The 144,179-nt window shown below is 45.2% G+C and overlaps 1 protein-coding gene across 3 annotated transcripts; it reads right to left on the bottom strand.

The window, feature by feature from the left end:
- Window positions 1–29,155: 29,155 nt before the first annotated feature.
- GRHL1 (grainyhead like transcription factor 1) lies at window positions 29,156–118,906 on the bottom strand. 3 transcript variants are annotated; one of them, XM_078647819.1, is made up of 16 exons: window positions 118,722–118,906; window positions 111,031–111,217; window positions 108,613–108,683; window positions 106,580–106,958; window positions 104,081–104,148; window positions 93,565–93,721; window positions 92,226–92,337; window positions 91,397–91,491; window positions 60,912–61,070; window positions 54,928–54,979; window positions 51,808–51,947; window positions 49,845–49,885; window positions 47,865–47,953; window positions 43,977–44,062; window positions 31,956–32,020; window positions 29,156–29,419 (listed from the first exon to the last, which is right to left on the bottom strand). In XM_078647819.1, the coding sequence occupies exons 1-16, from the start codon at window positions 118,739–118,741 to the stop codon at window positions 29,305–29,307; spliced, it is 1,836 nt and encodes a 611-aa protein (XP_078503945.1). In that variant the 5' UTR covers window positions 118,742–118,906; the 3' UTR covers window positions 29,156–29,304. The 3 variants fall into 3 exon arrangements, with proteins under 3 accessions (XP_078503945.1, XP_078503944.1, XP_078503946.1); XM_078647818.1 differs by having other exon boundaries at window positions 54,892–54,979; window positions 118,722–118,892; XM_078647820.1 differs by lacking the exon at window positions 118,722–118,906 and adding an exon at window positions 118,458–118,596 and having other exon boundaries at window positions 54,892–54,979.
- Between the last annotated feature and the right edge of the window lie 25,273 nt (window positions 118,907–144,179).

Here is a 144,179-nt window from a genome sequence, read left to right on the forward strand (position 1 = left end):
ACAAGGCAAACCACCCCTTCGTCTATCCCCTCAACACCCCTTAAAGATAGTCACCACAGCACATTTCTTCACACTCGTGGCGGGTATATATATTCAGTGCCAAACCCGTTTACACGTGCCAAGATGCCTTTTGTGAATTCCTAGGCAGCATAGGGTACTAACCCAGCAATACAATTAACACCAAGTGGCATATTTACAAGGGGGATATCGCCACCCGAATGTCACTTTTAGCGCCGGTCTGGTGGTAATATCCTCCGTATATTACAAAGCAGCGTTAAGCCACTTAACTTGGCTTAATATCACCTTGTGAGTAGAAAGTAGAGTAGTGAGTGGAGAGTAGTGAGTAGTGAGTAGAGTAGTGAGTAGTGAGCAGAGTAGTGAGTAGTGAGTGCAGAGTAGTGAGTAGTGAGTAGAGTAGTGAGTAGTGAGTAGAGTAGTGAGTAGAGTAGTGAGTAGAGTAGTGAGTAGTGAGTAGAGTAGTGAGTAGAGTAGTGAGTAGTGAGTAGTGAGTAGAGTAGTGAGTAGAGTAGTGAGTAGAGTAGTGAGTAGAGTAGTGAGTAGTGAGTAGTGAGTAGAGTAGTGAGTAGAGTAGTGAGTAGTGAGTAGAGTAGTGAGTAGTGAGTGCAGAGTAGTGAGTAGTGAGTAGAGTAGTGAGTGGAGAGTAGTGAGTAGTGAGTAGAGTAGTGAGTAGTGAGTGCAGAGTAGTGAGTAGTGAGTAGAGTAGTGAGTAGAGCAGTGAGTAGAGTAGTGAGTAGAGTAGTCAGTAGAGTATTAGAGTAGTGAGTAGAGTAGTGAGTAGAGTAGTGAGTAGAGTAGTGAGTAGAGTAGTGAGTAGAGTAGTGTGTAGTGAGTGCAGAGTAGTGAGTGCAGAGTAGTGAGTAGAGTAGTGAGTAGTGAGTGCAGAGTAGTGAGTAGAGTAGTGAGTAGAGTAGAGTAGTGAGTAGGACATCACAGGCAGCAGCTGTGCAAGCTTCTTACACTCACAAGGAGACCACAGGCAGCTGAGGTGCAATCTTCTCCCACTCACAAGAACGACATCACAGGCAGCAGCAGTGCAAGCTTCTTACACTCACAAGGAGACCACAGGCAGCAGAGGTGCAAGCTTCTCACACTCACAAGAAGGACATCACAGGCAGTAACGGTGCAATATTCTCACACTCACAAGGAGATCACTGGCAGTACACACCACATGAACACACTCCATAACACATAGCAACAATACATTGGCATTTACAATGCCATTAGCTCAAACTCAAATAAATCCGAGCCCGATTGCATTTCTAATGCTTGTTTTAATAGTGCTTTGAATAAAAAATCTTGCTCAGCCTATACTGTGTGCATTTGTACCTGCTGGTTAGAGGCTGCCCTCTGTATAACCACATGATAAGATATGGTATCAACCGGTGGTAATTGTTTTTCAGGATATGGCTCGTTATCTGGGTCATCTTGGGGGGTCAACTGTGTAATCCTTCCAAGGACCCTCACCCCCGCTTCCGCAACTCTCCCCCTTCTGTAGCCTAAATGGTCTTTCTAAATGGTCTTTCCTCTGCACCACCAGGAAAATAAGGGATCCCTGAATCAGAGTCTGTACCTTGATTATCTTGTGGTGAAGAATGCGATGGGGGGGGGGGCATATTACAGGACGTGTAGTAGGGAGTGGTGGAAAACACGGGGCTAGTGGCTATGTGCAGGGCCACTGTAGTTATAGGATTCTGCTGACTTGGCGTGTTTTTCACATAAATAAGGATTTGAAACATTTGACACATAATCCATCATCTGCTGCATAATTTGCAGATTTTAACCCAAAAATGTGTTTCTGCTCAAACAGGTCATGAGTTACTAAATATATGGCGATGCGTATTGCTGTCCACCAAAAGGCACTATGTAAAGGTTAACTGTTCACCTTTTAGTTGCATATTGCTGTATTTGGGTCTTAAACTAGTACTATTAAAGTCAAACGTTTGCTCAGACAGTTTTAACATGTAAAAGTAACTAAATAAAACACAGATGCTATCACAAAATGTGGCGCTTTATGCTACATAATTTGCATGTTCTTGCCACATAATTTAGCAAACTCTGCTGCATAATTCTATCCCTCCCCTACCCTTCTCAATCCAAATATCTGACTAACATATCCACCACCCAAATTACTTTCAAATTTTCATTAAACTAATTCAAAACGAATCCTTTATGGGTTCCGAGTAGCGTGCTACTCGACAAAAAAGCGCTTCAACCCCTCATCAGGGGTAACAAGCGCTATATAAATGCAAACCTTTTTCCCTCTTCTATCCCTCCGCTATCTTTCTGAGTCAAAATTGCTGACTAACCTATCCACCCGTTCAAATTACTTTTATATTTCACTACACTAATTCAACACTAATCCTTTATGGGTTCGGAGTAGCGTGCTACTCGTCGAAAAAGCACTTTGGTGCCTCGTATGGGGTATTAAGCGCTACATAAATGCAATTATAATACAATACAATACAATACAATACTGTGGTCCTCTCTCGCTGCATAATTCTGGTGGCCCCGACTATATACCTAACCCTCTTAGGACTTAATTGTGGCAAAAGAGAATGGGAATGGGCGATTTCTCTGGCAGTAAGTGTCTTTTCTTTGGAATTGTGAGGAGGCCTGGTGTTGGAGACCTGGCAATAATTTGAACTGAGTCTGGATGTTTTGTATAGAGCACTAATCATCAATGAGGGTGTCTATGAATGAGACATTTTCATTGACGTTCATCAAGGATGTCCCCTAGTCTCTCAAGTATTAATCCCTCTGAGGTTTAGGACCTCGGTGTAGGGAGAGTACTCAACTTCTGTTTCAGTGTTGAACAGTGGCGGTGCTCCTGATCAGGACTCCTGATTGGAATTAGCGTCGGAGAAGTAGAACGAGGGAGGGTCGCTGAGGGGGTGGGAGGGGCCGGGGCTGGCTGGGCCTTGGCAGCACTCAGGGAGTTGAGTGACAGCCAGTACTGGTGACAGCAGCGCACTACAGTAACAGCGATAGTGCGCATGTTCAAATTTGGGCTGATCATTTTTACGATCAGCCCAAACATACGCACTAGTCTTCCCCTTAAGAGACCGAGGGTTACTTCATGTCGCAACCCCCGGTCTCCTAATGGGCAGGGAGTATCTCTGCCCTCAACTAATCCTGGTGCTGCTGGAGCAGCGTCAGGAGAGGGGTTGGTGACGTCTCCTGTTTGTTGAAGAGCGCGCGCTGGACGCCGGCCCCGACCCCGGCCCAGGAGCAGTCAAGCAGAGGCAGCGTGGACCGGTGAGTTTCCTTTTATTATATTTTAATTTTAACCCGGCCCACAACCCCCCCACACCCTCCCGCGAGTATTGCGAGCCGGCTGCTTGATGGATTTTGCAGGCAGTGCCCCTGTTGTCACCACCACTTTATGCCAGAATTAGGCCACTCAAGGGCCAATAACGGACCAGATGAGGGCCGTCTGAACTTATTACAGGCCGACTTTCAACCCGGGTAAATTCTGGAAAGCTGTGGAGAGGAAATGTAGGCTATGTGTAGTGAGGGAAATGCAATATGTTTGAAATGTGCATCCAGCGAAATTGGTTTGACCCGTTTACAAGATTTCCTCCAGTCTGAATCGGTCCACGGCTCTGGGCACACATGCGCTCACTTCTCCCGTGCCCCTTCCACATCCCCACTCCCGTCTTTTAACAATGCTGCACGTTCGTTTTTTGCCACCTACCACATTAAGGATTTTTTTGTTATTATTTCTGTGTCTTTAGTGGAGACGCTTCCGTTTTGACTAACCTTTGAGAGAACAGATGTGCTAGTCAGTGGTTCTCAAACTTTTGACTCCTGAGGACCCCCATTGAGTCACCACTGGAAGCCGGGGACCCCCAAGCAATTTGTATGAGTTAAGTTTCAAACATTAAATCAGTAATTCGAAAAAAATACACACGTGTGCACACAAAACAAATACTCAAAGTACTAAGGGTTTTGGGGCCAGATGTACGACCATTTCATTTAGCGCCTCGCAATTGGCGACACATTGCGAGTGGCAAATTACGAGTCGCTAAATGAAATGTACAACAGTGTGTTTAACACTGTTTGGGATTCCCAATGGGGTCGCAAATTGCGAGGTTCATTAATATTAATGAGCCTCCCGCAATTTGCGAGCCCATTGGGAATGCCAGCCCTCCCAGCGATGGTGGCCTGCTGGGCTCTGCAGGCCACCATGTCTCTGACTGCTTTTTAATAAAGCAGTTTTTTTGAAAAAAATGCAGCCTGTTTACCATGCATTTAAAAAAAAAAGAAAATGAAACGTTTTCGTTTCATTTTCTAAGGGCAGGCAGAGGTCCCTGGGACCACTGCCTGCCCTTAAAAAATAATTTTGCATGCATTTGCAAAGGGGAAGGGGTCCCCTGGGGATCCCTTCCCATTTGCGAATGCATTACCATCTACTTGAAGTAGGTGGTAATTGTGACTGTTTTGCGACCGCAAACATTTGTACATGGTTTTGAGACTCGCTATTTGGAAGGGAATGCCCCTTTCAAATAGCAAGTTGCAAAACCTATTTAGAGAGTCGCAAACAAATTGCGACTCGCGAAACAGGCTATGTACATGGCCCAATAGGTTTTTGCATGCGCAAACGGGTTCGCGAACCCGTTCGCGCATATGAAAACAGATCGTACATCTCGCCCTTAGTATTTTATAATGAAGTAATAGCCCCTCTGTCACATGTATTTCATTTGTTTTATAGCATCTCTCATACCATTGTAGGATGTCAGAGCACTTTACATCACACACATATAGACATTGAATCATACATGTAAATCAGTGTGTATATAAAATGTTTAAAGAGTGCTTGGTCTGGAAAAAGCACAAACTCAGGATTCAGAACATAACACAGTGGCTAGCATTGACTTGAACATTAAAAATGTATTTCCACCCAAACATATCATTTTAGCAGCATCATGTTAATGAATAACTGGGACAAAATATAAGTTACTAACTGGTACCAGGCAGTTTGCAAGCAGCTCTTTGATGACAGTTTATAGGTCCCTCTGCTAGATTACGATTGTCACTTATGAAGTGCACAGTAACAAAAAAAACTATGTGACTAAAGCAGTAACCACGAACCTAGGCACATAAAATACTGCTTTTTAAGATGCATGTTACACGTTCTTTGCAGTAGGCACATTAATCCTCTGTGTTACATTAGTTAAATCAATGCTGCCACTGAACAAAACTCTCCTGCTCTCCAGCAGGTACATTAATCACTGGCATTCTCTTGGCACTTTTATTGTTGCTGGAAAGCTGCTAATTATACAAGAAACGTTTCTGTGCTTATAAAACTGCTGCCTACGACCCCCTGGGAATGTGTCACGGACCCCTGGGGGTCCGCGGACCACAGTTTGGGAAACACCGTGCTAGGGTGTTATGTTTTCACTTAGTTATGAGAAAATGTCACAATTTTTTTAAGCATAAATTAATTTGAGGGCTTTTCTTTGGGTCCTGGTCCTGGTATATTTAGTGATTACAAGGCGGCATTCTGTGTGGCTACAATAATTACATATGAGATCTTGGATATGAATTTTGAAGCAGTGCCTGGATGCAGTTTAGGAATCAATATCTACATGAGTTATCTGCTGGGTGACCAATGTTCTTGCCTGACAACTTCATGAGAGAGTCTTAAATTAAGAGGGACTGCTGCAGATGTAACATATTTCTCGAAATTGTCACTGTGTGTGATGTGTGTGTGATTGGAAATAGCATTGTATTTTATTACTGGGCCTCGCACGCTTGCGACTTTGCCGTGATTGTCCGGAGTGAATTCATTCCTGAGGCTCAAGGTTTCAGGGCTTTTGTCAGTGGTCCTAAAAGACTCTGCTTTTAGAGATGCTAACAGGGCTGTGCAGATGACTGGGCCTTCTTGTGGTAGTCGTGTTGCAGTAGTTAATCCTGAGGCTGCCTGCTATCTTTCGCAACTGGCATAACTACCTTTTTTCTTAGCTGCCAAGTAGGTGATTTGGCAACTACACTGCTGACTTTGAGTCAATTTCTTCCTCTATGGGTTTAACCCAGGGGTACTCAAAGTACGGCCCGCGGGCCGTCAGCGGCCCGGCAAGCCTTCTGTGGTGGCCCGCGGACCTTGAGACATCGCAACTGTGTTCTTTTTCGAAACTTCAGCCAACACCACCGGTTGCAGCAGTGGGAATCAGAGAGCCTGCTCTGTGGGGCCGGGCGATTCCAGCCACAGACAGAGTGGAGCTTCAGGGGCGCTAAGAGGTGAACAAAGCCTCATTAACAAACAGATGGCCTTTGAAAGACCTGTGAAGTACTGGGATGCGGCTGTGTGTGTGCTGCTGTGTCAGCCCAGGCTGACACACACAGGGGGAGGGGGGAGAGGACAGCATGGACTGAGAGCCCGGTGAGGTGGGAGGGCAGAGCAGGTAGTGAGAGCCTGGGTGAAGTGGGAGGGCAGCAGGGAGTGAGAGCCTGGGTGAGGTGGGAGGGCAGCAGGGAGTGAGAGCCCGGGTGAGGTGGGAGGGCAGCAGAGAGTGAGAGCCCCTGTGAGATGGGAGGGCAGAGCAGGGAGTGAGAGCCTGGGTGATGTGGGAGGGCAGCAGGGAGTGAGAGCCTGGGTGAGGTGGGAGGGCAGCAGGGAGTGAGAGCCTGGGTGAGGTGGGAGGGCAGCAGGGAGTGAGAGCCTGGGTGAGGTGGGAGGGCAGCAGGGAGTGAGAGCCTGGGTGAGGTGGGAGGGCAGCAGGGAGTGAGAACCTGGGTGAGGTGGGAGGGCAGAGCAGGGAGTGAGAGCCGGGTGAGGTAGGAGGGCAGCAGGGAGTGAGAGCCTGGGTGAGGTGAGACAGATAGAGATAGAGACAGATAAAGACAGACAGCGATAGAGACAGACAGCGATAGAGACAGACAGCGATAGAGACAGACAGAGAGAGAGAGAGACAGAGAGAGAGCCAGAGACAGAGATAGAGGCAGGGACAGATTGAGACAGAGGCAGACAGAGACAGATAGAGGCAGAGAAAGATAGAGACAGGGGCAGACAGAGCTAGATAGGGTCAGAGACAGGGACATGCAGGGACAGATAGAGGCAGAAACAGATAGAGGTAGAGTCAGACAACGATAGAGACAGACAAAGAGAGAGAGAGAGAGAGAGAGACAGAAAGAGAGACAAATAGAGACAGAGATAGAGGCAGGGACAGATTTAGACAGGGGCAGACAGAGACAGGCAGAGACAGACAGAGATAGAGACAGACAGAGATAGAGACAAATAGAGATAGATGTAGAGACAGAGACGCACAGAGACAGGGACAGACAGAGACAGATAGAGGCAGCGACAGACCGAGACAGGCAAAGACAGAGAGATGGAGAGGGAGACAGAGGAAGGGAGACAGAGACAGGGACAGACAGAGACAGATAGAGGCAGGGACAGCAACAGACAGATAGCGGCAGAGTGACAGGGAGACGGAGAGGGAGACGGAGAGGGAGACGGAGACAGAGGGAGGGAAAAGGAGGGAAAGGGAGACAGAGGGTGACAGAGGGAGGGGGAGGGAAAGAGGGAGACATACAGAGGGAGACTGACAGAGGGAGACAGACAGAGGGAGACAGACAGAGGGAGACAGACAGAGGGAGACAGACAGAGGGAGACAGACAGAGGGAGGGAGGCAGACAGAGGGAGGGATAGAGACAGAGGGAGGGAGTCAGACAGGGAGGGAGGCAGACAGGGAGGGAGGCAGACAGAGGGAGGGAGGGATAGAGACAGAGGGAGGGAGTCAGACAGAGGGAGAGAGGGAGCCAGACAGAGGGAGGGAGCCAGACAGATGGAGTGAGACAGACAGAAGGAGACAGACAGAGGGAGGGAGGCAGACAGGGAGGGAGGCAGACAGAGGGAGGGAGACAGACCGAGGGAGGGAGACAGACAGACCGAGGGAGGGTAACAGACAGAGGGAGGGAGGGAGAGGGAGGGATGGAGGGAGAGGGAGGGATGGAGGGAGAGGGAGGGATGGAGACAGATGGAGGGAGGGATGGAGACAGAGGGAGGGAGGGAGGCAGACAGAGGGAGAGAGGGAGACAGACAGGGGGAGAGGGAGACAGACAGAGGGAGGGAAACAGACAGAGGGAGGGAGACAGACAGAGGGAGAGAGGGAGACAGAGGGAGGGAGACAGAGGGAGGGAGAGAGAGGAGGAGGGAGAGAGAGGGAGGGAGAGAGGGAGACAGACAGACAGAGGGAGGGAGACAGACAGAGGGAGGGATGGAGACAGACAGAGGGAGGGAGACAGATAGAGGGAGACAGATGGAGGGAGGGAGACAGATGGAGGGAGACAGAGAGAGGGAGGGAGACAGAGAAAGAGAAAGAGAGGTGAGACAGAGAGAGACAGATGGAGACAGAGTGAATGAGACAGAGGGAACCAGAGAGAGGGGGAAGGAGGGAGCGAGAGAGAGAGAGATAGAGGGAGGGGGACAGAGAGAGGGAGGGAGACAGAAAGAGGGAGGGAGAGATAGGGAGAGGGAGAGAGAGAGAAGAGGGAGAGAGAGGGAGAGAAAGAGAGAGAGCGAGAGAGCGAGAGAGAGAGAGAGAGAGAGAGAGAGAAAGAGAGATGTGTGTATATGCCGGTCTGTTGGCTCAGTGGATGAAGGCGTCCGCTGCAGAGACCTGAGTTCAACTTCATGGTCACAGGTTTTTTTTTCTCTAGCCCCTCCCCCACTGACCCCGCCTCCAACGGTGCGACCCTCGGCCACAAACCACACTAATAAATTCGGCCCCGAGAGAAAGTTTGTGAGTACCCATGGTTTAACCTAATCTATTTTAGGAGTTTTTATCTGACATTGACAGAATTGTATTCAGACTAATTTCCATGAGGGCCATGCTGACAAAATGCAAAATTCTCTGCTTTCTCTGTTATTTGACTAATTCTGCAAAGATTTTTAAAAGGACGCATTTTATTGCCAGCACCTACTAGCTAAAAGTCAGAAAATGTGCTGATGCTGTGTGGCTTGTAGACTACGGTATACATTGACACAATGTTCTTGTGTTGAGCGTTGTGGGGAAAACTGTCCGGAAAACTACAATGCACCTGCAGCACGTTTAGCGCTATGAGGTAATAAGAATGTACCACTCAGGAGGACTGCGCAGCTTGCCAATAGTCCCAGAAATCTTCATTTTCTACAGTCACCGGAATTCAAGGTTTTTAGCCCCAACATGAATGATATGCTCATAAGGAGAGCATTGATAAGGCCCTAAAGATGAAGACAGTAATGGCTATTAAGCCAGGTAAGTATGTGGTGCTGCAGAGAGAATATGAGTGATCAAGATTAATTTTACATGCAAATTTTACATTAAATTTCTCATTATTCCATTTTATTTTAATAAAAGAGCGTGAGGTGTTCTCATCCTCACCTCCTGTCAGCATTAGGCTGGCCCTTGGCATCCAATGCCCTATTGGTTTAGTGCACTGAATGTGTAGCTTTAATGTTCTCTTGGTGTGGGACGTTATATGACCGGCTGGGCACATGGATACTCCGTTTTAACCCCTTCGACGCTCATGACGAGCTCAGCTCATCATGACATACACCTCTCGTACGCTGATGACGAGCTGAGCTCGTCATGAACCGCAGGTTTTTAAAAACCTTAGCGTACAGCGGGAAAATGCGCCGCACCCATGGCGTTAATCAAAGGTCACTGAAAATCCTTAGCAGAAATGTCGTGGTCTGGCCACTAAGTTGATGAATAATAACCGACAGGAGTATGTTAGGACTTTTGCTGTAGGTCTGCTCCCGGACCCTTGGTCGACAAATGAGTTTTTTTGCAGGGGTTACTCGTCTTACTCAGCCGTGCTACTCTCTCGCTGGCTGGTAATGCACGGGCAGGGCTAGCTACATGGCTCAAAACATTTCTGGGATGTAGCACTGCTGCACTAAACACCAATTCAGATTTAACACAGGCTTTTCACTTGGTATGGGTTGATGGTTTTAATCTGTGTGTTATACATTTTAATAATATAAATTTCACATGCATTACATTTTCCAACCCCAAATTTACCCTGCTTTTTTTTTTTTGGACCGCTCTATAGGGGAGTTGCAATCACAGAGGTGTGAGCTGAACATGATTTTGGCTAGGGATTTCAGTGCTAAGCTAGGCAGTGAAGTCTCCGTTTATATGAAAGCCCGCCCTGAGCAGACATGCAGGGGTGTATCCTGCAGGGACAAGATCAGAGAGGCTGTTACCTGTCTCTGCATGTCCCCACGTTTGACTTGTGTAATGCAATAGAGATCACAGGGGTGACCTTAGTGGGACCCACAGGGTGCGTGGTGTGGAGGGGCCGGGCCGGGGACTAGACGGGGTCATCAAATCTCAGAGTGATTGAGGCCTTCGTGCATTCTCAAATTTGCTGGAAAATGCACAATTTGTCCACTCTTTTTTCAAAATTTTCTCGGTGGGAGAACCCCCCCCAACCCCCACATAGGGTGTTCGGGATCGCTCGTTGCGCTCGCTCACCACAGTGCAATTCAACAATTGTTTTACGCCTCACCACTTTCAAATGTCACCATCCGCGACTGGTGTTGAAGTGTGCTGAGTCTTGGACATCGACTTTGGATCTGGAGTATCCTTGCACACTGCCTTGTGCGGTGTCAAAAGATTAGCCCCCGAATGTAGCTGAATCTTTGCCATCAACAGGGCTTGGGGCCTTGACACAGAGAATGACTTCCCCGGAGTCACTGGTGGTATTGGGAATGAGGAGTGTTGACGCTGAGCCTGTCTCTAGAGGAGCATGCCTCGATGCCTCGACTTTTTGGGCTTTGGCTCTGGGCTTGACACCCAACTCCCATGGTAGTAGGGCTATGCCTCGACAGCTGGCCTTAGGGCTCGAGACTGACCCGCTGGCACCACAGTGGTGCAGGGTGTCATATTTGTTTTCAGGCCTCCCAGATGTGCTAAGGCCGAAACTCTGCAACCTCTTTTTCGACGTCTGAAGTTTTAGAGAAGAACACCTAGAGTTGGCCAGATGTTGATGAACCAGCATCTTCATCTTCTTCTTCCAGTGCCCCTGGATATCGTCAACATCTTGCACATCATCAGTGTCAAAGATGTTGAGCAAATGTGCTGGGATTTGACACTGCATGTTTGATGTTTGTCACTGATTTTGTGGAAGGCAAGACAAGTCTCCCAGTTTGACTGCTTATGTTTGGGGAAAAGGCACAGGTTACATACACTGTGGCGGTTGAACCAAGCGTAATTAGCATTTCATGCTCTTTGTGCCCCAGTCCTCAGTGCATTTTTGAGAATTATCTCAAGGTCTCTCAAAAAAGGTTTGAGCATATGGCGCCCGTCAAGGTTCTTTGCTGAAGGCAAAGGAAAAGAACACATTTTTTTCAATGCAAGCAATTGCTATTCTTCTGCTGACCTGCAGGGCCCAAAACGGACCCGTAAGAAGGTTTTCAGCATGTTTTCCATGCTTCGACTTCAAAGTAGTGTCCCAATCATCCGAGCCTGATTGAGGAAGAAAATATTAAGGTCCTCAATTATGAGATGCGTCGCATTGCTAAGTGAAATCAGCGATGCGACAGATCTCAGTTCATCCTCCTTGCTACACAAATGATGTGTCAAAAATTATTGTATGACAAATTATGTCGCAAGGAATGACTGATACGTCAGTATTACTGAAGTATCTGACAGCGCAAAAGTTGCGCATTTTGGAGTTGTGTCGAAAGAGTGACGCAACTCCAGCAATGTTCCTTTCACATGGGGTAAGCCCCATGTGAATTGGCCTGTGTCACTCTTATGCCTGCCATGAGGCAGGTGTAAATTTTGACGCATTGGCGTCATAGAAGTGGTGCAGCAAAATGTCAGATTTCACTGGGCCACTCCTATGATCCTTTCCTGTGGGGGAATGTCCACCCTGCATACATTATACCTGACTCAGGTATAATGTAGCGCAGCGGTTTACAAAGTGTCACATCTGCCTAGATTGTTCACTACGTAAATATGGCGCAACATGGCGCATTATTTGCACCGCCGCTGCGCCCCTAAAAGTGATGCAACTACAGCGCAAAAGTGATGCAGGCCTCTATAAATAAGGTCCTAAGTGGAGCAGTTCTGTTGATGCATTCTGGGACAAGGGAGAAGTCACAACAGGGCTTGTGACTCGAACTTCTTTATATAAAGCAAGCATTGGCATAGCCAATCGGTCTCGCCTTTGGGATCTTATACGTGTTTTTCCAGAGCTATTGGTTTTGTCAATGTGTTTAAGCTATGTTGTAGAGCAGTGTGGCTGCTGTGCAGCATGTTGAAAAGTTATAATAAAGTGTTATAGCTATTGTATTACCTTATATATAATCAAGTAAACATTATGTACAAACGAACTACCATATTGAAAAATAAAATTTACATATACAATGTCTTCCAGTTCTTCTATCCTGGTGCTGAGGTATTGCTGTGTTGATGCAGAGTTAAACTGACATGGTGCTGAGGTGGTGGTGTGCTTCTGCAAAGGTGGTGCTGAGTGATGCTGAGTTTGTGTTGCTCTGATGCTGAAGTGATGCTGCATTGGTGCTGAGATGGTGCTGTGCTGATGCTGTGATGGGGCTGCACTGGTACTGAGTTAGTGCTTTGCTGGTGGTGGTGCACTGATGCAGAGGTGGTGCTGTGTTGATACGGAAGTGGTGCTGTGGTGGTGTTGAGTAATGCCGAGGAGATTCTGCGCTGGTGCTGATGTGATGCTGTGGCGGCACTGAGTGATGCTGCGCTGGTGATACTCTGATGCAGAGGTAGTGCTGCACTGGTTGTGAGGTGGTGCTGCACTGGTGCTGTGCTGGTACTGCGCTGGTGCTGAGATCATGCTGAGTTAAACTGAAGTAGAGATAAGGTGGTGGTGTGCTTGTGCGCAGGTTGTGCTCAGGTGGTGCTGAGTGATACTGAGGTGTTGTTCAATGGTGCTGAGGTGGTGCTGAGTGATGCTTTGGTGGTGCCTTGGTAATGCTGTGATGATGCTCAGGTGGTGTAGAGTGATGCTGAGGTGGTACCGTGGTGGTGTTGAGTGATGCTGAGGAGACGGTGGAGCTGAGTGATGCTGTGCTGGTGCGGAGGTTGTGATGCTGCACTAATGTTGAGGTTGTGCTGTGTTAGTAGTCAAGTGGTGCTGCAATGGTGTTGTGCTAGTGCTGAGGTAGTGCTGTACTGGTGCTGAGGTGATGCTGCGCTGGGGCTGAATAATGTTGAGGTGATGTTGTGCTGATGATTGTGGTAGCGCTCAAGTGCTGCTAAGTGATGCCCTCGTGGCGCTGAAGTGGTTCTGCGCTGATGCTGACATGATTCTGAGGTAGTGCTGCACTGATGCATTGGTGTTGGGGTGGTGCTCAGGTGGTGCTTAAGTGGTGCTGTCCTGGTGTTGAGTGATACTGAGTTGGTACTGTCCTGGTGCTGCGCTGGGGCTGAGTGATGCTGTGGTTGTGATGGTGCTCAGGTGCTGCTGAGTGAAGCTCAGGTGGTGCTGCAGTGGTGGTGATGTAGTGGTGATGATTGACGCTGACCCGTGCTGACGTGGTGCTGTGCAGCTGCTGGGGAGGTGCTGCAATAGTGTTGCTCTGATGCTGAGGTGATGCTGTGCTGCTAAAATGGTGCTGTGCTGGTACTAAGTGATGCTGAGGTGGTGCGGTGCTGATGCTGTGGTGCTAAAGTGGTGCTGTGCTAGTGTTAAGTGATGCTGAGGTGGTGCTGAGGTGGTGCTGAGTCATACTGAGGTGGTAGTGCTGTGCTGGTCTTTGATTTTTACTTTCTGAAATTCCATCTGCTTACAGTGCTTAAACCCTCTGAAGAGGATAAAGTGCAACACGTTAGCAGTTAAAACAATGAAATAAACATACCTATAAATCAACTTAAACACAACACCATCATTAATTTATAGTAAATACAATTTTAGAGCGTAAATTAACTACGGGGGAGCGGAGCGAAGAGAAAGAGCTGCAACAAAGAAGGCTTTTTAACACTTAGACAAAAAGATAAGTTCCTCGAATAAAGTCAACAGCACTATACCATTCTGTGTGGTGCAACAGTAATAGTATTAAATAACAGCATAGGAAAACAAATACAAATGTGGACTGTTGAGATCTAGTTACATTGATACCAACATGGAGTGTATGCAGAACACAGAGTTGGCTGGAGAGGTTAGTCTGCCTCAGCTCTGAGTGAGGTAAAAAACAGCAAGAACCATAGCCCGCTGCCAGCAGCTGTGTGTGGAGGAGGGGACAGACATCTGACCACAAACCTGTGGTTGTTTCAGATCTTCGATCCCTGGCATGTATAACCTCATAATATTAAAATCTATGACTCGATTGGTGCGGATGGAGGAAGGCGAGCATTAATAGCAAGGAGAGGGCAGTAACATGATGAACAGCGGGACACTATTAAAAAGAATAAAAAACAAGAGGCAGCGGGAGGAGGCCGGGAGGGGGCATCAAGACGAACCTTTTAAATATTGTTTTGTCTTAAAATGTGAAGTCAGCCCGTTACCGGAATGCACTAGAGGCGGCGCGAACACAGGGTAGGCTGCCGCCTGACTGGCGTCATGCCGAAATTGTAGTCTTTCAGAAACCGGGCAGACCTCCGGACAGACATCACTCTTATCGTCCGATATCTCTCCTCAACATAGAGGCTAAAATACTGGCTAAGGCGTTGGCGAACCGGCTACTCCCATATGTGACGGATCTCGTCCACCCAGACCAGGCCGGCTTCATGCCCCATAGGGCGACGCGGCACAACATCCGACGAGCGCAGGTAGCGGTTGACACCATGGGAGCCACGGGGGAGCGGGTGGCTCTGCTGCTAGCGGACATTGATAGAGCTTTTGACTCCGTTAGTTGGACGTACCTATTTGCGCTCCTGCCCCGTCTCAATCTGGGCCCCGTGTTTATTTCCTACATCAAATTACTATATACAGATATCATCGTTCGGTGCGTGTCTCTGGGGCTGTCTCGGAAAAGTTTCCACTTGGCCGGGGGACCCGACAGGGTTGTCCACTCTCCCCGTACCTATTTGCGCTTGCCATGGAGCCTCTGGCCTCTAAGGGTGCGCATTGACGCACAGCTGCGGGGCTTTGAGTGGAGTGGGAACCTCTCGGATAGAATTGCATTATATGCAGATGACGTCCTCTTCTTTCTCACTGAACTACACAGATCGGGGCCCCGAGTCTTGGAAATTATGCGTGTTTTTGGAGAAGTGTCGGGCCTTTGTCTGAACCCACGCAAGTCCACTCTGTGGGTGTTGGGTGGCGGGGCCGCAGCGGGTCCCTGGGCATTGGAGATGCAGGTGGCGGCCGGTGGCTTGAAGTATCTGGGGGTGTTCCTCTCAGAGTCTGTGGATATTGCTTGGGAGCGTAACATAGTGCCAGTGTGGGAGAGGGTACAGACGGATGTGAAAATGTGGTCCCGGATGCCCCTAACTATTTTCGGTAGGTCCGCGATCTTCAAAATGGTTGCGCTCCCACGACTCTTATACCAGCTGCAAAACTACCCCCATCCAATTAACCCCCAGTGGTTTCGGCAGGTCAACTCGGTTTTGGGCCATTTCTTGTGGGCTGGTGGTGCTGCCAGGGTGGCGCTGCGGACATGCTTCCTGTCCACATATTGTGGTGGTTTGGCCACGTCGGACCTCTTATCATATTATCAGGCCTCCCAGTTACTGGTACTCAATGAATGGTGGTATGGAGACAGGGGAGAACCGGCATATGCCTTGGAGCGATTACTGATGGGGGATAACACCCTCCATACGGTCCTATACTCGGCTAGGCTACGGCGGACATTGCCGTGTGCCACGCGAGTTGTCTTTGCTGTGTGGAGACAGGCCCTGCGTCGCATGGGCTGGTGGGGTAGGTTAACGGCGGAGACTCCGTTGTGGAAGAACGGGCGACTACCCGCGCTGGCCACGTTGGCGGGCTTTGATGGCTGGGACGCGATTGGGATCTCGTCATTGGGTCATGTATTGACCGGGGTCACCCTCAAATCGTTCCAGGAGCTCAGCACCGAGTTCCACATGCCCAAGACCCAATTATTTCGATATCTTCAGTTTCGCCATGCCTTAGCACCTAGCCTCACTAATTTGGAGTCACTCCCGGAATTTAGCCCAGTCGAAGCGAAGGTGTTCATGGGAGATCTTGGAGATAAGAAGGTGTCCCGAATTTATCAAACACTAGTTACTCATTGCTCAACCACGCTACTTCCACTTAAGGAGGCATGGGAGGAAGATGTTGGTCCCCTGGATGAGGATGACTGGAGGGAGGCCCTGGAGTCCCCGCGGGGAGCTGCCATTGCCATACGACTTAGGCTAATTCAATTCAAGTACTTACACAGGGCATACTATACCCGAGAGCGGCTGTGGAAGGCGGGACTAATTGGGTCTCCGGAGTGTCTGCGCTGTGGGGCTGCAACAGGTACGCTGCTGCATACTGTGTGGTCGTGTGCTGGGTTGGTCAGATTCTGGAGAGGTGTTTGGAGTTGCCTGTCAGAGGTTTTGGGATGGGATCTTCCCCGCACCCCTCGATTAGGGTTGCTCCATGTCTTGGAGGGTGTAGGTGGCAATATATATAAACATCACTTATTGTTGTTGGGGCTTGTGGTTGCCAAAAGAGACCTGGCCCGAGCGTGGAAGGGAGAGCGAGCCCCCCCCTGAGTGCATGGAAGGCTGGACTAGACTACTTTATGGGATTGGAGCGCCCGGTATATGAAGCGAGAGGATGCCCCCGCAAACATTTTAAGATCTGGAAGTGGTGGGCGGAATATAGGGGGTTGCTACTGGATCCCCCAGTGGAACAAGAGGAGGAAATACAGGTAGATGATGCGGTACAGGCCTAGGAAGTGCGTCATACCTAACACACCACGACCAAATACTGATTGTCTTGTATACTCACGTGCATGGGGTTAGGGAGGGATAAGGGGTGGGTAGCAGGGTAGTTGGGTGGTTGGGGTCGGTGGGTGGAGGAGGGGGGGCTCATGTTATTTGTCTACCTATTGAATGGACTTTGCACTAATGATAAACAATGTCATGATGCTTGGTGGTGATCTCCTTACTGTGGGGAGCCACGTATCTCGCTTTGCTTAACCACTCAATAAAATTTGTTGTGAAAAAAAAAAAATGTGAAGTCAGGCTGTTGTTTTGTATTTAAATCCTGCTTCCTTATTCTGCTGCTTGTGATAACAGTCCAGTGCCAGTGCTGTTATAAAGGGAAGCGCATGAACATGTACAAACAACTGTTCAAAACAACGAACCAAAGCAGACAGAAAAAAGCATTAAAAATACAATAGGTCTGGCCTTTCATTAAGTTAACGCCATTTGCTTTGCTATACAATAACATTAGCAAAGCAAATGGCTTTAACTTAATCAAAGGCGAGACCTATTGTATTCTCACTGCTTGTTTAGGACTTGTGCCCTGCCTGCAACTAAAGGTGATGAATATGCAGGGGTCAGGCCATAGATTTGCACACAGCATGAACCAAGCAGACGCCCAGAGGACATATGATAGTTCCAAAATTAGACTTAGAATTTCCACATTTTAGATTTGGTTCGCAAGCCGCTAGATTTCCGCATAACTCTATCCTTAAAAGGGGTAATAAGGAATAGCGCAAACTCTGCGAACGGTTTTATTATGTATGTGACAGTGAGTATTTAATTAGTATTTGAGCCTAATAATAATTCTGACAAGCGCTTTGAAGCAAATGTTGGAGATTTCTAAATAAACAACAGGGGTTGCCCTGCGCTTCAACTCTCTGACAACCAGACAACAGTGATGGACACGCCACTTCTGGCAGGTTGCTCTGAACCAAAATGTTAGCAGTCTCCATTTTTGCAGCATAATTTAGACATCTCTTCTGATGTTATGTTATGTTATTCTGAATTTGTTAAGCGCACGGGCCCCCAGAGGTTTTATGGCGCTGGAAGTGAGGAAGAGTGACAAAACAGTTAACCTAACCCGAAGCTTGCTTGAATAACCAGGTCTTCGGTGCACCCCTGAACTCCATGAGATTGGTGCAACTCCTGAGCGACAAGGGGAAAGCGTTCCAAACCTTTGGGGCAAGATGAGCAAATCGACACCCGCCGAGACGTTTCCGTTTAAAGGAGGGTAGAATGAGAAGGGACTGATAAGCAGAGCGGAGATTGCGGGTCGGCTCATGTTTGATTATTAAGCTGTTAATACATTTAGGGCTTTTCCCGTGGAGGGCCTTAAAGTCCAGGCATCTTGCTTTAAATATTACCCGTTGGGCTATAGGTAGCCAGTGAAGAGTGGCCAACAATGGTTTTGCCGAACTCCTACCGTGGCTCTTGAAGATTAGTCTGGCCGCTTGGTTTTGCACAATTTGCAAACGTTTAGATAAAAACAGGGGAAGGCCTAAATAGATAGAGTTGGAGAAGTCTAATTGGGAGAGGACCAGGGCGAGAACCACCAGAATGAGGGTAGGGTGCGTGAGTAAGTGGGCAATTTTCCTAATTTTGCGTAACTGAAGGAAGCTGGACGAGATCACCGTTCCCACCTGACTTTTCAGGGAGAGATCGGAGTTGATGGTGATCCCGAGGCTTTTCACCGAAGGAGAGGGAGAGGGAGGAGATCCCATTGTTGATGGCCAGAAATGAGGGCCCCAGCTAATCGAGCTTTTACCCGGGAGTACAAGCTCGGTCTTCCCGGGGTTGAGTTTTAAGTGGTTCAACTCCATCCACCGTTGAATATGCAGCATCGTGGCCTGAAATTCCACAGCGGAGTCAGCTGAGTCCAGTGGGAAAATTAGCTGCAGGTCGTCTGCATAGTTATAAATTGTAACCCTCCTGTTTTTTAAAGAGTGTAATAGGGGTTTAAGATATAAATTAAACAGGAGGGGAGACAATGACGAACCTTGCGGGACGCCGCAGGTGGTGGATAGTTTGGGCGCTAGGAAGTTCCCGAGCTTAACTGCCTGGGACCGGTTGCTCAGGAAAGACTGCACCCAGCCTAGGGCCGAGCCTCGCAGGCCAGCTTGTTCGACACGGTGTAATAAGATGGTATGGTCCACCGTGTCGAACGCTGCCGACAGGTCCAGGAGCACCAAGGCCTGATGTATACTCCTGTCGGAATGTGACCTCATTGTGTCCAGGACTGCGAGGATCACTGCCTCGGTTGAGTGCACCTGGCGAAAACCGGCTTGGTTAGGCTCCAGATAATCCGAAGTTTCAATAAAGTTGGAGATACAGCTGGCCACATGGGCTTCCAGGATCTTAGCTCCAAAAGGGAGGAGGGATATAGGCCGGTAGTGCGAGAGATTCGAGGGATCGGCACCAGGTTTTTTAATTAATGGGACCAGCGTTGCATTTTTAAACGAGATGGGGACTATTCCCTGAGCTAGGGACTCATTCAAAAGGGGAAGTATGCCGAGCGGGAGTGCTGCGCAAACTTCCCTCAGTACATGCGGGGGGCAGCAAACATTAGGTGAACCGGACTTCACACGGTTCATCAGTTCCGCTAACCTTAATTGGTCTATCGGAGGGAAAGCCTCAAATTCGGACGGGTTTCTGCAGATGTCCCCAATAACCGCCGTGCTAGGATTTTTCGGGATGCTTTCTTTTATGATGGCTATCTTGTCCTTGAAGAAATTATTGAGCTGATTACACAGCTTTTGCGTGGGGGCTTGGGAGGGGGAGGTTCTAGCATCATTACAGAGATCATTCACAACCCTGAAGATTTCTCTAGATTTATTTTGTGCGTTGACAATTTTGTCAGAGAAGAATGCTGCCTTAGCAGATAGAATGGAGTTCTTATAATTCCTACGGGCAATCGTATATGATATTCTGTTCTCATCTGAGTACCCGTGTCTCCATTTTCTCTCGGATTGACGCAATTCTAGTTTTTGTTTTTTTAAATCCGCCGTGAACCACCTATGGACATCCATGCGATGGGCAAGAGAGAATTTGGAGAGTGGGACATGCTCGTTACAGGCTGCCAAGAGACAGTCAGTAAGATCTTTTTCCATAAGATTAATGTCTGGGGTGGGTGCTGGAATAGAATTAGCCAAGGAGGACAGGAAATCATGATTGTTTAATGATCTCCATTTCCTTACTACCCCTCCTGCAGAGATGGGGGCCTTTATATGGCCGTGAAGAGTATAGGAGAATTGCAGTAGATGGTGATCAGACCATATGCAAGGGGTAGCCGTCGGGATAGACAGCGGGACATTGTGAGACCAGATCTGGTCCAGAATATGTCCCTTTTCGTGAGTAGGGGTCAGGACTAATTGGACAAAGTTCAGATGGAGGAGGAGCTCCGAGAGTTCAATGGCCTGAGGCCCTGCTGCTGGGTCCTTGAACCAATAGTTTAAGTCCCGAACAGCAACACCTTGTCGTAGTTGACGACTAAGCCAGCCATTTGCTCGCTCAGGGAGACCGGGAAGGTGGGCATGACCTTAGGTGGTCGATAGATCAGTACCAGTACCAGTACCATAGTTCCCTTGTCTGTGTCGGATTTAATTACGAGGTTTTCGGTGTCTGGTAGATCCAAGGAAGGTAATGTGGTGAACTTATGATCTTTGTGGATGATGGCGACGACGCCACCCCCATGCTTTCCTGGTTCCCTGTTCACTGATAGTATATAATAGTCTGCCGGGAGGGCTGCAAGGACATCCGGTAGGGAGTCTTGGGTAAGCCAGGTTTCGGTAATGAGTAACATGTACGGTCTATCCGAGTTGAGAAGTAAGAAAATATCTAGTTGGTGTTTTACCATAGACCGTGTGTTTAAGTATAGGCAGCGGAGAGTAAGTTCATTAGGCCTCGGAGTATTGCTAGTAGGGTAAAAGCAATGGGGAATTTTATCAGAGGAGACCTGGCCTAACTGGGGACGATATATGTTATTGGCCGTTAGACAGGAGCAAGTGGCAGAATCCAGGCTGGGGAGGCGAGAGTGTTGTAGGGAGCGGAGTTCCATGGAAGTATAGCTGTAGTTTTCTTCATTCTGCCTAGACCCTAGGCCCGCCCTGGCGCGGACGGGCGCAGACGGGCTTGCCTTAGGCGCGCCTTCGGCGCGCAGAGGGCGCGCCCGCTGCGCTCGTCCGCTGGGCGTCCTGGAAATGCACATAGTTATAAGAGGAGAGGGGGCGTGGCCTGGCGATAGTGGGCGTGGCCTGGGCGTGGCCCGGGGAAATGGCAGAAAGAAGAAATGTGACCCGCGACAGCGCTAAGCTCCCCTGCTAGGGGATGCCCAGATCGTGAACTACCAATGTTTCTTTGGCCAGGGAGAACAAAGTAGTGAGTAAAAACACAATATTACAACAAAATATTAAAAAATTTTAGCAGCGTTTCTCCCGGCTTCCGCCTCAGGAGTTAGGTTCCTCTGAAAGCGCTCTTGATCAGCGCGTCTTAAGTACCTCAGTGCGGGGGGGCGTGGCCTGGCGATAGTGGGTGTGGCCTGGGCGTGGCCGGGAAAATGGCGGCAAGAAGAAATATGACCCACGACAGCGCTAAGCTCCGCTGCGCGGGGATGCCCGGATCGTGAACTACCAATGTTTCTTTGGCCAGGAGGAACAAAGTAGTGAGTAAAAACACAATATTACAACAAAATATTTAAAAAATTTAGCAGCGTTTCTCCCGGCTTCCGCCTCAGGAGTTAGGTTCCTCTGAAAGCGCTCGTGATCAGCGCGTCTTAAGTACCTCAGTGCGGGGGGGGGCGTGGCCTGGCGATAGTGGGCGTGGCCTGGGGAAATGGCGGCAAGAAGAAATGTGACCCGCGACAGCTCTAAGCTCCCCTGCGCGGGGATGCCCGGATCGTGAACTACCAATGTTTCTTTGGCCAGGGAGAACAAAGTAGTGAGTAAAAACACAATATTACAACAAAATATTAAACATTTTTAGCAGCGTTTCTCCCGGCTTCCGCCTCAGGAGTTAGGTTCCTCTCCTGATCCGAAAGGAGCAGTGGATGCTGGGGACACACTGTGCTTGAAGTGACACCTTGCAAAGATGACAGGCACCCCGCAGTCCTGTATTGGGATTTTTTAACGTTAAGTAATTCGCGGCTGCCAGTGAGCAAGCCACGTGACCATTCATTGCAGAATAGGTTTTGGAGTTCTTACTTGCGATGATGCGATCCCAGTTCAGCTTCCGTGTTAAGACTGCCTATAATACCCCCAGGTAGCTTTTTCTTTACCCATGGAGGTAAATGCATGGCCTGCCGCTGCAGTATCTAGAATTGCTGCATGCAAATAATGGTAGAATAAATCACAGCGTATTACAGTATAACCCCTGAGGTGCCCACAGAACTTTCTTCTGTCACTCCGCTTTCAAACACACACCTTAATATTGTTATTTATTCAGCGAGGAGCGCACGTGCCACTCTGGGACACTTTCATCCCGCAGCTGTGCTGACGGAATGCAGAGAGAGCGGAAACTCAGAACAAGCGCGCGCGTGAAAGCTCATTAGAAAGAAAACGAGCATTTCTACTCAGTTGTTCACAAAGCAATTCACCGAGCTCTATCTAAAGCCCACGACGATTTTAGCACAGGCAGTGAGCCGAGCAGTGGCAAGACATTTCGTCTTCTTGCCTCTCCAGCTTAGAAAAAATGCAAGTCACTAAAATTCACTTTTGTTCAAAATTACATTATCACACGTCCTCCGTCAGTTTGAAACATTATTCGAATAAGATGCTGAAGGTGGGTGTGGTTAAAAATTCAGTGATTCATTTGTAATGGCGATTCCGCGCTATCTCCCCCTCTGCATTTGCCATATTTCCTTAGGGATTATTGTGTGTGATAGGTTTACGTTTTCCGTATTGGAGCATTTGCACTTTCAAGCTGATAGAACAATGCAAGTTTAAAAGAACCAGTCAGCCGAGTAAGAAAGGCAACATGTACAGCGTGTGTTCCGAGTGATCCAATTGGCGAGCAAGCGAGCTTCAGTCTTACTAGTGAGTGGAAGAGTTGCAGTGAGCAAGTGTCAGAGCGATGAACCAGGAAAGCCATTTAAGCAGGCGGTCCGGACACATAGAAAGCTGCAGAGACCAGGCAAAGCATTTACATAGACAATTTCCTCATGTTACCGCTTTTGAAAAAACACTACCTCTTTACTGACTTTTAGACTAAAAAAGGTAAATCTGCACTTGAAGCGTGTGAGAGCCTTTAAACTGCTCTAATAAATGCCAATGAAGAGGACGTTTCTGCGCCTGAAAACAGGACACTAAAGGATCTTCCCGTGACCAGCCCGTTTTACTGTAGTCACACTGCAGAGAGTTCTCAAAGCTCCCACCCTGAAAGTATGTTCCTTTCTCTCCTTACCCCGTATCAAACAAGCTCAAGGAAATAAGGCTGACAGCAGGAACAAGACGATGGTGCCAGCCAGGAGGGGCTCTGCCATGCCAGCAGCAGGGTGACTCTGATGAAAAAGTGAAACATGATCCTCCACAACCAATGGCACCCTGCGCGCCACTGCTCGCTCCTGCAAGGTGGATGCCTGGCATGCACAAGCTGCTGAAAAGTGCAGACCGATTCCTAAAGGTCTTTTCCAAGTGCGGCGCATGCGCGAGGCCTAGGCGAGACCTAAACAACATGCAAAAATCCCAGCCCAACACTAGATGGCAGAAGTAAGCAGAGCATGTATGTAAAAGGCCACACATGCTACAAACGTATAGATATAATTAACCAGCAATCACTTGGACGTACCTGTAAATAATGCCTCCTGCAAAGTCATAAATATAAACAATTTTAAATATTTCTTAAATGTCTCCACCACCTGAACGCCGAGCAGATTGCGAAAGACCCTGATGTGGCGATCCATGCTGCACCATGTTCTCCAGCAGAACAGCGTCCACGAACCCTGCAGATTGCTGTCAACATGAGAGGCAGGTGGTGCTGCACAGAAAACACAAGCACAGTCAACTCCTCTGAAAAAATGCTGCGTACTGGGTGTTTCAGCTGCCGCTGACTCCTGTGGCACTCTATCTGCCTCTCCCATTGCTGTGGGGATGTAGAGTGTGTAACAAAACAAAAATCAGATGGATAGTGGGGAAAATGAAAAATAAAAGTGAGCGAGCACATAAAGGGAGCAAAAAAGTGAACTAATGGGTGTGATGAGCAGGAGTGGGATGAAATGAGATGGGTGAGCTAGGGAACAGTGCTAGGAGAGAGCTAGCTAAAGTCAGAGTGCCACTTCCTGATCATAATGGCCACACACATGTTGTTTGCACAGTCTTTTTGCAAAATGCATCTTTGCATCAATTATTTGCACGAGCAGCAAGGAGATGCATTTCAAGGGATTACATATAATTTTGCGCAATTGTTTTGTGAATTTCACACACTTACGAACATTTCTGAAGCCCCTACTTGAACCGAGACAGCAGTTTCTCCTATGGATTTCTTCTGCAAAGGTGATATTATACACATAAAGATTTTATATTTGTGGTCAAAAACACTGTTCTTGGTCTTGTATTAGTAAGCTGTTCTAGGCCCTTATGAATGTAAAGTAAATATATGTTCCCCTCACGGTATATTAACAGCTATGTCATGATTCATTTAGTTTTCAGTGCAATAAGACGGTGACCTGATGAAGGCCATAACGCCGAAATGCACGTAGTTCCAATCTACTGCTTTGCCTCCATCAACTCTTGTCTGTGTTTTGTCTGTACTGTTTTTTATTCTCTGTACAATGAATGTTTAAATTAATACTATTTTTTTATATTAACTTTGAATCATAATATATACTATGCAGTCTAAATAGAGATACAAAACAAAGCAAAAATTTAAAATATCATTAATAAATAAAATGAATTCTGAATATTTGGGTTTCACAAATTTGGTTTATGGGTGATAATTTCTGCTAATCTGGTGGGGTGGTACACATTTGTTTTAGACCTAGTATTGCTTATGTCAATTGTTTGACTGACTTAGCTATAGACCTTTACCTACAGTATTCTTTTCCCTATGTATAGCGAGTCTATTAGATATATAGGGGTCCCCGTTTTTCAAACTAAAAAAAGGTGGTATATTAACACATAGTGCAAGCTGGAAACACAGTCTCCAGCTTTGCCTTATTTTCAAGGAAGCATTAAGCCTCTTAACCTTGCTTAACACTGCCTTGTTAGTAAGGCCCCCTTTCACATTACACTTAGCGTTAAAGGGGCGGGCAATGGGTGTTGTGGTGGGCGTTCCACCCAAACACCCATTGGGTGCCCCCTATTTACAAGAGCAGCGTAAATATGAGGCAGTACCAACATTAAGACCAGGGAAAACCTGGTAAAAAGGCAAACCAAGGAGAAATGCATTATTTTGCCTAGTTTTTGCGGTTTCCATGTGTGCTTCCTTGGGCAGCACACATGGAAACAGCAAAACACCAATGATTGTTTATGTGAAGGAAGGTCCTCCATCCTGCACATAAACAATCATTTAAAAAAAATGCCATTTTGCAACTTCTATGTGAGCTGCATTAAGCAGCTCACATAGAAGTTACAAAATGGCATTTAAAGATTGTTTATGTGCAGGAAGGGAGACCTTCCTGCACATAAACACTCTTTCCCTCAACACAGGCACCCTAGCACTATGGTGCAAGGGTGCCTGCATGGGCCCTAATGCAAAAACAACAATTGATGGACAAATGCAGAACAATGTCATACATTCACCCCAGTACAGCTTTAATTTAGCGCTAGCGCATAGGGAGAAGCAGGGCTGCACCATATTTATCAGAAATATGGTGCAAACCTGCATTTCTTAAGTGACAAAGCGTGTCGTTAGCCTTTCTTAGCTTATGCCCCTATGCGTGTGAGGGTTGCTTGTAATTTTGTGTTGGCATGCAAAGTGTGAGAAGATGTGGCCCAGTGCTTTTGTTGTGTAGAAGGCAGTCTTTGTAATGATGTCGACACAGTATCGTGGATGGGTCTGAATCCATAGTTCCTCCTAGTTTACTGCCTTCTCCTGATGGTGTTGGAAGGGCCTCAAGATCCTTGGGCCACATGGAGTTAGGCTGGTATTTTTTACATTATCCGCAGGTTATGATCACTTTCTTTATGGTGTTGAACTTTAGGTGGGTATTCATCATCATGGTCACCCACACACCACTTCCTATAGAGACAAAATAGCAGCACTTTCTTTCAAACTTCTTGAAAATGCTCTGATGGCTGCCGCAAAAGGAACCAAACTCAGGTGAAGCCTGTGGCTCATAGATCCCGGGCAGGGGCAAACCCGGGGGCGGGCGGTTTAATTGATCTATTGAACTGGAAAGGCAGGAAATAGTTCTCTTTTTTTAGTAGGAGCTGAACGAGGAAAGGGTCTGCTGGAAACCCCGGCACAGATTTACTAAGGACTTGCATTGCCCTTGCATCAGTCAAAGTGACCTAGGACAATGCAAGCCCCTGAGTGATATTTAGTATGCCACGCAGAGCCACATTACGTATCTCTGCATGAAATTGTATATCTGGAGTAATGCAAGGCAGCGCAAGTTGCTGCCATATGTTACTCTCCCCTGGGAAGGCGTTTTTGGTGCATTCCCAGATTTACTAACAATAGTAAACCTGGGAAAGCTGTGGTAAATATTTTAGTAATTTACCTTGATCATAATTTCTATATCAATAAAGTCAAGTATGAAGGGCAGAGTCCGTGGTGGTTCGAATTCAGGGTCTTTATTCAGTAACTCGAGTTAAGGGAGAGCTCCGTCACCTGAGGAGGATCGGAAGAATCTCTAACTTTATTATCTGAACACACAGTATTTATAACAAGAAAAGAGGAAGGAGCTTCCCTTCAATGCATGCCCGGATCATATGTTGAAGTAAAACAGTAAAACAGAAGTCACGTAGGCCCGGATCACATGTTGCATAAGACAGAAGTCATGACCATAAAAGGAGGCAGCGTCATGAAAAAGTAGAAACATGGCAGAGGAGATAAGGCTGAGTCATGATTTAGAATGAGGAAGCACAAGAGAGGCAAAGGTGTGGAGAAATAACACTAGGCTGGTTCCTTAGATAAGGGAAAGGTGGTCGTGACAGGATGTCTGTTTGTCGTGTTTCAGCATTCGGGGGCTCTTCTTCTCGGAATTGGTTGTCGTGGTTTAACAGAAAGGGGCCCATTTCTCAGAATCGGCCCGATTATAGGGAAATGGTTACGAATGGGGGGGTCTTGTTCTCGGCATCGGATTGACCACAGAAATGCACGATTCGAGTGAGGCAGCTGGTTCTCGGAATTGCTTTGACCATAAGGATGTACGTTTGAATTTTTTGGGGAAGGAGAGTGCGTGTGCAACTTTGTGAGCGCGTGATCGGTTTGTGCTCGTGTGCTCGTGTGCTCGTGTTCCGGCATGGTGGGCCCGGGGACGTGGCTGAAAGGGTGTATGATGGGACATAAACTACGAAAAATAATCATTTCCCACAAAGCGTCAAAATGCTACACCTTCCCAGAAAAGGCGTAATGAGGAGAAATAGGTTAATTTCTCCTCGTTGTATCCTCTTTCCACATGTGCTGCATTCTACAGCACATATAGAAAGAGGAAAAAGCATAAGAGGATTGTTTTTGTGCAGGGAGGTGTCCCGTCCTGCACAAAAACAATCCTGCCAACAACGCAGGCTCCCTTGCATTTATCCAGTAAGCTTCCCCTAGTCAAAGGCTATTTTGTCCATTCTACAACTCATGTTTAGCCTGTGCCTCGATTCTGGAATACCCTTTACTGAGGGTTGCGGGGGAGTGACATGAAGTTTGTGATGGCTAATGTTTATTTTCTAAACAAATATACTCCTTCTAAAATATAAATGATACAACAGGTGGTAATAATGCATGAATTCGAGACATGATATAAAACGCAGTTCATAAATTGCTCATTGCAGCTTTAAGAGATAAAAAGAGACACAAGAGATATACTTAGAAACTGAAATATAAAATTTTATCGCTTTGGCATAATGAACAGCTTCAATGATGTAGTTTAAAAACCCCAATACATTCTGGTCATAGTCTTGTGATAATCTCTCAATTTCTGAGGCGTTCCCCTTAGCATTTTTTGACCTGAGAGGTAGATCACATTATTATAGCCACTATGCCACATTCCAGTACCACAAGAAATAACAGCATTAAAAATTGTATTCGTACAAACGATCAATTCCATTTCCCTGAATCTAAACATACCCGTTAACGTTCTGTAATAAAAGTCCATAACAATAATTATGATAAAGCAAAAATATATATAAATATATACTATATGTACAAAAATATGTAAAAGATCCCTCTCCATAGTTACAGTTTCCTGATAAATCAGAATATTTAGATTGGTTTGCACATCCAATATATATATAAATAGTATAAACCCTTATGGATCTTGGTCTCCATCCACCCTTTAACCACATTTGTTAGGAAAATAGACGATTTTGTATAACATATAAATAGATACAAATGTTATATTGCCAAATGAAGAAGGAATCGTAATTCACCTATTTACTTACAATAGGCCTCTCCCTTCAGTTTTCTTTCCCTAAAGTTTGGGCTAACACCGACTAAAAGTGCAATTCTGATAAATGACCATACAAGGCGAGTCCTTCAACAGGGAACTTTGCAGTGTTCAAGTTCCTCTATTCCTAGATTGACAGAAAAAACTGCTGATCCTGGTTTTATCTAGGGGCCATACACATAGACCTATTGGTGGGCTGTATGTAGCTAATTTGTGACTAAAAGTACACAATCGTTGCTCGTGCACATTTGGGATTTGTTCAGGTCGCTAATTGTATTTAAATACACGTACTGCTCGGTGTGTTAAGATGTGCTTTACAGTATATACAGGCAAAAAAAATTATATATAGATATATATTATATGCGTGACACTGGCTTGAGTATGTACACATTTACAGTCTTTCCCCTTATATACAATGCAGCTTAATGTCACATATTACAGTGTAGTGTTCACGTTCTTCATACATTAGGCAGTTTTGCACTTCAAGGTGAGCTAATGAGAAGGTTTAGAATCCATGCCTTTAACATTGCCCCAGCCAGTAAACAATACAAAGAAGTGAGAGCATGGCACACAAACAAAAAGCCGTTAACTAGTCGATGCACTGAACAAAAAAACCCTGAAATTGCAAGTTCCTGTTCTGCAATATCATAGATTCGCCTACAGCGGAATATGCTTTTCCTTCTGTCGCTGAAGATGGAATCCGGCTTCGCGTTTCTTATCCCCCAGTATTTCGTTGAACTACTTTACTTTGACTGAGATGAGTTATGTCTGAAGATGCTGCAGGGCTCCTCCCAGGTTCACAGTTAAGAGATTGGTTCCGTTGGGGTAGGCCCAGCGTGCCTGGTGCAGTGAACATTATATCACCAAGAAGCCAACTGGCTGTTCTACTAGAGTCTCGCCTCAACCTTATATCTCGGTGAGTGTCAGCTTAAAGGACCCCCCTGTCTCTTCAATCTGTAGCTGGAAGGTGTCTTCATTGGAGTAATGCTTCACAATATTGTCGTCCATGTTCACAAGGATCCTAGGAAAAGACCGACATGCATTAAATATCCAGATTTACTCAATAATTCACAACTTTTCTACTTTGGCTTCAATAGCTAAGCATTGCTAAAGACAACAATTTAGTTTCACTTGCTTATTGTTTGATGTCGCATGGGCAAAATGCTACTCCAGACTGCAGAGGTGAAGGAGGCATCTGCAGGACATAGGGAGGGGTTGTGTATTTATACCTCAGTAATGAACAAAAATGAAATTAATGGATAATGCCAATTCCTTAGGCGTGTGGCTAGAGGGACCCCTAAGGAATACCTCTCCTTTTGGGTATTCGCCTTCTCTATTTTGGCAATGAGGGTGTAATATGGACTACATGCCTCTACTGTTCGCCCTGGCCATAGAGCCATTTGCAGTCCGAGTCAGGGCGGAAATGAATTAGAGTGGGTAACACGAGTCATATAATCACCCTATATGCCGACGATCCCCTGTTTTATTTGGTCTCTCCCCGGGACACACTACCTGTACTGCTGTTCCAATTGAATAGGTTTGGAGAGGTCTCAGGATTGTGACTCAATTGCGGAAAGTCCCTGATCTTTCCATTAGCAGGACTGGCTTTGGTACCGCTGGGGAAACTCCAGGACCTGGGGCTGCGCTGGGAAAGGCTGGGTTTCCATTACCTGGGGATGCATGTGGCCCAGATGGATGCACAGGCGCTGGCCAGGAACATAGACCGTATAACCACGTCTCTGCAGCAGTCGGTGACATTTTGGAACACCCTTCCACTGTCATTGATGGGTAGGCTGGCCATCTCTAAGATGGTGAGGCTTCCTAGGACACTCTATGTCCTACAGAACTCACTATGCCCATTACCGACGCGCGTTTTCAAAACCCTGAACATGCTCCTCACATCCCTGCACTGGGCGGGGCGGCGCAGTAGGGTAGCTCTCAACACTATTATACGCAGCTATGAGGAGTGCGGCCTGGAAGCTCCACGCTTTGATCTATATCATTAAGAGACCCAATTACAGCCTGCGGCACGTTGGCTGACAGACGCGGACAACTGGGAGAAACGCCTTCTCTCCGACAGGGTGGACCACCAGACACTGCAGAAAGCACTGATGCAGGGCAGGGGGTCAGAGACAACTCTTCCCTATATAGTGAGACATACGACCAGCATATGACAGCAGTTTGCCAAGAAAGTCTTACGGAAATCGCCTTTTCACTGGGAGCTTTCGAACAGGATACTGGCACCCATTATAGACATGGGAAGGTACATGTCCTTCAACCCTGGTGGGAGGGTGGCTGCGAAGTTCTTGCCGACCTTTTTCCCACCGAGACATGTATCACTTATGAACAGGCAGAAGAGAACTTTGGCCTCAGGCAGGGCCAATTCCTACACGAACGGGGACTCCAGGAGGTGGTGAAGATTACATGGCTGCAGTACCTGGACATTCCACCTCCGACACAAACTCTAGATGTCCTGCTCATGTGTGGTACCGGTCGCAAAGAAGTCTCTCTCCTCTATAAAGCTATGAAACAGCATTATGCCCCCTGGTGCCGCCATCCAGGGCTGCCTGGGAGAGGTATCTCACTGTTCAACTGGATGGGAAACAATGGGCACACATAGGCTCCCTCACACGCACCGTCTCCTGTAATGCCAGATTTAAACCAACGCACTTTAACTTCTTGCATCGCACCTACCTAACTCCGGTACCCTTAAAACACATTTCATGTGACAGGGGGGATAGATGCCCGAGATGTAGCACGGAGAAAGTGGGCTTTTTACACTTGGCCTGGGAATGTTGGGTGGTCAGGCAGTTTTGTGTGGGGGGGGTGGGCAGGATTGCTGCGGCCACGGGCCTTCAGGTGAAGCCAGAACCCTTAAGTTGTCTACTTGTATCTGTTCCGAAGCCCAAGAAAAGGTAACTCCCATATAGGCTCCTACAATGAATACTACTGCTAGTTAGGCGTAGGGTAGCTATAACTTGGATGGGGCAGAGGGACCCTGAAGTGCTAATATGGCTCAAAGATGTCCGAGAGTGGTCTCTAGCTGAAGAAGCTCATATAAAACTCACCCGTAGGGACGAGAAGCTACAAGCGGACCTAATGATTTGGCGTGCAATGTGTACTTCTGGGTTGACGGAAGGGCAGCCCTCCACTCAAGATGCAACTGACAGAGGGGAGAGTGGGTTTGATAGAGAAGACAGCCCTAACCATGATGAGGAGCGAGAGGATCGATCCCAGTAAAATACACCCTGAGAGTCAGTGGCATGTCCCGTACTTCTTCTTCACTGTAATATGCTTAAGAACCGAGCCCCATTGTGCCTTTCTTACCCCGATGCTACCACATGTACCACGTACCACTAATAGTATCAACGGTATGCATCTATAAGTTGCATCGATGTCAATTTGTTTTTGTATTTGTAAAAAGGAAAAATAAAGTTTAAAAAAAATTTGAGTTTTGTACTGGAAGATTTTAATGGACACTTTTTTTTACAACTTGCTTGAATAAATGACATTATTTATGGTGTACATGCACCCATTTGTATAAATTGACTACTCACCCTTTTTTACATTTCTTGAATATTTTTCCAATTTTCTCAGATGGGACATCATACTTTTCGGAAATCTAAGATGCAAAAGAATTAGTATTTTAGAATGATGTCGTACATATAGTACAGACTATCAAATCACAATTCTATATAGTAACAAACACTTCTGATCACAGACCATGTAACTTAGAAAATGATGGAAAAAAGCATGAAAGGAAGTGCAAGGCAAAGAATTGGTTATATTTTGGCTCCTTACCATCTAATCATAATAAATGTATGAGCCATTGTGAAATGGAAATTGATTAAGGGACAGTGCTGTTAAAACTCGTAGGCTGCCAGCATAACAGACAGACCTACCTACCCTGGTATGATGGTCCTACTTCAAACTAAAAATTATTATTATTATTATTATTATTATTATTATAATAATAATAATAATAATAATAATAATAGAGAATGTAGGATACTAGAGAAAACTGGGAGTACAATCCACTCTGTCAAAGATTTTAAAACTTGCCACATTCGAAGTAGTCACCTGGGAATGTCAATAGAAGATCTCTACTATCATGGCACACTCCTGTCAGAGCATTTTTGTGTTCCTTTCTACAAAAGCCCTTTTTCGTGGCCTCACTATAGAAGGCACCAGCAGACAGCACATATACCATACTCCACATAGCCAATCCTTGATCTAGGTTGGATGCCTTTCGTATCAATTACAGTTGCCCTGCTCCTATTTGTTGCAATTCTCACTTTCAATGTTTGACCTGCTCACAGGAGCTTTTTAGGTCTCGGACTAGGCAGCGCATGCGCTGTCTCGTCAGAGAGATGCTGTATACACTATAGTGGGGGAAGCTTGATTGGCTTTGTTCATAAATTCAGTTTTCTGATTGGTGTTTGGGTTGTTAGTCCCGCCTCCTGACGCCTATGTAGTCATTTTGCTCCTTCCGAGGCTATCAGCCCCTTTACTCAAACAGCATTTGCTTCCCTGTGTGTCCCCTCCCGTCCCCTCCCACAGTTCGCAATTTTTTCGCCCCCCCTCCCCCTCCCCCACTCCTGTCCGGGCTTTCTTAAACGTGCAAGCTGCCATTTGTAATGCAATATATCTCGGGTAAATGCGAGTCATATTGCATTGCAAAAGCTTCTTTAAAAATAGTGCGCAGTCACTGGCACGCCCACTTCCTGAAACTTAGTCGCAAAGACCTGAAATCAGGCGTCTCGCTTCTCAGTGTGGGTGGGGTCCCATGCACAGAGGAGAGTCCCGCACACCGGCAGGAGGAAGACTAAGTTTCCCCATTTGCACCAAAGCCACAGAGGGGGATCGGAGCCTCACAGGCTTCCAGAAAAAAGAGCAGGGCTCCATGCTGCTGATCGCTGCAACACAGTCTGGTGAGTAGAGCTGGTCGTTGCACATTGTTGGTGCAGAGTTGAGTGCACTGGGAGGGCTCCCTAAGGCACTGTTACTGCCAGTGCTAGCTTTTTCGTGACACCAGACAATACATCCTCCTGCTGATAATGAATGTGATGTTTTACACGTGGCTTTGAAATCAAATCGATACTGGCCATTAATTTGTGCACATCCTCGTGCTTGCTGTGCACCTTCTTCCACAGGGTCTAAATTAGAGGGGCTGGGTGAGACAGGAGAGGCGTAACCCCAATTCCACCTTTTTGTTTTGATCATCAGGCTTTTCGGTGGGATTGAGAGCGCGGACACACTAAGTGTTTCAGGGTGCAGATGTATTTTAAAGATCTCATCATAACAAACAGGTTTCAAGGTACAAACATCAACTATGACTATCCGGATGTACATATCTGGAGCTGTTATTGTAGTGGTTGTGCCTTGCATACATCTTACCGTCGTCCAGGTAACGAGTGGTAAAAAATGCTCCTAAACTTTGTCTCACGGTCCCTTGCTGCAACTGTCACGTTTTTATGTCAGCACTTCTTGAGAACTGTGTCTTTGTCTTGGCCCACGGCTCTACCCTCTTGCCTGCCCCATCTATAAGGTTTAACATGATGCTGGCATTTCTAGTGGGGGTTATTTTGGTACTAGACGTCTCGTCTGTGTCATTGTAAGGGCCCTCACGGCTGCTGGGATGTTCTGTGGTCCGGTACCGTTTGTGGACTAGTTAAGGCTACATATACTTTTTTGGGGAACCACATTATCACTTCCAGTTCAATGTGGTTACCGTGGAAGACACACATATTATCTCTTGAGTTCACTTATCTTTTGGGCAGATGTGGGTGCGTGGAGAAATCCGAACCATTTTACTTTATCTATGTGCACTGCATACAGCCATCCCCACTGATTCTGTGCGAGGTGGAAGAAACACTGTCCCATGAGCTAAACTGAGATTGAGCAGGGCTTTCATTACTGTGCTGGTAGAACACTGCTCACATTAGGTGCTCATGTCTTAGTTTTTACGAAATATGTTTTAAATTCTCAAGGGGCTTCCTTTACAGACCTCCCTGGCTCAGGTGGTTGCTGGTAGCCTGGTACTGCCACTTGTTAACAGATCTGTTTAAGTGCACAGGGGAAGAGTGCGACAGATCTGTTTATGTGCCATGGGGAAGAGTGCGACCTGCACTGCACGTGTAAATAGTGCCTGGAGAGCCTGGGACAGGAAGGGATGAGGATTAAAGGCCGCCTCAGGGAGGGGTGAGGGTGAATTGCTCAGCAGAGGAAGGGGTGAGTAAAGAGGCTACTCTGCTGTCAGTGAGGTGCGAGGAAGTCTGTATGCTGGGGTGAGGCTAGTATTCAGTTCGTACATCACTCTAGAACTCCACGGCGCTCAGTACACAGTTTTCCTTGTGACCAACGTACTTTTTTTTAAAATGTCTTTATTTACTTTTTAATACAGCACAAACCTATCTTCAAGGAGCAGCTTAGGTCCTTACAGAGAATGTTTCTGTTGCGCCAGGAACATCTCTTACAAAAGAGGAGTTGTACACACAAGAGTGATTGACAACTACTTATTTCCGTAGAAGTATTCAAGTTTTGATCTATGGAGAGAGCGGGATTATGACCCAGCAGTAGATGTTTCAGCCCCCAGGCTAATGTGCTGCATAGCTAAATACATATAAGGTCCCAAAGGCGAGACCTATTGCATTGCTATAAGTGGATGAAAAAAATGGGAACCATGAAAGGAAACGGGGCATATATAATTAAGGATATGACTTCAACTTGAACACTAACATTTGCTTAGATCGCCACCCTGCCCACACAGTTGCAGTGAACAGCAACTGCAGCCGGCATACGTGACCATTGCTCCGTGCCTTCGCAGGGAGGCCAAGGATTGGATGACCACGTAATCTGCCACCTTTTTATCCTACTGATAGGCACTGAGAGAAACTTGCACAGCCTTCAGCCGCAAATTAATTGTGGTCCCATAGAAACACCTGGATGAAACTTAGATCAAATTATGCACTAGGCAACAGTTATATGCTGAAAAAAGGCCTCCCCTAGACTTAGGTCCAGTCTGAGGCAACGACGGAGAGCGCGTGGCCTCCTTTATCCTGAGCCTGGTCCAGGTGAGGTGAGGTCCTATCCCCGGTCACTATGGGTGAACAATACACCATTTGACATGGAGGAATAGTAATTAATATCCTTTATAGTTTGATTTATTCACGATTAATATATGGTTTATTTTTATGTAGCACGCACATGCAGTGGCAAGAATTGTTTAGAACAGAGGCCCTGAATAAAGCCTTGGGAGATTGTCCCCTGTGTGGCAGAAACATGTCGGCCCTTATGCAGCTATTTGTTAGAACTGCTTTTTTGCGCTGTTCTTGGTTTTAATCGGAAAGAGACCAATCGCTATTAAAGTGTTTTCGCTGTTTGTTCTCTATTCTACTTTTAATCACTACATTCATATTATTTTTTGCACTGCACATGTTCCCATTCAATGGTCATACGCATGGTCTACGAGTAATTGCGGGTCGAAACCCTGTCTTTCATGGTGGGTTTGGAAACTGTCTCAATGACCTAGAGACACACCATCCCAACCTTTGGATGACCATATGATAATATTGATCATTAACAAGACTTTGATGGGAATCCATCTCTGGACATTGGGTCTCACCTACTATTGCTGGTGGTTATGTGTGTTGGATTATGAGCACTCCTCACAAGACTTTAAGGTAGTTTACCTTGCACCATATAATTAGGTGTAAGTCTTATTGTTTCAGGGTATACATCTTACTCCTTAGTAGTCCCCCAGGTTTATTTGGTTTTTCATGTTGGACATTAGGGGATATTAACCTGGGCAGGTCTTAAAAAACTTCCCTTAGACCCTCCTATCCTCGTTATGTTATATGCAACAGTTATATGCTGCCTAAAAAAGAAACACAACCTGAAAAAAGTAAACATAGCCTCCTAGAAAAAGCAAACACTCGAGTGATGCAATATTAAGTAAAGTATGTGAAAAATAAGCAGGAACAACATAGATTACATAAACGTTTTGTTGCTGTCTGTTCAGAAATCGATCAAAGTTTTTGCATGGAGAATTAAGAACATGAATACAGGGCCCAAAAGGTACACATTCAATGTCAAAAGCAGTTGTATATAGGACCCTTTTAGAAGTGCTCCTGCAGAAGGAAAGAGGCAGACTTCAGCAAAATGCATATTTGCACACCTTATTTCAACCTTATCCAATGTGGCTCCCTTTTGCAGTCTGTATTTTGGAATTAAACATTGGTCTGAAGGAAAGGAGAGTGGCCTAGCGGTCTAAGCTGCAGGATTAAGGCTCCTGTCTCTCCGGAGGCATGGGTTCGGGTCCTAGTGCTGCCAGTTATTTTTAGTCTATTGCAATGTCCTATCATATTTTGTTAATGTTTAGGACAATTTATATTTAAAAAACTAAATACTTCCCAATGATATCTTTATATCATACACCCTCTCCTCGTGTTCTGTGTTTGGTAAAGTGTAAAATACGTCAAAAACTACTTTTTGAGCAGCGTTGGAAGTGCGTTATTGATCGAGTTGAACCGCTGCTGATCTTGTGCCTGCTGTTTGGTTTGGAGTTTATCACTGCTATCCTCCTAGCTCTGCAATCACTGCTCTGATTACTCTGTTGTTTCTCATACTGCTAACACTAATGTTATGTTACTGCTCTTACTACTTTTTTACAAATTATACTGTCACTACTAATGTACTAATGCTGCTGTCACAAAGCTACTCACCCCCCTATTACAGCTCTCCTGCTGCTATTATGTTCTTCTCCTTTATTACTGTTACTGCTATGCTGTTTACTGCTAATACTGCTGTGAGTGCCTACTGCTGTGTTTGCTATTCCTGGCACTTATGTTACTGCTGTCCTACTCACACTTCTGTTACTGTTGTACTCCTCACACTACTATCACTGCTGTTTTACTAACACTACTATTAATGCTCTCTTGCTAACTTTTATCACTGCTCTCCTGGTAACTTAACTGCTATCACTACTCTATTGCTCATGCTTACTGCTTCACTAGTAAAACTGCTGCATTACTATTCTGCTACTTTTGAAGTCGTTGCTAACCAGCTAACGTATTCATCTGATACTAAACACAGTATATTAATATATTTATAATAGCAACTACACCACTAATTCATTAATATGCCGAGACCAATTGGCATGGCCACTGCTTGTTGGTTTCGTTGTTAGTAGAATTGTGGCTTGTCCTACTACAAATGCAACATTGCAAACAAAGATCAGTTTGCTGCCTTTCACTGACACCTAGTTGTCACTAGGCAAACTGGCAACAATATGGAAGATAAAACAACATCTAATTTGACAGATAGACATTTAAGACTACGAAATCGATCTTGAAACGCATTGAAGACTACATAAACCAAGCATTTGCAATGCAATAGGTGTCGCATTTACCAGAGTTTGGTCAAATTACATTGTCAATGCATTTTATTTATGAAGTGTTTTTAAAGCAGATATATAAAAGGCATTGTCATTTACAATGCCAATAGCTTAAACTCTCGCAAATGTGAGACATATAGCATTGCAAATGCATTCATCGCCCGTGCTATAATAATAAAAACAATAATTAGGAACGAGCTATCCTGAGAAAAAAGTGCTTGGTGGCTGTAATTAAAGCCTACCGAGTAACAACACACGTAGCCAGGGGTGTTGCCATGAGAGGTTATAAAATGAGACAAGGCGGTACTAAGGAGAGACTACTAAGCCTATTGACCAATGAACAGCCACAGTTTACAGTGGACAATGACAAAAGCCAATGAAATATATGGGCGGGGAGTGGGCCGAGCTTCAAGTCCCTTCCTCAACACAACATGCCTGATTCTTCTATTTCGTAGCTATAGATTATTTTCATCATGATAATGTATTTCACTGACTTTTTTTATAATTTGGACAATACCACCTATTATCTGTTTGCTTTTGTATGCCATTAAATTACGAATAACCAATAATCCCACTGGTTACGTTTCTATGAAAACTTAATGTTCCAAAAAAAACAACAAATGGGTGACATGGGATGTAAACACAATTTATTTGTGCTTTGCCAATGACCCTTGCCTCCTTTTTTGTGAGGGAAATCAGTTTTTCTTCCTAGATATAGAAGTAAAAGAAGAATTGAACTTCTGGTGACTGGATCTATTTATTTTCAACGGCCCATCACTCAATATGAGTTGGACTTTCAATTACTTTACAATTGTGTGCTTGAGTGCTTGTTTTTTCTTTGGACATCATAAACACACCCGTCTTGTGGGGTTTGTTGATCAGCACCTAAGGTGACTCAGTGCTTAGCACGACAGCACCATTTGAACATTTTGCTTATGGACATTATGCTCTTTACTACAACCCATTATTCTTGATAGATGTGCAGTAACTCAGGTCCAGTTACCAATGTTTGATGTATAGGATTGTCCTTATAACATGTTGTTCAAATTACACCTCTTTTTGGTCACTGTTAGAGACCGGAGTCTCTCGTTGGCAGGAATACGCACCCAGTCCAAGTAGGGACCCTCACTCTAGTTAGGGTAAGTAAAGAACACGCTAAGAATAACTTGTGCTCAGCTCTATGAAGCTTGGCAAGAGCAGTCAGGCTTATCCCCAGAGGCAATGTGTAAAGCAATTGCGGATGTACACAGTAAAACAGTGAAAACGCCACTTAAGTACTCCACACCAGTTTAGAAAAATATCCAACCTTTATCTGAGTAAAACCAGACCAAAACTACAAAAAGAATCCAACATACACAAATTAGAATATGAGTTTTCCATAAATTAAGAAAGACTTTTAAAAACACAATGGTTCCATCGGGGATAACTGGTTGCGCTTGACGGTGACAACTCCACAAAATCAGTCTGGCCTCAGGGAGTGAAAACATCGTTGGGGGGTCATGCAGCCCCTGGTACAGTACCCTGTAGATGTCGGATATCAAAGACGGTGCAAGACAAAGGGGAGGTGAGGCATTGAGAAGGCAAGTGCGGTGTCTGTTCCATACAACTATGCAGATTGTTGGCATGTCAGCATTCGACAATGCATTGCATGAAGGAGTTGAGGCATCACCGAAACAAGTGAGGAATCAGTTCCTGGCAGTGGTGCAGAGTAGGGGAGTCAGTTATGCCTCTGGACATTGCGAATCACGGTGGAATTGAGTTGCTGAGATGACTCTTCATTCCTCTTTGCGGTGTGGGGTCAATGATGAAGCCGGATGTCAAACCGCAAGGCTTTTGGGGTATACGACATGGAGGTCGAATCACTGGGCCACAGCTGCAGCACCGGTGTCAGATCGGTACATCACAGACGTCGGTGGCGCAGTACTCGAGACTTCTGCAGTGGCGGTTCTTCAGAGGTGCTATGGCAGCATCGGAGCCTGCGTTGTAAGTCGTGGCTGCTGTGTGCATGGGGAGCATGTCTTCGGTGCAGGCAGTGGTATGGGGTCAAACTCACAGATGGGTGCTGGTTCCAAAGTTACTTGGCGTCAGTTCTTCTTGTAGCACAGAACTCACTTCAAAGGGCCAAATAACTCTATTTGGCACCACTTGGCAAGTAGGACTCCCTGAAGAGGAACCCAAGTGCTACTGGTGAAGTCATGATGGCCCTAAGACTTCCAACACAAGGCAAGCTCAATTCAAGCCATTGAAGAACCCTAGAAAGCAGGAGGTAGACAGCAAAGTCCAGTTCTCTCATTCACAGGACAGACGCAGCAGACCAGCACAGCAAAGCACCACAGCTTTTCTTCCTGGCAGAATGTCCTCTGCCATAGTGTTCCAAGTATATGGTGTCAGAGGTCATGTATTTATACCTATTTTGGCCTTTAAAGTAGGGCGCCTTCAAAGAAAGGACCTACCCTTCCTGGCCCCGGCTCCAGACACTCTACATGTGGTGGCGGCTTCTTTGTCAGAGGATAGGGACAGCCCTATTCTGCTGTAGGTGTCAGCTCATCCCACCACTTTAGCTTAGGAAGGGACATCAGCCTGGTGATGGGTCATCAGGATGTGCAGGGCAGTCCTCAGCTCCCGGTGTGGGACTGTCTAGAATGAATTCCCAAAGCCCAACTGTCATCCAACCCACATGTGTATTCTAGGGGACAGGCAGAGGCACCAAATGGTTAAATAAGAAAATGACAACTTTCTAAAATTGGCATTTTCAAACCTGCAATATAAAAAAACAACTTTACTAAAAGAATTGCTTTTAAATTGTGAGTCCAGATACACCAAACTCCAATTTTCTATCTGCTCCCGACTGGCAGATACGCTTATACGATGTTACAAGGCAGCTCCAATGCTAACCTATGGAGAGATAGGTCTTGCCGTAGTGAAAACTAATTTAACAGTTGTTCACTACAAAGACATATAAGACCCATAAGTACATGTCCTACTTTTTTAATACACTGCACTCTACCCATGGGGCTAGCGAGGGCCTACCTTAGGGGTGCCTTACATGTAATAAAAGGGAAGGTTTGAGCCTGGCAAGTAAGTAGACTTGCCAAGTCGCCATGCAGCCTGAGACTGCACACACAGACGCTGCAGTTGCATGCCTGATACAGGGTTGAAGGGCTACTCAGGTGGGAGGCACAATCCGTGCTGCAGCCCACCAGTAGCATTTGAGTTACTGGCCCCGGGCACATGTAGTGCACTGTACTAGGGAATTATTAGTAAATAAAATACGCCAATCATGGAGACACCAAATGTCATTTTACCATAAAATTACATTTTAGTCACAAAGCACATGCACTTTAGCCCTGGTCAGCAGTGGTAAAGTGCCTAGAGCCCTAAATACCATCAAAAACTAAGTTCAGCACACAGTCAAAAACAGGAGATCAGAAGCAAAAAGACAGGGGAAATCACTCCAAAGAATGCAAGGGCTAATAGTCACAAATGAAAGACATGCGCTCACACAGGATTCTTAAAGATGCAACAAAATTATTGGCGCTTTGTCAAAAGTATTGACGATGTAACATTTTACTGGGTATGCATGTTAAGTTCATTACTTTCAACATGTTCCATCTTGTGACTTCTTTTCATGATACATCTTTGAGACTACAGCCTAACTCTGCTAAGGCAGCCTGTTCAGAAAACAGCCATGTTCCCAGCTTCTGTATTGTTGATGTCACTTCATTAATGGATTTTCTTTCTAGGACAGCTGTGGGAACACACACTAGCTAGCACATCTATTATCGAACATCTCCCCTAACAAACAGTTAGACCTATTGACAATGCTTGTTTAACTTATGAAGCGGAAATGCCCATTAGTATTATGTTATTGGCATTTGCATAGTGAAAAGTCTGCAGGTAGTATGGCCGCATAGTGCACTTGGATTTCTGGGCTGCTGTCCATGTAAAGAAACCATTTCTTTGCAGAACGGAGTCCTAAAAATTCCTGTGATAATCTTTATAGAGTCCGTCTTCTGGTCCATAAACAGGACTGTGTAGTCTTGCAGTATCAGGCCTAGCTGTTCAAGTTGGAAGTGTTGGAAACTCGCTGCCTAAGGTGTGATTATAGGAGAACATCTATATATTTCCAAAGTCTAGATTATCAATAAAGTTGCTCCCTACCGTTCTATCATAATTTTCACTCAAATTGTGCGATAATAAACCTTATCTTATAGAGTGTTATGAAAGCAATTTCAACACTAAAGGTGCAATGACACAACCATTGAGATCTAGTACAATCAAAGTAGACAGAAATACGTGGTTGTGTCTACACCATAACCCAGGCGCCTAAAACAACAATCCTGATGCTGTTTGCATTGCTTTGAACTCTATTTCTTGTCAGTAACTCTATGTAAACGAAACATCTCTGTTGCAATGTTAGCATTGACGGCAAACACAGCATTTGTATAAAAGCTGTAAAACTGGTCAAGAGACTCAAATGCAGGTCTTGGAAAACAGACACGAGCAGGCAGTCAACTATCTTGGGAGGGGATAAACTGTGAAAGAGGGAGGACGCTAAGTGCATGAAAACGATTGAACACAGATATACAAATGGTGACCCCACCCTCCCCTTTACAGAAGTTCGAATCCAAAGATAATATCAGGATGTGCTGGAAGTAAAGCAGTGGTTGCTGTTGTTCAAACAGAGCTGCTGCCAGAGGAACAGTGAGCTCATACATGCAAACAATGACAGCATTGTTGTGTGGTGGTGTACACTTATCCGGCTTGTTTTTAATTGCTTTGGTTTTAAATGAACCATTAAAAACATTGCTGCTTGAACTACTACAGTAACACCCATAGAGGCTTAAGAGAATCCAGCACCAGCTACAGTACAGTGTGTGGGACCTGCTGGTAACAAGCACTAAAGCCGGGTCTGGTGGCTCAGTGGACAAATGCACAGACTGTAGGGGCCTGTGTTCGACTTTATGGTCACAGATTAAAATCCTGGCAGGTTCATTCAGCCTTTCATCCTTCTGAGGTGGATGGAATGAGTACCATTGAGTTGGGTAACAAAAAACATCTGTTATTCAGCGCCAAGATACCGTCTGGGTGAATGTGTGCTTTACAAATACACATGTTATGTTATGTTAATCTGGGTGGGGTACGTACAACATTTAACCCTTCACATGTCAATCAAGAGTCCCCCGTCACCTGCAAGTGTGACGAAACAGTCCAGTTTCTAAAGTGCACTGTGTAAAATTCCCAATTATCAAAGGTAAGAAGCAGGCTATTCTTATTCGAATCCCTGGGAGACGTTTGTGGGAGGAAACCTGAGAACTGGAAAACCTAGCTTAGACATAAACCTTAAAAACATGGCAGCAACATAAATTGTTTCATTCAGCAATGACTTGTCTCACTCACTCCTGAACATCATAAAACGATGGCAATTGTTAAGTGTCTGGAATCCTTGCTGCTAATGACATCTGCAATAACCAGAGTGGGTTTCTTACTAGGAAGAGGCATTTCACGGAGGAGGCATCTCAACTGTTGAAAGTGCCAGAGCGCAGTCTTTGCAAAAGCTATGACTGATTGACACAGTGCTAAAGACAGTGTAATAAAGGATGGTGGAAAGGTGGAAGTAACTCTTATTGAAGGAAAGCCTGCGGTTATATGTGGATTCAGCAGCACACGGTCCTACTGTGATGGCCATATCCAGGGTTCACAAAAGCTCAGCTTACATATATGGTCAAGAGTGGGGCGAGATCATGGAAGGGGCATTCAAGAGTGCTACGAGAAGTAAAAGGATGTCAGTGGTAACAGGAAATGTGAGTTATAAAAACTGATGACCACTCAGAGTTTAAGCTAAGGGAGTAGTTGACGCAGGCATAGGTATGTCATTTGTGGCATTAGAAGGAGAACACTTATTGTGACTTTTAGAGAATGTGTAGTGATTTTCATAACACCTAGTTCAGGTCAACTGGGTCTGTGTAGTCTTCTAAGTCAATTAGTGGTATTGTGTAGGAGTGATCATTGGACACCACTCTCAATTTGTGTGTCGTATGGAGCCTCTAGAGCCTCTAGGAAAACTGCTAAAGAGAACCAGTAACATTCAACCACCAAAGCGCGTGCACTGAAGGCAGAGGGGCGGTGAGAAAACATTATTAGGAAGCTGAACTTCAAGAGAAAAAAAGATAAGATAACTTACAGCTTCCATCAAACCCTTCAGGGTAGGGGTCTTCAGCATGAGTGCGTCAAAAACCTCCTCAGACTCCTTCCGGACATACAGCAACACTTGAGGTAAAAGGAAATTATTATTACACACTGTAACAAACTAATGCAATAGACAGACACTGGCGTAAATACAAAACCTGACAAAGGTGATTAAAGCATCACTACTTGTTTTTAGAAGTTCCCTCATACTTGCACGCTCATGTTAAAATATAGTATTAAAATAAACCCATTATAACAATTGTGCTCTTTATTAAGATGTTCTGTGCAATATATAACTCACACCAAAAATCCAGTTGGGCCGGGTTCAAACCAGGCTTTCAGGACAATCACTCACCGTTTCATTGAGTTCACTAGATTCACATTGTGTATTTTGTCTTGTCTTTTCCTGAACTTTTGGAAGACCTCCTACACCTATATTGGACACAGCAATATAGAGCCCTTAGGGAAATAATGGAACTAACTCTAAACTGACTTGCAATATTATACTCATGTATGGTCACGAGTACTTAAATCCTTTTAATTTATCAACTTCTGCCTATAAAGTAGTAAACTTGGGAAATTCAATAAATTATCGAATGTGCTGGTCATGCCATTCACTGAAAATAATATCACTAATCCTGTGCCAAGTCAGCATTTGGGGCCCTCCTCCTAGAAGTCTCTGCCCCTATTTGCATCTTTTTTTCTGTTCTCACGTGTCACAGAAAGGTCTTTCCTCGCTTTCTCACATGAATGTCGCAGTATCTATTCAACGACCTGTTCCACTTTTATTTTCCTCTTTGCGTAAAAGGGTCAGATCTCTGGTAAACAAGGTCCAGCAGCCGGTACTGCCTTTCCTCTCTCATCCCATCCAGAACAACATTGATGGGAATGTTTTTACCGCACACAAAATAATAATGGCCGCCAAGGTCCAAAGGTTTACAGCGCGGTCTGCCTCCTGATTAATGGAGCACAATTCGTGGTGTTACACTGAAGGGCAGGCGGAGGCGCGCGAGGTCAACGAAGGCGGCGTCGGTGAGTGCTGCTGGTGACCTCACGTGCCCCTGCAGGACAGGGCACTGGCTGCGTCACAGTCACTCCCGGGCGGAGGTGCAGGTGAGGCAGAGAGGGCTGTAATAAGTTTCCGGGTAGCCGGGATTTTTGTTGGGTGTTGGAGGCATATTATAAACCTGTGGGCGTATACGTGCTGAACTTTTCACGTGTTAATTATGTGTTTGTAACAAAGGAACACTGTAAAATACATGCACAGGTGCACCAGCGGACTGAAAGTGCAGGCAGGTGCTCTCACAGGACTGCAAGTGCCCGTCCTCAGAAAACAACAAGCATTTGCTATGCAATCGGTCCCGCCTTTGGGACCTTATATGTATTTAGCTATGCAGTACATTAGCCTGGGTGCTGAAACATCTACTGTTCTTTAACATAGAGAGAAAGTAAGCGCCAAACTTGGTGACACGCCAGGTATGGGAACACATGGAGAGAAATATTGGTGGTCTAAAATATAAAGTCTGGGCCTTCGATGGTCATATCACTGAAATTAAAAGATTTGAAATAAATATTATTGTCTACGGGTGCTCGTGGAAGACAATTTCTATGGACTGGAATCTAGAGAATGCTAAAGTGATTCTGGTATTTTACTGACCTCTGCTGGTCGTTTTACATCAATAAAGTTAAATAGAGGCAGTTGCCAGAAAAATAAAGTCCCTCAGCAGAGAGCAATTCTGGTATTTTACAAACCTCCATTTGGTACTTTTCTATTAAAACAGTTATATAGAGGGAGTGGAACAGAAAAAAAGTCCCTAAGCGGAAGCAGACAAGTCCTAGGGCTGATCTCCAGAGCCCATAAAGTACATACACATATAAGTGTATACTTATATATAAGTATATAGTAAAGTATGTACAAGAGGTCTTGAATGCTCGACCTAAAAAGGAAACTGGCCAAAGTAAGAGACTAGATGTTCAGACTTGATTTCTAAGGGAAATCCTTACTGATCAAGGGTCGCAACTGACGAACTCTGGGTAAGGGGGGGCGGGGGAGGGGTGTCCCTTCGATAGCACTCCATCATCCCTTGTTTCTTGTCTTTTCAGTGGAGGTGCACATTGTCAGTTCCAGGGCACTGAAGTAACCAAAAGGTATATACAACTCAACACATTAGCACAAGCCTGAGAAGAACCACACACACAGGGAGAAAAGCTGGAAAGAGCCAGGCTCATCACCACCTTCTTTGCCCTTTCCCACCCTGTCAGTGTCCCACCATGTTTCTATCCACTGCAAGGCGTACCCTGGGGTAACTTGGAGCTGAGTGATGTAGTGCTGTTTTAGGGCCTCATATATGAGGTTTTGACGTAGGTCAGTGCTGCAAGGAATCTAGCTTTGCCACCCTATGTGAGAAGAAAAGGGCAAGAATGTGCTGTATCTATAAGATGCACTGCATTCCTGTCCTTTTCCCCAGCGCAAGCGCAAGTGCACAATGGGATGCCGTGCGCCAACGCAGGCACCCTTGCACCAGGAACCCGCGATGCATCATGCAGAAAAAAAGACAAAACAAGGAGAAATGAAAACATTTCTACTTGTTGCGCCTCCCTAACGCCACCCTTAGGTGGCGTTAGATTCTGACGCATTCCCAAGTTTACGATTTCTCGTAAATCTGGGAATGTGTCAGATTCCATGGGTGTTGCATGGGAACACCCACAGCAACGCCCATGGCACACGTCTTTCACACAGTGTTCTGCGTGAAAAAGCCACAAATTTACAAATCCATGAAAAGACACATAAAGAGGCTTTACATGGCACTGTGAATATGCCGGGGTACATTTCTCCATCGGAACGTCAACAAAGTGATGTTCTGGTGTAGCAAGGGGCCTCATAAATAAGGCCCTTAGTACTTAAGCACCTCAGTGGTGATAACACCTAGACTGCAGTAGCAGTACATGTGGAATAGTACAGGGGTGTTTAGAATGGTACACTCCTCAGTGCATCACGTTTATTTGCAGTACCATGCCCTGCAAATAAAGTGTAACTGCCTGACTCCCTGTCCCTGTGTGGTAGCGGCCAGGATCATTTACGTTCTGCACACAAGGTTTTATAATCAAACTCCCGAACACCAAAGATTGGACAGAGGGATTGGAACACAAGACTTAGACCCAGTTTGACGCAATGTCAAACCATCAAAATCTCAAAACAGAGCTGTACTCCTGGACAATAATATCCAGCACCATTGTAAAGAAATCAGAGTCTGCTAGAATGTCACAAACTGCATTTTTGAATAACTCAAATGATACAAGCATTGGCAAAGGCAGTAGCTCTAGCTTCAGTTGCTAATCACGTAAACATGGACATTCACAAATCTGTTTCCAAGTGTTGCATGCACAATTGCGGTTTATCACATTTTCACTGCTGCAAAAAGTAGCCAAAACAATTGCTTTCTGTATAGAATGCAGATCGTAGATAAAATACTGAATGTGACAAATAGCATGATGACTGAGTGCACTTTTCAGATGGAAAACAGCTCCTCATGCATTCTAATAGAAACTCTTCCTGGAAGGTGGAATGATACAACAAATAGCCAATAGTATGCACTATGGGTGGAGCCAAAACACACTCAATGTATACTTAAAAGAACTGGTAACAATACATCTTGCAGACAGCTGTACTGTCAAGCTAAACCCAAAAGGCAGTGACACATCACCCTACGAAAAGATACAATTTTACCAGAAATCAAGGGTAGCACTCCCACCCTCCCTCTTCAAGTGCACAAACGAAAATAGCACCTGTGTAACAGTAATGGAGACTGAATTCCACCTCCACCACCACTACTTCAGATTTTTGAGTTTTGACACAAAATAAATGGTAATTCAAGAGATGTACCTCGCTTAGGTTCTTCTATCCTGGCCAACTTAACAGGCGGTACTGGAAATTCCTCATCAGCCACGAAGGACAATCGCTTCATCCCAGACCTGAAAGCAAACACCAACACACTTTAAAGAAGGCATCCTTAAAACTTATCAGCGCTAGATTCTCAGAGGAATTCACAGCAGTTTAATGTGCATATTTAATTTGTTTACTACTTATTTAAACTACGAAAAATTCAGCGGAACCTCACACATTTCCCAGCAGCTGCGTCAAAGGAGAACCCAGAGGAAAAATAGAAGAGTACTGCCCTAAAAGAGGATTTCTGGAAAGGCTCATTTTCACAATGTGCTGAATTTGACTGTAGCATACTATTGGTGTGGTATGCATTTCTGGTTATTCATACTCTAGGACTAACCTAAGTATTTATTTATGCACTGTGAAGCCGAACCAGGTTGCAGTGCTGCAATAAACAAGGTCCTCATTCAATATTATATTCATAGTGTTTAGGGACAAAGGGCCCTGCCTGGCCTCTCTACTCTTGGCTCTGTGTATAATCCCTTCTCGAAGGGGATTATTTAATAATCCTTTACGGGGTTCCCGTATGAAGCAAAACAATGCAAACTATTGTGTCAAATTGCTTAGCATTAGAAAAGCAAACAGACGCACCACGAAACTGTGCAGTGTCCATCAACTATTGGTAAATCCAGGCCCATGGCTATATTTCATAGTAAGAGCAACAGTTGCCATCCTACACTGGTTACTAGTATATGAGTTAAGACCATGCCTGTGGACCCATGTCATTTAACTACTCCAGCCCTCATTTACATGTGACAGGCTGGTAAAATATGTACTGAAAGTTGTGATCAACCTACTGCATTCTCCTTGAAATAATCCGGTACAGAGAAGTCAGGAAGAGGGGAAAAGCCTTCTGTGGGCTGGTACTGGCACTATAGCATGCCCTTTCAATATCATCAAGAGAAACCCACGACTATTTTTCCCTTTTCAGAAAATCCACAACGAATGCCTCTTTGCTATGTAATCACTCTTTGGGGGAAGGGCTAAACTGTGCAAATGCGGTTAGCGCTCTTATTCAACTAATGGCATTACTGGGCCGTAAATATTTTCAATAAAGTAAAATAGAGGCAACCTGATGCCAAGTAGAGCATGATGCTTACAAAATGGTCATGCTTGGATCTTAGTTGAAGCTAGGAGATATAGGTGAGCAGTACAAAATAGGCTAGATGTGGTGAATTACAGGAATCTGAACTTGTCCTCATTCTGAGAGGGTGGTAAATTGGGCAAGGTAATACACAAAGAGTAGGAATCATCAGTATGTCTCCCAATCTGCCTCTCCTCTGTCCTTTCATGTACAAGTCATCTCTAGATATCAAAGACAAAGACGACTGTAGCCTGAAAAGTGGGTTTCCCGGTCTTTTGAAACTGAAGTCTGCTCAGAATCAGGTGACTATGTGGCCATATTTGGTTGACACAATAGGCCATCGGGGATTAAGTCTTAACTTTGAGTAATGAAGCCTGCTACCTCAACCAGCCACAGTAATGGACCAGTGTAGGTAGAAGGCCAATTGACCTGCCCTGAAATTAGTATAAACAGTAGTAAACAATTGCAAATTCATGCTATGGACCACTCCATTCCACCAAACTGTGAACCTTTCAGCATTTGGTGGGTGGTATACTTACGACCATAATTGCAGCTACATTAACCTCTCCTGATGGGAAGACGGAATCAATTGTCTTGAGCCCCCCCCAACTCAATTTAGTCATCATTACCCCAAATCATCTATTATTGGCATTATTATTGATTTGATTCAATTACAAGACAGTACTTGCAAACATGATGAAGAAGCACTAGACTTTAATCTTGTAGCAACATGCTTTTTGTTGAGGTACTTTTACCTTATTGTGCACAATAATTTGCGAGCCCTTGTTAAAGTAAAATTGGTTACAATATTTTAATAAGTAATATATTAGCCTTACCCTTCGCCTTCCAATTCCTCACTTGCTCCTACAGGAAGCACCTTTAAAAAGAAAATACATATTAAAAGATAAGCAACTCTTGTTAATGATCGTATAAGCTTGTTTCCATGTTGTGAATATAAACATGAAGTTGTAGTTGTATTTGGTGCCAAGAATAAGTAGCTTTAGAATGTTGCATTATATGTACTGTCTGTCATGATACTAAAATAAGAAACAGAGTGGAAGATTCAGGTTTAGTATTTTGATCCACAGGTTGCTTGTACTTTCAAACTCAAAGAGCTAATTAAAAACCTCTATTTCTTCAGTAACACATTCCTGAATTGCTCCAGCAATGGCTGCTGCAAAACTAATAGATCACCAAGAGCTGGAGAAATAAGGGACTTCTGCGAAAGATACTGGGTAGTGACCTCACTTGATATGCCATTCACTTACCGCTTTTAAAATCCCTTCCTCTTATTTATGTAAAAAAGAAAATGTGTAGAATGAACTGGTTGTGGTGAAAAGTGCCCCCTGTACGTGCCTCTTGCAGGAAAGACAGGAGGTCATAGATGCTGGAAATTGGGGTATGAAGGTCCTGAAGCCTCTCCCCCCCCCCCCCCCCCCCCCCACCCCACATAGCCATGCTGGCTGCTCATAAGGTGAATGAGCAATAAAGATGCCTTTAAATTTTGTTTTCATCTTGTCACATCTGCTAAGCATTCAGAGACAGAAGTCAAATGTTAGGATATGTCCTCTGTCAAAGTGCTGCTTGTGTTTTTTTAACAGATTGTTGAGAGCACTCTGTAAAGAAAACTGTGGCAATCTGGCTGGGATACAGGGAGTGCGAAAGGAAAGGCATAGAATATTTTTTTTTCTAACAACAAAATGTAAAAACTTGTGAATGACCTGTATAAATTATTCAAAATGTATCAGCAATTTCGAAATAAAAAATTTAACACTTTCTGTAATTCTGAAGTGTGATGGAAACATATTTTAATGCAATCAAAACAAACCAAGACACTTTACTTGGTGATGCACAAATTATAAATATTTGTGAAACCCAATTTCCATCTATGATCGTTTGTGTGCTGATTTGTTTTATCAGTTAAACTGCATGTCTGTGCAGATTTAGTGGCCATTTCAATGGAACATGTGTTGGCTGTAAATGATTGGGCGATACCACTCCTACCACACCATGGTTTAGTACAACATGTTTGACAGTGTGCTCCAAAGTGCACTATCAGCTATATACCACACCCTTGCTACTCTCCTGCTGAATATGCTTCTTTGCTACACTAGTTCTTAGTGCAACACTTGAATTTTTCACAATCCCCACCACTTCAGTGACTTAACATTGATACCAACACAGCCATTCTGAAAATTGTTTCTGCACCACTGGCAGTTCGTAGTCTGATCACCTTAATGAAAACAGATATTTGATGAATATTTAAGTAGAAATATATACAGAAAACTGAGGGGCACACATCAAATAATAATAAAAAAGACACACATCGACTTCCTGCACACCCTCAAATAATTGAGAATATGGCACCTGGAATCCTGGTGGGCTCAGCTCAGAGCAGCAGCTCTTGGGTAGTTTAGAAGGTGCATCGCTCACCTTTCAACAACGGGCTCTAGCTCCAAACACTCAATTCTAATTTGGAAACTTTGGACTGGATTCACACAGCTTTTTTTCTGGGAATAGGTGTGACCCAATTACGGAAATTCAGAATTATGCAACGCTATAGACTAGAATAAGAATTATGCAACGCTAGGGTCTGGAATAAAAATTATGCAATGTTTGGGACTGGCATAAAACAAACCTGGTTACAGAAAAAAAAAATAGTATAGCAGGCCCGATATTCATTTAGCTACCTTTTTCCCCCCACCCAAAATATCATTATCAGATTTACAATAAAAGAAATGTCATCCCCATCTGTTTATATGTGCAAAAGACATGCCCAAATGCACAAGGGCGACTTACATGAGCAGTGCGCTGAAGGTTCGTGAAGTGCACATCTGGGATAAAAAGAACGGGCTGAGTGTCAAAGTCCATCAGAGGCTTAAAAATGGTCATGTCGGTTCGCTTATGGGGTGCAAGTAATTGTCCTTTGGCATCTGCAACTAATAAAACCAACAAAGTTGGAGGTAGAGTATTAATTATGGCGTTCACAATCAATGATTCAAACCACAGGCGTGTTTACAGTATTGTTAAATGGCATATCAGCATTTTCTTGGAACATTCCAAAATACAATAAATGCTCATTAATGTAAAACGATTAATGAATGAGAATTAATCACAAAAATCTATTATGGGTCAATCTCAATGCGCATAAATTGCGGACTCTTAATTGCAGAGTGAGTTTAAGGGACTGGGCCTTTAATGTCCTTGTTTTGCAGGATACACACAAAGGTTGGGTGCTGAAAGAAGAAAGAGAATGTAGAACAAAATGGACTGAGAAGATAAGCAAATGAAACAGAAGACAATAGTGCAAAAGAAAAGGAGTGAAAAGAGAAATAGCAAATTATAAAAAAGGGGAATGGGAGAAAATAAGGGTAAAGGCAAGTGAGTGAGAATGGCAAAAAACCTGCAGAAAAATAAATAGACTGTGCATGTTAAAGTTTTATGCATATGCGGTCTTTGCGAGAAAGTGCACTAGTTTAATAGAGTGACTACAGTGTGTGATCTGTAGTATCTAGATTACAGTTTCTAATGAAAATCAGAAAACTCAATTGAAAAATGTGTGTATTTGGCATTAGAAATGTTTCGATCAGAAATGTTTTACACAGCAATGATGACGGCACAGGTTGATGAGGGTGGGGCGGGTGAATAGCAATGGCTTCGTCTAATTGTGCCCGTTGTATGTCTTCGTTGATCTCACCCACACATTTACCTTAGGCTAGACATAACTATTTCTTAGCCTTATAGGGGGGGGAGAGAGAGAGAGAGAGAGAGTGTACACACACACACACACACACACACATACAGCATAACTGAGGCCTCCTTTTTTAAGTTATAAATATTTACTTTTCAATCATTTTGAAATTCTATATGTCTGGTGGTATGGAGTTTGAATGCATAGAGGCGATAAAGTGAAAAGTTCACAATTGGCGGTAGCGGACAGTGGAATAGTACGACTAAAAGTTGCAGGTCATATCATTCAAGTCATTGTGTATCGTCATGTCAGAGAAGTAGTATGGAGCCAAACTGCTTTGAAAACCACTGCTGGGCACTTGTATAAAGTCCAGTTCTTGGAGGTGAGACTGCTGCCTGGTGGCAGCTCCTGGAGGTTGGAGCATGCTTGGCTAAATTATACAGAGCTAGGATAGCAAAGATTAGGACCTTGTCTAATGGAGAAAAGGTGTATTGTGGAAGATGAGCAAGAAGACTATTGCAATAGTCCGGTCCTCGAAGTACTAATGAGGTGATAAGTGCTTTGGATGCAGATGTGGATGTGTCTTGCGCACATTCAGTATTTGGAAACATGCTGCAGTACCTGAGTGGGAGATAAAGGCTTCCATTTTCACAGATGTTAAGAAGAGAACTCAAAGGTTTCTGGTTGAGGAGTGAAAATTCTGAGACGGGGGAAAGTGGATGAAGTAAGTGAGAGAGATGGGTGCTGCAGAAGAGGGAGGGCACGTGACTTCCGGTTTCAAGAAGTTCAAGAGTGAGGCAGTCTGTGAGGCGTGACTGATGGGGAGGTGTAAATGTAGGAAAGGAGATAAGGATTTGGGTGATGTCAGCATACCGGCAATAGGAGAAATTGAATGAGGATATCACCAAAGGAAGAAGTGTAGAGTGAAAAGACAAGAAAGCAAAAGACAGAGCATTGCTGTTCAGACAGAAAATGAGCAATCGGAGAGGTACATGGTGAGATACATGTGTGTCGAACCAGTAAAGCCTACGGAGTCTAGAGAGGAAAGTAGAGTAGGCGGGTCAACAATATCAAAAGTAAAGGATAAGTCCAAAAGTATGCGGATGAAAAAACAACAACTGTGATGGGTAATGGTGATGAAGTAGAATACGCGTGACAGTGCTGTTTACGTTAAGTGTGGGGTTAGGAAGGTGAGGAAGCCAGATTGGAGGGGGTTACGGAGATTAGAAGAACGTGTTAGGGAAGAAAGAGGGGGCCTAGAGAAGCTAGAAGACTGGGCAAGGGTTGTTTCACAGTAATGATACTCTAGAAATAGTAGAAAGTGAGGTCACTTGTTGGATAAGTTATGAGTAGCTATAGAGGAGAGAGCAGGTTAATGTGATCAGCATTGACTAGAGTGTTGGGTGGTGTGGCATACGTAATGGTTAGAGGTAGTCTTCTTTCTTCAGTTCATATAAAAATGCTGTTATGTGAGAATACAACTACTAGATTTGCGTGTATTCTCCAGGCCACAGACTCTAAACCCAGTGACAAAGCGTCGTGGGTTAATCTTATGCGTGTGTAACAAATTGGTCAGAAGTCCCAATCCTCCTTACCACATGAGTGTTTTGAAATGCCAGCGATCAATGCTTTAAAAGTTAACTAACAGCTACATTAGTAGGTGGGCCAAATGCATGCACTGATTACAGGTAAAAAGCCAACAAAAAACTTACAGGATATTTTTCTCTTATTAGCCAGGCCTCTGACCCCAGTACCAGACCAAGTGACCATGCTCTACCCTCACTGACATTGGCCTAAAATATTCCCCCTCCCAATGCCTTTAAGAGAACAGTTCCAATCTGCTCTTTTTGCACTTCAGCCACTAAAGAACCACTGTTGCTAAACACGGTAAATGTGTGAATGGCATTTTTGAAAGTATAAATTGAGCCAGTCTCCGAATAGTCGTATGAGAGAAGCAAGGCCTTGTTCCGCCACTAGCTGACAAATACACCAGATGGACTGTCAGAAAGCGCAGTATGGTCAAGTACCATGCAAACGATTTACTCGAAATGGCTTTCAGTTTGAATTCCATCAAAATGGGATGGTGGTCTGCCATGTGTGCAATCTGACAAACAGAATGCATAAGTGAATTGTAATGAACTAAATGCTGTATTATTCACACTATAAACACATACAAAGTCATTTCTACTTACAGGTGTTCAACTGGGAGCTGGTATAAGTGCACTTGCCTTTTCGCTTGCTTTGTTTTCGTTCCTCGTCCCTGATCTTCCTCTCTGCCCCCTGTTGAACAAAAGCGTACATATTTTTAAACATTGATTTTCACTATTTTGGGGTTTTACCCTCACACGTGCTGGGCAAAAGTAGTCTCGTAATCAGCGTTAACCAGCACTGTTACATGCTAGGACGTAGCTAACAGTGGTGCAGCTTGTGCAGATGTGTGTGAATTATCAAGCAGTGGCGTCACTAGGGGGGTGCGGGGGGTGCGGCCCGCACCGGGTGACACCAACACATGGGGTGACACCAATCTGCACTGCAGCCTCGCCTCTGCTCTCACCTTTACTGTCGCTCCCTGTGCAAGCTTGTTCCTCATGAAGTTCACACTCGCCAGCGTCTCGCAGGAGATCTGCAATGCTTGACTGCAATTTTCTTTGCTCACAAGGCAACTCTATAGCAGCAGCTCACCTGAGGGTGCATGGTTTCCTATTTTTCAGTGTCTTGCAGTCTTCAGTTTTCCAGTGAACCAGTTCCAAATTTCAGCTTGCTCTTCACTACAGTGCCACCTGTTGCTCGCACTCTTGTTCATACAAATCCAGGGAAGACAGATGGAGTAAGAGAGAGTGGGAGACAGAGGGAGCTAGATGGAGTAATACAGAGAGAGGGAGCTAGAGAGAGCAAGACAGAGAGAGAGGGAGCTAGAGGGAGTAACAAAGAGAGAGAGGGAGCTAGAGAGAGTAAGACAGAGAGAGGGGGAGCTAGATGGAGTAAGACAGAGAGAGAGGGAGCTAGAGAGAGTAAGACAGAGAGAGGGGGAGATAAAGGGAGTAAGACAGAGAGAGAGAGAGAGAGAGCTAGAGTGAGAGACAGAGAGAGAGGGAGCTAGAGTGAGAAAGACAGCGAGAGAGGGAGCTAGAGGGAGTAAGACAGAGAGAGGGAGTCAGAGGTAGCCAGAGGAAGTAAGACAGAGAGAGAGGGAGCTAGACAGAGAGAGGGAGCTAGAGGGAGTAAGATAGAGAGAGAGGGAGCTAGAGGGAGTAAGGCAGAGAGAGAGTGAGCTAGAGGGAATAAGAGAGAGGGAGCAAGACAGAGAGAGGGAGTAAGACAGAGAGAGGGAGCAAGATAGAGAGAGAGGGAGCTAGAGGGAGCAAGACAGAGAGGGAGCTAGAGGGAGTAAGACAGCAAGAGGGAGACAGAGGTAGCTAGAGGAAGTAAGACAGAGAGAGAGAGGGAGCTAGACAGAGAGAGGGAGCTAGAGGGAGTAAGATAGAGAGAGAGGGAGCTAGAGGGAGCAAGACAGAGAGGGAGCTAGAGGGAGTAAGACAGAGAGGGAACAAGAGGGAGTAAGATAGAAAGAGAGGAAGCTAGAGGGAGCAAGACAGAGAGGGAGCTAGAGGGAATAAGAGAGAGGGAGCTAGAGGGAGCAAGGCAGAGAGAGAGGGAGCTAGAGGGAGTAAGACAGAGAGAGGGGGCTAGAGAGAGCAAGACAGAGAGAGAGGGAGATAAAGGGAGTAAGACAGAGAGAGAGGGAACTAGAGGGAGTAAGACAGAGAGAGAGAGCTAGAGTGAGAAAGACAGGGAGAGAGGGAGCTAGAGTGAGAAAGACAGCGAGAGAGGGAGCTAGAGGGAGTAAGACAGAGAGAGGGAGACAGAGGTAGCCAGAGGAAGTAAGACAGAGAGAGAGGGAGCTAGACAGAGAGAGGGAGCTAGAGGGAGTAAGATAGAGAGAGGGAGACAAAGGTAGCTAGAGGAAGTAAGACAGAGAGAGAGGGGGAGCTAGACATAGAGGGGGAGCTAGAGGGAGTAAGATAGAGAGAGAGGGAGCTAGAGGGAGCAAGACAGAGAGGGAGCTAGAGGGAATAAGAGAGAGGGAGCTAGAGGGAGCAAGACAGAGAGAGGGAGCTAGAGGGAGTAAGACAGAGAGAGAGGGAGACAGAGGGAGCTAGAGGGAGTAAGATAAAGAGAGAGAGGGAGCTAGACAGAGAGAGAGGGAGCTAGAGGGAGTAAGACAGAGAGAGAGGGAGCTAGACAGAGAGAGGGAACTAGAGGGAGTAAGACAGAGAGAAAGGGAGCGAGAGGGAGCTAGACAGAGAGAGGGAGCAAGACAGAGAGAGAGGGAGACAGAGGGAGCTAGAGGGAACGAGAGAGAGGGAGCTAGACAGAGAGAGAGGGAGCTAGAGAGAGGGAGCTAGAGGGAGTAAGATAGAGAGAGAGGGAGCTAGAGTGAGAAAGACAGCGAGAGAGGGAGAGGGAGTAAGACAGCGAGAGGGAGACTGAGGTAGCTAGAGGAAGCAAGACAGAGATAGAGGGAGCTAGACAGAGAGAGGGAGCTAGAGGGAGTAAGATAGAGAGAGAGGGAGCTAGAGGGAGTAAGACAGAGAGAGAGGGAGCTAGAGGGAGTAAGACAGAGAGAGAGGGAGCTAGAGGGAGCAAGAGAGAGGGAGCTAGAGGGAGCTAGACAGAGAGAGAGGGAGCTAGAGAGGGAGCTAGAGGGAGTAAGATAGAGAGAGAGGGAGCTAGAGTGAGAAAGACAGCGAGAGAGGGAGAGGGAGAAAGACAGCGAGAGGGAGACTGAGGTAGCTAGAGGAAGCAAGACAGAGAGAGAGGGAGCTAGACAGAGAGAGGGAGCTAGAGGGAGTAAGATAGAGAGAGAGGGAGCTAGAGGGAGCAAGACAGAGAGAGAGGGGGCTAGAAGGAATAAGAGAGAGGGAGCTAGAGAGGGTAAGACAGAGAGAGAGGGAGCTAGAGGGAGTAAGAGAGAGGGAGGTAGACAGAGAGAGGGAGCTAGAGGGAGTAAGACAGAGAGAGAGGGAGCTAGAGGGGTAAGACAGAGAGAGAGGGAGCTAGAAGGAGTAGGAGAGGGAGCAAGACAGAGAGAGGGAGCTAAAGGGAGTAAGAGAGGGAGAGGGAGCTAGAGGGAGTAAGACAGAGAGAGGTAGCTAGAGGGAGTAAGACAGAGAGAGAGGGAACCAGAGGGAGCTAGAGGGAGTAAGACAGAGAGAGGGAGCTAGAGGGAGCTAGACAGTACCTAGCGCCGTACATTTCCAACAGAGGTGGTCCATGCGGTAAGTCGTCAGGGGGTGACACCATGAGTTACCCGCACCGGGTGACACCAACCCCAGTGACGCCACTTATCACGCAAGGTTAGTATACTTAAGGTATGCAAAAAACACACACACACGCCCTCTCCAGAGTACAGTTGAGAAGGAATGCAAGTCATGCCAAAGACGCTTCAACGCTCCTTTATTGCAATTGTGTTTCCCCCAACACAAAAGTTTATTTAAAACTCTGGGCGAGGATCAATACCCACCCCTCCAGTTCCTCGCTGAGCCCCGTGTCATGGCACTCAGACCAACCCCAATGCGGCATTGCAGCGTTGTGATTAGCTGCGGGGAGCATGGGAGCCCTGGTGCTTCCTGCTTCCTGTTTCTCATAAGAAACCAGGAAGAGGATGCAACACAGGCAAAGCGGCAACCGGCCAGCCACCCGGCTGGGAGGTAAGCGATTTTTCTTTTACCCGATTTCCCACCCTTCTCTCCCCCCCCACCCCCCGTATCCGCCCCACTGCTGCTTCTAGGCAGTAGCCATGACTGTACTAGAAACAATGTAGTGCTACAGGGAGAATGGTAAGGAAAGAACAAGAGCCTAGAGATTGGGGGGAGAGTGGGCAGTGTGAAAGGAGTAAAGAAGCTAAATAAAGATGGATGTAGAGATATAGAGGAAACTACGAGACAGTAGGAGAGCGTGAGGAGATTGGAGAGAAGGAAGGGGAATACAAAGTGATGCATTATAAAAGAAAGAATCATCCATGGAAAATGGAGAGCGGGAGGGGAAAGTGGAGACACAGGTGGGAATGGAGGGGAGAATGAAAGGTAAAAATGTGCAAGATATATATATATATAGGAAATTAGAGGAGGAAATAGTAGAGATACGCAAGGAAGGATCTAGATAAATGTGAAGGAGACAAGGGAATAGTGATGAGATAATGGGTAGAGTAAATGAGACAAGGGAGTGTGGGAAATGTGGCCATCAATGGAGAATGAGAGGGGGGGAGGAAAGTGGAGAGATACAAACAGGTATGGGGGTGTGGAATGGGGGTGTGGAATGTAGCATGGCAGGAAGGAAAAGAAGGAAAGAGAGGGACTGGGATATTCAGATAGTGATGCAGACACCTGGTGAAGTAAAAAGGTACAGAGAAGCTGAAGCATTGCTATCATTAGTGCAGCGGGTGCAGTGATGCCTGTGCTTGGGGTGTTTGAGACCCCCTGCACCCAATTTGGCTGTTCTATTTTTTTACCACCTAACCACAGGATTAGGGAGCCATTTTATTAACTTGGATTAGGGCCCATGGCAGCCTTGCTACGCCACTGGCTACATGAGAATGACTACCAGTAATCTATCAGTCACAATCACGTGACAAAAATTACACATTTGTTGATCATCGTTTCGTTTGTTCAGAGCAAGCAATCCCTTGACGTTTAGGTTGTTTCCACACATATAGGTGTATTTCCGTGTCACTAAACTGTTGAGGAAGAAACTGGTAAAAATAAAACAGGCTTTCATTCTCGGAGCTGCCCGGTAGTCAAACCCTGTGCAAAGGAGAGATTCACTCCTTGCCGCCATGACAGCCCCGAGGGCAGGAACATTCTGTTCTGTTAAGAAGGCAGTACAGTGCCACCTATGTTTTCCTGGCCAGCTTGCAGTCAAAGATTCCGTTAAAACAAAAAAACAATACGGGGGTAGTCGTCCGAATGGCCAAAGAGATGAGGGAATAGATGAACCGAAATAACCAGCAGCCTGGAAAATAAGTTAGATCCATGTAGCAACCTGTTTATATGCATGTAATTCCCAAGTGAGTTATCAATTCATAATCTAGTTTACCTCGATTTTTAAATATCTAGGCCTGAAAATCTGTTTGTACTCCGCTATCGTGTATGGATTGCATTTCGTCATAACTTCCAACACAGGAATCCTTGTTGTGAAATCTTTGTGAAAACCGTACACAAACCCTATTCGCTCCAAGTTACTTATAGAGAAGAAAAGGGAATGAGAAAAAGAAACAAAGGTTGACAGAGAGGAGTTATGTGTGAAATGCATTACAATTCGAGTAATGAAAAGATGGAAACAAGACCAAGAAAGTGAAAGAAAAATTAAACTTAACAAATAAGATTTTAGAGCAAATCGAAATGGAAATTAAACATAGACACTCAAAGGAGAAGAGCTAGAAATAAAAAAAAAAAGCAATGAAAGAAAAAGTTGAAAAAGAGAGAAATAAAGAGGAATTAAGAAATAAAGAATGGGGACACGGAAGAAAAATGTGAGAAACATAACAAAAAGCTGAAAGAGAGAAACGAGCTATAGGAGAACTGAAACCAAATGTGAAAATAAAACAGCAACAATGAAAAAGTTTGCAATATACTAAAAAAGATAGGAGAAAATGGCACAGTAAATAGGACTGAGTGAGAATTAATGCAGCAAAATGGAAAGTAAGAATTTAAAAAAAAAGAAAAACGTTTTAAAAAACTATAGCATGTACACACAAGAGCAAGCAGCAGGAAGGGTAAGTCTGACAATAAATGCAACAGAATGGAAAAGTGTGCAAAAGGCAAAGCAAAAACAGGAAGTGTGTGTGGAAGGAAGAAACTGAAACAACAAGCTAGTGAGACAGAGAAAAAGGAAGCAACACAAAAACAAAACCAACAAACAAGTCAAGGGTGCAAGAAAGGAAGCAACAGAAATAAGATATGTGTAAATAAAAAAACAGCAACGCAGGGTCAAGTGTCCAAGAAATGAAGTAAAAGAAAGTAGAATTAAAGACTTAAACTTTGAGGAACAATGTGGTACAGGACCTTATAACTAAAGCAAAATCCAGGCATGACTGATGACAAAAACAAAGTACAAGTCAGAGATTGTAGGTGCTTGTACATTCCCTATTCCTTTCCCCCACCATCTCCCGTACCCTCTCCTTGCCACCTCTAGTCCTCTGGAATTACATTACCTTATCGCAGAAGACTTTAATCTGGCAGTAGGCCCGGTGGACTGGCTTGTTACTCCTGTTGTTGTAGCTGTAGGTGTCAATCTGAATGTTCAGGGGAAGCCCTTTCACCCCTTTCTGAGACGAGAAGTCCGTACTCAAGCAGTTCACAGAGATGAAAACCTACAAAGGCAATAAGAAACATCACTTCCGAGTCAGAAGTTAGTTGGCACAAACATGATCACAACTATGACCTTAATTAGATGGTAAAGGAACTTAGGCTAACTAGCATTTTAATGAAGCCAGGATATTTTCTATTTAAGGCTCACGTAAAGCACAGAGTAGGTGCATCTGTCATCTATGGCGATTGTCATCCTGTTTCTGTAGTTGTAGTAGTTATCAGGGAGGACCTGGCCTGGCAGTTCAGGCTGGACTGTTGCCATTGGGCGCAGGGTCAAGAATGATTTGCATATGGCTGGGTCCAAACTGGAATGGCATGGTTGGTGAGCAAAAAAACGGCCCAGATCTCTGTACTGGGGTGAATGTAAGGCATTGTTCGGCATTCTGTCCATGAATTGTTCTTTTTGTAGTTCGCTGCACACAGGACAATTCCCCCCCCTGTGTTTCTAAGGAAGAGTGATAATTTTGCAACCCCAGTCCCAACCCAGATACAAGAATTGACCAGATTGTTTGCTAATTCCTAGACCTTTGGACTATCAGGCTCCCACTCACCACCCTTCCACATGCAGAGCATTTCTTGTAGGAATGGTCACACAGGAGAGTTCCAAATCTGAAACATGGGCACCCTTTAAGAACAATATCAAGAGCTAAATTTTAATGTGTTAGTGTTTACTCCAAACGTGGTCAATAAGTAAAGAATGTGCTGCATGTCTTCATCTGATAAAAACCGACTCCTAAAACTAACTTGCCTCTTAGTACACTAATAGCATTGTCATAAGTGCATGGTAGAAATGTTTCTGAATTCATGTTTAAAAATCTCACTTTAAATAAATACTTCACAATGCACAAATATAATCTGATGTACGAAGGAGTGTGTTAAAGTAATATATATATATATATTTTAATTCTGGAGATATCTTGACATATTGTGACATGTTTTTGTTGCAAGATTAACATGCCAAACATCTTCAATGCTCGACTCGTGCACAGGGTCTTAAAGCCACAGTATGCCCTTGGCTAGACTCTGGCTCGCCCTCCCTGTTAATTTGTTGGCAAACCTATTAGTAATTTTGCCTGCATATGCCATAAACGGTTGGTGGAGAAGTAAGACATGAGTAGTCTACAGGAGGGTCTTTGAGTGGTAGATCGACAGTAAACATTGGGGAATTTGGATCTGAAAGTGAATTTTAAAAAATCGTTTATTATGGCCTGCGGGCCAGGGGCCAAACATCTTAATTCCATTTCTATAGGACAAGATAAGTTGTACTCTACAAAAACATTTCCTTTTTTAGGTATGGTCTTGCTGCGAACGGCCTGTGGAGTGGGCATCTCGCCCACGCCACAGGCAAGTTCTCAAAGGCCATAAACTCAATTATTTCCCTTCCACGGCCAAAGAGGACTGAAACAACTAATGCAATTGTGAAGATATACAGACTGCAATGTGCCCCGGTAGCAACCTATGGTGCGGAGATTTGGGGGATAGTGAAAGCACCCAGCCTGCAGACAGAAGAGAATCGGTTATGCAGAAAACTACTTGGAGCCCCAATCTCCTCATCCGGGTACATCTGCCATGCTGAACTCAACTTGCCCTATATAACTGATTTTATCGCCACACGGCCTGCACTATTTTGGCTGGCCATTTGGGCCAATGACCGCGCTACCCTAACTCAGGAAATTGTGGCGGAGTGTCTAGCTTGCGACAAAGGTATGAGTATCCCGTGGCTTCGGGCGACACAAGAAAGCCTAAACAGCATAGGCAAAATCCATCTTTTCAACGACCCCTCTCAGATTAAGAGTACAGATAAAAAGGATGTACAATTTGAACTCTATGCCCTTTATAGGGAAAAGAGGTTGGAGGAAGAATTGCAAAAACAAACTGTTAAGTCATATGTGAATAACGTAAATAATGACTCATCTCCACAACAAATTCCTCTATACCTAAGACTTCCATTGACTAATTGGGAAAGATCGTTATTATATCGCCTGAGAGCTGGGACTATAAAATACTCACTTTGTTTTCCTATGGGCCATAGTATGATGACCTGTGGAAACACGCCATGCCCCTGTCCCTGTGATGGACTCAGCAGACAAAATGACTTACATTTCTTTTTTAACTGTAAATTTTATATGAAATACATTAAATGGTTTTTAGCCCCATATTTTAAAAAACACAGACCAGTTTCCCTGACTCAATCCTACTCTATGCTTTTAAAATTAGAAAACGATGAATTGATCTTCCGTGTAAGTTCATTTTTGAAAGTTATTTCTTCTACACGCAAATCGATGGAATCACCTTGAAATGTTTATGCGCCGCACAGTTCCCAATGCCTTTGCACTTTAGTAAATTGGACTGCACTTTAGTAATCGGAATACACTGATTGTTTACATTTATGCTTGTATGCTCTTTTTTGCAGTCTTTAACTATTTGTGAAAGTTTTTGTAATTTTAAATGTACTTTTAATTATGTCGCTTTTATGGATTTGTTGAAATCCGAATAAAGTATTTTTGAATTGAATTGAATTGACAGTAAACAAATTCAGTAATGGATGGAGCTAGTGAGTCAACAGACAGATACCGCTGAGCATCCAGGCCACGTGGCCAGCCAAGAGAAGCACCGGCTGACCAAGAGAGCTGCCTGTTCTCCTGTCCACGGAGCAAGCAATGTAATGCAAACCCGTCGACTGTGCAAGCTGCTGCCATGCTGATGGCTGTGTGAGTCAGCGATTACTAGTTGTGTCCTCGCAATGGAGCACATGTCGCCACTTTAAACTGCATCGGAAACACACTGGTGCCACCAAGTGGACACTTGAGTGTACTGAATATAGTAAACTGAATTAGTATCAGACAAAGGTGCGTTAAACATATCCAAACTTATAACATTGTAAACGTTTGGCAAACCCCAAAACAAGATGGAACAGAGGGAGGGAGCGCGAGGCTACGTGCCCCATGTACACAGCAGAGGTGTGCTATTTTGTGTATATTAAAAGCACATGTGTTTTAAAAGAAAACAAAGAATGGCGATCAAAGTTTAAGAATATCGAGTCTGAAATGAAATTTGGGTTTCATGAATACGATTTCAAATTTTCAAAAATAATTAAGAATTTGGACTTGAACTAGGAACTATTTAGTGTTCTGGGCTTGAGGCACTATCATCTGTGACACTGTGAGCTACGTGAGCAGTTTAAGAAACACTGGTGAGAAACAGCATTGGTTCAAGAAAGTATCGAGATGCAACCAAATACAAGAATTAGCATGTTACTGAAGTTGCATTCGCTCTAATGTAACGTAGAGGTATTCAAATGATGTTTCTAAATTTGCATACATACTCTGCGAGTTTACATATTTGCCGAAAAGCATGCTTACCAGCTTTAACAGCTTTATGTATCACGTCCATCTATAACATCCTTAGGACGCATGTATAGCTCCTTTAACATATACAAGGAATTGCATGAAGCCCTTTAAGAGTTTTGAACACGAACCAATATAAATGCCTTTAAATGCAACTACTCTTTTGTATTGCACCTTTGCAGTTGCTTTTCTGTCTTTGCTTTCTCTTTGGGTTTTACTTGCCTGCATTGCGCTTGTTCTGGCAACAATAAGAGGACGGAGTAACACCTAATGTTCTTTTTTGACCTCTTATAGACATTATTTTTTGGTTACTAACGCTGCCACTGATGTGCAACAGAGTGTTATTAGGTGGAACGTGTATTCCAGTCTGCCTTTCTTTATGAAGGCTTCTTTTCCAGTAGTTCACGGCAGGCCATCCCTGGCTTCATGTGTGCTTCAGTGTGAGAGAGAAACTGGAATCTCTCGCCAGTGAATCTTTTGCTACTTGTATCTGGGGTCATGCCAGTGTTTGCTCATCTCTTGCCAGTCCTGTTCTCTCCCACTTTGGTTTTAAAATGACTTGCATGATAGTTATGTTTGATAGCAGGTTTTTTCACAGGTTTGGGTTTTGCTTCACAAGGAGCTCTATGACACCCACAGAAGAGATGCAACGAAAGATGCTGCATATCCGTTAAAAAGGAGTAATTGTTTCTTATACTAAATATATTAACTTGTCAATTAGTATTCGGTGGCCTGTATTTGTTCCAAGTCCGAAAAGTGCATTATTTCTAATTTTTGGAATTCACTGCTCCTCTAGGACTTCATCTCCCAGAAGTATATATACAGAAAGATTCGGCATGCTTTCTCTAACACTAGACGAACTTACCATGATTCCTGAAGCAAAGTTTTGTTTTAAGGTACCATGAAATTGCTTCCTTACATTGGTTGGTTCTGTTAACCTGCAAGTTAAAATCATCTCAAACGGACCCTGAACATCAGGTACCATGTGCATCACTAGATTCCAAATGGTCCTGAAAGAGGTTCAGGTTAAAATTATATGCACAGAATGCATTAATGTGCCATAAACTGCTATACGGAAATAGCAGTTCGATTTGAAAAGAATAACATGCAAAATACGAGCCTATCTTCTGGCTAAATGTGGTGCACGTGCTGTGGACAGGTGATATGCTCATAAGAGGTTTCAGGGGTTGCAATCAGGTGTATAAGAGGATGCTACCATGTTTGTGTCCTGGTCCGTTGATTCAGTCTTTAGACTTTCATCTTACTTATGCGACAAACTGACACTGGGAAACCACAGTAATAGACTTTGTTGTCGTATTTAAAAACTGTGGGATAGTTAGTTCCATGTAACCACCAATTATTTTTGTCACAGACTTTTCTCTAATCTTTTCTTAGAATGCACCGTTCTTATGTTGATTGTGCCTCTCACAATGTTTGCTGGTGAGAAATCCGGATGAGACTTTCGGATTAGTGGGATAGTGTGACTGGTAAGGTTAGAAGGGCTGGGCATGCTGGTAGAACAGGTTGCAGTTCTTGCTGAACCTGGCAGCTGCATCAGACTTGGCAAAAAAGACCCATTTCTTTGGCATGCTGCCACTTCAGAGGCTTTGGAGCAGGAAGGAGAGAAGTGTCACACTTAGACCAAGATTCTGAGCGAATCCACTCCGAAGAGAAGCAAAGAAAACTGCCATGCCAATGTAGAAAGTAGAAACAGTGTTCTGAGTAACCAATGTAATTTGTTAATTGAGACCCTTACAGGCGAGTAGTCACACTTTACAAGCCATCTGATTGATCGATTAAATGATTTCAGACAGGCATCAGGCCCCTTGCCAGATGTTCTGTGCTGCTGAGGGCAGGGAGTAGAGATGGGAGAGGATGCAGCAGTCTGCTGCTGGGCTAGAGAGCTCATTCTTTGCAGCTAGAACACAGAGGACAGACTGTAAATGTCACACAATCAGACTTTTGTGCGAGAGGCGACCTTATGCAACAGGGCAATTTAAGCTACGGAAAGTCCCAATTATCATTGGCACCTGTGTAACACCTTCAATTTATTTATTCTGCGCATATGATATACAGGGTCTTTCGAGGCTGAACAGGACTATTGTTTGAAGACACGCTGAGGGCCTGAGGACATTGGCTGAAATGAATCCCCCTCCATCCCCCAGCCCCGCCTTCAGCCAAATCATGCATCAGACGTGCTCAGTGGTGGTGTCCTGTCTTACAGCACTCACAATGCCAGCTTTCAACATAGAATTATCTTTATATGGGTCCATCCCACCTCCCACTCATCTCAATGCTTTTTTTAGACATTACACAGGCCATTTGTGCGCTTTACCAAACACCTGTCCCTCACCAAACTCATTTAGTTTTTATTAATGTAAATGCATAGTCTAGAGGACATGAATCAAGCCCAAGAAAGTGTAACACACAATATCTACACAATCACGATTAACGAGTGATTGATCATCAGGTTACTAAGTACATATTGAGACACTGAAGGTGACAGGAGATATGTGTAGTTTTGTCAGTAGACATGTCGAAGGACACTGCAGAGTGCAGATACTTGCTGATCTGGTGCGGAGAGCATCACATAAATCTCTGCTTGGATGAAGGCCCCCATGTTAGGGGCACGGAGACCTAACCAGAGGGTAGGGTTGTATGTTCTCACAACGAACTCCGTTGTAACACATGCCTTTACCACGCATGCGTTACAACGGAATGCTATTTTCACGCTTACCCTTCTCCACGTATTTTTCCGTGGTGACGTCATACGTAGTAAATAAAAAACGGCCGTTTCCTTCGTCTGCGACGCCAATTGCCTGCACATCTTGACTAAAGGTTAGTGTTTTTATTGGGGGGGAAGCCCCCCCCATCCCCCTTTTTTTATTTGTACCCTTTACCACACATGCTTTTACTACGTACCTCGTAGTAAACGTATGCGTGGTAAAGGCTTTCGTTGTAACCACGCATGCGTTGTAATGCATGCGTGGTTACGGTTTTCGTTGAAACGGCCGCGTTGTAGTGGCCGTTTCCCGAGGGTAGCCTTGCCAGCCAGAGGTAGGGTTCTCCAATATTTAACAGCAGAGGTGCAAAAGGATGGACAATGTAGTGACAGGCGAGGCAGGCTGGAAGCGGCAGAAGCAGGAGCTTAAAAAAAAACAATGGCAAAGACAATAGGTCTTGCCTTCCAACAGTGTTATCCGACTATTTAGATTTGTCAAAGCATTTTGCCAATGGTGTTCTGCATCAGCAAAAAGAAAAATATGCTCATTCACTAATGTGGAAAGGAACTGGCAAAAAATTAATAAAGCGCAATGTACATGTGCAAATGCATCACAATGCTATGAAGGGCCCTGCTTGACCACACATGCATTCACGCATCATGGTGTAGTAGCTATTTCTTCTATTTCTTATTCACTGTTCCAAAAGGATTGACGCCAATCATGGAGTGATAAAACAAAGAAATTATTTAAAAAAATTCAAGAAGTAGTGGTATGACTGCAGTTTGCAGCTTAAGGGCACTCCAAAGTAGAAAAAATATAATAACAGAAAAAAACAGGGAGCGGGGGAGTGCGAGAACGGATCAGGCTGGGGGCAGGGGCGGCCTTAGGCATGTTAAAGCTGTGCACTTGCACAGGGCCGCCAAACCCCAGGGGCTGCCACGCCAATATATATCCTTAATATAATAATCCTCTGAGGATGGATACATATTTGCGTGGCGGCCCCTGGCAGGAATTTGGCGGCCTCCGGCTCTGTTCCACTTCCAAACACCCTGACCGCCCGTTATTCACTGGCCTCTGCGCCTGCGTTCCTCCGGGGGGGGGGCCTACCTAAGCTCCCTGCCCAGGGCTGCCATGACCCTAGAGCCACCCCTGATGGGGGTAGTAATAACTGAAGAGCAGCGACACCAGCAAGGGTTGGGAGCAATAAAGGAAATGAGGAGGTTTGTTAAATTAAATAAAGCAAAGATGGATGAGGGCGGGCAGACGAGGCAACAAACAAGCTTGGGGGAAGTAACAAAGGGCAAAGAGGGCAGGTAAGACAAAAGCAAGAAAACGTATGTGCTTTCATGGAGTGCTGACAACAGAAAAAAGTAGTTCCATACTGTGGAAGGATACCTTTCCAATAAAACAGGATGGTAAAGGATTTATGCTTGGGGGGCAAACACAAGAAAAAGAAGGAAAGCCATTGAACAACCTAAATTGAAAAGCAAGTCAACCATGACAGGACAATCGGCTGACTTAAAGCCTGCTCTAGAACTGGTACTGTTCACAAATGATCTTCGACAGCCACTACTGCTCGTCTTGGCATGTAAGCCCCCCATTAGAATGTGCCCGTAGAACGCCTTCTAAATAGAGCGGCTACCTGACCAGTATTTTACTGACGTGGTCAGTACTTTTATGTTAAGGCGGGTACAAATTTTGGAACAAAATAGTGGTCAGTAGTCATTCCCCTTGAAATGCATGAATAGAATATTCAAGATGTGTTTTAGGATCATTTAACCTACTTAATCTTTTCCATATTACAAATCAATACAGAAGATTTTAACCGAAATATGATTTAATAATTCCAGTTCCTCGCCCGCCAGAATCTCAGAAGTTGAACTACTAACTGGTATGTATCAATAGAAACTGGGGCACCCCTCTACTTGTAGCATGTCTGCATTTAAAGACTTTAGTATGTAGTGGCATCATAATTACACATCCACGACCTAGTGTTTGATGTGCAACAACAAACTAAAAGTTACATCAAAAAGAATGTAGTGCATAAACAAAGCTAAGAATGGTGTCGTTCAAATACTATAAAACGAAAGTGAATGCAATGGCTTCATTTGGTTCGGATGTAAATGCTGTGTAAAAAGTCAAGACTGTCGATGACCAGAAGAGGGCGACCAAGACCAGAGTTACTCTTCTGGAAGAGCTTGAACCACTGTGCCGACATTGGCAAACATGAATCTTTTTACTCCCAGTCTAAACTACATTTTCATACAAGCAGTGCAAGCCTGTTGGTCTGAACTTGGCAGGCATGATTTCTTTTTTAATTATTTATTTATTTTAAGGATATTCAACATGCTAACACATAAATTGGCAAACATATAAAAAATAAAGGAGTGGCCATGAAGCCCAGGACTCTGTCTCTGGCACCGAAGTGCACTTGGTTTCAAGCGGCTGTGCGCACAACATAGGCTAAAATGGCATTACTCGAAGTACAAGACAGTCAATGATTGGAATGGGGCTTTGTGCCAAGCGCTGCCCCTTAGGCACTTCATAACTCCCCTTTAAACATCTCCAAAAAGGAAAAAAACAGGAAAGCTTCTCAGTCTATCGCCGATGTCCTGGCAGATTTACAAGATTGCCACTGCATTCAAGCTAGCCTGGCTGAAAAGGGGTGTTACCCCGAAACTGGTCCCAGGATGCTTGTTTCTGGTTCAGGGAAAACCTGGCTTGGCAGCTCAGGCTGGACTGTTCCCATGAGACAAAGGTTCGAGACTGATTTGCATATGGCTGGGCCTGAACTGGGGAAGCATAGTGAGCTAAAGTACGATAATGGATTCAACCCAGATCTGTGACTGAGGGTGAGTGTCTGTAAAGTTTCAGCGCTCCGTCCATCTCCTTTTGTTTGCTTTGTTCGGCCTAAGTTGGCAGGGTATGCCCAGACGTGGGTCCCTTGCTCACTTTACCACTGCATTCAAGCTAGCCTGGCTGAGCTAAAGAATGATGATGGATTCAACCCAGATCAGTAACTTCTTGAGCCCAGATCAGTGACTTCCAGAGCTTTGTTTTCCCGACTCAGCACTAACATTAAGAAATAAGTTAAATAAACAGTCAAACCTTTACTTAAAGGATAACTGAAGTTAAAGAAAAAAGTAACAAAGTTATCTTGCACCGCCTAACTTTAGCAACACCTTTATTTTTAAAGACATCTTGCAGTAAAAGTGTAAAAAAAATGATAAGGTCTCTTCAACATGAAAAAGTGTGTTTCATTAACATGCAGAACCGTTTCACAATAATACATCACATTATATCAGTACATAGTACATTGAGAAGCATTTTTTAAGCAATAGTTTTCCAAACATGAGTTTACAAATATTAATTTGTCGTTCCCCACCCTGACAATAATATCAATAGTGAATGAAGATGCAAGTCACTTGTTAAGTGCACGCTTTGGGCTGTGAACCTATTATACATGAAAAACATTATTGTTTATAAATGAAACACAGGATAAGGCTTTGCACAATACACATCCAGAAATCATGTATTTTTATGTCCTTTTATATGATATAATGAAGAAAATGGGAGGAAAGGGAAATTAAACAATTGCCTAGGATCACACAGTTTGGTAAAGTGTGAAAATCGGCATTAATCCCACATTTTCTGGTTTCATATAGTGCAATTCAGTCACTGGATGTATATGCTTCACCCCCCTACACCCACCTTACTGGCACACCCTACCCCGACCACCACCCTTCTGGCAACAATGCGTACCTCGGTCACATCCCAGACAAATCCTTTTGGCCCCTGGGAAAATGTTTGCGAGTACCCATGCTCTATACAGATCTTCCAAACACAAGCTGGAAACCCTCTCTGTGCACAGGTTCCCGCTCCAGCTCACCTGGTGTTTCACCCTGTGATCTCGGCTCCTCACTTGGGGACCATGTGAAGGGAGCCGATATTAGATGACACATGGTCACAATGTGTGTGCTGGCAGGTCTGCGAAAAGCATACTAGACTAGGTTTAATTAGGTGCCGAAATGAATATGAGCAAAGGGACACATTTTAAAATGGTGCTCTACGGGGTTAAAGTCTTTTGAAACATCGTGAATGGGAGTACAGCGCCGCATACAGAACTATTCAAAGGTGACTAAAGGGTTTGATACAGTTTCCTTAGATTACTTCACTGGTATGGATGTCTTACGGTCATGAAACGAGGGCAGGATTTATCATGTCTCTTTCCTTCTGCTTTGTGTGAACCATTTTTGAGACTCTCCTAAATACCAGTAACAAAACTGTGTTAAGGCAGGGCATAGCTTTTGGTAAATCAGGAAATCGTTCTTACGTAAACCAGTCCTCTGACTGCTTTAAACGAGGAAAACGCTTTTGTGATCAAGATCCCGATTTTGAACCAGTTCTACTGCTATAAGCTAAGAAGAGTGGCAGCAACAACCAATGAAAACGTGTGGCTTGATGCATGACTTTTCTACTAGGGTCCTCTAGAAAACAATTGGGGTTTGATTCAATAATGTTCTTGTTAAGTTTTTGTAAAGCGCGCAAATGTCCTGAGGGGTCTTGGCACAGAGGAGTCAGAGGTGTTTACTGTGTCAGAGTAAAAAAGGAGCTATCTGGAATTAGGTAGTAAAAGCCATGTTTTGGGGTCTTCCCTGAATCTAATCACTTCTAAAACCAATACATACTATAACCAACCGCACATTCAAAGACTTCGGTAGCATCCGGGGATGCTATGTGTTATCAGGAGGAGATGGCAGTACGAGAACACATTTTGACAGATCAAATTCGAATTCCATATAATGTGCTGCACTGAAAGGTTGTGTTTGTTAAAAACAATAACAAGAATATACAAGTGGAGCAAGAATTACTAATAATATCTAAGGAAAGGGTGAAGGATGCTATAAAGCTTCTTGGTTCAACGGAGTCCCGTCACCCACATTGGCAAGATAACTGGCTCACATTTGTCGACTAACCCCAAGTCAAGAGGGTTACTCTGCCAGTTTTGTTTTTAAACCAACAGCCCTAAGCATGTAGGGACTTGCAGGTGAACTTTTCATAGAAAAAATGAAACACAAGGCCTAGGACATTTGGGGCTGATTTAGAATTTGACAGACAGTATACAATCCATCTGGGTGACACAAGATATTACCTCCGCCATCTCAACTGTACTTTGCTCTTCAAATTTAGATATGGCCACTGGTCTGGAAGTCATCGGCGATGGCAGTTCCCTTCAAGGTACAAAAAGTTTGGTGGACGGACGCTGTAGGTTTTGATGAACATTCACCAAACTTTTAATTTTCTTTGTTTTTCAGAAGCAAATTCACAAGCGGAATTTTTATTTTGTAAAACAATTTACTAATGAGCTTTAACCCTTTCGGCGCTGCCCAAATTCTCCTGCTGTGCGGGAGAATGAATAAGTGGGCGGGATTCGGACGGCCCCCAGCCGTCCTTAGCACACGCCCATCATAACGTTGGACAGCCGGGGGCACCGAAGAGGCTAGACCCTGGTAGTTTTCTCTCCGCATGTGGGAGTCATTATTATTTTTTTGGCCCTCAGCCCCAAGTTTTTCCTGTCAGTGATGAACAGAAACGTTCCCATTAGCTGTAAATAGAGTGAGCAGTCAGATGGCTTTACTCTGACAGCCCCTGGTCCATTGGGCCATTAGAGAAGACTTTTGTTCAAAAGATTCAATGCCGGCACTGCGAATAAAAAACCATAGTTTGCATGTCTGTAAATGAGAGGGCAGACTAAGAGTTAGGTAGACAGGGTACTCCGTTGCGTATGTGATGGAGTACCCAGTCAGTCAAACTGTAAATCAGCCAACTTGTCCCACAAAAAGAGGTCTGGCTGAAACCCAAACTTTTGACATGGGCGCAGTTGATCCTAATGTCTGTGTTGAATGCAGAAACTTCCATTTGGCGACCAAGTCCTTTGTGCAGAATCCCTTTGTCAGTTTCTCTAAATTCCAATCTACATGGAATCTGCGCACTTAAAAGCCCTGCTGGTGGATGGAAAAAAACACAAAAAGGCACAAAATAATTATATTCATTCACCCCTACCAGAGCGGTCAATGTGCCTACAGATACAAACCTAGAGGGTCATATGCCTTACCCCAACCAAACAGGTGGGCTGACATTGGAGCGTCAGGGTGCTTTGTTGAAGGGGGAGATATTTACCCTTAAAGACAAGTACACGTCATTTGATGAAGTTCCCAATAAAGTTGCAACCTTACTCTTTCATCCTCACCCCTTTTTTTCCTCACCTCATGATACATGCTTCCGTGCCTTGCTTTGATAGGCTTCTTATGTTACAACGACAAAAATGGGTTTATATCCAGTGGCGGCTCCTCCGTAGGTGCGTTTGGTCGTCACCCCCTGCTTTCTCACAGTGCGAGAAGCAGAAACATAAAATGGTAAAAACTACCATTTTATGTTTCTGCTTCTCGCACTGCGAGAATGGTTGGGGGCGTGAGGGTGGGCGGTCCTGCTTTTGGGCAGGGGGGAGTGGCTTGTCCACTGTTGTGGGTACTCACTGTTTGGTCAGCCCTGGAGCCGACGAAACAGTCAGTACCCACAACAGTGGGTAAGCCGCTTCCCCCCTGCCCTCAAGCAAGACCGCCCACTCTCCCTTTTTCTTTATGAAAAAGAAAATGGCGTGGCTGGGGTGCTTCCCCTGCGCCTCACCAATCACAACGCTGCCATTGCAGCGTTGTGATTGGCTCCCATGTTAAGTCGCGGCCGGCGGCATCATGACTCACGGGCCGCGAGTTCGCCAGCTGTGACTGCATCTGAGCCAGGTTTTTGACCCTTTTGGCACGACGTTCATTGTTCCTATTGATGACACCCCAGAGTGATAATTTTTCTGAAGCTTTCTTTGCCTCTAATTGCACGCTCATTATCTTCTGCCGCTGAGCGTTTTTCACTTCCAAAGGAATCTTGAGTGGCGCAAGTTTGACGGGTCGCTTTAACTCCACGCTGCCCATGGTTTTCACCTCAGTTGAGGTGGTTGGCGTTTGCAAGGCAGTCAGGCCTTTGGTTTGTTTGCGAGTTCCCAGCACGTGCTCCTCCTGGCTGTTGTTAATCTGTAAACAGCCGACATTGACCTTAGAATCAGGATCGCTATCGCTAAATGTTTTTTCTGTTATCTTAAGGGGAAGTTTCATGTTTATAAATGACTCTATGTACATTGCTCCACTCTTGCTGTGTTGTGAATTTCCTCGCAGGTATCTGAAGCCCGAGGCTCCCTGCACATTGTGCCCTCATCTCAGGGCGTTAAAAGTTACTAAGTCCCAGCGGAGAGACCCTGCCCTATCATCCGCCGTCGCCCGGGCCTGGTGGAAGTGAGCGAGGGAGAAGGTGCACTGTGAATGAGTACAGAATGTTCAGAAGAGTTAGGTGAGTCATTTTTCTATAGTTTTCTTTATGTAATAATAAGCTCTTTGCTAGATGGTATGAAGTTGCTCAGATTTGTGTGCCTGTGTAAGCGCACACATGTATGAGAGAGTATGTGTGCATGGTCTGGCTTTCAAATATGGCTCTTTTAAACGTGATTCAAGTAAATTCAGAAACATCTCTGTTTACCAGCCTGTTTAATGAAACTTAAACTGTGACTATGAAAAAGGAGAACACGCCCTAATGACAATGCTACTTGTGTGTGGCCTAGTATTTTATGATACATTAAGCAATATTAACATGAAGCAACCTTATTTTCGATTAAATCAAGCATAATGTCTTTCTACAGAGGAAATGCTCCTTAACTTGTGTATTTTAAGGAGCACTCCTATGTGATAACGAAGGAAAGGGAGTGTTGGGGAAACATAATATTTGCCTAGGATCACCCATTTTAGTCAAGTGGGGAAACCGGAATTGGTCCTAGGATTTTTGCTTCTACATTGTGCTGTTCAGACCTTGGGAGAGTGTGGCTGCCCCGCTCATACCCTGAAAGTTGAAAAGAACTGTTACGCCACACCACTTTCAAAAGTCACCAGCCACCACTGTTTACATCAATATTACAAGATACCTCTGTTTTAAGGATTTCCAAAATAAAACTTGGTATTGCACAATGGCCGAGCACACCGAAATTTATGATAGAATGAATTACTGTACGAGTGCACACGTTTATAGATCAGACTGTGCAGAAACCATCTATTCTCTAACCAGCCTACAGTGAGAAAGACTTGGAAACATGACTAGAACAGGTACATGTTCAATAAAGCCCTGAATGCTACAGGAGTGAGCAGACATGCTACTTAAAGGGAGTGTGCTCTAGCGTTTGGTTCGAGATTGGTGCAAACCTCCAGCTCCAACAAATACTGTTCATTCAATGGCAAACCTAAACAAGCATTGGAAAAAACCAATAGGTTATGCTTATGCCAGATCTATTTTTTTAATTTTAGACATGCTGCACAGCAGCATAGGCTGCTGTGCAGCAGTGCATAAAATAAAGAAAAAAGTGTGATGACACTGCCAATGTTGACAGTGTAATAGCGCTTTTTATCATTAAGCCATGTTGCACAGCAGCCTGCGCTGCTGTGCAATATGTCTAATAGTGGAGAAGTGGAAACAACACCAGGGAGGTGTATACGAGAGGGAAGGAGCAGCAACAGACAGTGGGGGGGAGTGCATGGGGGACAACACAAGCAAGCTGCAGGGAAGGGAGAAGCAAGAACGGGAGGAGGGTGTGTGGGGGGGAACAACATGAGAATGCTGCGGGGAGGAGGGAGAAGCAACAATGAACAGCAGGAGGAGGGCTGGGAGGGCAAAGACTGCACAGTGCCATGCACTCTTCTAGAATGCATGGCAAAAAGTTTTAAAAAAAATACCTGCAGCAGCACGCGGCCAGTGGAAGGACACTGCTCACAAACAGGAAGCTGTGATAGGTTTGTGTTCCACAGCAGAACAGAAGCCCGGGAAGAAAGCAGGAGGCAAGCAGCCAGGGAGAAGCAAGAGGTGTGACCAATAAGAAGCAAGGAAACAAGAGTGATGTGGAAGCCAAGTAATGGTAAGTATTGCTAGGTAATGCATGGACTCCAAGCAAATTTTTACATTTAAAAAGAAAATATTTACAATAGATTTCACTGACAGCGCATTCGCGCTGTTCAGGCGAAAACTAAAAAAATGTCCTGAGATATTTACGAGCCAAACCAAAACAACACTTAGAAAATCTACAGACAAGACATTAAATTACAGTAGCTGTCACAGAGCTGATGCAGTGTTCAATGTTTCTACATCCTGAGCCTTTTACCTAAGCTTTAAATGCTTCCCAGCACTTTAACCTGATTTTTTAAACACTGTTTTACACGTTTACTGTAAAATGGCTTGATGCCTCTTACAGAACACTGATCTAAAATAAGCAGTGTTGTGTCAGGCAAGAAGAGAACACCTAAGTAAAATACGCAGGGCAGTTTAAGTGACACGCTGGGAGCAACATTTCCACCACACCCATCCTAAAAATACTACCTGTGAAAAAAAAAAAACAATCACAGAAAGGTGCAAAGCATCTTCATCCAGTCGAGCAAGATTCCTCCCTAGTTGTGTCACCTGGATTTCTTCTCACAGCAGTTCCTCATTCTTGATGACACTGAAGTTTACCTTTGCTGTCTCTATGCCTCTAGGCAATTAGAGACAGGTGGGCTAAAACATGCAAACTTCGTATGTCTTTTGGTTCAACTAGATGTTCCAGCGGATTAATGCTCCTAGACACTTTACCTCAAGAGACGAGAAATCCGAAACCTGTCGACAGCCGTCACCTGGTGCCTTTGGGAAAGTCTCGCTGAGCCTTTCTAATATCTAGTCAAATCTGATTTTCTTTTTTTCTTAAAGGTTGCATTGTTCTTGGAACGTGACTGTACAGTTAGCAAGTATTCACGGAGATAGAAGGCGGCAAAGGGTGACACCAAAAATACAACCTGTTCTGGTGGAGGAACGCCTGCAACAGGAAAATCAGGTTGTTCCTCGTCAGACAAACCTGGTAAAACCAGGGCAGGTGCCGCATCATGAAAGCACTAATAATTTTAAGGATCATGCTTTTCAGTTTACTGTTTAATTATATCTCCGGCTCTCATTTCCATCACTCCCCTAATTGGGCATTGCAACCCACCCTGTCTTAGTAGCCATGGATGCTAAACCAGTAGTCCATCCCTGGCTTTATTTACAAAAGTATGTGTTGTTGAAAGCTAAACTGGCCGGGTATTTCAGCAGTGTGGTGAAGTACAAAAGGCTGCTTCCAGGCCTAGATTGGTCTCCAGTAGACATGGGAAAATTTTTAATTACACAGGTGAAATTTGCAAAGTCACTGTGTAAAATTTGTGGAATTTCACACTGCAAAATTCTGCATATGTTTAACTCGATAGAAACTGGTTTGTGCAGAAAATGTCATCTTGAGTTGACATTTTCTGCAAGAAGCAGTCTCCTGCCGTCATTTCATCAGGCTTATATTTTTTATGCACACAAAAAGCAAACAAAACACTGGCAAACCACATTTCATGATATAGAGATTATTTTGCATAATTTCATGAATTTTTCACAAAATTTCAAGAAATTTTGCAGGTGATGCTTGGGGAGGGAGAGAAATCATGCAATTTCACCCCAGGTCTTGATCAGGGCCCCCTACAGCTACCAAGCAACCCTGGACTTAGAGGTGCCAATTCTCAACAAAGTATGTGCACAATACGGGTTGATAAGGCTAAATTTCTGCATGGAACTGCCAGTGTTAAGGTCGCAGAGGTGCTGGACGTCTTGACTGGTGGCTCCAGAAGGAAGGGACATGGTACCAGTGGGCCTACTGTCGCACTTCCTTCGCAGTGACAGAACGGCCCTAGCAATGCGGACCAGCAGAGTTGCCATTACCTGCCAGCACTACCTGCAAAGAGACTGGACCTTGTGTACCCTAGAGGGTTCACTGGAGTACTGATGTAGGGCAAGGTAGCAAGGAGTTCTATACTGGTGGCACAGAAATAATGCTTTATGTTTCGGGCGAAAAGTATAAAAACTGCCATGTTTTCTACACTCCCCAACCTCACGATAATTGATTATACCTATACTAGTCCTGTTTATACATACTATTAAAAGCCATTTGCTAGGGGTGGAAATTGAGGGGAAATGAGGGGACTTATTTAGCAATGGTATCTGAAATGTTTGGAGGTTGATGCATCAAGCAAGAGTGATCATCCTAGCAGGATATAAAAAATATTAAATAAACATCATTTGAGGTAGTGTCTATACAAATAAGGGTTTGCTGGATTCTACCCGAAACGAGCACGTTTACAGCACCCTTTTTTCGTGCTTTTCATTGAACGGACAATGTTTATTGTAGCTTCCAATTACCAGCATAACGTTTATAGACTACAAACCTGCGCTCTTGATGCTTACGAAGGGCGCTGTGATCAGAGCTGTCAAGTACTTGATGATTAAACCTAAAGGTTGGCAATCGCATTTCATGAAAAACACAATGTTCACGTTAAATCGCTATTTTATACCAAGTGACACAGGTGCAGTTATACCCAAGTATAGATAATCTAAGCACCTATTGGGAGTGGACCGCCGAACATATAAACCATAACATTGTGTTGTTTCACAAGAATTATTCAAATTAAATGTAGGATATTTCATTTGCAGGAACCTCTGGCGGCTGCCTCTGGGTATAGTTGCAAAGTTTCAGGATATGCCTGGCAGCAATAGCCTTTTTGCTTCTAAATGCCCAGAGAAGTACTTGTGCTTGATATGCCACGAGTGTGCTCAAACACAAGACACAGGTGCAGTGCTTTTGAGCTCAAACTGGTGGATTTCAACTTAAGAGGGAAAGAGGGCTTTCTAATGTATCTGGAATATGGGAAGTGGCTGATTGCCACCACAACATCCTAGACCACCCCATTAACGCTACAACACTCCCACCGCAGGAAGCAGTCCCCTACTCCACTCACACCAATTGCTGCAGGACACTACAAGAATTATAACTGCATCGCACCATTTCTGCACCTGCAGCAACACTCTTAGACTTTAGACTCAGAGGAAGCCATGATGGTGCACGCTTACTTGCTTTTTTTGGGAGGGGGGATGGCACACAGTTCTGCTTATCAACTACTTTTTTTTTCCAGTTTCAGAGCGTGTTTCCATCCTAAACACCAGGGGCAGTGGTGACTAAATGAAGCCTTAACGCTGCAATGGTGCATACAGTTTGAGAGATACATGCTCCTTGTACACATGAACATGGAGCTGCATTCCCCCAGACTCAGCACTGGGCTGAGGCTGTGGAACTTTAAGTTAAGAACGAATACTTCAAAACTTCCATCTCTTCAAAACCCCTAAACGCCTGCTAGGCCTAAAGCCATTACCCAATAAAACTAACTCGGCCGCTAAGATGGCACAGTCGGTAAATTGCATGCTGCACATTTATGAATTAAATCAGATTTAATACTAGAGAAGTTGTCTGAGTAGTTTGTTCCAAGAGGAAGACTGAGGGAAAATAAAATGGAAGGCACTGTACTAGGTAACAGCACCACAAAGCAGCAAGTCAGGCAACAATCACTATGTACAAACACTTTTGCGATGCGACTTACAATAGCAGCCTATGAATAACTTCACATAAGATGGATCTACAAAATGTACACAGCAATTAATCAGTATGTGTGTAACTACAACTCTTATTCAAGAGGTGACACCTGGCTACCACAGAGACTTCCCCCACAAGTCCACCCATCAGAAACATCTACCACCAAGTCTGGACACTACTGTGGCTCAGAGGCGCTCCTGCTCTTAGCTCTTATGATCATGGTAAACTTTGCCAGATATGTATCATCTGAACGCATCACATTCATCACAAAGAGAATGTTCAACACAACCGAGCTTTTAAAGGACTCGTGATACTTATAACTATTTCGGAAACAGTCTTGGTTGACCTGGAGACCACAACCACTTGCGTTTCTCCAAAAAAGGATTCGAGCTTAAATCCTCTAAGGATGAGAAACTGGCAAATGAATGCACATCCATCACATCCGCTGCAGTTGGTCTCCCGACACTCAATCAGTCAATCGAGGCATTCCAACCAGTGTTTGGGGAAAACGTCTGCCTATAACTTCCCCCCATTTGCATGTTTCAATGGCTGCGAGTTGGCCTAACGGCTAGGGCGCTCGACCTCGGACCTGGGGATCTGGGTTCGAGTCTCAGTAACGACGCCAAAATCCTCCTGTGATACTGGGCAAATCACTTAATCTCCCTGTGCCTTAAAATGAATGCATGTCCTCATGTAACGTAACTGGTGCTATGTAAAGCGCTCTGATACCTGATTCAGTTCGGGTCTAGTACGTGCTATATAAAAACTCTGTAAAAAAAAATACATTTTTTTAAGTGAATGTATATTTATGCACCATATATATGTGTATGTCTGGCCATCAGAATATTAATCTTCCAGAACATACAGCAGCTACATGATCTCCCGAACCCAGAGTTCTATAACTTCCTTAAAATCAAGACTGCAATAACAAAGGCCAACCTATGCGGAGAAGAGCCGGGGATCATCAAGTATCTGCAACTCATCGACCTAGCAGGACATCAAACGGCAAAAATCTATAAACTACTCAGCCCATCCAAGATGGCGCAGAACAAAAAAGCAACCAACACATGGGAAACGCGCCTGGGCAGGCAACTAAATGAAAAGGAGCGAGCAATAATGTGGAGTTCAGCGACAACAAACAAAATCACCCCACAACTAGCGCAAACAAAATACTGGCTGCTCCACAATGCATACTGGACGCCATCCAAACTCCACAAGGTCGGCATAGCAGACTCAGACAAATGCTGGAACTGTCAGAAAGAAGAAGGGACCCTCGAACACCTTATTTTCACCTGCGTGAAGGTCAGGAAGTTCTGGGCTCAAATCAACACTTTCCTGAATGACATGCTCAAAACTAATCTGAAGATCAGCTTCGTCAGCCTGGCAACTGAGCACCTAACAGCGAACCTAAACAGTAAAGAAGAAAGAGAACTCCTAGACCTACTTCTCACAGCGGCCCTCAAAATGATCCTAACGAACTGGAAAAACACAGCCAAAGCAAGCTTTAAAACATGGATCAACTGGATTACCTTCCTGAGGGGAGCAGACAACATTACAGGCACCTTCTCGAAAGAACACACAGCCAAGCTGCACATGTGGGACCCGCTCGATGAGCTCCTGAGGACGACCCGATAAAGGACAACACCCCCCCCCCCCCCTCTTTCTTTTTTCTCTTCTTTCCTTTCTTCTCCAGTGGAGGGAGAACAACAGACATACATGACCGCCAACTGTGTACCTATATCCGTATGTATATATATATTTTTGTACGACCTTCTTTTGTATACCAATAAAAAATTTCTAATAATAGAATATTAATATTACATGTACATACATGTGAGTATATGTAGATGGGTTTATGCTTTGTATAAGGATATGTGTATATATATGTGTTTACACACACACACACTATATATATATATATATATATATATATATATATATATACACACACACACATGCACGCGCACACACACGTATTATGAGGGGGGGAAAAAACTTCCATGTCACCTTTTCTTCCACTTTCCGACTCATTCTAAACCTTTCAGACTACAAAGGACTCCCATACATGCTTTCCAAACTGCTATCTACCTTCTCATCCAAATAGAAGGTGCACACATTCATCACTCCTAATAACATCTTTCACTACTCCTAATAACATCTCACATCTTTCCTTTACTAATCCATTTCAATGAATATATTCCTATTTAAAAAATCAAGAGTAAATGCATGAGTTCTCGAGAGCACACATTTTAACACATCTAATCCGACAACGAAAAAGAAGCACATATTGCTAATCTACTACCTGTTGACCTCTAATATTGGGTTCCGGAGTAGTGTGCAAATTGCAGCAAGGTGCTTAAACGCCTCATCAGGGTTAGTAATCCCTATGTATGAGTGCAATTTACATATACAATTACCATGTCCAAAGACTATCCTGCCAGCCCAGCTGATTTGTAAAGCTACGATCTGCTGCACTCTCCATGACACTATTCATAGAACAAACAGCTGATGGTGGTTCTACTGTTTCTGTCATTATGGCGTATTAGATGACAGAAGTTAAGTCCACGTATTACCAGTTGTTCAGCTTTTGGTGTTCAATATTGAGTTTTTCTGTCTCTTATTTAGGGCAGATTTTTGGCAGATGCAGCTTTCTTGAAGTATGTGCTGGCACCTCTTTTTGAAGGCTTTCAACTTACACCATCACGATGCTAAGCTAAGACAACTCAGTGGACTAATGCGGTTATTATAAGAATCAGAGTGCAACCTAAAGGTCATAGGTTCTAATCCTGGTGGGTCCAAGTAGCTTTTCATCCTTCTGAGGACAATAAACGGAGTAACTTTCATATGGGTAATAATTAACATCTGTCAGCAACATCTAGAGACTATACAAATGGTAGAGTGTGCTATAGAAGGTATCAATTATTACTCATCGCCACCATATTTTGTAATAAAATTTTATTAGCTTCTGTTGGAACAGCAAATAAGCAGGAGTGAACCCATGACAATTAACAAATAAATTAAGAAAAGAAATCAGGGTAAACAATGTGAGCTTTACATTGAGGTAAGAAAAAAGCATTCCTCCATAATAATGACATTTGACCTCACTTTCATATTTACTTTTTTGCACGATTTTTAATGGATGTCTACCCTTCTAATCGTTTTATTTCCATAATTTTGGGAGAAATCCCTCTTCCTTTCCAAAAGCGGTGCACTTATGCTTCATATATATATCTGCTTAAATAATTCTTGTACTTAGGAATCTGATCTGGCGTAGTTGTTTCCGATAACCCACATATCACACGTGTACTAGTGCTGGACAGGAAGGCAGACATGCATTATCAGAAATTACACGATATCAAACCAGTATCAGCCTAATACAACAATGTTCTGCTCCTGCAATAATGACTGACATCACACGGATCCATTTCAGATTGCAAAGCATATTTGTTTAACTACTTTTGGCGAGCAACAGAAAACGTTGTCACAACAAATGGCACAGGTGAGCACATACATTTTGCACATTCGCGTGGTATATGCTGCTCAGCCAAGTGCCGGTTGCCGCCTGAAGGAAAAGTATATGGACCAACATATTCACTAGTACCTCATTTCCCAATTGCGGATAGCTCAATTGGTTAATGCACCTGCTACAGAGATGTTTTTAGAAGCTAGAGAATTTGAAGCTTTCTTTCTTTTGAGGGACACAAAAGGATGCAAACGAATTTGATAAGTGCGAGCGATTCTGACAGTGTCATGAAACAGCAAGACTGTGAAAAAGTACTACATAAGAAAAGTCAATAGGTCTCACTTTGTTTTCATTCTTTTATCATGAACACATTTGAATTCAGGTGTTTGTTGCAGTTAGACACAAAGTATAAACACTGGATTTGTGATTACCAAAACAACCATCCTGTCATTAGATTGTAGTTGATTGTAAATTGTGATAGACTGCCACTATTTAATGTTATTATCAGCGCCGAGCTCTGGGCGGGAAGGTCCAACGTGTGCATTAAGTACTGTCACCTGGACTTTCCGCCATTTTGGCGCAACCTCTACATAAAGGTCAGCCACCATGAAGGAATCCTGCCATCCCCTGATAAGCTCACGCAGCTGGGGGGATCCGACGTCGGCGTTCTCAACCCCCTCAAGTGCCCAGGCTCGCCACCCCCTCCCCCCCCCCCCCTTCTCGGTTCAAGGTGAAGTGTAAGCTGACAGCGCCTAGGAGCGGCACTAATATTACCCGGGCCGAATCACGGCTGCATTGTTCTCTCCTTAATCCTTGAGTTTTACTAGTTTAGTGACGGGCGAGCGAGTTTAGAAAGGTCTGTCTGAGCGGTGTTTGCTCAGCACACAGAGCACTGAAGGATCCCGCGCATTCCGGGGATGAGGCTCGGAGCGCGAGGCGCGCGCCTCTTGACAAAGCCAAGGGTCCCGCTCAGTGTCCTGGCGCGAGCCCGCGGCCGCCCACCTGGCGCGGGCGGCGCCCTCTGGCGCCCCGCCTTCAGCCCTGCGCCTTTGTCAGGAAGCAGCCCCCACCAGGCAGGCCGCTCTCCTCTTGTTCCAAGAGAGAAATGGGACTTTTCGCGGTAGTTTGTTGTAAATAACCAAGATCAAATAGAAAGGGATCTCCGAGCGGCAAACAAAGCCCTTCCCTGGGAAAAGAAAACGCTCCTTTTCAGGCCTAGCATTTCCTGGAGCAATGCTTTCCCTTTGCGTTGGGAGCATATGAAGGCCTGTTCTTCAATCTGGCTCCATACAAGGATGAAACGAGTGCACCTCACGAGAACACAGGTATTATTACCGCACCCTCCACTGTAGGAGCACAATACCTGCCCAGGTTGACCTCCTGTCTGCCACCTTCCTCAGTGTGCCACAGGCAGCTCTTGAGTCGTACTGAATTCCTTCATGGAGTGCAAAAGGACACATTCGAGGGCCCACTGGACTGGACTGGAGGCCTGTGGCCACGCTCTCCAGTGCCCACGCGCTTGTATGTAAGGCAGAAGTTTTTTAATGCTTTCAATGTTACACATGTTTGGTGCACTACCGTTCCTTAATTCTGTGGCCTCTTGACACTAGTTCATATTAGCGAGTGAATACTAGTGTATGAATACTAGTGTATGAGCACTGCAGATCAAGGGCACAAGTCCTAAACAAAAGAAGTGGGGAGACTAACCAGGTGAGGCAGGGCTTTAAGTGGGCCGGGTCTGTCCGGGTCTGAGCACCGGCAGTTTTTTTTTGGGACCCTCGAAACGGGTCTCTATCGGGCTCTATTTTCACGGCTGGTAAAGTTAATACTTTCTTCATTTTTTTTTTCAGACCCGTTTCGTGGGCCTCAAAAACAACTGCCAGTGCTCAGACTCAGCCCACTTAAAGCCCTGACTGTGCCCAGGCAGAGCATGTCCGCAGCCTGTGTTCAGTGCAGACGCCTTCCCATTGACTGACTGCACGTGCACGCCCCCTCCCGTCATTGGCTCCAGCGCGCGGTTATCTTGGTCTGTCTGAGGTGTTCAAGGCTGACTCGTATCAGCTGCTCCTTTCTCGTTATTTGCACTTTCTCAACAGTGAGGTCGGTGTCTGAAGGCTGGACTGGAACCGAGAGCTATCCATACAGAATGCCACGGAGCTTGGCGAGGGAGGCAAAGAACAGCCAGAGGGTGCCTACTCCTTGGGCACAGTGGTGGCTGGTGACATTTGAAAGTGGTGAGGCGTAAAAGTTTGTGATGAGTCCTGTCACCGGTGGCGAGCAAGCGCCAAAAGAGGGTTTGGGGGAGGTGGGGTGGGGGGGGGGGGGTGGGGGAGGGAGTCGTAGTACGGGGAGTGCTGAGGCTGCAAACTACTGTGGCCAGGGTGAATATTTATTTTGAAGGAGCTTTGTCTGCAAGCGCATGTATATTAAGTTACACACCTTATTTCTGCAGTTAATTTTATTCCTAGGGCCTTATTTATGAAGACCTTGCGCCACCGCTGCGTCACTTTTAACATGGGAAAAAGTGACGCACCGGCGGCGCAAGGCCTTCATAAATAAGGCCCCTAGTCTTTAGTTGGGTCTATTGCATACATCTGCGCCTGCACATAGGCAAGAAACAAGGGGGCCTTGTCACCTGGAGTTTTGAAACCCTGCGAATTGGCACTGCCGAAGGAGCACATAGGGTACAAGCATGCAGCTCCTTTTGATTACAAGCCACGTGACATTACAGACTAGTGTCAGGGCATGTGCAGGGGCGGGGAGGGTGCCACTGACAGCTGCCCGATGCCCGGTGCTGTCTGGAACCGGCTCTTGGATTACACTTCACTCTGGGGTGGGTCGTGGCGGTAGTTAGGTTCGATGGCTGATGCACTACTTAAAGTGGGCATAGTCCTGAGATGTGCACTTCCTGTTTTACAGACACTAGTGAGGCACTTTGGCTGAGCAGTAGTCAATGAAAGGGGGGGTTGTTGGGGGGCGAGAAGGAAAAGCAACTTGCAAATATATACACCGTGCGCTCGACGTTTTAACCAAAGTGTATATAATTCACATTTAAGCTAATCCCTTCCTGAAATATCAATTAGCTAACTTGCAAATAACACTTTCCCATTTTACTTCAAAATCTCCCTCGTCAGCTTGCCCAAGTGTCAGGGGAGGACTTTCAACTCGCGTCGGACACTTCTCTTCTGTTTACAGTGAGAGTCCTGAAAATGCTTCTGCCGGTACATCTGCTGCGAAAATCTCACACTGAGCGTATTTTTCATGGGTGTTATGTATTCTGCAGGCGCTCACCCCTGTTCCTCCCGTGCGCTGCCCTCATCATTCCGACCCTTCTTCGGTCTCCCTCCATCAGGGGTGCTCACTCACATTCTTCCTCACTGGCCAGCTGTAACGCTAATGGAAACCCTGTCAGTGAATTTGGAAAGTCAAATCCTACGCGCGGGGAGGGAGGGGGTGCATTTAATTAAAATGAAATAAAAAACAATACGTTTTAAACTTACAGGATGAGGCATCCCTTCCGCCGGTCCCGCGTCCCATCACGTCTCCGAGTCACAGACGTTGGCAAATCCTAAAACAGGATGCGACTGGGGGCGCTAAGTCCAGCTAGATCCTGCCATTTGACTGGGCATCGGGCGAATGCACGTCACCGCCCAACAGGATCCTATCTTTAACTCCTGCATTGCACTAGGCATGCGCAGCATACCTAGTGTAATGTCAATGGAGTGGCGGTGCGGAAACGAAACCGCCCTCAGCTCACTTGCGCAGTCGGACTCTGCTGGACTCCTGCTGCTCTCGCCTGCGTGCCTGACTGCGCTGTGCGTTTCACCATGACTCATGCGCGCACTTGAGACTGTGAAGTTCACAGCCTCAAGTGCGTGCACGAGACATGGTCAAACGCTGAAGCACAGGCCGGAGCAGTTTTTCTGATGTGTACTGTCACGTTGATTCTGCCAAGTAGGGCACCGCCCCGGCGCCCCTATGGACCAGCCGCCACTGCTTGGGCATGAGGTCACAGAGTGCTGCCAGGGGATTTCAGCTGGGTAAAGGATAGATAGAGGTATCTGCTCTCAGCTCATATCAGGGTCCAGAGCATTCAGGTGGCCTCTGAGCACTGCCCACGGGCACTGAGGTGGTCGAGAGTAAAGTGTGGGGGTAAAGAGCAGCTGGAGAGCACCAAGGTTCTGGATGCAGGATCTAAAGGGGTAAAGTGCAGCTGAGGGCAAGCCTCCCGTAACCCCAGGGGGGTAAGCTATCTGGAAGAAACTATACTTCAGAACCGGCTTTAACTGCAGCCCCACACTGCCACCTCTGCCCGCAGCCATAACAGAGTGAATTTTTGCCTACTGTGGGAGGCAGGATTGCCTAAGCAAGCCCAAGAATAAAAAAATAAAAAATGCTCTTCCTATAACTCGCTCCCATGCAAGGCTACCCTTCGTGTTACAATAAAAGTGCCCCGTGTTCTCCACTTTCCATGATTACTACTAAGTCTCATTTATGCTTGGTACCCGTACATGGCTATAAGGCCGGGGACTCCAGGGTTATGACGAGCAAGACCTGGGCTTGGAGAATTGAAGCTTAACAGTAGTTTATCAGGGCATAGAGCTAGAGGTTATAGTGGTCCTTTCTGTGAATTGCAGGCAAAAAGTTCAATTCTCTGTGTCTGTTAAAGTCCAACCGGTCAATTCCGGAGAAAAATATGGGAGATCTTTCAAAAAGGCTGTAAGCCTCTATAAGTATTTCTGTATTCAAGATGGACAGCTAAGGGGGCTAGAATGCGATCTCTGAACCTATGCTACAGCAGTGAGAGCTCAGTTTACTCACTGAAAAGTGGTCACGGCATGACGTAGTGCCAGCCTGGCACAGTGAAAAACTGAAGAGGCAGAGGACCCCAGCCAGGCGTGCAACACCCATTGGACTCAAAGGGCTTCAGTGGCAGCCCCCCCTCTAACCCCACCCCCCTCGTGTGTGTCAGCCCGCCTGAGACACTACTGTATGGCGGCTTTTCCATATTAATGGTATTTTCATTTGTTAGATGCTGTTTGTGTGATTCACAAGTATAAAACGTAAAACTAAAAACAAAACTGGTCACCAAAATGACTTTTGATCCATTTTGGTTCAATCAAATGACCAAATATGGAGATTAGAGCGTCAGCCAGAAAATATTCTAGAGGTCAAGCTCACAGTAGAGGACCTTCATTCCTACAGAAAGAGAGGAAGACAAAACACAGAGAGAAGAGTGGGGGGGGGGGGGAGAGTGAAAGGAGTGTGTGGATGTGATACGGGTGCAAAAATAATGTTTATACTTGGCTGCCCTTGATAGCCCCGGCTCTCAACCTGAAAGGTCATGCAGAAAAACTGCACAGTTTTAGTTGGGAGAAAGTCACCGAGTGATTCAAGGGATCCCGTGAGCAGCAGTGCTAGGTATCTTGATTTAGACCACGCCCCCTACTCGGATAGGCCACACCCCTTTAAGAGATTTACCACGCCCCTTTTAGAGCACCCCCAGTTATTTTTTCCCACTTAAAGCCCTGAGGTGAGGCAGTATCCAAGTGAAATCATGACTCATGCCATCACAGCGCATGATATCACAATGACTGACATTGCACGTGACATGACAGGAAGTGACCTCACTGGATGTGACATCACAAGAAGTAGTTTCAGATATTAAGACCTCATACATGTTTATCAGGTATATCATTAGTACATTTAAATACATTCGGAGATTTAACAAATGAGATTTGGTGTCAGGGTTGTGCCAAAAAAGTGGCTCAATCCTGACGCAAAATCTGGGCCTCAACTAAAATATCTTTTTTTTTACACCTGGTCACAAAAAAATTGGAAACAAGTAGAAGCATGGCAGTAGATGTATTCTGCTTAATTTGTTGCACAGTCTGCATTTTTTTATATTTTATGGCTGAAGGCATCTGCTGGAAAGATGTGCAGTAAATCTCAGGGAATAGTACTAATGGTGAGAACTCTGGAGGTGAACATATTTGCTGGAGAGATCTGTGTGTTGCGAAGTCACAGATTTGAATCAAAGTAGCATAGCAGGTTAATGTGTCTCATGCAAAGCACATCACGTAACATGCAGGTGACAGATTTTTATTTTATGTAGATAGTAAAGTGGGCAACTGCTTTTACACAGAGATCCTTTTGTTATCTGCAGTTCATAAATAGTAATCATTGTAATATAGCAGTGAGCTATGAAGGACATGAGACTTCTACACTTTGTAACCTGGTCTCATGTAATTCATCTAGAACATTGATTTACACATGTACAGGATTTATTGTCAATGTATAATGTGTATGTTACGTAAAGAACTCTGACACCCTGCATTGGGTTGCGTAGCGCTATAAAAGAAATAAAATAGTGCTATTGAAATTGTTATTAGTGTAAATACTAGGACAGACCAACAAAGCTGACATTCTTACATTGCATACACCTCTTATATACAAGGACTGACCAAAGGTAAAAGCATGCCTCTCTTAAGTACCTGTGAAGAGATAACAAGCTGCGTGCCTTTGTTTCCCCTCCGTGGCATTTACATTGAAGTGTGAGGTTTCAGGCCGCCTCCAGCCAGGTTATTCAAACAAAAGGAGGCCTGATGGCCCCTTAACTTGTCCCAGCTAGAGGTGAAAAAATCTCCCTTGCTGCCTGCACATTGCTGCTGGGAATCGAAAGTGGTCAACGTGCAGGCGCTGCTGAACCTGCCCAAGTGCCTGAAAATAATACTGGGACAAGTTCAGCATATTTCTGTGGGTCCCAAGTTCTTGACGGGGGACAGCGTCCACCCTGTGAAAATAGTGGGTGGATTCCGTGTACCCCCAACTTGTGCCCTGCAGCAGTTTTTTCCAATAGGGAGGGGTGGAGGCAAGGTAGTGGTTAGAATGTTGGATGAGTCATGATACCTTCTACCTCACCCATGTGAGTGTGGTCAAATCAACGTCTCCTGGCTGTGTGATTTTCCTGATGAAGTGTTGTATGTATTGAGGGAGTGTTGCTTCTTGCTGTCCTCCACCTCATCTATGAAAGTTTAGCCAGAATTGTCAGCAGTTGTGAATGTATCTACAGAGGGGCTCAATGGAGTTGTCAGGAGGGGTCGGCTCTTGTGTCCTTATAACAAACTCGTTCATGTGTTCATCAGTCAAAAATCATTACAAACTAGTCCTGCTGGTCTAGGACATACAAATGTATGCGAGTTGTCAGCATAGCACTTAAGAATCTTGGCATCAAAACTTAATGCATCGCTGACACATCTGACTTCCATTCCAACTGTATAATACAGTCTCTTCCTTCATCAGGGTACTCGCATGATATTATTTCTCTCAATGACTGCCAAGCATGAAGTTGAGTATATCTTGGCCTACGGTTGTACAATGCAATTTAAATTTTAGTGGGAGACCCTCTCAAGCCACCTCCCTTTTTATTTGTTTATAGAAATGAATTAATTTCAGTTTCATTGGGGTGGGAACAGCCTCCAAATATCCCTTTCTTAATTACCCTTACCTTCCTATAGCCCTACCCCAAACCCAAAAAATAATTTTACCACCCTATATCCCTACCCACCCCTTAAAACTACAGACACCCTTACAACCCAATACTTTTACCCCCTAAACCCTAAAACAACCCATATCACCGTATACACATATCCACCCCATAAATAAATAAATATATATATATATATATATATATATATATATTATATAATATATACTTACCTTAACTATACTTACCATGCATGGTAAAGACATATGCGTGATAAAGATTTGCGTTGTAAAGGCAGAGTGTTAAAGGCGCTGCATGGTTAAAATTGCCATTTTGATTTAACTTTCTCAGTGAAAAAGCTGGCCAGAGCACGTTTGATGGGCCTTGTACACAAGGATACATTGTAGGGGCAGCAGATGACCTCCAGGACTTTTACCCAAACATTTAATAATCACTTTTGCCATTATCTAAATGATGTTACCTTTAGTGAATGATGTTAGATTCCATTTCTCAAAGCACTGATTTTCAGAAATTCCCAGGTATGTTTTTTTTTTTTTAACCCCTTGGGCGCGGGCGCGATTCTGCGCCTGTGCGGCCGTTTTTAAGAGTGGGCGGGATCATGACAGCCCCCAGCCATCATCAGCACACGCCCACTGTGATGCATGACGGCCGGGGGCCGTCATCAGCATGGAAGGGGTTAAATCATTTGTTCCTACATTTCCTACATCACAATCGAAGTTCAAGGTCATTCCCTACCTTTCCTTCGTCGTTAATGTCCCACGTAAACGATATAGCGTTGTAGGCAATCTCCTCAATGTTACTGATGGTATTGAAGCTCTCTTTATAGTCCGCTGTCAAGGCAAAACATAAATATATATATCTTAATGATTACTGCCAACTAAAACACTTCCCTAAGCTGCAGTTCCCCAGGGGTTAACAAAACTAGACTGGAACAAATCTTGGGTGGATCTTTCATCACCAGTTATGCATTGCTCATAAAATCTTTGGGAAAAAAAAGGGAATGCATGTGACGCATGCCTGACAGGTACAGGCGGGGTTCTACGATGTAGCAGTATTAGCAAATCCACCTCCCATGACGAAGATACAGCTCTTCATAGAAACTCTTAAGTAGTAAACAAGGATCTGCATGTGAGTTTTGTTTCAAGAGCAGGTGATTAATCTGGCCTTCCTTCAAAGAAGGTTGGACCGAGGCTTGGCTTGCGCACTCCGATGCTTGGAACATGGCCACCGTCCGCTCGTCTGCAAACAGATGGTTGTTTCCTTTTTAAAGAGCTGAAAAGGCATTTCCAGGTATAGGGAGTTTGAAGGAGAGGCTCACAATAAGAACTTGTTTCCTACTGTACCACGGTTTAGAGGTTGGATTTGGGGAAGACATTTTACGCAGACTGCAGGTGTAATTCTAAAGCTGATGGGAGGGCACTTTTGGCCATTGTGTGGTTTTTTTGAAAGGTCTATTTCAACATTGCATTTGAGCAGAGAGCATGAGTGCTGCCAAAGAAAACTAGGTTCAAGGTTTGGCACCGGTAATTAAAGAATTTAGGGAAGGGGGGAGGAAGTGCCTTACCTATGTCAATGCATCTTTGTTTAGCGGTGTGTTGTCGTGAGTGCCAGTACTTCCAGTGCCTGAGCTGATCCTCTCGACATTTATCTTCAGCAAACACAACCATGATCACACTCTAGACAAAACAAAACAAAAGGGAGACTTAACAATACCACAAAGCGTATTCCAGAGAAATGGGCATTTACTAAAAATGTATATTATTGTAGTTGGCAAAAAAAAGCATTGTGTGCTGCTGCATGTTTTGTAGTGACTTGTATTGAATTTCCTTAGCTCACTTCATTTGCTCTGCTACATATGTGGCCCTGAGGGTGACATAATAGCACCAACAGTATGGACATGTGTGTTTATGGTGACATTCCACTATGTGCATTTACAGTTCATTTATTATAAATATTTTTTTCTGCATACGTCTGGATACTAATACTTCCTAATACTATCTAGATACAGAGAGGGCCAAAAGATCAGCACACCTTAGCTATTGGTTGTCATAAGTGTCATTCGTGTGTGGACCAGCCCCCAATTATGAGACAATGGTTGAGCACAACTCTCCTTCATGACATATGGAGTTACCAGGCATACAGCCATTTCATTTATATATGATGAGTCTACTCTTTACAAGCCAAGTCTTTTGGCTTGGTGGACTAATGTATCCACTGTTGGGGCCTGTGTTTGACCTCATGGTCACAGGTTCAAATCCCAGTGGTTCCTTTCATCCTTCTGATGTCGATTGAGTACGACTGATTGGTGTACCAATAAACATCTGTTATTCACAGCCAGGATACCCTGCTGGGTGAACATCTGCTTTACAAATACACGTTATGTTTTCTGTTCCCTTTTCACTTTCCCTTAATTCCCCTTCCATGCTGTCGGCAGTGACGGGAACTTTGGGCCCGATTCACAGAACTAACTTAAGACAAAATCCTAAACTTACTACCATTTTCGTATTCACAGAAGGCACTTACTCATTTTGGTATTCACAGAAGACACTTACTCATTTCGGTATTCACAGAAGTTAGGACTCCTAACTTTAGGACTCCTAAATGCCTTCTGTGAATACTGAAAGTCCTAAAGTTAGGATTTTTCTCAGTTTAGGAGCAGTAAAGTTTGGACTCCTAACTTTAGGACCATCTAACTATGCAAACAATTGCTTAAAGAGGGGTGAGGAAAGACACATTCTGGCAATGTAACCCTGGAGTGCCATCCATGTGAGGCACTACTCAATTCCTAAGCACATACGCATTTTAGGCTCTAAAAGGTACTCTTTTTAGGGTGTCTGATTAGCCAGCCAATCATTTCACAGTCAAATTTTCGCAGCCACCTATAAAATGAACATAAGCCTCACCCGGACTTTGCTGATTGGGTGATGTATCCCTTTGTTGCCACTAACTTCCTTAAGGGTGATTGGATAAAACTGTCCCTTGTTAAGATAGGTCATTGTGTTGTCTCCTGGCTTCTGGCGAAGGGACTTCGAAGCTTCCAATGTATATTCAAAGTTGTTGCTAAAGAAAAAACGTTTTGACAAAATAGAGAGTTATTAATTTTTACACTTTAGTTTCTTATTGTTAAAGCCCAAAACTGATCACACATATGCATTTTTCACTTATTCATAGATCCACTGCATAATTAATCATCTGCCTCTTAATCTGCAGATTTTAACAAACAATTCTGTTTGTAACTTAAACGGTTCAAAAGTTAGTAAATATACAGTGACACTTGTTGCTGCACAGTGGAAGTCTCTTTGCAAAGGTTGACTGGTCACCTTTCTGTTGCTTATTGCTATATTTGGGTGCTAAACTGGTACTAATGAGGTGCAACCAATGCCGAGACATTGTTAAAAAGTGTAAAAAAAAAAAAAAAGACGAAATAATAAAGTAATACTATCACAAAATGTGCAGAATTATGCCTCATAATTTGTCTTTTTCCTGCATAATTTACTATGCCGCATAATTTGGCCCTTCCTGCAACGTAATTCTAGTGGCCCTGCACATAACCAAATTAACACAATATATGTAGTAGGGAACCAGGGCTTGTGACCAACTGTTCATTCCTCCGGATTTAAGGAAAACATGGAGACTCACCTCGCTGAAATCTTTAGTCAAGTTATTTTACTGTATTTTATTATTTCAGTGGTTTTATTTAGTGTTTCTACAAAGACCAGTGCACCCACAGCTGCTCCAGTTCCACTTACATAGAGCGTCATAACCATGTGAAGGTACCAAAATGAATTACTGCCACAGAACCTTAAGCACTTAAGAGTTACAGCGAGTAGTCCTATTTAAAAAGACCAATACATATGTGTATTATAATTCAACAGTACATTCTCCCCCTTTTTTTAGAACAAAAAAATTGAGAGCACACTGACAACAGAAAACACAAAGAATTGTTTTTTCTACTATGGGGTCTATTCTAGCAAAAAAAGGGTTATCTTTAGTGCAAAGCTCGATGAAATGTAAGTTTGGCAAGAACAGGCGGGTTTATTCCAGGGCTTTGTTTAAGACAATGTTGCAGTGATTATAATAGGTTTAAACCAATGGCTATTTTGTACCGGTGTTTGCCGGAGCTTGGCATCAGCACTTATTTATAAACACCAGCACTTCAGCATGACAGTCCACCACATGGCGACTGTCTGAATTTTTTAAAGACCAGCAAAGTATCTCACAGGTTCATATATTTAAAACATGAAATGAACTAGCAGCACATCTAATCCATTCTTACAACTCAAGATGGATTGGCTTACGCGCCGAGGATGATGGCGGCGTAGTCCCGGAGCTCCGGAGCCGACCTCTGCGCCTCAATGACTTCCAGCGTCCCCTGAGGCTGTACCTGTCAACAAGCTGCAGGATACATCGTCGGGAAGGGAGGTCGTCCTAATCTCTTCCTTTTTTCGAAGCCCAGACGCTGCGGGGAGAAATTACACGTCCCGGCCGTCTCTGAGGCGGCTGCCATTTCAAGTGCGACACGCATTTCCCTCTTGAGGAGCCGGCGGCGTTCGTTCTCACCCCTGGACAACGACGCTCCTAAATTACGTTATCAGCGAGCGGTGAGTGCTGCCAACATGTAACTTTCTGCAATCTGCTCCATTTTTACCGTTTTTTCTGACAACGTTGGATCTGCTTTTTCATGCGTCATCACTAAACTGCCATACTGTTCAGTCATGCATCCAGTGTTTTCTCTGGGCACTTTTGACAATAATTTTATGTGGGCGCTCTATTGCAAATGAGGACTACAGTTTCCTATATTATTTTTTCTGCTCCACATGCTTCTTGAATGCTCCATCTTTATGTGAGCTTTCACCTGCGCCTTGAGCTGTATTTCTCACCTCTTCCACTGAATGGACTGGTTTGGTGCTGAGAGCGACGCTTCTATGGTTTCTGGACCGTCATGAGCCTTTCTATAAATTGCACTGTTTTTTCTTCATTGTCCTGTGACTTAGTGAGGTGTCTATTCATCATTTGCTGAGACTTTCCCTGGCTTCTTTCATACTCCCATTGCTCCCTGCATCCAGGGTGGTCGGGCACGCTTCCTTGTTGGTTGTCCTTCCTGGATTTCTACCTCAGGTCCCCCCGTTCATACTACTCGATGTGCTGTGGTATTCTATGGGGAGACTCCGCAATTTGAAGCTTGCCACAACCACTAAACTACCCCCTGGTTCAGATTCGGATTCACCCCTTCAGGACTCGGACGCATCCACCATGTCAAGGCCGGACGCCACACTTGGGGCAATCCCTAAGTCTCAAAATGGAGGGAAAGCCTCCTCCGCTTTGCCTACCATCAAGCGTCTTAAAAAGGATCCGCCTTCACCTGATAATAGCTATGCAAGACAAGTGGTCATCTCTAGACTCTCGTGTACTTCTCCTGGAGCAATCTTCGGAAGCCCTTCATTCTACATGTTCGCGTTTTCCTTCACTGGAGGCTGAGGTTCTTCTGCTCAAGAAACAAACTGAGGATTTGGAAAATAGGAACCGTAGGAACAACCTTCGCCTGTACGGACTTCCGGAACTAACAGAAGGGCCCAATCCGACGGCTTTCTTTCCAGCTTTTCTCTCAAAGATCCTGGACGCTCCAACACTGGCCTCTGTCAACATACAAAGAGCCCACCGCCTTGGCCCTAGAGTTTCTTCCAAACCTAGGGGTGTCATCATGCTGTTCCTTCAATTTACTGATCTTTTGCTAGTTCTCTCAGCCGCCAAGGCTAAGAAACAAATTATATGGGAAGGACACCGCCTTTACTTGTCTCAGGATGTCTCCAAGGTCACCGCAGACAGAAGAAAGCAATTCCTGGACTTACGTCCCCAGCTCAGACTTCTTAATGCACGATACGGTCTTCTTCATCTTTGCCTTTTCAAGGTCACCTACAAGGACAAAACCACCACGTATGAAGACCCTGCTGTTCTTCGGGAGTTCCTGCGTCGACAAGGCTCTGATTCTATGGACGTCTCCAGACCACCTTGAAGGATTTTGTGCTCTTTTTTGTTTTGTTTGCTAATGTCTTTTGTTCGTCATTACTCGTGATGGCGTTCCATTGGTTCTTTTCTATGGCTGTTTTTGTTTTTACTGCTACTGTGTGTTAACTCCCTCATACTCCTAACATGTATTTATCCCGTCTTTCTCCTTTATATTTACAGATGTTACTATCCCTCACCCTTTCCTGATGTACTACTTTTGTTTGTACGCTGCCCCTTGGACTCATGATTCCTGAGGTTTGAATCCTGCTCCGTATGGTGTCGTCATTTCCCTTCAGTGCTTCCACCCCCACCTCCGTTTGTGCTTTTCGTTTCCGTAAGTATGTTACTCAGTCGTCCATTTTGGATGTGTACTGTCTTTTTGATCTTATCTGTCTCTGTTTTCTTTCCCTCCTCTCTTTCTCTCTGTCTCCCCCTCTTTCGTTCTGTTTCACCCTTTCCTCTTTCTCTATTCCATCTCTTTGTTACTTCTTCTACATATCATATTCTCATTTTCTTCTTTCTCTCTTATTCTTGATTTGGTAAGCAGAATTAGGTATTACTGTATATTTTTCTTGTTGTTTTCCATTCCATGTCGTTACCTGGAATGTTAAGGGGTTAAACAACCCTATCAAGAGACCGCGAGTACTCTCGCATCTAGCTAGACTTAAGGCTGATGTAGCTTTTATTCAAGAGTCACATTTATCTGAAGCGGAAGCCTTAAAAGTTAAGCGTTGTTGGGTGGGTCATGTTTTCTTTTCTCCCACTGATTCTAAGAAGGGTGGGACTTTGATTTTGTTACATAAAAAGCTAAATGTTTCTGTTGTTTCACAGGAATGTGATGACCAGGGTCGTTGGGTTTTAGTTCACTTACTTATAGATAAGATACCGATTGTTTTATTCAATGTTTATGCCCCCGCTGGTACGGATAAATTATTTTGGCCCTCGATCTCTGCTAAGCTCTCCACTCTCACTGAAAATTACATTATTTTTGGTGGTGACTGTAACTTGGTGTCCGATCCCATCCTTGATCGTCATTCTAAAGTTAGATTCTCTCCTTCTAAGATGCACTCTCAATTTACTAACACTATTTGTAACAATGCTTTGGTAGATATTTGGAGATTGTGTAACCCTGATCTCCGAGAATATAGTTTCTACTCCCCCGTGCATAGTTCACAATCACGCATTGATTACCTCTTTCTCAGTAAACCCCTCACACAGCATGCTATTCACTCTGACATTGGTTCTATTCTGATCTCAGATCACGCCCCGGTACTCGTAGATATTGACCTCCTTCCTTTCTCTCCCCATTCTGGTAGATGGAGGTTCAATAACTCCCTTCTCCTTGACCCTATTTTTTGTAAAGATTTCTCTGATTTTACCACTGAGTTTTTCTTGATCAACAATATACCCACTTCCTCTTATGTTACAGTTTGGGAGTCCTATAAGGCAGCCTCTAGAGGTTTTATTATTGATTTTGTTTCCCGTAAGAAACGTGCCAATGAGGCCAAGTCCTCTTCCCTACTTGCCAATATTAAGAAGTTGGAGCTTGCCTTTCATTCCACAAACACTGAATCCTCTCTTAAAGAACTTATCGCGGCCAAAGTCTCGTTTAACAAATTCACCACTGGGGGGAGGAGCCTAGCTCGCGACCGAGATGGCCGCGCTTTAGCTCGGCTCCGTTCGCCCGCCTGTGTTTTTCACATTTATCCTGCATTTATCCTGCCCCGGGAAGCCCTCCTTGCTGTGTGGTACTATTCCGACGCTCTGCAGGCACTTACCACTTGTTCCAGTTGTCCTGGCTGCTGTGGGTCCGGTGCAGTGCCCCCGACCGTTCCCGGGACTCGAGAGCGGACTGGCCTGGTTCTTCGTCCCGGCTCCTGGGCCGGATGCAGCCTGCGGGCTTGCCCTTCGGAGCGCGCTGGAGGTGATTGGAGGGCCGCTGTTCGTGTGAGCCGGAGGTTCCTGGCTGAGAGACTCCTGTGTGGCAGCAGCCTTGGATGGTGCCGCTGCCCTTCATTATTGGGGTTCCTCGTGTGTTCAGCTTCCTCCCCCTTTGTTCTCCGGTCCGGCCATTTTGTTCTTTGCCGCCCGGACTCGGAGAACGGGACTGGCGACATTGGGGGGCCGGCGAATCCCCTTCTTCTGGTGGCCCCCCTTCCTGTCCGGGGTGTTCTTCTGCCTGTCGGCGGGACTTCTTCTGCTTGACTGCCGCCCCGGCGGAGGTTGTTGGCCGCGCGGCCTGTGCGGGCTCTCAAGATGGCGACCGACCCCAATTGTTTGGGCCGGGCCCGGACGAGCACTGGGGGCCCGCCGCAAGGCCCGGGTGTCGGATACTGTAAATGTTTTCCTGCACTTAAGGGGATCTTGAACATCCTGCTATCCTGGCGGCTCTCGGTGGCCGCGCCACTCCTGGCTCTGGAGACGGTTCCTCACTGCGGGCCTCCCGGGCCCCCGCGACCGGATGAGGCATTGATATCGCGGGGTGTGGCTGGTACTCTCCTGGCGGCCTCTGCCCTGGCTGCCGCCCCGGAGGTGCGCAACCTGACGGCGCCTTCTCCTCCTGTGCTGCCTCCTCTGCCCTTGGCCCGGGAGCTGGATTTTGTTTTGCCGGACTTTCATGATTCTCCTGGTCCCTCTCAATCACCACTGCCCGATGACGTCTCCTGTGCCGGCCCGGATGGGTCGGTTTTTATGGATATATCCTTGAAACTGTGCCTGCATCGTTTGCTACATTCTGTGATTTTCCTGGATCTTCCGTGCTTTTCTTCCTGTGACTTTTTTGGACTGCCGTTGGACTCTCCTGCTGCCTGCCTTCTGTTCTTTCTGGCAGGGTCCTCGTTGGATCGGACCCTTACTGCTTTGGATAAAAAGGGTCAGGGCTGATGAAACCTGGCTCTTATATGCGGTAGCTCATGAACGGTTTGGATGATCTTTGTGTCCTGATATGGTTCTGTGTAACTGGTTAGTGCTCCTGGACTTTGGCCTGATACTCTTTGGCTTCCCGAGGACTTGGACCTTCAACCCGGGCGGGTGGATGGGTGCGTTTACTCCTGTCTTTGGCCCTCCCCCGTGTGTATGTTGGTATGTCTTTACTCCCTTCTTTCCTTCCCTTCCTTCCCCCCCCCCCTTTTTTTGTCTTTTAATTCTAACTTTCCTTGCTCCACTAAATTTCGGGTTCTACTTAGGGCGACAGGCACGCTGCGGGGGGGTAGGCCGTAGCCTTCTGCAGGGGTGCAGGGTGGGCTTAGGGGTGGGTGGGGGGGGTCTGTTTGTGTCGGGGGGTCTTTTTCCCCCCTTATTTTCCCTTTTTGTTCTATGGCTCTTGTGTATTCACTTTTTCGGGACTCTGTCACCTCGTATCTCCCCCGGGGGTTTTCTGTCCTTCTTCCGGTGTGTGGCTGATTGTGGTTCGCTGCCTATTCTGGTATCGTGTTTCTGTTCCATCGCATGCCGGTTTTATTGTCCTGTTTTTCCCCCTGGGGGTGCATGGTCTGGCGGGTGTTCCTTTTGTTGTCCTTTTCTCCCTCTTTCCCTTCCTCCTTTATGGAGGTGCCCTTTTTCCGTTGGGGTGCGTATTGCATAGTCTTCGTGCTGGGGCTTTTTGAACACGTCTTCTTTGTTCGGATAGGGGCGGAGGTGGGTGAGCGCGATTGATTGTTGCCACTGTCGCTGTTTGATGATCTGATTCTGTTTTTGTCCTTTGCTAGATTTGATTATATGGCTTCATTTTCTTACGTTGTGTTTATAAAATGGCGGCTTGCCGCGGTCCCTCCCTTGTATTCTCATATACGGCCCGTTATTCCTTTGGTCCCCTCCCCGCGCTAGAAAACTTAACCTTTATTATCCTGCTCTTGCTGAACGCTCGATTGTTTTATTGCTTCACCAGTGCTCCTGATGTTATATCCTGTGCAGATCTTCTTTTGTATGCTGGTTATTTGACCATTCTGTTTCTGGCCAGCCCGTGGGGTTGTAGGCCAGTATTTGTGAGCTTCCATTGTTCAATAAAGGTTTTCAAAAAAAAAAAAAAAAAAAAACAAATTCACCACTGAAGCTGCATCTAACCAACTATTAAAATGTAATGCTCGATATTATAGCGGACAAAATAAGATGGGGAAATTACTCGCCAATTATCTAAAAATTCGGAAGGAACGCACGAAAATTGAACAAATTAAATCTTCTTCTGGCAGTACTTTATTTAAGGATAAAGAAATTCTTAACGAATTTTCGCTTTTTTATAAATCTCTTTACACACCTGAATCTGTCCCTTCCTCTGATGATCTTCTTTCCTACTTTCAGTCTCTCTCTCCCCCCCCCTTTGTCTCATGTACATTTCGAACCTTTAAATGTTGATATCACTCTCTCAGAGGTCTCCCATGCTATTTCTAAACTTCGGCATGGTAAAGCCCCGGGCCCTGATGGCTTCACCATCGAATTTTATAGTCACTTTGCCTCCCTTCTCCTACCAAAACTGCTTTCTCTTTACCATACTTTTATAGCCTCTGGTCTCTCTAGTGGTTCTTTTCAACAAGCTCTCATTTGCCTGATTCCTAAGGATGGTAAGGATCATTCACAATGTAAAAACTATAGACCTATATCATTAGTTAACACGGACTATAAGATCTTAGCCAAAATCCTGGCTCTTCGACTGGATCCTATCCTGCCAGATCTGATCGGTCCTGAACAGTCCGGCTTTGTGAAGGGTCGTCTCGCTTCAGATAACTCCAGAGTGTTCTTTAACATTATTAGCAAAGCTTCTTTGTTAGATCTTCCCCTTGCCGCCATTTCTCTGGATGCGGAGAAGGCCTTTGACAGGGTTGGATGGGACTTCATGTTTCACGCTCTCTCTTGGTCTGGTATCCCCTCTAAGTTCGTCTCTCTCATTTCTCTACTGTATTCTAGCCCCCAGGCGTCCATTTTTGTTAATGGCACAGTTTCTGATTACTTCACACTCAGTAGGGGGGTTCGTCAGGGATGTCCCCTTACCCCTTTATTGTTCGTTTTGGCCTTGGAACCCTTTCTCACCAAACTTCGACAAGACAATTCAATCGCTGGTTTTCCTTTTGGTTCTCAGCAGATTAAACTCTCGGTATATGCCGACGATATTCTTCTCTACTGTTTGGACCCGCTCTCTTCCCTTCCCGCCTTTTTACCACAAGTTTCCTCTTTCTCCGCCGTCTCGGGTTATCGTCTCAATGTCGACAAATGTGAAATTCTCCCTTTAAATTCTTCCTGTCAGAAACATCTTTTTGACATTTCTGGTTTCTCGTGGCAACCGACTAAAATTAAGTATTTGGGCGTTTGGTTCGCTCCCCTCTTAACAGACACATTGAAGTTCAACTTCGAGTATGTCTACAAAAAATTAGAATCCGCTATTACTCGCTGGTCTCCACTTTTCCTGTCCTGGTGGGGCCGTTTGAATTCCATCAAAATGATGCTCTCTCCTCTTCTCCTTTACACTCTTTCAATGATACCAATCCATATTCCCGACTATTATTTTAAAAAAGCTGACTCTCTTCTGTTGAAGTTTCTGTGGAAAGGTAAAAAATCTCGTATCGCTCTATCCTCTTTGCGTAAAGATAAATCTCATTCTGGAGTTCGCTTCCCTGACTTCAAAGCTTACCACCGTGCCTTCTCTCTCAAACAATCGGCTCGTTGGCTCTCTGTAGATCTACCTTTTTATCCTCCTCTTTGGCTTTCACTTGAAGCTTCCTTTCTCTCCCCCTTTGAATTTCGTGAATATCTATCTTTTACCTCCTCTTTAACACGTTTCCGTTTCCCTGTTCTCTCTTATTCTCGCAAGCTCCTTTTTCCGTTTCTCTCCTCTTCTTATCCTCGCTCTTCCTCAACGCATGAGCAACCTATTTGGCACAATAAAGCGCTCTTACTCCGCAATCGTACTTTCTTCTGGAAATCTTGGCACTCTCTAGGCATTCATTGGATCTCTCAGCTACTCTCTCACAACCAACCTCTTCCCTTCTCAGTTCTTAGGTCTCAATTTTCATTACCCTCTAGCTCACGCTCCCAATACGATGCTCTCTATCCCATTCTAATTTCTTATCTCACATCTTTGCCGGATTCTCACTCAGCATCGTCCTATAGCCTTGGCTTTGGATTCTTCCCCTTCGGCTTCTTTTCTGTACCGCTCACTTCAATTCCCTACAGACAGGTCCAAAACAAAAGTTGAATTGGCTTGGGAGAAGGATTTCTCCTCAATCTGGCCAACTGCATTATGGGACATAATTTGGACCAAAGTTCATAAAACTTCTAGAGCTGCCAACACGACTCAAACTCTTTATTTTATTTATAATCGCACCCTCTTTACCCCTGTTATGTTGTCCTCTTTCTTAGCGGACACCTCTCCCATTTGTTGGTCATGCCCCTGCCCTTCAGCATCTCTATTTCACATGCTTTTTGAATGCCCTCCTATTCTTCAGTTCTGGACTCTAGTTTGGTTGCACCTTCAACAGATCTTTCATTTCAACACTCTCTTTTCCCCTACTCTTGCATTTTTGGGTTCCCTCTCTCCGTCACTTCCCCAAGGCCGCACACATTATCTTCTCATGGATCCCTTTCTGGCTGTTGCTTTTCATCACATCACTTCCAACTGGAAACAGGCTTCCTCTGTTTCCTTCAAATCCTGGTGGAATGCAATATGTTTCCATCATAGATTAGACACTAATTTTGTCTCCCCTGTCTCTTTGGCCATAAAGCGAGATCTCCTCTGGCTACCATTATCTGAATACCTCTCTTCCAATGCCCCTTCCTCCATCACCTTTGATACGCATTCTCTTGAGGTCCGTAAACCACCTTGAAACTTTTTCCTTGAATGTTCATACAATGTTTATACTATTATGTTTTTTACTGCTTACCTTGATATTTTGAATGCTATTGGTTATATTGTTCCGTAATACTTACAATGCTACATGATTTCCATCCCCCTTCCTCCCCTACCCCCCCCTCGATGATATTTTGATTGATTCACCTTTGATTGTTCTCTTCAGTTTCCTGTTTTTCCTGATTTTTTGATTCCCTGAATACTTTTTTCTTTTTGTATCCCATATACTTCAATAAAATCAAACTTAAAAAAAAAGATGGCTTGGAATGGGGCAAAATGTTACACTTGTAGTAGTGTGATGGTTAACATAACTGACATTTAGCAGCCTTAGTAAACACAGTTGATGTGAGCCCTGGTGGCTTCTTCAGAAATAAGTTGGCCCCTACACTTTCTTTTTTTACAAATGAACCACTGGTTGTAACTCTCCAATTGAAGACTCTTAAGCTTAGGGCCACTTGCCATCCACACGGCCAGCCACCCAACCCATAACATCCCTCCACAGCCATGCAAGGAGGGTAACATGTCAGAGTCTAATGTAAAATAATGTCCAAGAGCATAAACAGCCTGAAGATCCTTACCCAGCAACTGATTCAAAGCCGTAGTCCTCCGAGGCCATCCGCAGATTCAGCTCAGGCGGGAAGAACGACTGAAATACAATAGAAATGCTCGATCACAAGATAAACAAGCACACTTCAGCCGTCAAATCAGTAAAGCGCTTTGGAGCATGCGCATTTGGAGAATGACAAACGAAAAGCTGAAAGATCTTTGATGGCGCAGTTATGTCGCTGGACTCATCCGCCATCTTCCACCGACCCTACCCTCAGCCATGAGATGAAGGCCTCTGGTAGTGGCCAGCGCTTGTGTGAGCTGTAGGGTGTTTCTAGCGCCTTCAAAGGGCCTCTATATTAGGTGAAACCCTAAGCATTAAACAGGTGCAGGTCTAGGCGGCAATTAGTGGTTTACTATCTCTGACTCTCCAGATTAAGGTGGATACTTGTGAGACAAAGCACAAACCAACTTTGTCTCTGGCCTATGCAGTTTCAAGCCGGCGAGGTTAATGAAAGCAGTTTTAGAATCGAGGCCTGTGGACGTCAAGAAGCCCGTCTGTGAGATGGAGGCGAATCGCACGTTTGGCTAAAATAATTGAACATTCACCAGTAGCTCTGAAACGGCTACAGGTGGCTTTTGTTACACTGTTGCAATAATCCCTCAACATAACTTCCCTACCCTCATCATATATCTTTTAACTATTTTAAAAACGTTCGTTTTTTGCCTGAGAACCACTAGCCCTTTCATATACGTTTTATGTAATTTATCATTGGTGTCTACCCTATGTAGTATATTGCTCGAAAATCCCTGAATCCTGTAATGATGTTCTATTTATTCACGAAATGTTTTTATTATTTGTACTTTCATGGCCAATAAAGTTATGTGACTGACTGCATTGATGTACTGTAAAATGATGAGGCCTTCCTGCAGAATGTTGTATGGGTCCCGAGACGTCTCATACCTCACAGAAATGCAGACATCTTCGGTAGAATGGGGGGCCCTGGGTGATGGGGGCTCCCCTCTTCCACAGGATCTACCAAAGCAGGATTCATTTTGTCATTTTTATAGTTTATGAAGTGTGAAAAACTGTACAGTTGAAGATCAGATGACATGTCACAGCAAAACCGTAGACATTTAATTTAGTCTGTATTGTACCAGCATCAGGGTTGGCACAAACCGAGGGGGGGGGGGGTCTTTATGGAAGCCAGCTATGCCAGAATGGTGGATTTTTTCATGATCGTTCTAGCAGGAAGGAGTTTGGATAGTCTATAAAAGGGAGGGTGAAAATGAAGTGAGTCTTTTCAGAGAGGTAGAAGCCGTGTGCTAAGCAAGAGAATGAAAACTTGCTGGACCGGTAATGCAACGTAAGTATTTCAGAGAAAATGAAAGTGGAACCATAGACAGACCAGGTTGAGCCTATGGCGTTGAGTTTATACCTCCCACTCTTTTATAGAAATTTAGAGGATAAGACTCAATTTTAACAAAACAACTTATTTTTATCCAAGTGTAACATTATTCCACATCTCCAGTTTACACTTGACTCTATGTTCAAAAGACAGTGAAAAAACATTGATTCAAGCACGTGCTAAATTTAACAAAGTTCTGTTCATTTTATTTATAAGATCTGTCATGCTTCACTCTTCTCCCGGCAGTAAAACTGTGACCAGCATGGTAGAGAAATAGCTGGTAACATTCATTTACAGTGCATGAAGCGATGTATAAAAGGCAAGTTATCATCAGATGTAGTTGGCGCCCAGCCTCCAGGTGGGTGGAGAGCGGAGACCGGCGCGCAGGCAGGTGTAAGATACTCAAGGGCAGAAGTGACCTGCCAGACAGGTTAGCCGAAAGGTATGGAAGTGGGAAGACTGGTTGGATCCGGTAGCCCTTATCTGTTCTCAACTATTCTAATCCTACAAAAACGAGCAATGAAAACTAGAATGCATTAAAAAAAAGTATATTCTGTCCAGGTTGTGGAACACAGATGCTACTCGTAACCAAATTAGATTTATGTAAGTTTCGACCATGACATGCAATATGGAAGTAAAACGTAGTTGCCAACAGTGGCAAATAATAACCAGCTGAGCATCAGAGTCCTAGGATAAAAGGGACCGTACCTTGGCACAGTAAATCCAGCACAAAAACAATTTACAGCCCTATATTTGGCTGCCACGCTTTCACTCATAACTGACCAAAACCTTCAACAAGAAAGCAGACAAAAAACTATGATAGGGAAACGGAATCTTGAACGCATTTCAGTTTTCTTTAACAGGGATTGCATTTAGCATTTACTTCCACCATCTTTTAGGCAATTGTAAGATTAGCCAACATCTTTTGATAAGGATTTTCAGTTCCGACAGCTAAATTTCATAAATTATACCCCTGTGTCCGGATGTCCTACTGCTAAATCCACTGGTCTGGGATTTGGACTTTGTACAACAATGGCTGGGTAACGCGATCTCATCACAAGGCATGGCAGCGTGGCACAAGAAAGAACAGAAAACACAGACGGTGCTGTAGGCTAGCCTCACCTCTTGCACTTCTTCTTTAAAGGTCTCGGAGAAGGTGGAATCAGGAGTCCTCCTTTGGGCGTTTGCAGGTTGAGCGCTGAACTGGTCACTGTTTCGATCAAACACAACAATGCGGTCTGTGGCCTCTGGGTGGTACACAGACTGTGGGATGCCCACCGTGAAGCCGTGGGGCTGCATTTCCGTTTTGATGGAATGTGTTGGCATGGTTGCAATGGAGACGGTCACTGTGGTATCTGGCGTCGTTAGTTGCCCCCGCTTGTCATGGCTGAGCTGGTTACCAGTCGGGAGAACAATATTGAAGGGCACACTTTTCAGAACCTGCACCCTATTTTCTCCATTGGCAATCAATGATTGTTCAGACAAATTTGCCATCCCATTCCTTTAAAACAAAATACACACAATAGATTTCTTGTTATTGGGAGGGAGATGCATAGAGGAAATATAGTTGGTCATTTCACATATTTGGTTTTGTTTCTTTCCAATGCTTTTAACAGGAGGGTATTACTATGCTGTTATAATGGAGGCACAGAAACTCTGCATCCCCACTGGTGGATCTTCAATACACCTGTGGAAATGTGATACGCAGTGCCATTAAGAATGTTCGACAAAAGTAGATTCCATGTTCTGAAGCAGGCCTACCTCATGTGTCTCACTGAGAACGTCCCAGTAGAACTCGAGAGGGAAAAATGGTAATCATACCGGAAACCTCGCAAACAAAGGGACACTTATGTGTTTCTAGGTATATTTATTGTTAGACCCCCGGCAGGAGAATAATCCTAAATGCTTCCTAGAACATAGCTGAGCCCATCTTGGTTTTTAGGGAGCAGAATGATACCTGATGATGAAGCATGACAAAAATAAGGCATGCGAGGGTGTATCACACAATGCTATGTTGTTCGTAAAGGTGTAGATTTAGCATCACTCTACGTACATTGTTTTTCCTACAGTAAGTTACAGGGAGAACAGAGAGTACAGTTAATTGTAAAAGATACCTAGATGTGGAGATTACCGAAGAAGGGAGGACGCATCCTATACTTCTACCTCTCATCCCCATCGGAACTCTGGACCTCAACCAGGAGTTACACGCAGGGTTGTTTGTGTTGCACAAAAACAGTAGTTTAAAACCCAATATTTCAAAGATAGAAGGTCTTGTTTTGCAGATACGAGCACTTTGGACGACCACACATTTAATTTAAAGAGATAAATTCTGACACCTCGATTATGAAACTGTTTCTCTGAAATATTGATTTCATCAATCACTGCCTGTTCACATCTCTCATCTAAGGAGTCTCATGCAGAGCAGTGCATATGGATAAGAACAACCCCAAACCAACCCGGTAAGATCCACCAGTAACCCTTTGTTAATCAACATTTGCTTCATGAAAAGTAAAGAAAACCTGAGCATTCTTACTCCTACCAGGGCCCACTGCTAGCTGACCCTTGAAGTCGGCAACTACAAAAATCACACCACAGCTTAACGTGTTTTTATTAAAACTGCATCTTCTGAACTCTACAATGAAATACACACCCCCCCCCCCCTTTACTGCAGACAGGCAAACAGTTCCATACTTCATATAGGGATTTCAGTAAATACTCCCATGTATTAAAGGCACACTTTTCGTGCTGCTTTCACCAATTTGAACATGTAATATCTAAAATACAAAACGATATTTATGTAAAATGAGTTCAGGTGGCATTTACAAACCATTCAGCATTTGGTCGTATAACCATAATGTCAGCAGAAACCCTTCAAGGCAATTTAGGACCATATCACATGGTTACCAGTTGATGGGGTGAGCGAGATGGCAAGAGACCAGTATAAAATCACCCTGATTATCATAACTAGAAGCAACAGCTGATCTTTCAGAATATATTCAGCGGTCCCAATCTGCACTACCCATTGTTAGGCTGCTTGCTACACGAGACACTCAAACTCAACACATTCTTATTAACATATAACAAACATGGAGCCCTCTGGCTAAGCGACTGTTTCATCCTGTCCACGTGACTCCTCAAAACATGGCGCACCGTACCTTTTGATGTGCTCGTGTTCGTGGTGGTCAAGGTCATGCTTTGCTTGGGCACTCCTTCTTTCCCGAGGAACCTACAAGAGTGTCATGATTGGTGAGAAAAGAATTACTGTTATCCAAGAACAATACTCATGCCTCCCATGTATCATGCATGCTTGCAAAACACAACTCAGCTGTCCCTGGTGGCAGGGCGACCTTCAATGTTTTATGCATATGTGCTGCGCTCCATTAACTTGCACAGTGCTCATACAATTTGTGATGTGTTGTTATTTATAGTGTCAAGGGCTTTTATCATATTGTCACTGATTACTAAATGAGCTGATTTAGCCTTAGGAATTCTGAACGTGTCCTAAGCTTTTGAAATATGCCCAGTGATTTCTCGAGGTGCCCTATGAAAAAGGTGCCTAGCGCTTTTTTATTGTGCCTAAAGTTTTCACAGGTTCTCCACGGCTATCTTAGTGCCGCCAGTGTTTTGTAATAGGGTCCAATAAGTTCACTGTGTGCTCCATGATGAAGGCTTTCATTATACAAGTGATGCTTTATTAATGCTTGCACAACTTGTCCAACTGTCTATTATTTTATAAATCTGACCACTATTTTTATAAGGTGCTTTGTGTGTTTTGTGTTATAACCAATGCTACCATAGTAGGCCCAATGTTTTCGCAATGTGTGTCCTATAAATTCTTGAAGTACGCATCACCTACATAACGTGGCCACCATTTCCATAATGCGCCAATGCTTTCTGAAGGTGTCACAGGCCCTCCTAACTGCACCAATGCTTTCTCAGTGCCTGTTGAAGTCGCAGCAACGGTTTCATCAGCAATTCCAAGTCCTATGCAAGGCCAATGTGAATGTTCGAATAGCTGTTTCTTAATATGTCCTGAACTTTATACTTTTTAAAGCATCGATAGGATTTTTGATTTTCTCAATGTGCTTAATGAGGCCAGTGGTATCTTAATGAGTCCAGTACTGTTACACTTTCCCCTCAGCTTTCGCAATATCACCTATGTGTTGCCAATGGGTCCATATAGCCCACTGCTTCTGAATGCTTTCTAATTTCGCCCAGTGCCTTCCCAGTCCGCCTGATTAGTGAAACAAAATAAGGACTGTCAGCCTGTAGTCACACACAGGATTACCATATATTCAGTCATTATGCGATAACTAGTGAACCTTGAAATAAGTCTATATTATTAAAGTCCCTGTGGGAGGAGTAAAAAATGTAACAACAACAAAAAGGAAACCTGAAAGAATGTGTTGGTTGTTTGTTACTGCAGGAGTGTAAGAGTGCCAGATTGCATGCCATTCCTCTGGCAACCAGTGCCGAACTGCCTGTACCTCTGGAAGGAGATGTGATGTGCTCTCACAACATACACGAGACGAGAGCAGGAGAATACATAGTTTTATTTAAATCTGCAAGAAATTAAGCTTTTGAAACCTTGAAAAACACTTTTTTGGCGAGCTATTTTTTTCTGAAAGTTGAGTCAGGATCAATGGAATTAAAAGATTCTGCGGCATTTCCGACATAAATCGGAATTTTTCGCTTTTACCACATACTCTATTATCAACAGTTCTGGAGTTGAGGGTGAAGGCAGCAAGAGTTTCTCACAATGTCTGTCAGTGGGTCAGAGAGGTAATTAGAATACATGGTCATCCAATCCTTGCCATCTCTGCAGAGTGCATAGAGCAATGACCCTCTATTCCATTTGCAAACGTGCGTCTGTGCAGGATTCTGTGTGTGAAGGAGGTGCACGGTTATCAAAATATTGACAAGGGGATAATAAAAGAATGCAGTGCTTACAAGTGAGTGGGTGTGTTGACAGGTGGTGAAGTGAGGAGAGGAAGTGCATTCAAGAGAGAATGAAAAGAAGAAATAGATGAGATGTAAGATATGCGAAAGGAGGGGGCGTGGAGAGACAAGGGGCGTACATGTCTAAAAGAGGGAATATAAGATCACAACTCTTTCCACAGGCCACAATAACGTTTGATTCAGTCTCATAATTTCAGAATTAAAATATTTATTAATATTATTTACAATAAAATCATTGCTGTTACTCAATTATAGTAAACAGCTAACAACTATTGGGCAACGTCAGTAGTCCTTACTGGTTTTAGGTATATTTCAGTTGTTGTCTTGAATATCTGGATGCAATAACAAAAAGTCCAAAGAAGCACCAAACTACTGGTCGGTGGCACAATATGGAAATTACAGAAATGCAGTTTACACGTGTAGGCCACGCCCATGTTTACGTAGGCTACACCCTTTTCAAAGACCACCCCTTTTTTTATCCCACTTAAAGCCCAGCCTCCAACAATGCACCAGATAAAAAAAGCAAAATGTTGATGACCAGAAACTTTGAATTGGTTATTGGGGCAGGGGAATGGCAGCCCCGGGTTTTAACGTTCAGCAAGCGGGTTGGTTACCTTGTAGTAGTCGTAGAGTAGGCCCAAGGCAGCAGCACTATCTTCATCCCCATTAATACTCATCATGGCTTCGGTGGCGGCTGTCAGGGGGTTCTTGAGGAAGGACTTCCAGGCTTCATCCTCACTGGAGTAGGAGCGTCTCTGCGGGTAGAGGGCGTCATTCTGCAGCACCAACACCGGCCTTTTGCTGTCCATATTAAAAAAAAAAACTAAAATAAATGTGTGCGGCAAGAATGCAAAACACTATAGGTTTAACGGAGTTTACAAACAAGCAGTGCCTAAAGTTAATCAGTCTGAGTTTGCCGAGTAAATATTGGTTTTCTGTTTCACCGCATAGTCAACATATCTTTAATGAGCTAGTATCGATGAAAGCGCAGGCTGCATCTTTTACAGGCTGTTGATATGGCAGCCAGTGCCGCAAGATTCATGACCAAATACAGGTGCCTTACGCGGCGCTGAAGTGAAACCGCAGGCGTAGCTTTCAATGGTGCAACCAGTGCAGTGGCACCATGGCGCAGAGGCGGGGGTGGGACCAGCCTGTCCAGCTCTAGTCCCTCTTCTTGCTTGGGGACCTTATTCCTTGCTTGCAGCAGGGCCCATGATACCCAGGCTAAGCCACTGAGAGAAACTAACTCATTCCAGTGCTGCTCAAATATTACATTCCAATGAAATATGTTTTTTACTTAAACCAGTAACTACACTGTCAGTGATGCACTGGTTAATAAGAAAACTGGGACATCTTCCTAGCAAGCCATTGCCTGCCAATCAATCACAGGCCCAACCTGACCGGCGACTGGCTCTGATCCAGCCCCACCAGCCTTTCTAAGCCTCATGGCTAATACAATGTTTCCAGTTTTCTGCTTGAGAAAGCCGCAACTGCAAGCCTACCTGAGCTACCTCGCGGACAGTGCAGTGCATAGTCACAGCAGTATTTCTGTATTCAAAGTTCCCACTGAAAACAGTAGAGCACAAAGGGGCGTAAAGACAATACAACTTTGAGGTTGTGCACAAACTGGCTATAAACTATGACCTTCTTTGGCTAAATCAGGGGCGAAGCCACCAAAAGTGCAGGTCCAGTGGCACTGGAGCCCAGGAAACTGAGGGCCCATCTGTACCCCAATTACATCTGTGTTTTACTATTAAACTGTGGCAAAGAAGACCCATTTCCCTTGCTTCTGTGAGAGTTCATATCAATCTTGCTGCACCACGAGGCTAAATACTAAAAACCCAGTCTGGTTTATCCTAAACTAGCTTATCCAGTGAAAGCACCATGCGCAGCAGTGCTCGCTGAACCAGAAGGTCAGAGGTTTGAAGGTCAAGCGGTTGGTTTGACCTCCGACCCTTCTGTCCTACCTCCCAACGACTTGCACACCTGTAAGACAGGTTTACCCAGTACCTGACCTTTTGACAGCCATTTTATCAACTTCATAAGGATGAATGGTAGGCGCAGGAGAATTCATTTCATGGTGCCTTTATAAATGGGTAGTGTGGCAGCTACGTTTTCCTAGTGCTAAGAAGCCTTCCTGGCGAACAGAGTGGTCTGCATGACTCCCACTAACATAACGTGAATAACAAAATCATGTTAGAAGTAAAGTACTAGTTTCCTTGTAGAGCACATGTTCTACGGAGGTTTGTAACTCTATGTGCAGAACGGGTGCGTGGCCAAAACGGGAGGATAAACCGAGTCAAGGCACGCATAGCACTGAGCGCTACAAGGAAAAGTAAATGTAACAGGTGAGCACAGGCCTGTGCCTCGACAGCCGGCCACGGGGCAGGCCTTTTGTATACATCGACTTTACTTTCATGTTAAAAGCTAAATAAAAGGGGGGCAAATGCCTCCTGGCAGTGAAAAACATGCTCACAATGTATTAAGATCACTGCGTAAACATGAGTACTTTGAGGAAATGATCTAGTTGTAGTGAAATAAAGTGCGGCATAGAAATGTGCTTTGAACTGTAGCTAAAGAGTGACTTCAACGTGTGCTTTGTTGTTCAGGCAACCGATTAAAAAGTTCAACAGAGCTGTATGGTTGAAGACACGGAACTGCGGGGCGGGGGGAGAGTAATAATCTGCAGCCCCCAAGTCACTGCCATCAAAAGGCGTGGCGCCATTCTGTGTTTTTTTAAGTCGAAATAAAAGACTATTGAAAGTGCAGTGTATTCAGGAAAGCCCATCCTCTGAGCACTGCCGGGACTCCGAGCTCAAAAAACAAAACAAAAAAATGTATGCAAACAGAGAACGCAACTAACAATAGGAGAGATGAGATTTCAAGGCAGTGAGAGGAACGTAGGGGGTGGCAGCCCGCACCCTCATTCGCCCTGGGAGGTACTGGCAGGCCCCTACTGCTCCCATCTCTGTACCCACCCAGGACACGGGAGGCCTCGAGGCGCCCCACCCCCTGCTCAGACAGCGCCGGGCGAGGAGGCAGCTCCCTGCACGGAGTGCACCGTGTACAGGGCTTTTGCAGCGGCCCCACCCGTGCCCAAAGCAAGGGCCCTTCCACGAAGAGAATGAGCGTGTGTTTGGTAACCTGCACCCCGGTCTGTGCTTGGGGGAACAGTGCTGTGTGCCAAGCCTTGTTCATGCATCAGGCAGTCAGACTCAGCCACAAGCACCTTGTGCTAGACAAGGTAACAGAGAGCGGTGAAAGGATTTACTGAGGATCACACGATGCTGTCACGATGGACTGCGTCATGCCATCAGCTTACCCACCCTACTAACCCCAAACACAAGGGCTATCATGGAAAGTGCTGATTTCTGGAGCAAGTGCTAAATATGGTGGATTCCCTCTTCCCTGCCATCTAGGTAGTGGCCATTCCTCCAATCCCACCGAGTCTGCCCTGGGTCAGGATTTCCACCAAAAATCAGGCACTTTCCACCAGCGCCCGATTATAAACCAGCTTTTCTGATTGAACAACAGCCCTTAGTTCAGTTCCGTGTTACACCAGCCGAGCAGCGCGCGCGATACAAACCTTCAATGGAGCCTCTCTGATTGGAAATAGGTCACTACTTCTAAGAAGTGCCATCACCGCGTGCACACCGTGCCTCGGATCTGGCTGGCTGCTCCTCGCATGATCATTTGGTGTGATTGATCTGTGACTGCTGGACAAGGTCTACATTTTTTACGAGAAGGCTTTTAAGTGCTTGGTAGGTAAGCACTTTCACATGGAAACCAATAAACATGTTACAGAAGCGCCCGGCTGAGGGGCAGATAAACACACACGATATTTTGAGACAACTGCACTACTTTTAATGTCTAGAAAATAACGAACAGCTGCGTTCTCTCGAAATAAAAAGCTTTAACCGAATCCTAGGTCCCGAATGGAAGGCCGCGCTTGTGTAGGTGTTGTTTATTCATTCACTCATTTTTGTGCACGACCATCATAGTGAAGCTGCACCAAAGCCTGGCTATTACTTTGTGAATATTCCCAGCCGAGTCTTGTGTTCCCTTTTTATTTGTGTTACATCCACAAGATGACATCTAATGATAGCACTTAATTGACGTTTTTTGACTAGGGGGATATACACTTCCAAAACACGGCTACAGGTAAGTGATCTTCACACATTCAACAGGAGGCCGCCTTGATGGAACTGTCAGATGTTCTCGATTTAAATTGATTTAGCTTGTGTTTTAGTTATTTCCAACTGTGGCTGCCACAAATGAACAAAACGCGGTTTGAAACAAATTGGATTAACAAGTGTCAACTTTGCACATACAAAGAACACCCGGGCTTTACACCAAGGCCTGAATGGTGACTTTTGCAAATCACCCGTCCTTAATTTGCAAACTTTCTCATGTCAAGGAAACAGGTGTCTAGAAACCTGGTATTACCTAAAACAAGTTGGGCGTGTGTGGCGTGTTATGAAACACTGGCCGAGCGCAAAATAAAAAGTTCGGGGTGGAGCGCGAGCTGGGCGTGAGGTATGCTGGTCCGTGGAGGGAGGGAGGGAGGGATGGGTAGGAAGAGCCTCTGTGGGGGTGGCTGTCATTAGGAGAGCACAGGGTGTGCCCACCTCATCTAACGAGGCCTTTAGTGCCGGCTCTCTCGGCCCACGCCCAGGCCCTCAATGAGATCAGAGGGCCGTGGCCTGCTGCCCATCACAAAGGGGTGCAGACAGGGCGGGGGGATGCTCGAGCCCTCCCGGCCACAGTGTCTCCAGCAAGCTGGGGCTGCTCCCCATGACAAAGGTGGTGCAGACTCGGGTGAGGGAGGGACAGAGCCCCCCTCTGGCAATGTGTCTCCAGTGAGCCCGCCCGGGACTGCTCCGCATCACAAAGGTGGAGCAGACTCGAAGGGGACAGGGCCCTGGGCTGCCCCCCTCACAATGAGTCTGCCACTAAGATTGGGGCCTGCTCCCTATCAGAAAAGCTATTCAAATCACTCTTGGGATATGGCCTTTGGGGGGGGGGGGGGGCTGTGAGGGACAGCGCTTGGCATTGGATCCGCTTACAACCACCTAGCTCGGCGGTGGATGCGCACTCATGGTAACCTGCCCTTCCCACAGCACAACTGTTTCTACGAACCTGTCACCTTCACTAAAGTCTGTTCTCCCCGCAAACACCCCGAGGCCCGCAGACACCTGCCGCGCATCAGCGCGAGCCGCAGTCACAGCTCCGTGAACAACACAACCACTACCATCTCTGTCTAGGCCGCGTCTGTCCACAGACCATCCTGAGGTCACCATGGATTCTAATCCAGTGGTATCTAAAATTAAGGCTGCCCCTGTTCAACCACGGTAGTACCCGAACACCTGGCACAGGGACATATTCTGACAAACCCCCCTCTCCGCCATAAGCCCGTATAGTAAAACAACGTTTCACTGTACCCGTCAAAGGTCCACTCTCTGACAGCAGAGCCCTGGCGCCCCTACAGACCCCTACTCTGACACCCAGGGCCCTAGCGCATGCCAGAGGCCCAGCCTGACGCAAAATAACGTATTCAAACACTGCGGGGCAGATTTACAAGCCCCTTGAGCCACGTTTGCGTCACTTTTAACATGGGAAAAGTGGCGCAAGGGGCTTGTAAATCTGCCCCTACATGTCCATACTCTGACAGCTCTACAACGACACGTCGCACAACCCAGAGGCATGCACTGACACCAAAGGCCCTCGCGCATGACAGGGGCCCGCAGCTTACATTAAAGGCCCCCCTGCACTCGCCAGAGGCCCCTACATTGACATGACATCAATGGACGTGCGTCACTAAAGAGGCCCACACTCTGGTATGATGAGATGTCACAGCCCACACACCACCAGGCGGTAGACTGTGCCCTAAAATTGTACCACGAAGCAGATACTAAAACACGGAAAGCGAAGTTCCTCCTGTCAGAACTACCATCGAGAGATGGCAAGACGGAGTCCTAACGTGCACCTGCTGGACGACCGAGCACCTGACGCTCACACTTCAACCAAGCATGTAATAACAACATGGTATGCAGTGTACAGGAACAGAGCTGCCCTTCCATGCGGTCAATGCATATTCCACGAACAAGTGTGCACATCTTCCTCACATCCACAAACGAGCCCAAAAGAAACTATGTGAAAACAATGAACTAGAATTCCCATGGCAACCTGAAAATAAGATACGAAGAATCCAGACTTGATACTAAAACCAGCTGAACATATAGCGCGCACCCAGGGATAATACACCATTTCCAACGTGTAATTTAAGGTGAGCAAGGTACTCAGCTAAGAGCAGATTTACCGAATAATTGTAAATTAAAGGCCAAATGTCTGACGAACACAAATGACACTGCCTGTTAATGTCCACTGTCTCTATTGCTGAAACGAAGAGAGGGTGGCAGGCGAGTTTTCCGCTGATGACCAGCAGAGTTAATTTGTTTGGGTTAACAAAAATTGTCGGGGGGGGGGGGGGGGGAATCCTGGTGGCATCCTGACTTTTACACGTGGCACCCTTGCCAACAGCAGCACTGGTCTGCTGTTTTTCGACTCAGCACTAACACTGAGAACAAGTTTATGTAAACAGGTAAGCCTTCATTTAAAGGTTAATTGAAGTCAAATAAATAAAGTAACTAGGCTATCCAGCGCTGCTTAACTTTAGAAACAACGTTACTTTTAAAGACACCTTGCAGCAAAAGTGTACAATTAAGCAAGGACTCTTCAGAATTCAAAAAGGTGTATTTGATGAAGATGTGGAACTGTTTCACCTTAGTAGATCACATTATATCAATGCACTGAGAAGTCATTTTGTAACTCCAGTTTTCAAACATTAATTTACAAACATTCATTCTTCCCCTCCACCCTTAAAACAATGTCAATAGTGAACTAAGATGCAAGTCAGTTGTTAGGTGCACTATTTGGGCTGGGTTCCTACTATACAAGAATAGCATTATAGTTTATTGAATCAAACACAGGAGAAAGTTATGTACTGTGCACATCCCGATGTCATGTATTTCAATATTCTTTTAAATGTGATAATGAAGAAAAAGGACGGAAGGTTAAATAAAACAATTAAAGGCTAGGATCACACAGTTATGCAAAGTGGGAAAATCAGGAATAATCCCTAGTTTCCTGGTTTCACATTGTGCAATTCAGGCACTAGATGTATATGCTTCACTTCTCCTACACCCACCCTACTAGCACCGCACCGGGAACCCCAGATCTCCTGACTGCACCTGCTGCCAACAATGTGGTCCTCGGTCACATCACAGGCAAAACGTTTTGGCCCCTTTGAAAATGCTTGTGAGTACCCATGCTCCAGATACACCCCATTCACACGCACATACACTTTAATCTATGCGCACATTCATCCCCACAAACACACGTGCCTCTATTAAAGAGGGATACGCATTTACCCCTAGACAAACACACAACTTCACTCATACACACATTCACCCCAAAAACATACACACACACACACACATGCACCTTCTAGACAGATAGATACACCTTCTCCTATATCCCTATTTACTCCTACTGACCTACCTGCACCCCAATACAAAGACATACACACAATACACACGTGACGCTAGTTTGCTCCAATAGTGCGGATTTTGCTGTTCGTTCCAAAAGGGCAGAATTTCTCCGGAGCACCCCGATGTCGGACTAACTTCTTTGAGATAGTGCTGTCCAGCGAGAGGAGCTGATATGTGCCAAGATCAGAGTCTGTAGCCCCAGTCACGAGCCACACATCCCGCAGCAAAACATTGTGACTGGAGATGCCCCCTCTCACCAGGAATATTCTGGAAACTCTACAAGTTTAACATAATGCAAAACGCTACAGTGGCGCCCGCACAGAGTCAGCACCGACAGACCTGCACCCGATCCATCAGTGCAGGAGAGGCATGAACAGCTGTCATTTATTTACGTGGATCCTGTGTGTAGCGCAACGGGGGGTGCCTCGAGAGCATGCATATAGATCCCACGTAGAGTACCTCACCAATGGATCCCTTGTGCAGTGGCTCACCTATGTTAGTGGATCCACCGGGCTGTGCGGCAGGGCGAGCTGACCCCTACGTCCAGTAAAGCAGTGCTTGTCTCCCCAGTACAAGTGTATCCCATGGCAGTGGATCCCGGGTATCATACATGTACCCATGCACGGGCTCTGTGCATGCAATCTACCTCCCAGGTGAGGGCTGGTGGGAATCACCACTGGACTCATGGAAGGAAAGGCGCAAGCAGGGGGCGGGGGCGCTGCACCGGTCCGACTGGCCCGCTCGCCATCACTTACTTGTCGTACTCTTGTGTCATCTTCCCAGCGCGGCGGAACTGGACTTTCGGGTTGGGACAGTGGCTGCGGTCTGCACTGGCAGCGCGGCCGCGGAGCGGAGCGAGAGGGCGGGGGCGCGAGGGCGTGGCGGCCAATGGGGGGAGAGCGGCTCAGCGCGCGCCGGCTCGGGCTGCTGGACTGGAAGAGCTGCACTGGAACCCGTTCGGGTCGCTTTTCTCGCATTTTCGCAGTCAGGCGCGTGACGTGACCTCCCGGCTCTATTCGGATTGGCCAGCGGTGCTCACTTCCAAAAGGGGCGGGTTAGACAGGTGCAGGCATTGCAACACGGCCTTCCCGATTGGACAATAAACGCGACAGGTGGAACGGGGGCGGTAGGGAAAGACCTGCAGCAAAGACACAAACAACGGACGAAAGAAGAGTGACAGAGCGCTCATGTGGAGATGCTCCGCGCGCAGAGAGCGTCTGCCTCACCTGCTGGCGAGAAGGACCAGATATAAACATGTTGATTGGCCAGTGAACCAAACGTGAATGCGATGATTGCTGAAGAAATGCTTTGAAGGCGTGATAGGTTGCTCCCAACATGATATTCTTGATAACACCCATACTTGAAACTGTGACCAAAGCCAGGGGCGAAAGACGTCCAACCGTGGCTTACCTAAAATTTGGTAAACTAGACATATTAGTTCACATTAGTAAATTGGATAATGAACTAACTTGCATTTCTGAGGCTGATGTGCTTCAATGGTTCTCACTTAACGCACACTTTACATGTCCTACTTCCCTAGTTGGTAGACTCGTGGCGACACTAGGCTGGGTGAGACTCGCATCCAGTGAGTGAAGCTGTGCTTCAAAGTGTGAGCCTGGCAAGCAATGAGCGAGCCTCACAATCCGAGGGTCGAGACTCACAACCGGTGAATTCGAGTATGTTTCATGGTATAGGGTCAGTGGACGAGAAGGTGTGAAGGTACCTACTTATTGAGAGGGGGGTCTTGGGGGGCAGCTGAGCGTAGGGAGGTCTGCCCCCCGGGATGTTTGGGGAATGGGAGCGGCACGGGAGTCTGCTCCCCCCCTTTTGGGCTGGTTGGGCTTTTTGGGCAGTTTGGGCTATTTTGTAGCCCTAGGGATATTTTTTCCTCCATTTTGTGTGTTCCTGTCACAGTTTTGAGTATTTCCGGTAGCTGGTCCCCAGCTTTCTAGAATTTTTCTTTGGTGACCTGGTAGCTGGGAGCATTTAGTCAGGAATTTTTTTGTTTTAGTCAGGGAAGTTTTTGCGCCGAAGTTTAGTCATTTTTGGCTTGTTATGGTAGAGTTTTCAAGTGTCTTTCGATGGCATCAGGAGATTTTAGGGGCTCTAAGCGCTTCGGCTTCTGGACGGAGCAGGTCACAGTGATTTATTAATTGGTGACATAACAAAATCAATCAATCAGGAGTTTGTTAAAGCGCGACTACTCACCCGTAAGGGTCTCAAGGCGCTAGGGGTGGGGGGGTTGGGGGGGGTGCAGGTTCCATTCCATCAAGGAGGGGGTCTGTCGAAGAGCCAGGTTTTGAGGTTTCTTGCGAAGATGGGGAGCGATGTTGTCTGTCTGAGGTGGAGCGGAAGGGCGTTCCATGCTTTGGCCGCGAGGAAGGAGAAGGAGCGGCCTCCCGATCTGGTCTTTCTGGTGCGGGGGACCACAGCGTAGGAAAGCTGGGCTGATCGTAGGGTCCTTTGGGGTGCGTGGAATTTGACTGTTCAGGTATGCTGGTCCGCTGCCGTGGAGGGCCTTGTGTGCGTGGGTGAGCATCTTAAAGGTGATTCTCGCCTCGACGGGGAGCCAGTGGAGTGTGCGCAGGTGCTGGGAGATGTGGCAGTGTTTTGGCAGGTTGAGGACCAGTCTTGCGGCGGCGTTCTGGATGTTCTGTAGCTTGCGGATGAGGTTTTTGTTTATTCCGGCGTAGAGTGCGTTGCCGTAGTCGAGTCTGCTGGTGACCAGGGCGTGAGTGACTGTCTTTCGGTGTTCGAGGGGGATCCATTTGAAGGTCTTACGAAGGAGGCGGAGGGTGTGGAAGCAGGAAGATGAGACAGAGTTGATCTGGCGGTCCATTTTGAGCTCGGAGTCCAGGATGATTCCCAGGTTGCGTGCGTGGTCTGTGGGGGTTGGCGGGTTTCCGAGGGCGGTGGGCCACCAGGTGTCACTCCAGGCGTCGGGGTTTGGGCCCATGATGAGTACTTCTGTTTTGTTGGTGTTTAGTTGTAGGCAGCTGTTTTTCATCCATTTGGCGACGGCTTCCATGCCTTCTCGAAAGTTGCGTCTGGCGGTGTTGGGCTCGTTGGATAGGGAGAGGATGAGCTGGGTGTCGTCTGCATATGACACGATGTTGAGTCCGTAGGTTCTGACGATGGGGGCAAGTGGAGCCATGTAGACGTTGAAGAGCGTCGGGCTGAGGGAGGAGCCCTGGGGGACTCCGCAGGTGATAGGTGTGGGGTCAGAGAGGAAAGGGGGGAGTCTGACCCGCTGCGTCCTGCTGGAGAGGAAGGAGCAGATCCAGTCGAGGGCCTTGTCCTGGATTCCTGCATCGTAGAGTCTGCGTATTAGGGTGCGGTGGGAGACTGTGTCAGCGGCGGTGGCTGCTTGCACGTCGTAAACGCCTAACAATGAACCCGGTTTTGGAGCAGGACCGCCTGCGGTCTAGAAAAGCGGCCCCAGTTTGGCATCTCATGTCCGGTGGCGAAGGGGGCGAGGTAAGCGAGGGGTGGGGTGGTGTCATTGGGTGGCAGTTTTGTAGGGGAGGCGGAATGGGCCCAGTTTGGAGGGTGGGGGGAGTTTCAGCCTCGGGGGTGTCTCCTTAGCAGGTCCTGAAAGGGGGAGAGGGTGAGGTGAGGTCTTTTGGATTTTCAGAGGGGGAATTGGTTCCGGTGGCAGGGGTGCACGCTTGGGAGAGCATAGATCCTCTTTTCTTCTTGGGTGAAAGGGGTTTAGGGGCTCTGGGTTTGTGGGGCTACAGGTACCTTAGTACCCCTCCACCAGAGTGAGCCCCCTTAAGGGGCGCAGTTCAGCATTTCAGTCATTGTGATGAGGAGGTGAGGTTGGGGTCTTTTGGGGTTGGTTAGGGTGAGAGGGGAGTTCGTCACGCGGGGGCCGGCCCAGCGCCTGGTTTTTTCAGGATGTTTGTGTGGAGTGGGGATGTGGCGGAGGGGGACCCCTCCCCCTCCGCCGCCCTCCCGGGTAAGTACGGTGAGTTATGGCTCTGGGGGGCAGGGTGCTGATCGTTTTTTTTTTTGTTTTTTTTTCCAAGGGTGGTCCTTGGGCCAGGGGAGATTGCAGGCCAGTTAGTTTTTGGGTGCTCCCAGCACTCCAGTCCAAATTTCTTTTTCAACGGGTTGAGGAGCGTCGTAGGTCAGCAGACTCGGTAGGGTGAAGTGCGGCCCCAATGCATCGAGGAGAAGGGAGGGTGGAGCCTTGCGCGGTACATTCCGTACCGGCGGTGGAGCCCGGCGCGGCCAGCACACGAAGGTCAGGCGCGACCTCGCGGGCCCCAGCGTAAAACAGGACTCAGTCAGCAGAGCGAAGTGCGGCCCCAATGCACTGAGGAGAAGGGAGGGTGGAGCCTTGCGCGGCACATTCCGTACCGGCGGGGGAGCCCGGCGCGGCCAGCACACGAAGGTCAGGCGCGACCTCGCTGGCCCCAACGAAAAACAGGTCTCAGTCAACAGGGCGAAGTGCGGCCCCAATGCAATGAGGAGAAGGGGGGGTGGAGCCTTGTGCGGCACATTCCGTACCGGCGTCGGCGCAGTCAGCAAACAAAGGTCAGGCGCGACCTCGCTGACCCCAACGTAAAATAGACGCTGCAGTCACCGCAGGGGGGAGTACCGGCGAGTACAGCGGCACCCCCGCCAGGAGAATTTTCACAGGCCGCTAGGGCTGGTGTAGGCAATCTTGGGTCAGCTGAGGCCCCCAGTGTGGGTTTTATGATGGATCCTATACAGATAGAGGAATCGTTTGTACTGTATTATGATGACTTCCCTGAGGAAGGGGAGTGGAGGGACAATGAGGAAGGGGGGTGCCTTCTCATGTGTCTCCTAGATTTTTACAGGCACCGGAGGCGGTGCAGCCCAGGAGGGCAGTGGCGTTGGGGCCCGATGAGAGCGCGGCCCTTTGAGGGTTCCTCAGACGGTGGACCCGGTTGAGCAAATGGCATAGAGATCGGCGCCTGGTCGGGCAGCCTTGTTAGAGCCAGGTGAGAATGTTGTACTACGGGCCAAGCCACCAATGGTGTCAGTGGAGACAAAGGGTGAAGTATTTTTGGGAGGAGCTGGGTGGTAAGCTCCGTAGGTGAATTGGTTAAAGAGCGGAGTGAGAAGGTTGTTCCACGGGCCAACCCAAAAATGGTGTCGGTGGAGGCAAAGGGTGATGATGTTTGGGAGGAGCCGGGTGGTAAGCTCCACATGGGTAAATATTTTAGAGACCGAGCGGAGTGAGACGGTAGTTCCACGGGCCAAACCAAAAATGGTGTCGGTGGAGACAAAGGGTGACGATGTATGGGAGGAGCCGGGTGGTAAGCTCCACATGGGTAAATATATTAGAGTCCGAGGTGTGGGGACTGGTGAAGTGGTGGCATCAGGCACTAAAGTGGAGAGTGGCATGAATACTGGACGGAGGGGCAAGGTAAAGAGCCTTGCAGAGTAAAGAGCTAAAGTTTAATAAAAACCTCCTGTACATGGGTGTAGCAAAAAGCACCCAGGTGTGCATTTGATGTTGGCCACGAAAGAGCACCTTTGAAGGGGGGAATACGTTGAAATGTTGAAGCTACTTCACAAGGAGATACGGTCCAAGGAAGGGTCTAAGGAAGAGAGGTATGAGCTGGCCGAGCGGCTTACGGTGCCGTTGACAAATGTAAACTGGAAGGCCTATATTTACCGTAAGTGGTTACCTGTAGGTGTCGGCCCTTTCAGGGAAGGCCTACCCGGGGAGGGGTGGGTAGGACAATTGCTACACAGTCAGGATCAGGAGCGTGAGGGGAGTTTTATGAAGGCTTGGGCACAAGGGAGTATGGTAAGTTCATACCCGAGTTCTCTCAGTGCGGAAGGAAACACCGCTTGGTTAGGTGTTGGGGAGGGAGGGCGCAAGGAAACCAGCAGGGGCACCGGACAGGTGCTTGCACATCTGGGCCTCCACAACAATCCCCGGGTGGTAGGGGCGGTAAGGAATTTCAGGGTCATGGGCCCAAAAGCTTCTACACCAGTCAGACTAACAGCTTTGGCATCAGGGTCTGGGGAAGATGAGGGTTTGGAAGCAGAGCAGGTCCTGTTGGAGAGTTTTGAAGAGGAGTTTCGTTGGGATTAAAAGGGGCCTCATCAGAGGCGGTGGCCAAACAATTTCGAAGTCAGCATTTTAACATATGGCAGGGGTGCAACACAAGTTGGACAAAGAAATCCGTGAAGGAGGGTTGGCAGGTCCTTTTGATGGCTGCCCAGTGGATGATTTGATTTGTTTCTTCGATTGGGATGGGTGTTCCCAAAGAAGAATGGGGTCAGGACGGACTAAGACAACACCTATCGTGGCTTGAGGAGTTTTCAGTAAATATTTTCATGGATGAGGAGGCAGCCCCAGTGTCATATTTCCCAGTTTAAGTTGCTGTGTCATTGGTTGTGACCGCGGGCGCACTTACAGATATGGCGACAGACGACATAAAATCTTCATTTCACTTGCTTCCCGTACATTCGGATGATTGGGGTCTTCTTAGATTCCAGTTTGAAGGACGGTGGTATGTGGATAGGGCATTTCCGATGGGTTGTTCAATGTTTTGTGCTTTGTTTAAGTGTTTCAGCACCTTTTTTCAGGGGTATTTTACACAGCACACTGGTCCGAGGCTGGTAACACACTACTTAGACGTCTTCATTTGTAGGTTTCCCGGGCTCCACGGAGGGCCAGGTAGCACTAGACACTTTCCACGAGCTCTTGGGGGAGCTGGGGTTCGCCCTTGGCACCAGAGGAACAATGGGGCCATGTCGACCATGTCATTTTTAGGCATGGAATTTTACTTAGTAGGAATGCAGGCACGGGGGTCGGTTGATAAGAACACGAAAATGTTGGTGTTGTTGGAAGGAAGGTGGGCAAGCATAAATTAACGCCGAAGGACCTCCAGTTTTTGTGGGGCTATATCAATGTTACCTGTAGGGTAGTCAGGGCTGGTAGGACTTTTTGCAGGAGATTGGGTAGGGTGTTGTCAGGTCATTAGCTGCCTCTCCACCATATCCGCTTGTTGGCTGGTGTGTAGGTGGACCTGCGCCTGCGGAGGTCAATTTTGCATTCCTTTGACAGATTACTATGGGTTCGAAATGATGACTTTCAGTGGGATGTTCAAATATTTTCAGGACCGGCAGGTGGCGATGGGTGTGGTATATTCTGACAAGGCAGTTGGTTTTCGGGGTCGTGTCTGAGCGGTGGTATTTTGGTGGGAGGGGCATCGACGTTTTTGAGCCTTTTTCTGTCCTGTTGGCATTGCCGCCGTGGGGTGAGGAAGCGGCACATTAGAATTTTTGGTTCAGGATTTACATCTTGGCAGCGTTGGAAATTATCAACAAGCAGTCGGCTAGGGTTGTGCAGTTTGTGAATTGGTTGCAGGTTTGTTCTTGGCTGCTTTAGGCTTGATATGGCGTTCTGGGCACCTTTTATCCCTGGTGTGAACTGGGAAAATTGCTGCTGCTTGGTCTCATTCGCAGAGGAGGGGATTCTGTGGACTGGCCATGGAGGTGGATAGGATTCCGACCGCAATACCGGAACAGCTGTGGTATGTATACAACGCAGGGTCTTTCATCTGGTGGTAGGTTCATTGTCAGCTCCTACTTGCGCAGTTCTTTCTCTGGCCTGGGGACAATTTATGGCATCTGGTGCTTGTCAGCGGGAGGAGTCAAGGGGGTGATCAGGTGATGTTTTTCAGTTTAGGGGCGTTGCCTGTATTTTGTAGGGAGGGTTTTTGAAGTATGCTTGTTTTATGAACAGGCTTGTTTTCTTCTGGGGCCTTTTGGGTATCCGAGCTCTTAGGTTATATGTTTCACCTAGGTGTCTCCTGGCAGTAGGTTTTTCTTAGACATGTTTCATATGTCTGGAGAGGGTTAGGTGGGGCTGCAGTGCGCAGGTATGTAGTTTTTTGTTGGCTTGGGCTCTGGGACGTGTGGCTCTTCCCTGTGTGAAAGTTTTCTCTCGGCAGGGGTTTGTTCTGGCGCATTGGGGTGGTAAAGGGGTGCATTGGTCATAGGTTAACCGCGTTGCTGTGGGGTTTGCTGGCACTTAGGGTATTGGAAGGCTGCCCATGGGTTCGGAGCATAGCGGGCTTTAGGTATTAGGGAGTCGGGGATGTACTTCTGTTAGCAATGTGTTCTGGTCAGGGGGGGGAGTGTTTCTAGATACTTCATTTTCTGAACAATTTTTTGTTTTCAGGTTCGGCCATAGTTGGAGGCTCCTGGGTGTCTGTTTTGTTACTGGAGGAGTCCTTGGTATTGGGAGTCTAGCACGAACGAGAGGCGTTTTTTGTGTTTCTTGTGACTCTCTACATATTTTTTGGCACATGGCATTGTGTAGGAGAGGGGGGCCTGGGGGGGAGGTAGCTGCTACCCTCTTAAGATAAGTTGTTAGGATTTTACGTACAGGTGAGTCATTCCATCGGTTGAGCGACGGCCAGGTGGGTTGTGGACTGGCCATTTGGGGCATCGGTTGGGTCTGTACTCATGGCAATTAGAAGACTTGGAAGGTGTTTGTGCTGCCAGGACTTCTTTTTTCGACGCTCATGTGGCTGGCATTATCCCTGAATTGTAGGATGGTTTTTAAGGTTTTTAGTGGTTCCCTTTTTTCGTCGGATCGGAGTGTCAGGTGCAGGTTTCTTTTGCAGAGTCTCGATTGGTTCCCCGTTTTTGGGGGGCAGAAAAAAGGGGAGTCTACCCCCCCTTTTTTCTGGGTGGCGGTTGGCACTCAAGTTGACATGTTTTTGCCAAGTTTATTTGTTATTGACAGAGGCAATCCCAGCTGAAAGGGTACGGGCAGACAAGTTCACGAGGTAGGATCTTTAAGGTGCTTTAGGAAATTAGGTTAGTGACAGGTTAATAGTCGTAAAGGTTAAGGTTGAAAGGTCAAAGGTAAAATGGTAAAGTTCAAAATTCAAAGGGAAAGGTTAAAAGGTCACACCAAGGGTTCAAATGTCAAAGGTTAATGCGAAGGGCTAAAAGGTCACACCAAGGGTAACGTTCAAAGTTCAAAGGTCAAAACTTAAAGGTTACAGTAGGAGGTACTGAATGGCAGGTTTTAAATGTTGTGTGGGAGAACCTTAGGGGTGGGGGTAGCGTAACATAGGTAACAGCTTGTATAGTGAGGTTGTAGTTTTGTTAGGCGTTAGGCCAAGGGCCTTGTAATTGTGATGTGCACCTGTTTCAATAAAAGCGGCCTTTTTCACACTATTTCGGTGTCGGTGTCTGTGTCGCTCCCCATATTCCCCAAGGGGGTCTTGGGAGGCAGCCGAGCGTAGGGAGGTCTGCCCCCCGGGTTGTTTGGGGAATGGGAGCGGCACGGGACTTTGCTCCCCCCCCTTTTGGGCTGGTTGGGCTTTTTGGGCTGGTTGGGCTTTTCGGGCTGTTTGGGCTATTTTGTAGCCCTAGGGATATTTATTCCTCCATTTTGTGTGTTCCTCTCACAATTTTGAGTATTTCCGGTAGCTGGTCCCCAGCTTTCTAGAATTTTTTCTTTCCCGCCCTCCCTCCCCTTCCATTTTGGTCTGTTTCTCTGTTTCACATTTTATTTCTCGGCTAGCAATCTCGTTTTTTGGTTGGCTTTGTATTGGAACAGGTGTGCAGGGTATATATGTGTTGGTGTTAGGGTTGTCACTTGAAGCAGGTGCAAGGGCGGTTGGCACTCAAGTTGACATGTTTTTGCCAAGTTTATTTGTTATTGACAGAGGCAATCCAGGCTGAAAGGGTACGGGCAGACAAGTTCACGAGGTAGGATCTTTAAGGTGCTTTAGGAAATTAGGTTAGTGACAGGTTAATAGTCGTAAAGGTTAAGGTTGAAAGGTCAAAGGTAAAATGGTAAAGTTCAAAGGGAAAGGTTAAAAGGTCACACCAAGGGTTCAAGGGTCAAATTTCAAAGTTCAAAGTCCAAAGGTCAATGGGGAGGGCTAAAAGGTCACACCAAGGGTAATATTCAAAGTTCAAAGGTCAAAACTGAAAGGTCACAGTAGGTGGTACTGAATGGCAGGTTTTAAATGTTGTGTGGGAGAACCTTAGGGGTGGGGGTAGCGTAACATAGGTAACAGCTTGTATAGTGAGGTTATAGTTTTGTTAGGCATTAGGCCAAGGGCCTTGTAATTGTGATGTGCACCTGTTTCAATAAAAGTGGCCTTTTTCACACTATATCGGTGTCCTTGTCTGTGTCGCTCCCCATATTCCCCAATATTCCGACGTGTGAAACGCTCACCCAACGAGTGCGACCGTGCTCCAAAGGACGGGCTAGTAAAACAATTAATAGCAGTGCTTTAAGTGGGGCGGGACGTGCCAGTGCTCACCCACCACTCCTTTGGAATAGCTTTAAAGAGACTAGTTATAGTTCTTCCACAGGCTCACCATTTCAAAAAGGAAGCATTTTCAATATTATTTACAACAAAGCCATAATTGTTGCTTATTTTTCTTACGCAACTAACAACCATTGACAAAACAAATAGTCCTGACTGGTTGTTGAAGTACTGCTACTTGTATTATATATCTGGATGCAGTAACAGAAGCAGCACAATACCAGCTGGGCGACACACTATTCTAAGCACAGATTTTTAGCTTAGGTGTTTTTGAGCCATGTCCTTAATTACATTGGGAACGCCCCTTTGAGAGACCCCTCCCCATTTTTTTCATTCCATTTAATTAAAGCCCTGACCTCAAGTACCTTGCAAGTCCAGAAATCTTTTGAGCTATAATTTTGAAAAACACCTGATTGGCATTGGTAATATAACGGTCATTCCTGTCCATATAGCAAGAAGGTCGCTCACCAACCTCGCAAGTAGAAGGAAAATAAGTTAAAAGCGCAGCCCAATGACTCACATACACAGAAAATGGGACACAGGGATTCTTAACCACGATGGTTCCGTCCTCACCATGCACTGTAGAGATGACATACTTGTCATTCAAGTAAGTAGCGTCTTTATTGAGAACAAGCAAGACAGCATTCTCTTGCCTTCAGTCCTCCTTCTAACTGCCCCCATTCGCTCCAACTCCTCATACCATTCTAGAGCTTGTGGCATCTTGTCACCTAGGTACGGTGACTATAGTAACCAAGACACCACATCTCCCATTCTTAATCACCCTACAATACAATCTCAAAATAGAACAACTAATACAATATACGTAGAATGTCTACTCATAATATAGAATACCTAGTACAGATGGAAAGTTGCATAACAACAGATATATAGCAAAGGGGAATGTTGCATCATGATCGGGGCACAACTAGAGCTGAACTTGGGGGGGGCGCTAACACACCAAGCAGTGGGTGGGGCCAGCACGCCAAGGGAAAAGGCCGAGCAAACATGTCAAGCAATTGGGATGGGCTACGCACATTGCCTATCTGATGAGTGAAAATGCATCCATTCATCCACTGCTGAGTCGTTCTTGCATTTACTCACTTAACCCTCTGCAATAAAATGAAACAAACTCAGCAAGCAAAAGCAGAATAGATTAAAATAATGTAAGCCTCGTTGGACTGCCTGGGGAGCTGCCAAACACCAAAATACTTGTCAGTTATTTGCAGATTCTTTACAACAAAACAACTGTATACAGACTTTAACTCAGTGTAAAAAGAATTTGCCCATAAAGGTCTAGTGGCTTTAACATTTGAGTCTCACAATAAGTCAGGCCTATTGCATCTGTTGTAATTTTTCATAATAAACAGATTGAAGGTGCTCGCCACTAGCCCCGCCCTCACTGGGATCTTTAAAAATCGTGCGGGAGAACGCGTCGTGGGACGCGCGCGGGAGAAGCCCGGGACAAGAGCGGGACCGTCTGCGGCCGTCCGAGGCCTGGAGAGGCTGGGCTGGGCAACCTCCCTGTAAAGTAAGACATTGTACATTTGGCCTGTTGTGGACTACATATTATATTGTACTTACTTTGGTTAATACGCCCGTTTATTAAACTTGCTAAACTTGCTAACTAATTAGCCTACTTACCTCCTCAATCTCGCTCTCGACCCCGGTCCGCCCCGGCTGTGTGCCGTTTGTGCGGAGGGTCTTCCTTAGGAGCGACACTTCCTGCTTGGCTCTGCACCACTTCCGCCCTGCCTCTCCACCGTGCAGGTGAGCGGTCCAGTGGTTGCAGAAGCTTCTCTATATCTTGCTTCCTGTTTGGCATCGCTGGCAGACAACTGCTGTGGGCAGGCTACGGGCGTGTTCCAGCGCCGCTGTTACTTTTAAACCAGCAACCCAGCTGACTACGAGCTGTGTTGCGCATTTTGTGCACTTCGTGTATTTTTAAAATTGTTATGTTACTTTGGTTAATGCGCCCGTTTATTAAACTTGCTAAACTTGCTAACTAATTAGCCTACTTACCTCCTCAATCTCGCTCTCGACCCCGGTCCGCCCCGGCTGTGTGCCGTTTGTGCGGAGGGTCTTCCTTAGGAGCGACACTTCCTGCTTGGCTCTGCACCACTTCCGCCCTGCCTCTCCACCGTGCAGGTGAGCGGTCCAGTGGCTCACGGCGTGCGGCATAAATGGCGACCTGGAGTAAGCGCTGCGGACGAGCGCAGCGGGAGCGCCGACTTCGCGCCGAAGTCGCGCACAAGTCAAGCCCGTCTGCGCCCGTCCGCGGCCGACCGAGGCCCGGGGCCCTGCATGCTGCCTGTCGCATCACTTACTCCTCCCAGGATCTCCACTCTTTACATTGCTCTGGCCATCTCGCCCTCCACGTGGCTACTATCGCCCAGACCTGTGGTATATTGTCTTCCCATCCTTCTTATACTCCCCCAGCCTTTATCCTTGCTCCCCTTCCCCATTGCAGCCCTGTCCCCACTGCCACCAGGTCTAGCTCCCCAGCTGCCCGTTCTTTGTCGGTTGTCTACCTTAACACCCGCTCACTCCCTAAACATCAGCTTGAAGTATTTCAATTACTAGACAACGACAATATTGACATCCTGCTTCTTTCAGAAACTTGGCTTCATGAGGACTCTTGTCCAGACATTCTGGCTTCCATCCCTACAGGATTCTATATACTTCAATCTAACAGGGCCTCTGGTAGACCAGGTGGTGGTGTTGCAGCTATTCTTTGCTCCAAACTACATTTCACCTCCTTCACTACTACTCCCATATTAGATTCTGATTTATTAATTTTAAAATTCATGTCTCCTAGAATTTCTTTTACTTGTGTCTTAGTTTACCGTCCCCCCTCTAATATGCCTTCTTTTCCCTCCTTATTTGGGGAGATCATTTCTCAGTTGGCCATTAACTCCGCCAGGATTTTGATCATAGGCGATTTTAACTATTGGCCACTAGACCCCCAGGAAACTGCTTTATCAATTGAATTCACAAATCTACTTCTTGGTCTTAATTTTTCCCAACATATCTCCACTGCTACCCATAACAAGGGTCACACCCTTGATCAGTTATGGACAACTAATTTGGATATTTCTCCCCCTCTGGTCTACCCTTGCACTTGGTCGGACCATTTATTTATCTCTTTTTCGTTGCAATTGTCGTTACCCCCTCGCCCTCCACTAGCTTCTAACTTCTCGGCACGTAACGGGAAACGTGCTGATATCCCCCTCTTTCACTCCACCCTAGCTACCACTCTCCCCAACGACCACTCTGACCTAAATCTTCAAACCACCATAGTGGACCAATGGCTGTCTCAAGCCAGCGATGTGGTTGCCCCGGTGAAAACCATTAAAACCAAACGCCCACACGACGCTCAGCGTTGGTTCACCGAACAACTCAAGGCAGATAAGCTATCTCTCAGACAAGCTGAGCGCCGTTGGAGGCGAAACTATGACCTTGCATTTAGAATCATTTTTACTGACTTACTAAAATCCTATAAGAAATCAATTATTTTGGCTAAATCTGTCTACTACTCTCAAAAAATCCTCTGTTCTGCATCAAAAACCAAGGAGATCTTTTCTATTGTTGCGGAACTCTCCCTCCCCGACCGTGTCACGGCTCAGCCCCAACCCTCGCAGGCTCTGTGTGACTCCCTTAATGCATTCTTTATTGACAAGATTTCAATCATCAAAAATAATATCCCCCCCTTCCCTTTCCAACATTAGCGCCCTCCCTCCGTCGAATTCCTCTAGTTTGTATGAATTTCCCCCCATTTCCTTAGATGAATTTTCTTCTCTTCTTCAGACAGTTATCTCTGGCTCTCCCCTTGATTGTTGCCCTCCTCAAATTTTAAGAGACGCTTTCATGGCTTGTCCAGGCCCGCCCCTTGACCTGCTCAATCTTTACCTTGCTACAGGTTCTGTCCCCGATGCTTTCAAAAAAGCTGTGGTAGTACCTATTCTAAAAAGACCTGGATCTGATCCCACGGTTTTGGGGAACTTTCGACCCATCTCTCTCCTCCCCTACTTGGGTAAGGTTCTGGAGACTTACGTCACTCGCTGCCTTAGCGCTTTCATTGAGAGATCCCATTTTCTCGATGATCAGCAGGCAGGCTTCAGACCTGCCCATTCTACGGAGGCAGTGGTAGTTGCGGTCATGGACGTACTGAGACAGGGGGCAGATAAGAACTTGACCCAGGCCCTGGTATTGTTAGATCTTTCGGCCGCTTTCGACACGGTCGATCACGATATCTTGATCGACCGTGTCAGAAATGCGGGCGTCCAGGGCCTTGCCCTGTCTTGGATTGGATCCTTTCTCCAACATCGCTCCCAATCGGTCCAGCTGTCCTCCTTCTTTGCTCCTTCTATCTCACTTTCTTGTGGTGTTCCCCAGTGTTCTGCTCTGTCCCCTCTTCTATTCAACTTATATATGCAGCCTCTTCTTGTTTCTCTTCGTCAATCTCCTGTTACCGTCTTCAATTATGCAGATGATCTGCAACTTATTTTTCCCATTGATTCTTCCCCTCTTTCTTGCTCTAACTTTCAAACCATAATGCTCACCATTTATGAGTGGATGAACTTCATCCAGCTGAAGCTCAATCCCAGCAAGACCGAGCTGGTATTGATTGAGGGGCCTTCGAACTCCTGGAGCCCCAACTTTTGGCCCTCGGCCCTTGGCCCCGCCCCTTGTCCCATTAATACTGTGAAAAGTCTGGGTGTTATCATCTCCCGCGACCTCTCAATGAGGCCCCAAATTAACGCGGTCACCTCGGCCTGCTTTTATCACCTCCGTAGAATTGGGAAAATCCGAAGGTACCTCTCACCGGAGGCTCTCATTCTAGTCATTATGGCCCTGGTCACCTCACGTATCGATTATGCCAACTGTCTGTACGTGGGGATCCCTGCATACCACCTTCATCGGCTCCAACTGGTACAAAACCAGGCTGCCAGACTAGTCTTCCAGCAGCCGAAATACCAACATGTTACACCTCTGCTGGAAAGACTTCACTGGCTCCCGGTAGCGTACCGTTGCACTTTCAAAATAGGCTGCACTGTCTTCAAATCTTTTTCCACTCCAGCTCCTGCTTTCATCTCTCTCAGTCTTCACCCCCATGTTCCATCACGACACCTCAGGTCATCTGCCCAAAACCTTCTGATCACCCCCAGGTTTAAACGCAAGAAACACGGCGGCGCCTGTTTTTCCTTTCTTGCCCCCTCTATTTGGAACTCCCTCCCTCTCCCCATCCGCCTTGCTCCGGACTACATCACCTTTCGTAAACTTTTGAAAACTCACCTCTTTCGTCTTGCCTATGACTAGCCTCTTTCACCCCAGTGCTTTCCCCCACCTGACTTGTCTTGAGCGCCATGAAACCAATTGGTGAGCGTGCGCGGTACAAGCACTTTTAACATAACATAACATAACATAACTGCTGTTGCACCTTATGGCTGTAAATCGTAAGAACGCACAAAAAGCGGGGGAGGGAGTTGTGGGCACAATGGACGCTTTCCTGATTAGAGCTGAATCAGTCTTGCAACGAGAGATAGCCCTGACAGAGAGGAAACTATCATTAGGCATAGCTGAGGCGCAGAAGAGGTCTTCCCTGGGTAAAATTAGCGATGACAAATCCCCTGCTATAAATCTCTATCCTGTAGCCCTTATTAACAAGCAAGGCAATGATCGAGGACTTGGTAATGGACACGATGTGGTAATATCTGTCATAGACACAAATGAAGCCATTTCTAGTGGTCAGCCCAATATTTCACCATCACTTTCTCTGGCCACAGCTCGCACACCTCCTCCCAGCCCAATAGAGGCCTCACCAAATACACCTCGTTTGTCTATTACCACAAGAATTTCTATGGTTTCTTCCTCTGATGAAGATAGACCCAAATCTAGCCCTACACTGGGAGCGAGACTTCGCTCACATAGACTAGCTGCAGCACATAAGGTGCAAGATCAGGTACCGAAGAAAAATCCGGTAATCCCTACATCAAAGAACAATAGATCTAGTAAGGAAGTCGGGGGAGCTAGACCAAAAACCGGAAATAACCATGTGAGGGGTAGGCAAATGGTCTTAACAAAGACCATTAGCACGCAAACAGACATTGGAAGCACTATTTGGGACACAGGGTTGGAGAGACGGCTTGGGAAATTAGAAGCAACACTGAAGGATTCCCTTGAAGTAATGTTAAAGGAGAAAGTGGAGGGACTCGAGAAAGATCTGACATCCAGTTTAATGCAGTTCACCGCGAGAATAGAACATCTGTGTGAGAAACAAGGGAACGCAGAACGAATCATTAGCCTGAAAGGGAGTAATCCCCCATCTCAAAACAATCCAAAAGGAAGGGAAGTAGAGGGCTCGGTGACAGATTCTAATCCTCTTCAAAAGGTCGTTCGCCCGAATGATGGTAGAGGGGACCACATAAATAAGACAGCATGTGATAATAATGGGAGGGCAGATAGACTGACAGGTCAGGGAAACCCTAGTAAAACTCAAGGTACGACTAAAGTATATAGCCCAAAAGGAACTGATTTGATGCCGAATACTGATGTTCTACAATTACCCCCGGCATCTTCGCCATATGTAACAGTCCTAACAGGGGTACCCTCTTTAAAAAGGGATCAACAGGAGGTTATGGCAGAATTTGCGTAATAAGGTAGCTGACTGGTTGGTAAAATTTAAGCTGTTCCATCCGGGTGAGACCCAGGACATTTTGATGGTCCGCAGAGTAGGGTGGATGGGACATTCACCCAAAGTCATAAGAGGAGACTGTGTGGTCATCAACTTCTGGCGTCCACAACAAGTTAGGAGGATCTTGCAGTGTAAGGAAGAACCTCAGGGTGAAAATACGCTTATTAGTGTACTCCCCTTGAGTTACTTCTACAAGGCAAGGTATGATGGGAATCGAAGACAGCAGTCCCTTATTGTCCCCCTGGAGAATAGATTTGACGGCTTCATTGATTTAGAGGAGGTAGATTGACTACCTAAATATAGCCCAATTGCAACTCCCCAGGAAGATTACAATATAGAGTTCAAGCTGGGCAAGGTAACTGAGTCTTGCATTACTAAACAAGTGCCAATTAAACTAGGACGGAATGCCTCGGACTCTGGTGATGGTTCACTATTTCTATCCCGTACCAGCAGCACTGAGTTAGAAATAAATAGCACTAGTAAAATCCAAAAAGGAGGAACCGGTGACATACTTACCACAGCAGAGGGCATAGTTGCTCAAGCTAGCCATGTGGATCCACCACCAATAACTCCCCATGGAATCCCGGTTGTAAAACTAATGTCTTGGAATATAGAAGGCCTATCCAGGAATCTGCGGGATATTGTTTGGTGTACTTACACCGACGATTATGATGTAATTCTCCTGCAGGAGACCTGGGCTCTAGATATCACACGTAGGCTTGGTTACAAAACCTTTTTCTGCGAAGCTATCCCCTCAGTAAGAGGAAGAGCGTCTGGGGGCTTAGTGATCTGGGTAAGAATCACTCTGGAAATTGAAGTTACCCCTCTCACTATCGTGTCCAAGGATCTTTTAGGTATAAAGATAGCGACAAAAAATAAAGAATCTGTATATCTAATAAATGTATACAATAGGCCAAATCCTCTAAACAAGGAATCAAAGGTGATTGAAGAATTGGACTCTTATCTTGATACACTAGGACTCAATACACAAGTGATTATAGCTGGGGATTTCAACTGTAGATTTGAGCCAGTACTGGGCCTTGATAATCTATTTGAGGAACAGGATAGGGCAAATAACATCCCGCCCTTGATAGTACTGGGGTAGTCAAAAGCACGGTGGCAGCAATACAGATCCTACAGCTAACTGTGGCACATAATCTAAGGGCATGTAATGGCCGCTTTCAGTCAGACAGACCATCAGTACCAACATTCTGTAAAGGTAACTGCAAGTCTCATTTAGATTTCATATTGGTTTCCCTAAGTCTATGGCACTTAATTACTGATTTTAAAGTAGACTTCAGGACAGAGAGTGATCACTTACCGCTTCAACTATGTTTAGACTCCCAGTCCTTTTTATCTAAAACAGCTGCAGATGCTGTGTTAAACAGTAATGATGGCGACCTCCAGATAACAAACAATAGGCGCGCCCTGAAATGGCCTTATATTTTGGCCAATGAAGCAACAATGGTAAATATTTATAATACCTTTGCAGATACCGTTGCATCCAGTCAGAACCTCTCCTTAGGTGCCCAAGGCGTCCTAGATATGCACTATCAGCTGATAGATGCTTTAACACCTCTCCTGAGTAAAATTTATAAGGAAAATAATTCAATTAGTAGTCACTCAGAACTAGGTAACCCCTGGTATAATAAAGAATGTCGTCTAGCTAAGTCTCACCTGATTCAGGCTGTTAAAGCCAAGAACCCACAGGGTATAAGAGACAGCAGATACGCGTATAATAAGATCCTTAACCAGAAGAAAAAAGAGTGGGATGAGGCTATCTGGGAGGATCTCTTAACTGCAGCCAAAATGAGAGACCAGGGCACCTTCTGGAGCTTAATATCAAAGGGGAATAAGACAGGCAGATCATCCAAGGACCTGTACCTAGATGAAAAAACATGGTGTGACCACTTCTCTAAACTATACTCCCAAAATGAAGAGGGTTCGTATATAGAAGAACAAGAGGTTGATTTAGCCTCTAGCACAGTTTCTCTACATTTTAGTTTAGAGGAGACCACTCAGGCACTCCAGTCCATTAAAGCAGGTAAAGCCCCAGGACCTGATAAGATCCCTGGTTATCTACTAAAACATGATATGGAAGTCTGGGGGCCTTATATAAACTTCTTATGCAATTCCATAGTGGCAGGAACTCCTATTCCTGAGACTTGGAAAGGGGCAGAAATTGTAACCATTTTTAAAAAAGGGGATCGTTATGACCCAGCCAATTACCGACCAATTAGTTTAATTGATCTTTTACAGAAAGTTTTTGCCAGACATATTTTAAACAGACTTTTAGGATGGATGGAGGAGACTCAGATATAGTCTAAATACCAGGCCGGGTTCCGAACAAAAATTAGCACTGTGGACCAAGTATTTAGGTTCACATGCATTTGTTGGAAATACATTAATATAAGGAAGGGCAGCCTGTATGTTGCTTTTATGGATCTGAGGGCCGCCTTCGACCTCGTCCCTCGTACCCTCTTGTGGGACACACTAAGAAACATGGGGGTCCCAGGCGAACGTCTTGCAGAATTGATCAGACTTCATACAGGGAATTATGCCAAAGTGAGATGGGGGAAGGGTGCGGAAGTCACAAAGGCTATACCCGTGAGACGGGGCGTGCGCCAAGGCTGCGTGCTGGCGCCTGCGCTCTTCTCGCTGTATGTTAATGATATACCTACATACCTGGGGGTTGTAGCCATGACTCCCCAAAACTGGGAAATGAAGCGATCACGGCATTATTATTTGCCGATGATACAATCCTCATTTCTCAGACTCCGAAGGGACTCAAAAATCTGGTGAACTCATTTCATAGCTATTGTGTGGAAAAGGGTCTCGAAATCAACTCATCCAAAACTAAATATATGGCTATCAACCCGCAAAATTCATTCAAGAAGAATTTGGCCAGAAAACAATCAAAAACTAGAATACGTGGGGAGTTTTAATTATTTAGGTATTACGTTGGACAGTAATCTATCGTGGAAGGGGCATCTGGAAAAAAGTAGAATATCTTTTAAACAAAACTCGATGCCTATCTTAAAAATACATGGTGGGAGCCTTTCCAAGGCTATTAAACCAGCCTTGGAGGTGTTTAAGGGCAAGGCCCAATCAGCGGCACTTTATGGTGCCGAGGTTTGGGGGCCTTCCTGTAAGAGGAATTTTGAACGGGATGAAAATAATTTTATACGTAGGTTACTTGAAATCCCGATCAGAACTCCCCTAGTTCCAGTGTTTCTGGACATTGATATTAAATGTACAGAATACCAAGCAACCTTAAGGCCTCTACTTTATTGGGTAAGGATATGGTCTACCCCAGAGTTGTGTAACTATAGAAGCGGTTTAATAGAAGTCATGCAGATTGATGAGTACAAAAACATTGAATGGTTAAAACATATTTCCCTTTGGTGCATTAGGTTAGGGCTATCCCATTTCTGGGAAGATCCTCTGAGCATGACACCTTCTTGCAAAAAGCTTCTAAAGTTAACCTTCTGGTTTTACATCAATAGCAAAAGATTGTATAGCTCATCAATTGGTACCTTGACCCAGAAGTTTCTGACTGTAAAGGATAGTGCTTATTTTGAACCTTTTATGAACGAGATAGGACCATGTGAAGAAGGGGTTTAGGCGGACCGGAATAACAGGCGGGGAGGCCGGATATATTGTGCTATGGTCAGCGACTTTTATTGAAAGTTCAGGACAAAGTCTGTTTGGATGGAAGGGTTGGTGGATGAGTTCCGGCGGCATGTGCAGGGCGGGGTAGCTGGGATGACGGTCTGGCGCGGTGGGGTCGTCTGGATGGGGTCTTCTTCTCCTGGGCTGATGTAGTTTTCTCCGCCGTAGGGTACTGGCACTTCTCGGAGGCATGCAAAGGAGAGAAGAGTACAGGGCTTTTAGTCCTGGGCAAAAGGACGTCTGAGTACTTCCATCTACACCGGGGAGTGAGGGAGTCGGAAACTGACCGTGAGGAAGGGACGGCGAGGCCGGATGGAAAAGGCAAGCAAGAGAGGGAAGGGGAAGAGGGTGTGGCGTGTGGTGGGGACGGTGCTCAGGCTTCTTTACAGTGCCAGTGATAGGAGTCAATATACAGTGCTTTTGTGCTCGTGAAGCTCTAAATACAGTATTTACAACTAATTACAGGGGGAAACACGGAGAAAGGATGGAGTGTACTCATGTGCCCTGCCGCAACTCTCCTGCGAGTTGCGGCCGCTCTCCAGCCACCTCCTGAGGACGCCACCAGTCTTCGGTCCAGACGTCCTCCTCCTCGTCCTCGCTTCGGCTTTCCTGCTCCGCTCCGCTCCCTGTCAGTGGTTCTTTGCTTACCGCTGCCTCCTGCCACGAGTCCGCCGCTTGGAACCTCTCTCCTTCCTTCCCGACGGCTTTTCTATGTTCCGGGCAGGTTTCCGGGTCAGCACTTCCGGGGTCAGAGGCGGCCGTTTCCGGTGCCTCAAAGGGTGTCTCACTTCCGGGGTCGAGGGAGATTGCTTCCGGTCCTACGGTCTCGGCTGTTGCTGCCGGTTCCTGTAGGGGAAGAGAGAGAGGAGGAGTCCTGTGTGATTGGGACGCTGCACGACCGGGCGCGGGGGACAGGGACCCCAGGCTCGGACGTCGCCCCGGGGAGGTAAGGGCCGCTTCTTCTCCACAGACCACCACTAGCAAAATCTTTATATCTGCAATTTAGATACGGGGTTCTGCAGATGAATGCTAATACTTGTAGGTGGGGGCGCAACAAGGAGACTGATCTTTGTATGTTCTGTTCACAAAAGGCGAAAGAGGATGATGCACATTTACTTTTCTTTTGCCCGGTCTATAAGTCCCCAAGGGCTCGATGGATCAGACCCTTATGCAAAAATGTGGGCGGAAGGTCCTACAAAGAAGCTGAACGTATAATTAAATCCAACACCTCACAACTGGTAGTATTCTGCATATGTAGGTTTTTTATTTAATGTATACCTGATTAGGAAGAAGCTCGGCCTTAAGCTTTAGTGCAATTAATCTGATTCCAGTCTCCTCTATTGTACATCTGGATATTGTATATTTTTAAGTAATGCATTTTAATGTTTTATATTGGCTTTTAAATCATAGTTTTTATCTTATTTATGCAATGAGATTGTTGGTTTTAGTGCGGTAATTGTAATCATGGATAAATTGTATACTTGTCCCTTTCTATCTTATCATAGCCTGATCATGTGGATATTTGCCTGGAAAAGACATAGTGGATACTTGCTTGTAAAATGTTTTATTTTTTTGCTTTTATGGCTAGAAAGCCGAAATAAAGTTGAAACAAACAAACAAACAGATTGAACCTATGGTACTGGGCATTAGTTTTTTAAATGAAACAATCAGGCCTATAACCTTTATCATGGGCTCATCACCAAAACCAATTCAGTCCTACCATAACAACCATAAATAAACCCTCTCACAAGGCAGCCAACAGGCAAAGAGTCAGCAAAATCACAAATCCCTATAAAATTAATGTTGGCAGAACTCCTCTTAGAAAGGACTAACAAGAACTATCACAGTGCAAATGTTCTACCCCAATGGAAAATTCATGGGGGAAACCAATATCAAAGCCCTTGCATTCTACGGTAATCTGTGAGATTCCTTGTAGCAAAATACCACTCTACAGCCTTCAGCACAGTGCACTAAGAATCCACTCTAAAGGCCTATTTGCTTTGATAAAAGCATTTCACATTAGGTACGTCAGGTCTCAATCCTTTGAAATAATTTTAACATATGCTTTTTACAATAAGTAAGTCAGGCCTACTGACTTTGTTGTAACTAAATAAGCAGATCAGACCAGGTCATTTCTCAATGAAACAATCACGCATACAGGCTTTATCACATGCATTTTGCCATAACCAACTCAGGCCCAATGCATTACACGTTAGCTTCCACAGAAAGCAATCATGGGGCATGAAGTTGTAAAAGTAGGATTATGTACAAAGCCAGAAAAGGTGACACAATATACAACCTATCCTAAAAGGGCCAAGCAGGAATTGTAGCAGTTCGCCTGCCAGGATTTAACAGAAGGGGGGGGGGGGTGTTAAACAACACCAAAATGTTTGTCTACAACAGTCATTTGTGAGATTACATGTAACAATATACTTGAAATACCGATCTGCAGTCTTTAACACAGTGTAAAGGCAATCCACCCTTAAAAGATCTGGTAGTGTTAATACACGTGCTTCAGAATAAATAAGTTAGGTCTACTGAATTTGTCATCTTTTCATAATAAACCGTTTAGACCTATGGCATCTGCCATAAATTGTCCCAATGAACCAGCCAAGCCTATAGTGTTCATCAGTGGCAGGCACTATAAGCAGGTGAGGTATCTTGTACTGTGCATAAACTGCTAACCATCAAGTATACAGTCATAAAATTACAATTATATACAGAAATACACCTGTCAAACAATATACAACCCAACTGACAATGGCCTAGCAAGATTTATCCCATTACAAATCTTCAATACCATGTGTTTGTCAGAGGGGATAACCAATGCTGAAAACCTTGCTCGCTAAGATAAACTTTGAAATATCAATTAACAAAACATCTGTTTATAGCCTTTAACCCCTTGCATGCTCATGACGGCCCCCGGCCGTCATGCGTCACGGTGGGCGTGTGCTGACAACGGCCGGGGGCCGTCCGAATCCCGCCCAATATGTAAGTCACCCGCACATCGTGAAAATTTTCCGCACATGCAAGGGGTTAATGCACCCAAACCACAACCCACTCTGAAATGTCTTTGGTGTTAACAAAAACCCTTTTTACAATCAATTGGGCAGACCTACTTCCTTTGTTGTAGCTTTTTAAATAATCAAATCAGATATATGGCATCTGACATAAATGTTCCCAATGAACAAACCAGGCCTATAGCCTTTATCACTGGCTTGTCACCATAACTTACTCAGGCCTACTGAATTCTGCATAAATGTTCCCATGAAGAAAAACTCAGGTTTACAGTTAGAAAATTATAATTATTCCCAAAACAATATGCAACCCCATCCTACGAGGTCTAATAAAGATTATTAAAGTGTAAGTCTGCTTGCAGGGTTTTTCAAAGGAGAGAACCATCACCAGAAGCCTTGCCTTCTACAGTAATCTGTAAGAATGCATGTAACACAGTACATGTCTTAAGGGACTTTAACACAGTGGAATGACATTCTATCCTAAATCCACCCATCCTTGAAGTCATATTGCCTTTAACGGAGCAGAGCAGGAATATCGACAGAGAAATATGGAGAGACATAAATATCCCCGCAATAATATAATGGAGAAGAAATATCAACAGCAAAAATATAGTTGACAAGAATATCGACTGACAGGTAAGTAATATCGATTTCAAAAATATCGACGTCTTAAATATCGTTTACAAAAATATAGTTGACAAAAATATCGAATTATTAACAATGTTATGTATTTTAGTGTTTTTAATGAGAATTGTTTGTCATTTTAGTATATGTTTTAACATTTTACTAGTTATTAATTTATTTTAAGTTTAATTTTGTGTTTTTAGTTCTGTAGCGGGTTGTGGGTTTATAGGGGAATAGGGTGGGAAGTAATTTAATTATATAGATTTAAATAATTATTTATAGTAGTTAATATATATATATTTTTAGATTGAATTTTGTGTTTTAGTTCCTTAGTGGGTTGTGGGTTTATAGGGGAATAGGGTGGGAAGTTATTTAATTATATAAAATGTAGCGAATAATTAATGTGTTAATTGATTAATTATTAATTGTTTGATAATTTGTTGGTAATTAATTTCAATAATGAATTCATAATTAATTATGTTAATTGTTTAACTAATTTGAGGTGTGTGTTGTGGTGTTTATATGTGTAAATGGTGTGAAGGGTGGTAAGTAATGAATTTTTATTGATTATTTATTAAAAAAAGTTAATGTCCATTAATTAATTAGTTACTATTAATTATAATAGTGTAATTAATTTTAGGTGTGTGTTGTGGTGTTTATGTGTGTAAATGGTGTGAAGTGTGGTCAATAATTAAATTTGTATTTATTAAATATTAAATATTTTAAAATTAATTTCCATTAATTAATTAGTAATTATTAATTGTAATTGTGTAATCAATTTTAGGTGTGTGTTGTGAATACTGTAGTGTCAATTAATGTGTAATGAATGATTTTTTACTATCTTTGTTACTAATAATATATTTTAATTTATATATTAATTATGTTAATATTGGAAATTAAATGTAATAAAAATGTTGATGTTTTGGTTTTGTATTGTTGTGGGATCCAGCACTTTCCCTACTGTTGCACTCATTGGAGTGGGAATAGTAATGTTTAACCCTGCACTATCCAGCGCTTTCCCTACTGTTGCACTCACTGGAGTGGGAATAGTAATTTTTACCCCTCCGCTATCCAGCGCTTTCCCTACTGTTGCACTCACTGGAGTGGGAATAGTAATTTTTACCCCTCCTCTATCCAACGCTTTTCCTACTGTTGCACTCACTGGAGTGGGAATAGTAATTTTTACTCCTCCGCTATCCAGTGCTTTCCGTACTGTTGCACTCACTGGAGTGGGAATAGTAATTTTTACCCCTACGCTATCCAGCACTTTCCATACTATTGCACTCACTGGAGTGGGAATAGTAATTTTTACCCCTCTGCCATCCAGTGCTTTCCCTACTGTTGCTCTCATTGGAGAGGGAATAGTAATTTTTACCTCTCCACTATCCAGCACTTTCCCTACTGTTGCACTTACTGGATTGGTAATAGTAATTTTTACCCCCTCGCTACCCAATGTTTTTACTATTATTGTGTATATTTTGTCATTAAATGTATGTTTTATTCTTTTTTAATAGTTTAATGTGTTAATTAAATATAGAATATTTAATTTAATTTTAAATTTATATATATGTGTATATTTTATTTTTATAGAATTTAAAAAAGTGTATAAATTAAATAAAGATAATAGTTAATAAAATATATGTAAGTAAATATATGTATATGTACACTTTTTTATATTTATTAAATTAAGTTTATTTGTTATAATTAGTTACAATATATATTAAATGTAATTTATTTTGTTAATAATATTATTTAATTATTTTATTTAAGTTATGTAATTTTTTTAAGTCGATATTTTTTACTTCTATATATTTTACATCGATATTTTTGTGTCAATATTATTGTACTTACCAGTTTATGTATAGGGAGTTGATATTTTTGTTATCGATATTTTTTTCATCGATATTCTTAACCACG

This window comes from Lissotriton helveticus, chromosome 6, assembly GCF_964261635.1.
Source record: "Lissotriton helveticus chromosome 6, aLisHel1.1, whole genome shotgun sequence".
Lineage (NCBI taxonomy): Eukaryota > Metazoa > Chordata > Amphibia > Caudata > Salamandridae > Lissotriton > Lissotriton helveticus.

Excerpts from the sequence above, each read along its gene's own strand:
- GRHL1 (XM_078647818.1), bottom strand. The coding sequence starts at position 118,741 with ATGACACAAGAGTACGACAA. Across the intron at positions 61,071-91,396 it reads ACATTAACGACGAAGGAAAG|GTTTTCATCTCTGTGAACTG; the intron begins GTAGGGAATGAC and ends TTGCCTTTGTAG. Across the intron at positions 44,063-47,864 it reads GATAGAAGAACCTAAGCGAG|TGTTGCTGTATGTCCGGAAG; the intron begins GTACATCTCTTG and ends TTTTACCTCAAG.